Here is a 144,179-nt window from a genome sequence, read left to right on the forward strand (position 1 = left end):
GAGATGATAGGCAGTGCTTTGTGACATGCTGTAGAATATTTTATGGGTGTATAATTTCTGACACACATGTGCTTCTATGTGAGAGTTTTTTGAAGTTCACCCTTCATGGAAAAATATTCCACTAGAGAATTTAACTGTCTGATAGAAGTAGTTCTTCAGTTATTTGTTTTTAATTCACTAATTATATTCCTTTATTTGACACTGGAAATGAAATGTAGTCTTATCTATTCAAATAATATTTGGTGATATATTGCATAAAGACCAGCATATGTGCCAGATGTTAATCTGCAAAAGCAATCTGTTCTCACAATTAGTTTATTCCAGGATTTGAGGAGAACTTAGACAAACAAAACAAATGCAACCTTGCTGCTGCACATCACAAAGTCCTCATTGTACAAGTTACTTTAATTCCTCAAAACACTCTGCTTCAATTTGAAAAGGCTGTTAACATTGCTGTCTCACAGCTGTCTTGGGTCCTTGGGTCTTGGGCTGTCTTGGGTCCTGAGGTTGACTCCCAGCCTGAGGACTTCTTTGTGGATTTTATTAATTCTTTCCTTGGTTGCATAGATGTTCACCAGGTGCTCCTATTTCCTCCTAAAGTTTAAAGAGGTACTGAAAATGGATGGGTGGAAATTGGTTGATGGCACATTTAAAAACTGTCTCTTTCACAGTGTTACACTAAACAAGTTTATTTCCTCTTCATCTCTCACTGCTCTTTCACAAAAATAGGTCTTATTAACTGAGCATAGAGTCAGGTATCAGGATCCTGGTCTAGGACTGAAAAGAGCCAAAAGAAATCTATTAACAAAATATAGGAGCAAACTAAGACATCCAACAGAAGCAAAGTGGTTAGCTGTGTTCAAACAGCGATGTGTTTTGAAAATGATCCGGGGTTTTGAATAATTTCATGATGGAAGCCTTGATAATAGAGGATACTTGCATCAAGACATCTAAGTTTAGCATTGCCTATCTGAATGCTTAAGAAATCATCCAAAAGGCATTTAACTATTTATCCAGGTAATTTTCCAACATTTAGGTATGTCCAAAGCTGTGGTAAAATGGTTGCAATGAGACCCCAGTGTTTAAGATCTGGCCAGCAGAAATAATTAAATTATCATCTTGTAGTGAGAATCAAGTAAACTTCTGTTTTTGTCTGATTACAAGGGAGTCAAAGAGGAATATAATAAAATGTGACATTAAAAAATTGCATCAAGGCAAAAGGCAAGGGCCTTTTCTTCTTTAAAGTTACTGACCCGCCCATATAATGGCTCCCCCAATACTGTAGTAAAAGTCCAGCAATCGGCCGGGGTAATGTCTTTTCAATGGCAGTAGTAAGTAGTTTGAACCCCACAAAGCCCCGGTTGTTTTGTCCTTGACTTGTAGAATAGCACATGCTAGTCACAGGGAGGTTGTCAAGGTCAAGATTTGTCTGTACTCTAATTAGCACAATACCACTGTTTTTAAGTCTAAAATGAATCAAGGACAGAATTTACAACAGCTGGACTATAGATCTTCAGGGAAATGATACCTGACACCTTTGGATTAGGACAGGAGTACAGCAAAAAGCCAGGCTGAAAACCAACTGGTTCTTCTTTAAGTGGAGTACACATAGATGACATCCTAGTTTTATAGGAAAAACATTCTCATAGCTCATGCCACACTTATAACATTATTTCTTTGTTTAGGAGAATATACAATGTAAACACAGCATAGAGAATGTTGACTAAATGCAGTGAAAAATTTGAATTATTCTAGAATTGTATACAATCGTGTACATTTCTTTGTTTAAGAACTTCATTAAATATCTAATGGCTGCTTAGGATTCCCTTTCCTAATAATGTTAGGACTTAACAACTGACAAAACTTTATTAAAAACATTTTCATTGAATAGTGCTTCTTTAATAATAACCTAGTGGAAAGGAACTTAAGGAAATATTAATTTATTTAAGTGTTAGAAAGACGTTACAGTAGCAGCAGGGCTGTTAATGAAACAATACCACCTGTTATGCATTAAAGAAAGAGACTTGATTTTTCAGGTCATCTGATCCATCCACTGCTAACTGCTACTAAGCCAATAATGTATAATGTTCCAAGATTAATCAGCATTTGTTGCAGTTAGTCCAAACTTGATACATTAGCTCTGAGCTTTGAGCTTGTCAGCTGTTCTGAAGCTGCAGAGAGTCGCTTACAAAAGCATACAGTATCAATCCCAGTCTGCATATTCATCCCATTATGAAAGAAGAGTCCCTTGTTGTGGGAAATATCAGAGCCATAGTAAAGTGTTATCTGTTCTAATTAAAATAATAGATTATATTAAAAATTCAAGAACTGGTACTGAGGCAGTCTGATATAGTAGAGTCTTGATAGTGTCCTGAAATGTAATTTATACACTGATTATTTTTATTTATAGTGTTTCTCTCTGTTTATCTATATGTTTATTATGATTATATATTTTAATATATAATATACTGTATATGTAGAGGTTTACCATCTAGTTTATAAAAGAGACAGTTCCAGGTAGGAGTAGTTTATTCACCTGTCCTGAAAGCAAAACTGGACTGATAATATGTACAGTATATCCATAGTGAGTATCACCCTTACTCCTGTGTCAGATTTACAGTTTTTGTGAAGGTGTATAAAACACGTAATGACCAAATTGAAGTCTTTGTCCATTACATACAAAAATTCAGCTTTCTGGGAATTTTTTAAAAAGTTTTCATTTTTCAGTATTGCCCTAAAAAATACAAATATTTACTGTTATTTAAATGCCATTAAACACACATTACTGCAATGCAGATGGAAATGTCTGTGATTTTAAGAAAATGAAATTCTGAAAAAGAGCAGCATTGTGTTTTTTTTCCCCTATAGAATGATAACATGATATTGTCAGACGGCCAAGAGTACTTAGTTTTGAGAGCCTTAACTACAAGAATTTGACAGGCATTTCACTCAGCTAGGAATACAAATGTTCCACTACTCACGTGTCAAACCTATACTGCCGACATCTTCAATTAGATTCTTCTCCATCTGAGTTCATAGCTGGCATGGGAGCATATGGTCTTGTCATCTGCTTCTTTGATGTCTTGTCAACACAATGGTATGGATGCATGCACAGATAGGGAGAAAAAAAAACTAGCCCCGTTTCTGCACATACCATTTGTCAGTTCTATTTTAATGTGAAAGCAGTAAGCTTCCCATGTGAGGGCTGGAAATGACACTGCAAGTCAAATTGGGTTCTGACCAAGAAGGAAGGTTTTCCATAAAAACGCTCATTCCCACCTTAAATTGGAGCCTGCGTTTGAGAATCTATTACAGTTTCACTGTCTGTGTTGAAACACGTTGAGATGTGCACCTGTCAAATGGTTTCAGCCAGAATACATACACGAATAGTAACACATATTCAAGGACCTTTATCAAGGCAATGCTTTCTGTTGGTCTGAAATGCTGTCAGAAAAAGAGACAATTTAGGATGGGATTAAGATGGCAAATTCTTAGGTTATGCACGTCTGTGCAGGGGAACATTGTTAGTGTCAGATTTAATTAAGCGAATACCAGTTTTAATCAAATGTTCTGCCCTTCTAGGGGTGCAAGGTGCTGGTGCTGTATGTTCTCATGCTTTTGAAAGGGAAGAATCTCTTCTTGTAAAAACCCATAACAACAAAAAGCACCAAAGAGGTACATGCAATGCAACAGTATCACTAACTAAACTATTTGCTTAAAAAATATATATAGGTTTCTAGCAAAACTAAGATGTGTTTCACTTTAACAATAATTGTCTAATTTAAAAACCCGTTTGTTCTTTTTCATCCCAATGACATGACAACTTTCAGATCTACATATCTCTGTGTTGGTTACCATTTCAAAAGGGTAGGTAGGATAATGATTATTTTGCATGTATTTTTTAAAACATCAGTTAAACATCAGTTTAGGCCGCACGCAGCTACAGTCTTGAAAACTTTGTCTGTTTCAGCAAAGATGTCCACCAACACAAAAACAAATAATGTGTTTCTTCAGAAGTACAAATTCTAATTGAACCCCTGAAAGACAGTAAGTTTTAAAATCCTTTTGACACTCTTATGTATTACTTTCTGCTGCATGTAATGACTTACTGATGTGAAAAACAAATCTTCAATGTCTGCACAGCAAAATTATTACCCCATGTGGGAGCCAAATGTTTCATTTTCCATTCACCTAAATGTACAAATTAAAGGAACGTAAAAAGAGAAGACCGTATATTTATATGGCATCAGGATGATGACTCACTCATAACTCATTACAATTACCTTTCTTGAATGACATTATCTTTTCTTTTTACTTTAGATGAGCACAATCAGCTGGTCTCACCATAAACTTCAGTTTTCTGTTCTTTCCAAACTGTTAGACTGCATGCAAGACTCAAAATAGGACCATTAAATGAACAGAAATTACCTTTGTAAAAAAAAATGAAAATAAGAATAACATTATTAATTTCACAAACAGGATATTCATGTAAAAAGTAAATATGTACATATTCAATTCCGTTCAATTTATTTTTATATAGCACCTTTCACAACAAGGTTACCCCAGGGCGCTTAACAATATACTGTAAGTAACCATACATTTTGTGAATACAGAACAGAAAAGACCAGAAGACAACGGAGGAGAGGAACCAAAAACTCCTTAGTAAGGAGATAAAAAAGCTCTAAGGGTCCAAGGTCAACTGGATGCCCAACCCTTTTGGCCATGCTAACATTATATAAGTCAAAAAAAGGAAATAAATGAATGAGGATATTAATCCATCCATCCATCATGTCTTCTGTGGGTCAGTACTCCATGCAGATGTCTGTAGACCAGCAAAATTCTCCTAAACGATAGCTATATCCACAATGTACCTCTTGATACTCAGATATATTTTTCTGAGTATCTTCATATACAGTATGTTACATTTACAAATTCTGCATTATAAATAAATGAATTCATAGCATGTATATCTATTAACATAATCATTGATTTTTTGGGTGAATTCAAGGACACTGCACTCTAATATTTTAATACAGGATCAGAGGGGAATGTCTTAAGCACATCTGCATACTTTCTTTCACATAGAGAGGATACTAAAACTGAAGACAAACATATGTAAATTATGTTCTGTTTACTTATTCATAAATATGGATTAATCTTTTTCAACATTTTACCATTTTTTATGTTTTTCTTTCTAGTAGCAAAAATGCACAAGGCTAACTTTTATTTCCTTTTATTATTCCATACAAGTTCTATGTCTAAGACAGCAGCTGTTAACACTAGTTCACATTGTGACAAGTAGGGTGGGTGCCCTCTCCTGACCAGAACTGAGCCACTCAGAAGGAATTTCACGCAGATGGTACCCTTTAACCCAGTGTAGTCCTACAGTGATAACACCTACTGCTGTTTCCAACCGAAGACAGACGTAAGGAGAGACTAACAGTGCCCCCTAGTGGAATAGTGATTTACTGGATGCCATAATATTAATGATGGAAACTTTTTGTTCCTTAAAAAGTCTAACATCTTTCCCAAAGATTGTATGTTGACACAATAATAACAAATTATTTCACATATTAACAATGTGTTATGTGTATTTAACATCTTTCCTTATGTTTTATGTTGATGCAATAATAATAATTTATTACAGATATTAACAAGGTATCACATGCATTTGCTTCAGATTCAAAGTGGTTCAAACTAGAATTAATTTGACTAAGCTATACTTAATTGCCAAATAAACAGGTTTAATGAATGCAAATAATAATTATCTAACAGTATTGGGCAAAGCAAAGCTAATTTCTTCCATTTTCTTCACATTCCATTATATGCCTTTATTCATTCATCATTAGTATGATAAGAATATAGGAAAGATTGACAAGTGGTTGTTGCTTGGACCATTTTGCTCATTTGGTATTGTAGCAACTCAGTAAATTCAGATGTTTCTTGAAGGAGCCCAGAATCTGGACCTCAGCTTCCTGACACCCTCAACTCTACCCTCAGCTGATAAGAAATATTTACTGATCTCCATTCTCAATCTCCAGAGACCATTAGTTATTCTTGTAGCTCGTCTTTGAACTCTTTCCAAGTCTGCAAGATTCTTGTTTTGGTAAAGTAATTTATATCCATCCAGTTTCTAATCCACTTATCCATGTCAGGTGCACCCCAAGTCTAACCAGCAAGCAACAGGCACAAGGCTGGATATGCCCTGGACATGGTGCCTGTCCAACACAGGGCACACACAGACACAAACATGCACACATGCAATGTGCTTTAAAGGAATCAATTGTCCTTGTTTAAAGAATTTTGTATAGTACGTAAAACAATAGCAGCCTTTTCTAAATCCTTATTGAATGTTTCCTAAAATGCTATTATTTAGCAAATATTTTTCCAGTTTAGCTTTATTGTTTCCCTAACTTTACCAATAACAGAAGTAACTCATTCAAGGGTCAACTTACCCAAAAGCCTACAGTACCAGTATGTCAGTATGGGAGGGAACCAAAGCACGCCGAGGAAACCCATGCAAACACGAGGAGACCATACAAACTCCACACAGACAGCACCCCAGGAAATGAATCCTGGGCCCCTGGTGCTGTGAAGCAGACATGCTAGCTATTTACAATTGTGTCACCCGGTGATTTATACATTTGGTATAACATTAAGTAAAGTACACAGATAAGTACAATGACCTTCCCTTGATTTAACGTCCACATTCATGCTATATACCCCAACATTGTTTGCTGTTCTATTGTTTTCCTATACTGACCTGAGTCCTGAAAACAATAGTCATAAACACCGGATCCCCGGATCCCTTCATACAAAGCTTCCAGCTACGTAGGGTCACCCATGTGACATTTAATTCCCAGCTGCCATATCACCCTGAATCTCACAATTGACAACCCACTCAAGTTAAACAGGTGTGAGCCTGGATGGGAGACCTCCTGGGAAAAACTAAGGTTGCTTCTGGAAGAGGTGTTAGTGGGGCCAGTAGGGGGCACTTACCCTGTTGACTGTGTGGGTCCTAATGCCCCAGTATAGTGACGGGGACACTATACTGTAAAAAGGTGCTGCCCTTCGGATGAGATATAAAACTGAGGTCCTGACTTCTGTGGTTGTTAAAAATCCCAGGGTACTTTTCAAAAAGAGTAGGGTGTCCCATTGGCCTTAACCAATCATGGCTTCCTAATAATCCCCATCTACGAATTGGTTTCATCACTCTGTTCTCGTTGTTAGCTGGTGTGTGGTGAGTGTACTTGCGCACTATGGATGCCATCACATCATCCAAGTGCGGTTGTACAGGTGGAATGGTGGCACTGTGGCTAGGGATCTGTGTCTGTGACAGCAAGGTTGCTGGTTCAAATCCTAAGGCTGGCAGAGGAATCCTACTCTGTTGAGCCCCTGAGCAAGGCCCTTAACCCCAACTGCTCCAGCTGTATAAATAGCTAATCCTGCACTCTTACCTTGAACTTCTCCCTCTGTGCCTGTGTGTCTCCTGGAGAGCAAGCTAGGGTATGTGAAAAGACAAATTCCTAATGCAAGAAATTGTATATGGCTAATAAAGTGATCTTATCTTACATTGGTGGTGGTGGAGGGGAGTCCCCATTACCTGTAAAACACTTTGAGTGTAGTGTCCAGAGTATTCTTATACTTATTTTAAGAATCAGTCTGACTAGAATTCTTTCACTTTAGGATCACTCACTGCTTCATATTTGTTAATTGGCTTTTAACCTGTATTGATATATGACAAGAATTCTACAGATTGAGTTTCAACTGTTTTAGAGAGACTTAGTGAAAAGCTTTCTGAAAACCAAATCACATCGTGTGATTTCGAGTTTATCAGTTGTCCTTGTTGCATATGCAAAGAATTTTAAGCATGATGTAAAACAATATTCTCCTTTTCTAAATCCTTGTTGAATGTCTCTTAAAATGCCATCATTTTGCAAATATTCTTCCAGTTAGCACTACTGTTTCCATGACCAGCCAAAATTAAGATTGATTGGCCTATAGTTTTGTTTTATGAATTGGTGTTTCATTCTAAATGTTCCCTTCTGTGGGTGCAGCTCCCATCTTTAATTAGAGTTGAAATATCTTGGTTAAATATTTATTAATACTATCCCTCATTTCTTTTAGTCCAACTGTGAAAATATCATGTTCCAGTGATTTATTCATTTTTATCCACAAAATAGTAATACCTCAGTGTCAGGTATGCAAAAATCACAATGTTAATGACACTCCTTTTTCTCCACATTTTCTGTTCTCTTCTAGAATTTATTTTTTAAAGTATTTTCTTCAGCTTATGTTTAATATTATGTTTTTGAACTGTAACCATCCCTTATTTCTATTTTATTGCTATTGACTCTGTATCCATCTGCTGACCTCGTGTACGCTGTTTGCACATTCTGCCTTCCTCATTCAGTCTGTTTTCTTTAAATTTAAAGTCTGATTTTGGACTAAACCGTTTAGAGGTTTAAGTGTGCATCAAAGACTGCCATATCATGATTACACCTAATATGTTTATTCTGCGCTGGTTCTTAAAACAAAAAGGTCAATGACAGCGTCTATCCTAGTCCCTGCCTTTGAAAACTGGGGTAAAAAGCAATCATAAGCCACTTCAAACATTGATTTTAGCTTCTAAAAGAGCTAAAATTAAAAATAAAATGTTAAAGAAGGGGTTCTCAATCAGTAGATTAATGTTGATTGATGTTATTTAACATAAAATACTGCCCTCTATCTTCCACAAGACGGATTTTTTTAACCTGGAAGTAGTTGTGATCTGTAGCCAGTGACAATAGTGCGCACGCACAAACATGGCGATCTGCACAAACGCATTAACAGTTTTCTGTTCATCAGCAGGAAGTTGGGTCTCTTAGTGACAGTTGTAAGTTAGGAAGAGATGATGGCCGTGGATGTGAAATCCAGAGCAAAGAGATACGAAAAGCTTGATTTTCTTGGAGAGGGCCAGGTAAAGGGAAAGTTCTTTAGTTTTAAAAAACAACAGCTGAAGTATATATCGATGCATATAGTTGAGCTGTAGCAGGAAAGCGGACACTACTATTAAATTAAAGGTCTCTGTGAAGAATTACACGCTATTCATAAAAACTGTTAGTGTCGTAAGAAAATGTTTTTGAATTTGCATAGCCTACAGAAAGGCTGTTGCAATAAAAACATTTTTTATTGTTGTGTGATACAGGGTTGCTGTAGTTAATTTCACTTGGTGTGAACAAATCGGATAGAAAATAGTTAATAGGATAAATAGGTGCTGTTTTTATATTATTGTTTAGAATTGTTTTTTTTTAAACGACAAATATTAAATGTTTTGCTTGTTGGTTGCAAATAACTGTTTTGGAATGGCTTCCTGATCTATATCACCTCATCTCTTTGCAGTTCGCAACTGTTTACAAAGCAAGAGATAAGAATACAAACACCATAGTTGCGATCAAAAAGGTATTGTTGCTTACTCTTTTCATTTTGAATATAGCTCCATTGTAGTACTCGCAATTTGTCTTCTAAATGCAAAGTTGTCTACCTTGAGACTGTTTAATTGTACATGTGGAAAAAGCAAATATGTTATCCAGAACACTTCGTTTATTGTTTTCGTGTGTTAATTGTCCTCTTGAGATTCTAATTTAATTTTTCTTAAACAGGAATTACAAACAGAATTACTTCGCACTTTAAACGATCCTTTTTGAAGATGCATTTCTAAATTTCTAATTTCAGATTAAAGTTGGTCACAGAGCTGAAGCCAAAGATGGTAAGATGGATACTTACATTTATTATGCTGTTATACCTATTTATTTATTTCTGAAAGGTACATTATTTTGTTAGAATTGTGAAAGATTTAGGAAGACCTTTAAAACTCCTTTAAAGGTGTTGTTTAAATAACCTTAACTTTAATCTAAAATAGTTTTAATTATGGTATACCTATAGATTTGTAAGCAGTGCTTTGACAAGCATATAGAACAATTTCAGCAGTGAATGGGGAGAAATGGTCATTTTATTACTTACATTGGCAATGTTAGCAGTCCACTTTCTTGATCCAGTCAAGCTCTAATTGTTTAAGACAGTCTGATACAAGTTAAGACGCGACATATAGGAGCATAAATAATGGTTTATGTCCCAAGATGGTATTACAGTAAAAAATCTAGTCTAGAAACATGTACACGCACACAAGTATCTTTGAATTAACGAAAAACAATACCTAATGTCTTTGCCATTCTCTGTCAGTAGATATCGACACTTAGGCATTCTGTATCTGTCATCACAAGAATTGTCATTCACATTACCTGGCAATGACAAAAACATTTTTGTTCCCAGAAGTCACCAGCATCACAGTTCTCACACTCATTCTTATTGTTGTGATTTTGTTTCCCTTTTCTGTTACTCTCCATACATTTTTATGCAGCATTTCTTATTTCAGAATTTCCTTATTGAACATAATTTCTTTAATGATTCTCCCAGAAGAAATCGCCCACAATACTTATAGTACTCAGCCATACAATAAGCTCAGTGAGGGTTTTTCCACCGAAAGGTATTTATTACAAAGTGATTGGTAGTGAAAACATTTTTTTGTAGAGATTCTTTCAATGGTTTGGTCACATTTAAACTCATACAGTAATTGGAAATTGATACAATCAGGTATAATCATAATTAAAGTCTGTGTTCATTGTCAACAAAAAAGACTTTCATTTCTGCAATAAAAAAAATACTACAGCAGACCTGTATGTTGTAGAAGAGAGCATTTCACTTCATAGCCAAAGGGTTGCAATTAATTTAGTTATGGTTTCAAGTGCCATTCTATGAATATGATTTTCCCAACAGCCTCTGCCTCAGTGCTTGGCAGCACATAGTTCAAATATTTTAACCAGTGTTGTTTCACAGTGAATCGTAAGATTTTAAATCAAGCTTTCTTATGTATGCAATTACCCCACTTTGCACAGGTATTAACCGAACAGCCCTTCGAGAAATTAAACTGCTTCAAGAGCTAAGTCACCCAAATATAATTGGAGTAAGTATTTAGTTGAGCATTAATTTCTAACGTAATTTGTATTTGTGTGTCTGTTCTTTTGTAGTTTTACTTTTTGTGCTAACGTTTTGGGAGCAACCTACGAATTACCACTGTTTTGTTTTGTGTTGACAATTGATGCAGAATAGTTTTCGTATTTCCAGAATCCATTCTATTTAAGCAATAGGTTATTATACAGTTTATAAATCATGCTATGACAGATTTTAAATCTATTTTCCATGGTGTTTCAGAAGCATATGCAGCTGAACTGAATTTGACATGCTAGCTTAACTGCATTGCAGAGCAGTCCTGAATTGAAAGAGACATAACAGTGCCTAAGCAAATGCTGTTTATTCTTTCAATGTCTTATGCATGCCTTCAAAGAAAAAAGTTAATTGAATACTAATTAAACAGTGTAAAATAATTGATTTTTTCTTTTTTTTAAGGGAGCATTGATGTAACTTGATAATGTAACAGACCAGATGGTTGATTTTTTTACATTACTTGAAGACATAGTAATCTGCATTTTCTTGGTTACTGTACATTATAATATGATTACTTTTCATCTTTCATTAAGCTTCTAGATGCTTTTGGACATAAATCCAATATCAGTCTGGTCTTTGACTACATGGAAACAGATCTAGAGGTAAGGTTTTCTTTTAAAGACTGGTGCCTTGTGTTTGAGATCTGTCTTTCTTACATTTAGGAATTCTAGTGAATGTCTCTTTCCCACAGAAAATTACATCCTTTGCCTAGACTTTATATTCCCAGTTAATCATGAGAACAGAACCAGGTGTTCCTGTGGTGCTGTTAAGGGATTTAAATGCATGACCAGTATGCGCAGGTGGGAATATTCTTCATGTGTTTATTTCTTTTCATTTTTGAAATTCATCCATTCGCATAATCTTTTTGGCACATTTTTTTTTGGCATACTTTTTGACAGCTGTTAACTGGTCATCTTAACTTTGTAGCTGCTGTTGGATCTAAACGAATCCACAAATATTTCTTTGACACTTCATTGGTATTGCCATTGGTTAAACAATGAGAAATATTTGGTACACTAGATGGCGCCTTATGCCTTTTCCTATGGGGAGGGGAATCCAGTGCCTAAAAGCATACAGTTAGTTTGATAAAGTGCCTTTATAGCATTTAATATATTTTTAATATAGCATTGCACACAAATATTTAGGGAAATATTTACTATTCTTGAAATCATTAGCTAGTCCATTGTGTTGAGGATATAAGCATTGACACCCTTCATCTCAAATAGTATTAACTGTTGTATAAAGTGTTCACCTATATTTGACAGCAATATTTCCCTGCTTTGAGTTTCATGCTTAGCAAGCACTTGCCCTTTCTAATTCCTCATCATTGCTCAAGAAGTCTCAAAACTCACTTCATGAAAAAGCCTCAGCTCCCCAGGATGACCCAGAGCTACAGATCGTCCAAATTTAATTATTAAAAAAAATTAATTCACTTAATAATTGAATTAAAAAATCCTGTACATCGTTGCAAACTTGCAAGGTAAAAAAGTTTAAAATAATCTCCTAATACTGTGTATGGCCAGTATTTGAATGACATAAGCTTATAAAAGTTTTCTCATTCAGAGAAAAATGAATGCATTTATTAAGTCAACTGCTGAAAGTACTACATGAAAGGGCAGCCCAGTAACCAAGATAAAAAAAAGTCCACGTTTAACAGCTTTAGTCACTTTTTTTTGTCTTGTCTTTTACTCAGATACTTAAATACCAGGCATTCATATGGTGTTACTTACACAGAGCATTATGTTAAAATTTGTGAACAATGGAACATCTATTCCATTGCAGTATTCCTTGAAAGGGAACACATACTGGCTTTATTTATAGGGCAATTACATTCTTGCTTCAACTGCTCCGTCCTCAGCTTGACATTTGGTTTCAGAAATATAAAAAAAATGCTTCCTTATGGAGACCAAGCAAAGCTTTAAAAGCATTTTTTGGAACATAAAAATGAAGCCTGAGCTTTGATTGTTATTCCAAACTTTTTTTTTCCCCCACATGGAGTGCTGTAACATTCCTGCTTTTTAAAGTGGTGCTGAAAGGGTGTAAGAACATGAGACAGCATATACAGAACAGTAGGCTGTTTTTTTTATTTAGAACTTAATTCATTTGAGGATCTCACCCAGCTATTTTTTGAAGGATGAAGGATAAATTCAGCAACAATATGGCTGAAAGGCTTTTTTCAGACTCTCCCAACACTTTGTTGGAATAATTACACAGAGGCTGCAAGAAAAGCTTCTGCTTTTCTTGGTCTTAGAATCACTTATTATTTTTCACTTGTATCCTCATGTTTCATTGTTTATGTTGAAGAAGTTCTCTAGTTTGGATATTTAGTTTATGAATGTCTTTAAGGTTTTTGAATATTTGAATTAACTTGACTCCTGTTCTTTGTTTCAAAGTAAACCGGTTTTTGTACCATAAACTAATTATTTTAACTTTTAAAACAATTAGCTAGTTTAATATTCTCAGATGCCAGAGCTTTCTCACTGTCCTACACAGACCTAATGTTTGAACAAATTGAAAATTCTGGACTCTGTAAGTCAGATAAAATTGAATGATCCACGCTTCTTAAAATATTCAAATGTGCACAAAATTCAAAATGCCTCTCTACAGATTAGTTTCTGCTTTGCTATTTTGTGGTTAGACTACTGCAAATGCATAGTACATGTGAATTTTAGGTTGTCACTTTCAGCTTTTGCAGTACACACTCCTGAGAGGTAATTTTTATGCTGAAACGCAGACTTGTCTGATTTTTATTAGGCAATGTATTTTTCTTTAATCCCAAAGGACAGCTCAGATTTACTTTAATTATCTTTATATTTTTTAATGTATCTTTATTTTGAAACCTACTGTTTAGGTTTATGGGACTCTAACCCCATAAAAAATAGCTATATAGTATATTGGTAATGAAAGCACCTATGCCGATACTTTCCATGGCACAAACCAAAATAAACGGAGCACATTGTACTGTTTGTAGGGGCGCCATCTTCACAGAGCTTTCAAAATTACTGTGTTTGAGAGCATGGTCCTCTTGTGCTGGTGTAAAGTTAATGGCAGCAGTGAGCTAAGGTGCTTATTGGATAGCAGAAGTATAATGCAAGAATGTGAAGTATAAAAATCATGGGGTTTTTAAATAATAATGTTGGCATCATGCTTTCAGATTCCTGTTTTAATTTTCCACCTTAAAATTTTTATGAATACAGTATTTGCCTTCATTTAGAACCTTTTATTCTAACGAGGCCATCAGTTCATCTGTAATATTTTGTAGTTAGTAGCTAATTGATACCTGGAACCTTATCCTTATTTTTTCTTGAGAGAATACAACATTTAACCTTCAACAGTTTATGCAAGACTTCCATAGCCTTCTGTGTAATGAAATACAATATCTCTAGATCTCAATTTTAAATGCACATAGTTTACACATGGGTCTATATTTGATTCATATTCCAGTGCTGAATCTGAAGAGGTTTATAGGTTTAACTTTGTCAAGGCCTTTACGTATAGCCAGCAGCCATATCACCCTGCAACTCACAACTGGCTGCCCACTGAAGCTAAGCAGGTGTGAGCCTGGTCATACTGCTGTGCTAATTAGCTTCTAGGGAAATTGGCCCTGGTGTGAGCTTGTTTGTGCCTGTATGTGCCCTGTGATGGACTAGCATCCTGTCCAGGGTGTATCCTGCCTGCCTCCTCTTGCTTGCTGGAAGAGGTGTTAGTGGGGCCAGCAGGGGGTGCTCACCCTGCAGTCTGTGTGGGTCGTAATGCCCCAGTATAGTGACGGGGACAATTATACTGTAAACAGGCGCCATCCTTCGGATGAGACGTAAAACCGAGGTCCTGACTCTCTGTGGTCATTAAAAATCCCAGGGCGTTTTGAAAAGAGTAAGGTTGTAACCCTGGCTTCCTGGCCAAATTTCCTCTTGGCCCTTATCAATCATGGCCTCCTTACTCTGCTCTCTCTACACTCGTACGTGTTGATCATTCTTGCGCACATTGGTGGTGATGGAGGGGAGTCCCCATTACCTGTAAAGCGCTTTGAGTGGAGTGTCCAGAAAAGCGCTATATAAGTGTAAGCAATTATTATTATGATGATGATGATTATTATTTGAATACTAAAGTAATTACTTTTCCTGATAGTCTTTTCTGTTCAAAAATAAAAAGATTTTTAATGTCTGTATTATATTCTTTTATGGCTGGGAGTGGAGTGTCAGGTTGCTCTTCTCTGGTCTTATTCTAGTGCAGTCATGTCTTATTTTTAAAGCTATTTTGGAATAGAAGTACATGTTAACAAGTCCTGAAGTCAAATGCAGGGCACAAAAAAGGCCATTCATTATGTATCAAATGTTTCTACAAAAAATGAATTAAATATTACTTCCCAATCTCACGAAAGCTGCAGTTTCAAAGACATTTTTATTTTCACTGTTTTGGAAGGTTGCAGCTGGAATAACAGTATTTTTTTTATAAATACCCTTCTTTTTAGGTAATAATAAAGGACACCAGCCTGGTCTTGACTCCTGCAAACATCAAAGCATATATACTGATGACACTTCAGGGTCTAGAGTATATGCATCAACATTGGATCTTACACAGGGTAAGACTAATATAGAATTCACTGTCTTTCAAATATAATTATCTGACAAGTGCTGTAGTAAATATTTTCAAATGTTTTGTTTTTTTACATAGTTTTCATAGACTGGCACCACGAAATTGAACAAAGTGTAAACAGATGTTGAATTTGATTCATGTTTTGTTTTTAACCTTTAAAGCTTTTTTCATGTACCTCAGTGCAGTTCAGTCACTGTTACAGTCTAGAAGATTAGAAGCACATTTTACTCCTTCATGTGTAGCAGATAACATGAAATAGTAAAACTTTGTTCTATTTTGTTTAGGATCTCAAACCAAACAACTTGCTATTGGATGAAAATGGTGTCCTGAAGCTTGCAGACTTTGGTCTGGCTAAGGCTTTTGGAAGTCCCAATAGGGTGTACACTCACCAAGTAGTAACAAGGTAGGCATCCTTTATTTTATAAAAATTATTATATATTTATTAACATATTTATGAGTAAATGAAGCATGTGTTGCAGGTTAAAAGATATGTCAGATGTTGACAAAATACAAGTAAAACAGTCTTTTCATGCTTCTGAAGAAGTCATTTTAAATGGATTGGGGGGAGGGGTGGTGCATTCTTGAAATGTTAATAATGCTGAACTGATTCTGCTCTTTTGCTTGCTTACAATTGGAACAGGACTGTAGATTATTACTGGTAGATTTTTACATTGGCTGGGTCCATACAACGAGGTTCGCAAAAAGATCAAAAACGCTGGGGTGGTTATGTCAAGAGTTTAGTAAAGGTCAAAATGCCCATTTTGTTTCTGGGTTCTAGTTTTGGTTAGGTGCATGATTTCCAGAGTAACTGATCTCTTGCCTTCAGGTGGTACAGAAGTCCAGAGCTTCTCTTCGGTGCCAGAATGTATGGTGTGGGTGTAGACATGTGGGCAGTTGGCTGTATATTAGCTGAGTTGCTCCTAAGGGTAAGCACACATTTCGGTGAGAAGTTTGGTTCCCACCAGTAGTACTGGACTGTGACAGAACAGTTTTTCTTTGGTATTTGATTTTTATAAGGAATGTTGTTAACCATTTTAATAACTTGACTCTCCTTGTGCTAAGAAATTGTGAATTTTCCCATGAATGTTATGCCTTATGTAGACCCTCATTCATCACAAAGACTTTTGAAGAGTTTTGCTAAAGAGTTTTGCTAAATCTGAATCTTCTGTGGTAATTTTTTACTTAAATATAGGTTGTTAATGTGAGTCATATAATGTTCTTAAAATTCAAGATAATTTTTTTTCATGCTTAATTGTTACGTTTCTGAGGAAGATTTGATAATTGCCTTTTATTAGACTAACAGTGAAGACTGTGATCGTGTTAAGTTAAAGGGAGATGCAGTGTAATGCTCAACACAAAGACCACATAGCCTTTAAACCATGTCTTGTTTCTTAAGTAGTGTTTCAAAAGCAATTATAGAAGCAGTTCTTTAATGTTACTGTACAAAAAAAACATAATTGTTTTTTTAGTATTTTTTAATTTGTGATTGTGTAGAAAAACAATTTACAGTGCTACTTTTTATAGTGCATAAAGGCAGCCTAAATCTTGTGATTGCTTTTACTTTTAATTAACAGAATTGTTATACCTTTTCCTGCCAGGTACCCTTTTTACCAGGAGACTCAGATCTTGACCAGCTAACCAAAATTTTTGAAGCTTTAGGAACTCCGACAGAAGAGACATGGCCTGTAAGCATTTTACTCAAATGTATTTTTTTAGGAACCGTTTCTAGATGTGGACTTAATTTAAATGCATTTCGAACGTTTAAAGTTCCTTTTCTCACAGTGCAAAAATAAGTAAAGGATAAACAGTATTCCTGTGTTTCATCGTTTCATTAGATCTTGAGAATGTGAAAATGTGAAAGCTTTCCCTTTTTTATGTTATAAATTTTGATGCATGTTAATATGTTGTCCTTTATTTCCTTGGGATTATGTATGAATAGTCTTTTGGATTTTCCTAGGGCCTGACCAGCCTTCCTGACTACATATCATTTAAAATGTTTCCTGGAACACCCCTAGAGCACATATTCAGTGCAGCAGGTGATGATTTACTGGACCTGTTACGAGGATTATTTACATACAATCCCTGCACACGAATCACGGCAACACAGGTAACCGTTTCACTCAATAGATCACATCCTAAAGTCGGTGAAAATTAAAGAATAGCGCAACGTCTACCATTGTTGTTTTTTTAAGAGATTTAATTACAATGTTTGAAGAGGTGTTATTCTATAGCCCACAAATGTTGTTTTTCTAGAAACATGAAGAGACACAGCTGTGAGCAATATGTATTTTGCCAATTGTGCAGTAATAAACTAGTACTGTTGAATGCAGCTGACAGCACCATTATTTATTCATGTATTTAAGCTACAAAAAAGAATATGTGCTTTGGTTTAATGTACTGACTAACATGAAACTCCAAGAATAACTACAGTATCATCTACAAAATATTTAAAATGCACAGATTAAAAGTCATGAAGCTTGTGTGAACTTGATTTATTAAAAAAAGAGCTGGTCTGCTTGCTGCAATTCAAGGTTTTTACCATGAGAGAGTTATTTCTTGTTTAAGTATTTATGTGGACACTGTTTTATTTATGTAACATAAAAATAACTTTAAATATTTTTATATTCCCTGAACATGGTGTGAGGCTGACAAAAATAGTTTCTTAAATGTTTCAATCAAAAAAGGCACTCTTTGAAATCAACCCTATTTACAAAAAATGACTAATACTTTCCAGTGTTTGCTTAATAGGCATTAAATCTCATTAGGGACACAGTTGATTGAATACAGGTGATGTGGTGATTTAATCTGCTATACATCAAGGCTAGTGAAAAGAAAGAAAAACACAGAAAAGCAAAATGCTGTGCTTTTCTAAAGAACAATGCCTTGGTGGAGACTGTAATACAGTAAATCAGTACACTTTCTGTCTATCTGGGGGTTTCCGCAGTTAGAAATTTCTGACTTGGAAAATTTCTGTCAATAACAAGTCACAACATGAATCAAAATATATCTTTGTGCTAAGTCTCCTTGACCAATTTTCTATTGCTAGTTCCACTGCAGAAATGGCAAGTCACAAAAACCCTGTCAACAGCAGTTTAACTGGGAAACCAGATAAACAGCCAGGCCAGATGACCATACAGGAGCCTACTGCTCAGCAATGTTCATTGGTGGTAACACAACAGAAGAACACTCCAGCTGGGTTCTCCAGCAACGGTGACAAACTCTGTTTAGTGATGAATCAAGATTTTGTGTAAGACACTCTGATGGGTGTCAGTTAAACCGAAAGAGAAAGTTTGTAATGCTTGATGGCAACCTGACTGCAATGGATTGCTTTGACTTGTGTCCTGTGTCTTGTAACCCCATTTGCTTCCCTTCCTGTGGACTTATCCTGACATGACATGTCCAGAAAGACAACCCATGTCCGTTTTATACTCATATAAGAATGGTTTTTGTGCAAGATGATAATGTGGCGGTTATGCAGTGGATGCAGTGCATGTTTTACCTGTTAGCCATGAGCCCCATTGAACATTTTGTGCGATCAGATTGGACAGTGTGTTATTTAGGGCTCAGAGACCTCAGAGTTTCTTTTCATGTCCGGTACACTGTATAATTGCAGTAGTTGTTCCCATGGGTTCAAGGTAAATCTAAACTAAAATGATAAGTTGGTTAAACATTATTTTTTCTTTCAGGCCTTGAAAAAGAGATATTTCAGCAACAGGCCTGGCCCAACTCCAGGACCCCAACTTCCAAGGCCTAACTGCTCAGTGGAAGCCCTAAAAGAACAGGAAAACTTTAAAATTGGAGTTAAAAGGAAACGCGATGGTACAGAACAAGGTATGTGAATTGTATTCCACTTCAAAAGCTTGTTTGTACATTACTAAAGATCCTACAACAAAAGTGCAGAATGGGGACCAGGTAAAGAGCTGTTTTATCCCAGCAGTTTTGTCTCCTTCTAGAGTGACATGGCCAGATTTCAGAAGCTAAATTGTTGGTCCGTGCTGGGATGGGAGCCATACAGGTCAACAGCCATAGAGCACTCTTTTCTTTTGTCCAAGATTTCTAAAAACCAGTGCCCTAACATGGTAACAGGGCCATTCTTTAGTGGAGGTGTTAAACCAAGGTCAATAAATTATTAATTTAAATTAGTTTGATAAAGATTCCAGCCGTCATTCATAAGAGTAAATGTGTTAATTCTGATGTTCTGGCTGAGTTCCGCTGTGGGTTTGATCAAACTGGCTTCCATTAAATTCCCACTTAATGCAGTTAGTGATGCATTTTCTGTCTTCTTCATGTGATCTGCTGTGTAATGGAGCAGATGACACTATGGCTGCAAGAATGACACTCAGGTGGGTGTTGCTCTTCGGTGATGGATGAAGTCGGTCCACTTCTCTGTGTAAACTGGTTCACGATCCTTCTGTATGAAAAAGGACTATTTTACAGTGGTAAAACAGTGGCTCAAAATAATTATAAGGAATTATTATTAAAGCTTGAGGTATATTCTGTTCACAAATACATTTTATTACAAATTATAATTATAGAAATATTAACAAACAACATTTGTTCAGTACACCATAGGACGCATTATAAATGTGAACGGAACCTAAATTAATACTGGTTGTTTAGTGTACTGGGATGCAATTAGCATTTGTTAGAACATTTAAGGGTGTGGCCTTTATACATTTATTATCATAGTTTTTGTGTTTGATATTAAACCATCGCACTGAATCTATCTCACTTACAGGATCACTGAAGAAAAAATTGATATTCTAACTGGAAAAGGCCAAGGTTGATGTAAGGTGACTGCCGATGACTACTCAACAGTTGGTGCTGCTAAAAAATGACTTCTCTAAAGTCATACATGGGGAAAAAAGAAACTTGATCGCAGTTACACATTGTAACATTGAACTGTATGAGCTCTCCAGAGCATTATTATTTATATAAATGGATTTTTGATATGAAAGAAGAGTAAAGTTCATTTACTTTTATGTTTTTATATGACAATAAACTGTGAAACTATAAATGTTCCCTTTTTCCCTTTTCTATTATAAAACTGGAAATAAGGTTTTATGAATCTGTGTTTTTTTGCATGTTTTCTGTTAAAGTATTGACCCACCTACAATTTTCACTAGAAATCTACTAAGAATAGAAGAATGCACATTGTCTTATGAAAACATTAGGCATATGTTTCAACAGAAAAAAAAAGTTTATACATTTTACTGGTACTCAAATCTGAGATAAGCTGTTGGCTGACTGCAACTGGAGTTTCCCAAGCTGACATTCACTGGAAATGGTGGGATTGAGTCAGACAGGGTGGTATTGAGTGCACTGTGCAATAGCAATCTCTATAACTTGCCAAACACCTTCAATCCTGAAGTGCTGTTCATGAGAGATGCAGCAGTTCTTCATGTGTTGCTAATTCTGCTGTAGACATTGGAACATTTTTGTTGTGAAAAATGACATGGTTCAAAAGAGAAAGGCAGGCATATGTCTTCATCCTGTGCTCTATAAAGGTTCTTACGGGTGAGTTAAACTGATGATAAGGGATGTAAAGGATTTTATGAAGCAGCTGCATGTTGTGACTGGGGAACATGAAAGAGTATAAGAGAAGTGTATGGTAACTAAGATACTGTGGTTTAATGGAAACTGATATATAATGGTGATATATTCATATGTTTCAAAATGTAAGGCTTTTCTAGGAGTCATTTTAATAGAATACACAACTGAAAGAGAAAAAGTACTAACAGAATGTTAATTCTTTCCTAATGAGCACCGAGCTTCCTTATTCAACTATCTCCTGGCTCCCAGCCTATTCTAAACAACAAGTGGTATGTCATCAGTCATGGAGTTTTTTTCTTCTTGTCTTCTCCTAACTCTTAACACTTCAGCAGCTGCCACAGTCTTCTTACGTGACCTATACCTCTCAGCTGAATTGGGAGAGCAGTCACTGAACATTGTTCAGAGAACCTTCTTCTGTATCTGGGGAGTTTTCCTTTCCGCTGCATCCTTGTCTAGTCAGGCAGAACCAAAAATGTTGTCCGGCAGACTGACTTGCTTAGTCAGGCAGTGATTTTCAAGCAAACATTCAACCGTGAAGACCAAGAAGCTTTCAAAACTACTCAGTGGTAAAGTTCAATGGATTTAAGTTTTTTAAAGACCCTTAATGTCTCAGAACATGGTGAAGTTGATTAAGGAGTGAAGTGAAGAAGACCCAAACACTCAAGATCAGACTGTCCCTCCAAACCAAGAGCCAGGAAAGGAGCAAACAAGTTAGGTACTATATGCAACTCTGAGGACAAGCTATGAAGTTTGGCCTGAGATGGGAGAAAAAGTGAATGAACAACATCCCAGTTGCTTCACAACGCTGGCCTGTGTGGTAGAGTTTGTAACCAAGCATTTAAGTGATGCTGCAAACATGTGGCAAAAGGGTTTGTGGTCAGACATAATAAAAATTGTTAGCTAATGGTAAAAAAAAAAAGGTTAGTATTGGTTTAGGTTAGGTTTTTGGAATTCTTGTAAAAAATTCCAATTCCAAAAGTAGTCATTGTCCCATGACGGGTGCTGTAGATATTTTCTTCCTCATTATACATTATTGTGGGGAAATGAAAGTCACATCTACAAATACTTTGTTTTGTATGAGTAATGTACTGTATGTCCTCGACTGTGTGTTGCATTGATTGATTTATGGTTGAAGGTGCTGTTCACCTGGATGTAGTAGTTAGCAGTGCTGCCTTGTAGTGCTGGGGTTCTGGGTTTGATTCCAGACCTGGATCACTGTCTGTGTGTAGTTTGTGTGTTCTTCTCATGTTAGGGGGGGTTCCTAATTGGCTTCTAAGAAAATTGGTACTGGTATGAATGTTTATGCTTCTGTATGTCTGCCCTGTGGTGGACTGATGTCCTGTCCAAGGTATACCTTTCCATGCTCCCTTTACTTACTGGCATAGGCTCTGGCTCCACTGCAACTCTTAATTGAAAGAAGCAATTAGAAAATGAATGGATGCTGTTGTTCACCTTTTCAAAGACTTGGTAGAATTACAGAGAAAAACACCAATTTAGGTCTGCTCTTCAGTTTGTTGTCAAGTTGTATGAACTTGTCCTGACTGAAATACGTGGTGTTTACACCAATGTAGTTTGAGTCTACATGGACAATATCCCCCGAGTCATCACCTTTCTCAGCTTCAGATTACATGCGTGATCCCAGCCACCTTAGTTCCAGTGAGACAGAAAATTGTCATCTACTCATGGTCTCTGGGGCAAATCGCAGTTGCTGTACAGTATATGAAATATGTTGTGTGGAAGGATCTGCACCTGTGGCTGGAAGGTTGCCGGTTCAAATCCCTCAGCCGACAGAGGAATCGTACTCTGTTTAGCTCCCGAGCAAGGCCCTTCACCCCAGCTGCTCCAGGGGCACTGTATAATGGCTGGACCTGCGCTCTGACCCCAAGCTTCTCTCCCTGTCTGTGTCTCATGGAGAGCAAACTGGGGTATGTAAAAAGACAAATCCTAATGCAAGAAATTGTATATGGCTAATAAAGTAATCTTATCTTATAAAGGGAACCAAAGATTTAACCCCAAGCTGAATGGAATGTGTTTTTGCTAGACAACATATGAAGTCTCCTGTGAAAGCCTTGGAGGAGAAAAAAATATTTTTCCTATATCACCTTCCTCTACACAGGTAAGAGACATCAGGCTTTCCTTCGCAGAATTCTCTACTCAGCAACCTACTGACAAGCCCATCTTCACTGCCCTTACAGCAGATCCACAGTTTGACTCACTCTGGGTAAACCACCTCATTCAAATGACCAGGTTTGTCATCCCTTTCACCAAGCAGCTCAAAGCCAGAGCAAACGCTAAGCATCCTTGATCTATCACTTTGGATCATGTTGCTGTATCACCTGCATTACCTATTTTGATATATTATATTTTGAAAATCAGTAGATGTTTCTAAAAGCCAGATTTAAGGGAATATATGAGAAAGAAAATTGATACTTTCCCATCCTTTCATAAATATAGACCAAATGCAACGCAAACATACTAAAGGCTGATTTACTATGACTGCCAAGGGACAAAATAAAATCCAGTGCATGTTTGGCTAAAAGAAGGGTTCTATATGAAAAATGATTCTCTTAGGAGTAGAGTGTAGCTTATCCATACATTCAACCATTTTCTAAATGCTTTATCCAGTACAGGTTTATGGGGGAGGTAGAACATATCCAGGTTTATTTTTTAAAAAATTCTTCTTTTCTTATCTCACTTAATTCTTCACTTTCAAAAACTTTTATTCATCCTAAATCACCTTTAAGACTAAATTCTGCATTCCTCTCATTCTTCAATACCCAATATGTAGAGATACATATGTGGTATGCAAACACCATTTTAATATAAAATAAAACCGTAAAAAAGCAAGTGGATAAGAAAGAGTTCTAAACCAGGCTCAATAATACTGTTCACTACATATCAATAGTTTTAGCTTACAAATGAGAATGACGCAGGTTGTCAGAAACTATATCCCCCACACACAACTACCACCACTGTTTTCATGAGCCCTAGAAAGAAATGAAGGCTCTTTGTATTCTTTCAAAGCGAGATTGAATTACTGCTAAATACCACTCATCTTTGAAAAGAAATTTGCACAAAGCCAATTGTTTTGGTGAATGCTTTTCATTTTAAGACAAGGTAAAACTCTAAAAATGTAAAATTCTACAAACTGTAGTTAGCAGCATTTTCAGCAGCATGAAAAGTGTATTGCAAAATATGGAATCTGTTTTGCAATTTTGTGTGAAGGCAGGAAAATGGGCTACACATGGAAATAGCTCCTCTCCTGAGAATTAGCAGAGCTAACAGCAGCACAGGAATTCTGTGCTGCCTCAGGTACTGTTATCTCTGTTTCACAAAATTCTATGTACAATACAATTGGCACACTAAAAGTTTTGCAACTCAGATATACAGTGCAAGAAACAAGATAACAGTATATTGTCTGTTTAAGGGGGTGGGTTGTCTTGATACTGTGTGTAATTACTATTAATAGTTTACAATACAGTATATACTGTATTTAATAAAGAGGGTTGAGAATTGTCTGAATTGACTGAACTGGTAATGGTATTGCTACACTTCCCCGTGTTACTATTTTGTACAAGTGGAAGTGATAGGAGGCAGGGGGTGTCTGCAATTTAAAAATAGTATTATTTTTATAACATAAATGTTATTTCTCAAAGTAATAGCCCTAATGTACTGGGCCAATTTATCCTTCAAACTAGCAATTCCCTGATAAAAGAACTCATCTATTATATCAATGTCATATTGCAAGTAATCATTATCTTGAAACTGTGCTGAAACAGGTATTGGCCATTCTGATGTGAGTCTAGGTAATAGGGAGGTGGCCGTGTTTTGACCTACACTGGCAAATGGCAGTCTGGATAACCATGATACTTTGTGATACAGCAATAGGAAACTACTGTCCAGCTATATTTTTTAGATGGCAGTATGCAACCAGGCCAGTATACAGTATCTCACTCTGCAGAACAGTGATGGTACTAGTCCACAGCCTAGTCTATATTATTTTTACACAAACATGATGAGAAACTATAAAGCACAAACAAATTCTTAATCTGCTCCATAGGATAACTGGAGCAACAGGCATTTTGGTTCAATCATATATATTCTCCAGCAATGTAGCTCCAAATGTTTGGCTTTTTCAAACTGGTAATGGGTAATTTTACCTTGAGTTTGAGTTTTACCTTACTTTGAGTTTTTAAAAGATCTTTATAATCTTTTAGTAATACCAAGTATATTGCTTTATACTATTGGCATGCATGTGAATAACAATAAAATGACATGAAATGAAATGCTTACTGCCATTTAAACGTCATAAATTGTCATCTGTTATCTGAAAAATGGAAGGAAACAATTAAGACTTTATAGGTTAATAAGTTGAAAGCTTAATAGCTGACAATAGACTGCATTTGATCACTAATCATTTTTGACTTTTAAATTATGTGATGACACGAGACTTAGCCTCTGCCTTTTGAAAGGCATAAATGTCTCTCTTAGTCATTCTTCTTTGTCCATTGCAGATGCTCCAACAATAGCAAAACCACTACAATAGCGTTGTTTCATTCTAATGTAAATCACATAACATGATGTAATTAATTTCAAGACATATAAAAACAGCAGTTCTTTTGTTCTGTTTAGAAAAAAAAATAGGGAAAATGATTAGGTGTTTTAATCGCTTTGCACCTAAAAATGTGCTATAAAAACAGAATTGAAATCATTTAGTTTGACTATTTTTTTACATTATACATATAGTAGAAGCTTGGTGGCATAGTGGCGTGAGAGTTAGCCCCGCCTCACTGCTCTTGGGTCCTGGACTCGATTCTGGGACAGAGGGATTTCTGTGTGGAGTTTGCATGTTCTCCCCATGGCTACATATTTTTCACAGAGAGCACCTGAAGTGGGACATGTATATATCTCACTTATCCATCATCACAGTATCACCACTTAAGCACATTGTGAGAGGTGTTGATGGGGTCTGTTAATTTAGCCTCAATCAAAAGTTACACTAAGATGCTATAAAGCTGACTTGCTTTAGCAGCCCCAGTGGCTTAACGCTACATAATAACAGACAGGAACAAAACCCACAAACAGGATAAACCAGACCAATGGCTGCTGCATATCAAAGGACAGAACCTACAGCAAGACAGAGTAGGACAAGAATTAATTACATATCCAAGAACAGGACAAGCACTCATATTGTTAAACAAACTTACTTCTGACTGTATATAAGAGCTGGGAAACCCTTGCAGTTTGTCTGTTCTGTGGGGCAGACCAAGCGCGTGTTTTCGGACTAAATTGAGCTAAATAAAACTGAATCTGCACCAGACTGTGTCCTGCTCCTCTGATGAAGAATTTCCTACAACAGCACCAGTGTCCTCCCACAGTCCAAAGACATACTGTCTAGGCTAATCGACGTATGATCTGCAATGGAGTGCCGTCTCGTCCAGGGGGTTTCCTTGGCTGTGCCCATGTCTAACCTGTGATTGAAGACGCAGGAATGTGGAAGATTCGTCACATAATGCACAACAATGCTTCTGACCCTGTATCAAAATGAGAAGTTTAATATTCGATTTTACAGAGTTGTTTGGCATTACTTAGACACGACTGTTGCTGTGATTGAGTATGTAGTTCAATGTCCACAAATTTTAATTAATTGATCGGTTTATATTCATAGATAACTACAATATACAGATTCATATAGAACATTAATTGCCTTACAGCACAATCTCCTTGACTTTTATGCACATTACATCATTTTTGCTCTTCGAAAAGATAAATCTGTCTCCTCAATAGTTCAGCACTTGTTAAAGCCAACTTTCGAATACGATCCACATCACCGTTAAAAAAAACATCTTGTCACCGGAAAAGCAAATGGGATCCAGAACATCTGACGACAACGGAAGTGATTGAAAAGCGAAAAATGAGAATAATTATTGAAAGAGAAATTGCTTTTCATCGAGGGAGATAATGGGTGAATTGAATTATTTTTAATATATGCTGATATCCCGCGGTCCGAGTGAACTGTCCAGCTGATGACAAAGCTGAGTTTTGTTTCTACATGGTGCTTACTGTACTGTTTGTTTTTAGAAATTCACTGCAGACCTCGGTTAGGAGACGCTGTTGTGGCTTTTGTCTGTGCTGTTTCAGGAGTGGCTCAGCAGCAGTAGCGCCATCACCGACAGTCTTAAAAAGAAAAACAATAAACGTACAGTATATATAAAGCATCAGCCTGGACCAGCGCATTATTTATGTGTGAGCTGGGATTTGGGAGGCTGAAGAACAACATCTCTTTCGACCCCGAACTGGAAATCTGCGGGGTTATAGTATTACAGTTTAAAAGGGATCCCTTGAATCAGAATGTCTGTTCGATGTTGCGTTTCTCAGGTAAGCAGCTTGATTAAAAGTTACACTTTTCTTTTCCGTGTTGTTTGCAAGTCGTTATTTTTATATGAAGTAACCCATTTAATAATTTCCATCCATTTTATATGTGTATCTATAGCCTCGTGAGAGCTGAAACTGACATTAGTGTGAAGTACTGATTACATTTTGGTGATTGAGATTTTAATTTATGATTTGAATAGACCGGGACTAAAATTGTAGAAAATAAGAAGCCTACTTCATTCATAGCAATGAGAACACTTTCTTGACTTTTAAACACGTCGGCACATCCTTTACAGCCAGCTGTGGGTTTTTGATTCATGCTTTTCTGTTTCTGTTTTTATAAGTGGTTTCATTGCCTAAATTATATGTATTAAAGATGCGGGCAGTTTATCGATTTTTAAAGCTAGTATCTTTTTTAAATAGTCAATACTCAGATACTTTTTTAAATACTCAAATTAGACCAGACTTTGTGTTGAGTGAAAATTGAGAGATCTGTTTAAATGACCAAAGTCTCTTACATCCAACCATCAATATTTTTCATAATTGTCTTTATGGGTTTTAGTCATGCGAATTATTTGTGGTGGTGAACGCATACGTAGATCTAATTTAACAAAACTAGTTTTTGCTTTTACTGTTGTAACACCCGAGATCACTCTTCAGATTAAAGCAAACGTATATAGTGTTGTCGTGCCCCTCTAAGGTCCTTCTGAGGATTCAGTGTAGCGTAAACTGAATTTGAGTCTTCAACAGGGAGATTAAATTCGTCAAATACTCGATGCATTACCCTTTTTAATCATTGCTTTTGATCTATCTAGTTTATGTGCGAACCATTGTAACTTGATACAACAAAAATGCTTCCTGAACGTTTTATAAGTGTAAGAAAATGTATATTTTAGTTGTCATAAATAATTTACTGAACAGCAGATTAATGTTACCTATAAATCGCCTGGATTGGCCTATAGGCCTTCTTTGGCAGCACAGTATAACGTAACAATAGTGTTGTACATCAGAGAGCATCTAGTGTTCTTGCATTGTTAAAATTCTTTGTGTTTGCTCTACTTGCAGAATATCTTCTGAATAAATCAAAGTTTAAGTTGAATTGAAAGGGGAATTGAATTGAATTGAAATATTATATATATTTGGCAGATGATAGTTTCAGAACATGCATATTATAAAAAAAACACTACAGCATACTCGTTTTTGGTATTTGCCATATATCATATGCTAAGGCATATGAAAAAAGGATTTCCCTGCTTTGTTTCTATCAATTCCTGAACATTTCATACTGTTTTATGGGGAACAAAGGGCATTTAAAGTTTAGATGGTAAACTGTTTTCAGTTTAGTTATATTTTTTTTAAGAAAAAGGTTATGTGAACCTGATGTGGCATGTCCTCTTTAATACAAATAGTTAATGTTTTTCAGCTCTGTTAAAATAACCAGATATGATATGTGTGTCTTTGTTAGAATGTGGATGACCTAGATTCTCAGAATAAACAAATTCTCCTTACGTTTTTGCATGTGGATGTTTTTTTCTTTATCCACCAACTGCATATGTGATATTGAAGGAAAAAAAAATTTTTTCCACTCAGTAAAGACATATTTTTTAAAAAAGCACAGTAATAAGTCATTAATGTTGCAGTTTCTCAGTAGCTTCTGGAATGAAGTTAATTTGTCACATAATTATATAATTTCCCTAAGACTGGTCACTAAATTACATTGAACTTTGATTTGCAGTGTTAGTGATTTGATCTTAGAATTAGGAAGTGGGTTATGGCTGGCTACGAAAATCCGCAAAGTTAGCTTTTTTATACTAATATTAAATTTCATGCCTGCATGAACTTTATGTCTTTATACAATCATGCCTATTTGCAAATAAGTTGAAAAATAGTGCATGAAACAACACCCATAGTACAAGGTATTTGATTGGTACATTGTGAAGCATAAGGTTGCTGTCTGTGAGGGCCTAAGTCCAAGCAAGCAGACGACTCAGAAGTTCCAGACTGCAGTTGAAATATATACTTAACTCTGCTGGCTATAAACCTTACATCTGTAATAAATGGTTTGCTCTTATGCCTCATCTATGAATTAGAGTAGTCAAAGTTTTAATTCTATAGCAGTTGTTCTTTGAAAGAACCAAAAGAGTCCTTAAATAATTTGAACAGAATCTCCACCCAGGATAATTCAATATCTCACTTATTTGGATATTGTTAAGAGCATTTATTTTTTTGCAGTACTTTATGTCCCCTTGCTTGTTTCCTTGTTCATTAGCCAATCAAGAGATGTCTTTTTTAACAGGTTATGTAATCTGAATCTGAAATATTTTCTGGAAATGCAGTATTTTCCAACATACAATATAGTATACCTGTAAGACAAAACATTTCATTGTGATTTAGTGGGATTCAGGTAAAAGACTCAAAGATTATACTGCTCAGTAACCATTTAAGTGTATGCCATAAAACATTAACTATTAACACCATCCAATCCAGTTATTTATTTTGTGTATTCTGTGAGGAAATATTTCCACTTCTGTTATTCTTTATACAGTACAGATCTGTACCATAACTGCTCACTTGGTAATTATGTGTGTATTAATGACTGATTATAGTCTGTCTTGTGACATGGTTTGTAGCTTCTTCTCGGTGTAAGACATGATGGCTCTACTTACCAAAATCTGATACAGTATAACATGCTCTATCTAGGGGATTTATGCAGTTAATGAAGTCCAGCTGTGAGTGTGGGTTGCACAAGCTGGAACTTCACAGTTTTTGCTAAGACTTTTAAAAGGATGTGATTGATGTTTTAGGGCAAAAAGGAAAATCAATGTAATATGTAGGCCTTAACGTTTACAGTATATGATATTAGAAAATGGTAGCCTTTCATTTAGGGAGAAACTGTAGAGAGAGACGTGAACAGTGGAAAAACACTTCAGGTTCAATGAGTCAAGCCTGTAAAGCTTCTTTCAGTGTAGCGGAGATTTTCCAGTGTCGTACTATACACAGATGCGAAGAAACTGCTCAACACAGCAGATTTTTGAACAACATGCTCACAGAGTGAGTAATGCACTCCCTTGCTAGGACTTCCCAAATCCTTCTAACCATCTGATGGTAGGAGTTGATTATGATGATTTACAGTACAGTCTGACACAGAGTGTAGTATTTTCTTATACAAAATATGCAAGGGCATGGCTTGTGGGAGCTGGAATATTGGATGTTTTTCCAAGATTAATGAATCTACAATATCCATCTAATTAAATGTCTGAATGAAATTGTAAATATGTGCGAGTGTTTGTTAGGATAAAAACATTGCATATTCCTTTAAATGTTGCTGTTTAAGAGATGCAGGGATCTTCATCTTAACCCATATAGTAGTGCTTATAATGCCCTTTTCTCAATGGCCACAAAAGCATTGCTTCTTGCTCTGATTTCATTGAAAAAGCAGCGTCACAATTTGTACCCGTTTTGTATGCTCTGCTGCTTGTAAACACGATCAGCTTGCTGCATGTGATTCCTGTACTAACAGAACAATATGTCTGTAGAAAAGTGTCTTTCACTTCTGAAAAAAAAACACAGGAATAGGTAAGAAAAACGGATTCATCCATTTAAAAGTCATGATTGCACAAGTGGGCGGCACTGTAGCACAGCTGTTAGCATTGCTGCCTCAGAGCACTGGGGCCCTGGGTTCAGTTCTGGTCCTAGGTTGCTATGTGTGTGGAGTTTGTGAGTTTGCATGTGTTTTTTCACTGGGTGTTCCAGTTTCTTCCCACAGTCCAAAGATATACTGGTAGGATAATTGACTTCTGGGAAAAGTGGCCCTTTTGTTAGTGTGTATAATTGTGTCTGTGTGTCTGCCCTGTGGTGGACTGGCATCTGTCCAGGGTGTGTCCTACATTGTGCCCATCATTTGGTGGGATAGGCTCCTGCTCCCCTGTGCCCTTCTGTTGTGTAAAGAGGTTAGAAAATGGGTGGATGAGTGTAGAAAATTACCTTAATGGGTCACACAATTAGAATTACTTTCTGTGCAATAATATCAGTTCCTGTAATTTATATATTGTGAGCTTTATGCGTGGCACAGACCGAAATAAAACATTTTCCAGTCATGGCCATCCTTACAAAAAGGACCGTCGTAGCGCCATCATGCTATGGAGAAGATTCTTACCAGCAGGGACCGAAAGCATTTTAAGAATTGAAAGAACAATAAAATAGGCAACAGAATAGAACAGATAAGCAAATACTAGAGGAAATCCCATCTAATCAGCTTAAGATGCAAAACTGACAGGACAGTGATTTAAAGGTACACTGGAGTGGCTTAAAAATATGCAAGTGGCCCAGTCAAAGTCTTAACTTATGTTGAGGTCTGAAGAAAAGCTTGAAAACTCCAGCCTGTTAGCGACCACCAAGCAATTTGTGACAACTTGAACAAATCTGCCAAGAAGAATGGGAAGATGGTACAGGTTTACCAAACATTTTTAAAGTTACCAAATCCTTCTACCAAATATTGTGTTCACCATTCTAAGTAAAATCAACATATTTATTTCTTAGGTTTTTACCATAATTTATCTTACCCTTGTAAGTCTTCAATTTGAGCTTTCAGGTTTTGAATTAAGTATTGGTTTAAAATACTGTATGCCTAATTTTATAATTTTACTGTTGGCAAGGCACTGTATATGATTTGTGATAATTTTAAATAATTTTTCCATTTTCATCCAGCTTCAACGCCTTATTTTTAAAGAACAGAGAATTAAAATAATTTTGTGCAGTAGCCTATATCCTTAAATAGATGTTCCTTTTTACATATAATTAGTAAAAACTGATGAGAACTACACCTGATACTGTAAGATACCTACGTTAAGTTTTAATTATGGATTAGTTAATTTAAACTATGTTATTCAGAGCTCTTTTCTGTTGATTTACTTGTTTTCCTTGGTACTCAAATCAGTCACAGTTGTCAACATACGCTATTTGGCAACCACTGAAAAAACAAGCTGTTGTTTTGCTGTTTTGTAATAGGTTGACTAAAAGTTTTTTTTATTGGAGATTTTTAAACTCTAATTTGGAATTTCTCCGCTCTTTCTTCTAAGTTGTTAAAACTTTACATAAACTGTGAAGAAATAGTGCCTCACCTACTTCCAATATAGAGTCCAAGTATTTCAGAAAAAAATGTGAATTTCAAACATTGCTTTCAAAAGGGCTGGGGGAGCTTGCAGTCAGAGGAGCTAGCTGTGTTTATAACTGGCAAAGAATCTGTAAGACAAGTTTGTAGGAGGCTTCGTCTTTCAGATAAATTTCCTTTGTTTTTTTGTCATGCTTCAGTTGTTTGTGTGTTCTTTGACGCTCAGAGTGCATGAAATGTTAAATTCGTTGATTGATTGAGAGTTTGCATTTACTACATCCATGTTCTTGTGTCAGGTCTTTTGTCTTTTTCTTCATGCATATGAATTCTTTTTAGATGCAAAGTTAAATGGGCGGTGTTGTTTGTTTCCTATAAAATGACTATGCCAGTTACAGCCTCAATAATGTCAGCAATCACAGTTTCAGCTGTTTAAACAATACATTTATTTGTAAAAACCACAGTTAAGTCACTCTCAGCTGACAGGATACAAACATCTAGATACAGTGGGTGGGAAAGTCAAACATTCAGCTCCAGTGTTCTCATATCGTTGGGTTCTATTTGCAATAGACACAACAGCTGTTCCTCCTAGTGTTAAATGGAATCACAGTATATTCAGTTTTTATTCTGCAGTGTGTATACAAAACAGGCAAAATCAAGCATTGTACTGTTACAGTCTTGTTGTTGGTAATCATTTTTGATTTTGCGTCCCTAAAGTAGTTTTCTTTTGAGGGTCTGTACAGTATGTACTTTTGTACACCTCCTTAGAAAGAAACTATTCACTGTGTCATGCAGTGAAGTCTGACATTGCTGTGTATTTTCATGCATTCTCACAGTTTGATAACTGCTTTGCCATATGTAAGGGAAATGGAACATCTCATCATGACCTAAATGCAGTTGCATGCCTCGCTGAAGCAACAGCACAAATGTTTAATAGCTTCAGCCTAGAATTAGAAAAGTTTGCCTACCAGTGCTGTGAGACTATGTATCTTTTTCTTCTTGCCAGCATAACATTACTTTGACAATTGCTGTAATCTGATTTTACCTGAATATGATTCACATGAAATAGAGATATTTAAAGACCTTTTGGTCAGGGCTCCTCAAAGTATTGAGTGAGAAAACAATTAGCAAAATACATAACAATATATCTCCAAAGCATCAGCAAATGGCTTTTTCTTGGGGTGCTATCTGTGTGCAGTTTGTATGGTTTCCCCATTATTCGTGTGGCTTTCCTTTGGGTGCTCTGGTTTCCTTCCATAGTCTGAAGGCATGCTGGTAGGTTAATTGGCTTCTGGGAAGATTGGCCCTGAGTGTGTGCATGTCTGTGTTTGTGTCTGTGTGTGCCCAGCAATGGGCTAGTGTCCCATCCAGGGCATGTCCTGCCCTGTGACCCTATGTTGGATAAAATGTTTAGAAAATGGATGGATGTTCCACATAACAAAGCATGTTCTATCAAACCCTCTAATAGTCTAAATGGACCATATATAATTGAAGATAGAAAACCTACTAGATCCCTCATATAACTAAGATAACTCACAATATCTTTCTATCTCAGTGTCATCTAATTTATAAGCTAATTCTTCTGTTTTTGCTTTATAAAAGTTTACACTGACTCCCTAGGGGTAATGTATTACTTGGCATTATGCCATGTTTTCTTTCAGGTCCTGAGCAGCTACTGTAGCTTCCTTTACACTTAGATGTTGTATATATTTATCTGATGCCTGTGCATGTGTTTTCACTTTGTTATACAAGACCAGAATTAGTTAGCAGTTGATTAAAAGCACAGACATCAATGAGTAAAACAGGGTCTATCAGCTGTGTCTCATGTTAAAATACTTTGTGTTAAACAGAAAACAAAGGAGTTGCTTTGGGAACACTGTAATTTAATCGGTAATGCCAATAAAGCTCTTTGAATTTGAATTTGCAATTGACTTGGGTGTACTGATGTGATGCTTATCTTATTTCATGGTTCTATCACAACACTTGAGGTGACCTATGTCACACTGCTTGTATGTGATAACACTATCATCCTTTTGCTTTAAAATACTGAATCCGAGCTATGTTCACAAACCCAGACTTAGTGATCACCTTTCAGTTATCCTTCTGATGAATTATTCATAACGGGAAATATTAAACTCAGCCTGAATCAGATATCTGCTTGACGTCTGCTCTATTTTTTAATGGTCGCCAGCCCTCAGTTCCTTCCCAGATTTTTATTACAAGAATTGTCGAGTATTTTAAACACCTATCAGATATAGAACAATCTGTGTTTTTTCATGTCTCAGTGTGTAGCTGTGAACCCTGCAGCTGCATAGGGGAGAATGAGGGAATCTAGGCAAACCTTCCATCTGCCCAACTTTGAGCCTCCCATCTTTTAACACTTTGCAGATGTAGGCATCCTCTCACAAGGGACCAGTAAATGTAGGGGTTTTGTGCTTTTACTGGGACAATTAGTTGTAGCCGTAAGTCACAAAATGATTCTTTGATGGCTGTTAGAATCAACCTTGGGGGATAACTAAAACAATGCACACACACACGGATACTCATACACGCGAATACATTTATTGATACATAAAATGTGCATATAAACATAACAGATCTTATAGTGAGGGTTAGCAGAGTACAAAAGGTATATACTCAATCACGAAGAGTTACAAACCAAGAGGGACATACATACAGTATATCATTCATTTATACTGTTTCGTAAATGAACTTGGATTACAACTTCTACACTAGATACTCAAAAGCAAGTACATCACTCATAGTAATTAAATTGATATCAACTGGGGTTGAGGTAACAATTGAATTCTCAAGATGTAATGCAATCTGTGTGGATTCAGATATCCCGCGGACAAAGAAGCAGTGGCAGGCTTGTTGCTGTGTCCAATCGGCGCTCTCTGGCTTGGTGCCAGGCAGTGCTCGGTTCGGATTGTGACGTGGTGGGAGAGGTTTCTGCTGCGATGTCCGGCTTGTTAGTTCTGGCTTACTAGCAGAGTTATAAAAAGAGACTGCGGGTCCAAGCAGGTTACACTCTTTAGACAGGAAGAAGACCGGTTCGTTCCTGATGAAGCACTAGTCCTGAATAGTGGTATTCAGCTGTCCACAGTTCCAACGGTAGTTCACTTGTTGATCAGGTGAGCGTTCGGGGTGGGTTCATGAGAGCTAACCTCGGGTGGATCCTTTGGTTACGCGCTGGCGACCTCCGTTCTCAACTCTTAGAACAAAGGAAAGTCCTGCACTTGGACACACTGGCCGTTACGTGATTGTCCGAGCTGAGTCCGACATGGATGTCCAGGAGGGGCTCTGAGTCTGAGAATGTCCAAGAGGCGCACGGAGGGACTGTGCTGCCTGTTTTACCTGGAGGAACTACGGTTGTTCATTGGTTCATTGGTCGTTCAAAGTTTCGTGGGCATCCAAGACCCACATGGGGTTACCCTGCCCTACCAGTTCCTGATTGGCTGATCTAGGTGGAGGATGAGTAACCATGCACTCTGACCTTAGAGTTGTAAACAACTTAGGATGATACCCTCACTTGGAGTCTCAGACTGTAAGGTGCCAGAGATTACCATTTATTAGGGTTGCTGGAGAATCTCAGTATTGGGAGTTGTTCCTTATCAGGACACTCTATCAGCTAGAAAAACACCTTAAATGTGAACCAAATGGAATGGCCTCTCTGTATCTTGCACCACTGAGATGAAGGAGAGAGGGACTGGCAAGGGAGCAGCAAACTTAATTCCTGTACTTGCCTTGCCACTACACAGTCTATACAACCCTAACCTGGAGATTCAGCCTCCTCCCTCACTGACAGCACTGCAGGCACCCTGGGGCTACAAGGGTTGTGTTGTCTCTGAGAGCTCTGACTAGTCCCACCCTACCCTCTTGGGAAACCTCCAGTCACAGTCGGTTAGTGACATGAACCTGTGATCATGGAGCTCAGCCTGCGCTCTGGAAAGTGCCTTTACCTGCCATTAGGACTGGTAGAGTGGAAGACCCCCATGGAAGAATTTGCCAAGAATTAAATGTATTGAAAAAGTTTGTTAGTGTTTAGTCATAGTCAATTTGGTTTAACCTGCTTGGCTAATGGCTAAGCTCCTGGCTAATGGACAAGGAGGCTAGGATCCCTCTAAAGAAACAAGTGAGTCCACAAACCACAAGTGCAGAACTAAAGAGGTTTAAGTGGGGCCAGCAGGGGACGCTCACCCTGCAGTCCATGTGGGTCCTAATGCCCCAGTATAGTGATGGGGACACTATACTATAAACAAGTGAGACATTGATCCGAGGTCCTGACTCTCTGTCATTAAAAATCCCAGGGCTTCTCTTGAAAAGAGTAGGGGTGTAACCCAGGTGTCCTGGCCAAATTTCCCATTGGCCCTTACCAGTCATGGCCTCCTAATTAATCCCCCTCTATGAATTGGCTTCATTACTCTGCTCTCCTCCCCAGTGATAGCTGATGTGTGGTGAGCGTTCTGGCGCACTATGGCTGCCGTCACATCATCAAGGTGGGGCTGCACATCGGTGGTGGTGGAGGGGAGTCCCATTACCTGTAAAGCACTTTGAGTGGAGTGTCCAGAAAAGCGCTGTTTAATGTAAGCAATTATTATTAAAGGAAAACCATGAAGAATCTGACTAATGAAGAATTTAAGAAAACCATGAAGAATTCTGTGACTAATGGTTTGACCTGTTGAGCTCTTTCGGCAGTTAAAGAAAATGCTGTAAAAATGCTCCTTTAAGGATATCGGTATTAGATTTTATGTAGGCGAGGCAGGCCTCTAATAATTACCTCTTTTCCACATATTGAACAGAGAATTTTTGTATTTCTCTGATACTAAGAACCAAAAGGGACATTTTGCTCTTGAGAAATGCTCTCTTTTCTGGGAAGTGAATTTATCACCTGGGAGGTGAAAACATGTTTTTTAAAAAGAGAGACAGTATTTGGAAGTGTGAAATACAAAAGAAAAGTTTTGTGCCCCAAAGAAATTAAAAAGTGGTAATGATTAAATAATGATTCATTGTTTTCCTGGAAAAGTTTAGAGTACTGAGATAGTGCTATGGAGTGTGGAAACCACAATTGACACAATTCTAATTCTAACTCTAACCTCAATCCTCAACTCTAGCCTATCACCCCTAAATCATAGGTGTGAGATAGAGGGTAATGTATTACTAGGGTTTGAATAACGGCTGTAGGAAAAGTTAAGAAAATGGTAAGAAAGTCTAATCATAGCTTTAATACTAAACAGTTTTAATGCACATGTCATATTTGATATAACCAGGCTAGAACTTAAATGTGAGAAAGTATGATTAGTCTCGCCTTTTTAGCAGTTTATTGTTTTTTTTTTTATTAAACCTTTAGTTTAAAAAGTTGAGTGATACATTGTGGTGCATATACAGTACCATTAATGCATATTTCTTTTTTTTCTGATGCTTTATTTGTATTCGTATAAGATGACTTTCAAGAGTCATTAGAAAAATATATACCACATTAGAAAATTATGTTGTGCAAAGTAAGCCTGAGCTTAGAAATGTTCATTTATATTAAATGTTTCATGTAATTAATAACTCAGCAAGTTGTATTTGTGCACACTACAGAAGGTAGTAGAGCGCGATATGATGAAATATTAGAGTACATGGCATGATAGTACCCTGTTCAGTTTAGTTTATATGCTGAGATAGACATAAGGCAGAGCAAATTCAGCTAAGAATGCAACGACGCCCATGAAGAGCATGAGAAATTTTCTAGATGCATTGTGCTCCAACAATAGCCAGGTTATTGTCTTTCAATTAGATATGCCTTTCTGCGAAGCAATGCGTGTGCTTTTCACAAGGAGGCCCAAAGCATGCAGGGAAGTACAATGGGACTCACACAGCCTGAGAAGCAAAGTGTTGTCTGGCTTTCACTTTGGAATGAGATTGCATCATGGATGCGTTGGGGGTGTGTGGGGTTTTACAAATAGCAGGGGTGTTAACCTTTCCACGCAGTGCTAAGAAGATGGCTGTTGTGGTGAAAGGAGATTAATGTTGCCTAAATGAAAAATGTAACTATGCAGGCTGACCACCTGTCTGTGCAGGAGCAAGAAGATTCTGCTAGCATTCACAAGTGGATGTCGTGGAGACCGGTATTTTTCAGTTAGGCCCTACAACAGATGAGTGTCCTTTAACTGCCATTTGTCACCACTCTGTGAAACCTGAGCATAGTTTTTTCATTCATTCGCTTCTTCTGTAAAAAAAATACAATGGATAAAATATTATTCTATATATTATATACATTATATAATATTATTTTATATATATATAATAAAAATATTATTTTAGAATATAGTTTATATTTCCTATGAGGTCTAATTGTGTTGTTGAGCAAAGTTTCTATTAATTAAATTATGATGAAAGAGCATTTAAGTGTTGCTTAGAGTTTGAAAGCACGTATAAGTAGAGTTTTGTCATGAATGACCTATTCTGAGACACCTACCTACACCTCTCTTTTAAATATCTTTTAATATTTTTTTAATATTTAATATCTTGTCTTGTAGTAGTCTTAAATTGATCCAGTTAATGATTAAGTGAGCCAGTCTATCCCTTCATTACCATTTTAACTAACTGCATCAAAATGTATATATTTAAGATGAACATCATCAATATCTAATCCCTGTGAGTTGCTCTGGATAAAAAAAATGTCCTCTAAATACCCATCCATCCATCTTCTAACTGCTTTATCCAAATCAGGGTGGCTAACCCTGTAAGCAACAGGCACAAGGCATGGTACACCCTGGGCAGGACGCCAGTCCATCGCGGGTCACTCACTGATCATAGGGCCAGTTTTCCCAGAAGCCCTTTAACCTACCAGTATGTTTTTGGACAGTGTGAGGAAACCAGAATACCCGGCAAAAACCCTTGAACGTTTGAAAGCGTGCAGTGATTACAATGCTAACCACTGCGCCACCATACTGCACGTGAAATCTATACAGCACTTCATCAAAATATAATTAATGTAATAATGTTGATAAGTTTGTGTTAGAAATATGAATCTAATATTAGTTGGCAAAAAGTGCACGTAGTGTGTCACCTAACAGCAGCTCAGGCTTAAATGTGCCAGAACGTAACTAATAGTAATAAAACTAATCTGTCGTGTTAAGAGAATTCAAGGTTTGCTCTGAAGTGTAATGGCAGTGTGTTTTCCTCCTGCTGTAGCTAGCGTGCTGCTGTGGGTCGGCAGCCTGCTCCCTGTGCTGCAGCATCTGCCCGAAGATCAAGCAGTCCACGGCAACCCGCTTCATGTACACCCTTTACTTCTTTCTGGTGACGGGCATCTGCATCATCATGATGTCGCCAACAGTGACCGATGCAATGAAGACTAAAGTAAGACCTTCAGAATTACCTCGTTCATCCCTATGTAGGTCATCACCAGGATCAAAAACAATCAGAAGGTACTGTTATGTACCTGTTATGTAAAAATCATGACTGTTGAATTAAACGTGTTTGTGCTGTTATGTTTTTTTTTTTATGCTGATGTTGGTCATTTTGTTTAAAGTGACATCCGTTTTCTAAGTGCTTTATTAAATCTCGGCAAACAGTAGGTGCCAGGCAGGGTACACCCTGGATGGGACGCCAATCCATTGTAGGCGCTCAGGCACTCGCACCAGGGCCAGTTTTCCCAGAAGCCAGTTAACCTGCCAGTATGTTTTTGGATTGTGGGAGGAACCAGAGCACTTGATAAAACTCCTGTGTATACAGGGAGAACATGCAAACTCCACACAGATAGCACCCCAGGCCTGTAATTGACGCCAGGGCCCTAGTGCTGCAAGGCAGCAATGCTAACCACTGCACCACCATACTGCCCTGTTAGTAGCACTGGCTGTCTAAATGAAAAAACCTGTTAAATTATATGTTTAGATTTTAATGACATGTTACTGAGTTGGACTGGCAGAATTTTGCTATGATTTAAAACGTAATAATGTTAAGTTTCTTAGTGCTAAGTCTGTCTGCCCCAGTACCATGCTTTCAGATTACAGTGAGTGGTTTAAATTACTTCATGCTTTAAGGTCAGTGTGGGCTAAAACAGCAAACATGGCAAGTCTTGTGACACTGGAAAGTGTAACATATTGTTAATTCTGTATTTGTTTCATAACAGAAAGCAGTTTCACATTAGTTGTCTTTAAGAACTGTGCATAGAATTGTATCAGAGGGAGCTAACATGTACTGTATATTTGCCTGAAACATCCAGATAAAATGAAAAACACATGTTATATAGCAACATATATCCCATAAATGATAATGTGGTAAATCTGTTTAATGTGCATGATCGTGTAGAAAAGGCTATGCCCTGACACAGTTTGACTGAATTATTAACAGACCACATGGAGATTATTCACAGACCAAACGGTCTGCAGTACATAGGCTACAACCACTGTTTGAAAGAAATTAAAACAGACAGGGAAGCTCTAAACACAAAATACATTGTTTAGACTTTTATTGGCATTTTGCCACAGACATAAATACTAGACAAAAGTTTTCAAACAGTTTTGTTTGTATTCTTGTTTTTATGTATTGTACCTATTTTAACCACCTGTTAAAATTAAAAATGTACCTATTTTTTGTCCACGGAATTTAAAATCCAAATTGACATTTGCATTACAAATCTAAATAGGGCCGTATGGAAAGTTTGTAAATATAGTAGAAGAATTCAGGAATGAAGCTGAGAGCTGTTTATCTTATCTATAGGTTGAGAATAACCTTGTTATCTGAAATCCTTCAGATCCCGTCAGTAATTAGCAAGGATCTCTGTGAACTTCTATGGGCTATAGGAGGCCACATGTATCAACAGTTAATTTGATCCCCATTTTTTAGACCCATTTTTTACTTTAGTTTTCATTACAAATGTACTGTTGAAGTTATCAGTGCTGCCTCTGAGCACTGGGGTCCTAGGTTCAATTCCTTGGGTGTTATATCGAGGTGTTTATATGTTCTCCCCTTGACTGCGTGGGTTTCCTCCAGGGGCTCCAGTTTCCTCCCACAGTCCAGAGACATACTGCTGCACTAATCAGCTTCTGGGGAAATTGGCCCTGGTGTGAGTGTGCGCTTGTTTGTGCCTGTATGTGGCCTGTGATGGACTAGCATCCTGTCCAGGGTGTATCCTGCCTGCCTCCTCTTGCTTGCTGGAAGAGGTGTTAGTGGGGCCAGCAGGGGGCGCTTACCCTGCGGTCTGTGTGGGTCCTAATACCTCAGTATAATGACCGGGACACTACACTGTAAACGGGCGCCGTCCTTCGGATGAGACGTTAAAACCGAGGCCTTGACTCTCTTTGGTCATTAAAAATCCCAAGGCATTTCTCGAAAAGAGTAGTGGTGTAACCCCGGCGTCCTGGCCAAATATCCCATTGGCCCTTATCAATCATGGCATCCTAATAATCCCCATCTATGAATTGGCTTCATTACTCTGCTCTCCTCCCCACTGATAGCTGGTGTGTGGTGAGCGTTCTGGCGCACTATGGCTGCCGTCGCATCATCCGGATGGGTGCTGCATATTGGTGGTGGTGAAGTGCAGTCCCCATTACCTGTAAAGCACTTTGAATGGAGTGTCTAGAAAAGCGCTGTATAAGTGTAAGCAATTATTATTACTGTGATAGGCTCCAGCTCCCTGTGATCCTGCATTGGTAAAAGAGGTTGTAAAATACATTATACAGCACTTTTCTGGACATTTCAGTCAAAGCACTTTACAGCTAATGGGGACTCCCCTCCACCACCACCACCAACGTGCCTGGATAATTACTCTCCCTTTTCAAAATATAATTTAATTTAGTTTTAAAACATTATGCTTCACCCCTTTTTAAAAAATTAATCTTAAAATGCTTTTGGAGAAACAAAAACAACTCAGACAGGTCATGGTCCTAGTAGAAAGATGTACTTTCCAATGTATGATGTATGAGGGTGTATTTGTGTTATTTGTAATAGATCTAGTAGTGAGCCAGTACCTTTACACAATAACTGTTTTAAAGCATTTTATAAAGAAAAAGAATAACTGCAACCGATTTCAGACAGACACTTGCAGGCCTCAATGCACCTTTTAATTTGCATCTTAACTAGAATGATGTTCTGCCTTGACTTTTTTTGCCACTTAGAATTTCAGCTCTCTTTCCAGACATTGTAAGACTCCAGTAGATAAAAAACAGCATAAATAAGGCACAAGCCAAGTGTCCAAGTAAGCATAAAACACTCAGAAACTTTACTCTCTATATACTCTCTTTTTATAGCCAACTGCTTAACAATGAAACGACAGGCATGATGGGTTTTTTTTCCCCAGATGTTTTAACCAGTTTATGGATTGACTTTTAGTGTTTTGTTTCCTTTTCTTAGTTTTCTTAAAAAAGCACGGCACCCAAAATGCTCTAAAAGATTAACCCGTGTTGTAAAGTAATCTACAGTGATTTAAGATCTATTGTGTAATAGTACATTCTTAGGACCAAAGGATTTGGCCACCTCTTCCCAACTGAGAGCTTGAGCTTCACGGGGTCCTGAAGGTTTAGCTTTATCTTATGCTGTCCTATAGTCCTGCCTGCTTTACAGACGTGCTGGTGATTTACATTGACAGCTTTAACATGTGGAAATCTCAAAACCATTGAGTTGCAGTAAGAATAGTTTCCCGTTATTCTAATGAAATCAGCTTGGTAAATTGCCCTGTGAATGCATTCAGCTGTTCTATAGCTTCTATAGTATCGCTTCTTTCTGTAATTGATTCTCCTTCAAAGTCTCATGTTCAAGAACTAATAAGGTCCAGCTCTGCTTCATTTCTGAATTCTGGTGAAGTTTTGCAGTGTATTCCAACATCTTTTTTCAAAAACCTACAGGCCTGACTTTTGAAACCATGGTTGTCTGGCAATGACAGAACCGAGCTGTTACCTTGAGCCGTCTTGTTTCGCCATTTCTGCGGTGTAATCCATGGTTGTAGGGGTTTTACTGTCGAAAGACTGGTTACGCTGAAATCTGTTAACTGTAGACATTTTGCTTTCTAAGTGGCACTGTGGGTGTATGTTGCTAGGTATAAAAAATCCTCATTTAATGGATATAAAGTGAGTTGGCCTTCAGAAATGACTGTCAAGAAAACTGTTTCCGTGAACAGTGACTGCACACATCAGATGACTCAATGTGTTCAATGTGACAAGAACAGTGTCCAAGAAACTTAAACTTAGATAGATGAAGTGACATGGCATTCAACTGCATGGAAACTTTCCATGGCAGACATATTCTTGGTGGTTCTCTGTGTGTGTACTGAATCTTTACAATTCATTGGTTTGTATAAGTCACCTGTCTTTCTAATTCAGAAGCAAATAAAGTTCCAAGGAAAGGCTAGCTTTATGTCCTCACTAGGAATGCCCTGTCACTGTTAAATATTTAAGTTCAAAGAGGGCTGACTTAATGTTTTTGGCCTGAAATAACAATTAGTACCACTCTTTTGATTATCTGGGCCTTGGACCTTCAGCTATGTTTACTGGCTCAAGTGCAGAGAACAGCTGTGTAAACACTTGAGACAATGCCCCATTGTTGTGAACTGTTGGAATAAGGTAATTCTTCTGGGAGGGGCAAACTTAGCTAACTCCTGAACTTTAAAAATATAAGAAAAATAATTTTGTCATACATTTCTCTTTATTTTGGTGATTTGTTGTTATTCCTGATTGTGGATTAAATGTTGGCTTCTGTTCTTGTAGTTTTGTGTTCATTTTTTCTCACATGTTACCTTTCGATGTTTTGGATCCAAAATTATTCTCTTTGGTGTGTTTGTGGTCTCCTGTGCTACTATTGTGGGTCACATTAAAGACCCCGATTCACCTCTGGTTCAAACCTGTCTATCAGAGGAGACTGAAGCTATAATTTAACTTGGTATTCATGGTTTAGCAGTCAGTCTTTGTTTGTATGTGATTGTAAATATAACCTTACTGTACTTTGTCTGTGTGCTGGTTTTTCTTAAACATTTGATTCAAAACTTTTAGTAACAGTTTCCTGTTCAGCAACATGTTTGGTCTGTTTTCTGTTTTTAGTTTGCTTTCTTTTATAAATATTTTTTTCCCAGTATTTTAATAATTAGACACTTGTTTTGCACCATATTTTAGTTTCCTGTGCAAAAGTTGTCACTTTAGGACTTCTGTGACCAATTCTTCACTTACAGCAAACTGTCAGATTCAACTTCCTTGCTGGTGCTTGCTTTATTAGTTGTAGAGTGAAGACATAAACAAAGAAAGTTATTTAAATTTAGTTTTTGCATACTTTTAAACCACACAACCAAATTTGAATACTATTCTAAAAGTGTATAGCAGGATTTAATATCCTCTTGTTAGCAAGTTAGATTACAGAAACTGTATAATGCATTATGAGTACTTTAGAATTTGAAAAGATGGGACAGATTGTTCTTCGTTATCTTTTACTTCTGAGCAGTTTTGTGAATTTATCTTCCAGGCATCTTCTGTGTTATTGTTGTTTTTTTCTTCATTTTTTGTGAAACCAAAACCACATTTTGTTTAATAGAAGACTGGAAAACCTTTGATTATGTTCTCTTGAGGTTGTAGGATGAGAGGCTGAAGTTCGGATGATCTGTATTTCAGTTGAAAAAACTGCCATCGATTCGCATTTCATTTGTAAATGAGATGGAAATTCCAGTCTGCAGCTTACGCTTTCACAATGCAGAACTTGAATTTCATGGCCACACAAGTTGTTTTTTTATTTTGACTCACTGAACCATTCTTTCCAGTTAATGGAAGACCAGCTCCTTCAAATTAACCTAATGATTTATTCATTCCTCTTTTTTGGCAGTGCTGAAAAAGAATTAGGAGACTCGGCATACCTTCTCTGTTGAAGGAGTGTTTGGGCGGTGCTTAATGTTCTTTTTCAGCTCAATCTGGGCTGAAAATATTTCTTGTGGATACAATTAGGTCTTTCCATCTGATGGCTTGTACGTTTTACAGGAAAACAGCAAGGTTTAAGAATGGAAATTGCCGCCTTGTTTTTGCCTTTTTGGCTCTCAATTGCAGCTTTTGTAGTATCAGTGACCCCGCTCACTGGCAAATTAGCATGTTTGCTTTTTAAAGCTGCATAGCGTTTACACTGATTATGAAACACAAATCACATCTTTTATACTCATCTTTTATACCCTCACTGGCCACAATATTAAGAAGTAAACTGAATAGTGTGTTGTTCCTCTGAGAGCAAAAAGAAAATATTTAATAGGACATTGTGTGTTCCAAAATATCCTGAAATATTTGCAGTCTAATTTATCTTCATTGAGTTGAAATGGAGTCAAAGCTGTTATGGGAGCAATGGTTTGTGGATTTGAACTGAAAACCTCACCGTGTTCATTAGTATTTAGAAAGGTTGAAAATGAAGTGTTTCATGCTCCTCCAGTTAAATTTACATTGCCAGAAACTGACAGAGTCTGCTACTAATTTTACTAGAAGGTCCTTACACAACGTCCATATTGGTCTGTTAAAACTTTGTGAGGACTTTTTAAACCCACGATCTGTATCAGTAATGCAGATAATATGTTGTAGTATGCAAATACTGATCATGTAGTATTAGCACATTAAATGTGACAGAATTCGCAGGGTGCTGAGCAACTAATAAAAAACAGTTTGACAACAGAGCTGCTGGTGATGTGGTAACAGCTTGTGGATTTCAAATTAATACAAAACAAAAGGCAGAGAAGGCAATTTTTCCCACTTGTAAAATAAAAATATTATGAGACCTCTTCAAAAGAGAAAAATCACATTACAATAAATGCTGAGATTGTCATAACTGACTATCTAATTTAAACATGATTAAACAAATATGGGTGACATGATTATAAATATTAAGGTACTGTATTATATGCTGTTTGTTGTAAACAGAATTTTTGCCTTTTTTATTGCATATTCCAGTAAGAAAATAAAATGTGTGAAAAATATTTATTAGCACATTACAGTAATGCTGTGGTACACCCTGATCAGAATTGTTTCATAAAACAAAAGTAGAATTTTTAAATTACAGTATTGCACAACTCTGCTGTAAATTGGAAAGGTGTTTTTTTAGAATTTAGGCTCAAGTTTGAGTACATGGTATTTTTCTTGCTGGTAAAAACCATTGCCAGTCAACCATATTTTTTATTCAGAAAATGCACAATTAAATGCTAAGTTTTAAGAATAACCCCTTTATTTGTTAGTGGTTCATGTGTTGTGTAAAAACAATGTACATTCAGAGGCAAATGACAGAATGTTGACTACTTTCAAAATCTGGTTTGGTAATGAGGACACCACAACAGCACCTTTGGTTTCACATAACAAAACCAAAACCTTAAATACTGAAGCAACAGTGGATGATTTTTAAACTGTTTTTGACAGAGCATTATTGACAAACAAATACTTTTTAAAATCCAAATCTCTGGAGTCTGAATCCCTCAGAACCCTGTGCATTGAGACAGTGGGACTACAGGCCTCTGAGGTAATTTACACGTTTTTGCAGGTTTCCAGGAGTTTTGTGTTGTACAGGATGTAATGTCACATGATAGTATGTATTTCAATGCATATACCCTGTTTTTATTTGTTTTATAGATCCCTTACTATTCTGAGCTGTGCTCACACATCCAAGCAGGGGAGAACTGTGAGATGCTGGTAGGCTACTCAGCTGTGTACAAGGTTTGCTTTGGGATGGCCTGCTTCTTCTTCTTCCTCTTTGTTTTCACCCTCAAAGTTAACAACAACAGAGGATGTCGAGCATACATTCATAATGGGTATGTAAACACAGCCATTGAAAATGCCATTAAAAAACTGCACCATGTAGATGCTTAAATTTATCCGTTTCTTTTGCCACTGGATTACACAAATGTATGTATGTGACTCCCAGGACACTAAAAACAGCCAATTTTGGTCGTCACATCCTTTAATGGTCTAAAATTATCCAAATAAATAAAATATGAAGTGAAGGCTTCAAAAATGGCTACCAAAGGAACAACCTCAGTTTGCTTTAATGATGTTTTTTTTTCTTGCAAGAAAGAAGGTATATAATTAAAAAAAGGATCTTCACAATAAGGGGTTAGGCATTCTGATACCCATGAACGTGCACAGAAATCTTTCCACCTTTCATTGTTCAGTGTGAGGGAGAGGATACTGTCCTGTGACTAGTGCAAAAATAGAGGGACGAGATCCACTCTTCTAATGGGCAAATAACAAGGTGGAGTGTCCAGTTATCATGCTCATTGGAACTAGACAATGATCCTGGATCCATGATAGTTTTCAGCAAATTAATTAAAAAGTTGCACAGTATTTAATAATGCAGTTTTAGAAATAGAATTGGATAGTATTGCACTAAAGACAGGGGGTGTAGCTATCTGATTTTTGTTTAGGTGTCCTTTGGTTGGAATGAGTGGGAAGATGGATGTAATTGTATTAAAGGGTTTTGTTAAAAAAATCTCCCAGTCATCCACTACCTGAAAGCTCAGTAAGTCATATTTGGTCAAATAAACTTTGCAGGTCATATGAAAACTGTTAAGCAGCATTTAGTGTTATTACTCCACTTAAAAAAAAGTAACCTGGGAAATAATGAAGTTCCTATATAATTGTATTAGTTCACTAGGGTCGGTATAGATGGTGTTGATGGGTCCCGATAGAATGAATGGTGTTGTATCAGTAACGTCTGTTTTTTCTAAATTGTTTTACGCAGATTCTGGTTCTTTAAATTTCTGGCTTTACTTGGCTGCTGCACAGGTGCATTCTTCATTCCTGACCAAGATACATTCCTTCAAGGTACTGTTTTTTTCTTCTGATCTTTTCATATTGCTTCATAGTACTGCACAAGGTTCATTATTAAAAAGCTTATATTTATTTCCTTTTTTTCTAGAATTATCATTACTTTTTATTAGCATTTTTGAATTGATAGTGACAAGAGACAATTCTCTCATTCTCCTTTTTTTTCTACTTTTTCACTGTTGCAGTATTGGAAATGTCAGACAGTACCCATTTTTAAGGACTGAGATTCATTTAACAAGTTCTTCTTTGTAAACCATTGCACAAGACACTACGTCTGCACTCAATTTCCTCTTCTTTCAACCCTTTAAAGAGGTTTGTGCTGAGGTTGGTGCTGCTGAGCTTCAGCAGGATGTTTAAATGTTTACCCAAACAAAACTGCAACTACAAATCGCTTGTGTCACCCTTGTGTTCTAGACAAACTTTGAGAATGTTTTGCTTATTGTCTTTGCTATGAAGTCTCCAGGATTGGCCCTGGATGGATATTCAAAGCTAAAGAATTCAAGTATGTTTGAATTTGTGGGAATATGAGTTGTACTGTAGGATTCTGAGGTAAATATTTGAGGCTTTAACTCAATTGTTTCCTTATGCTTTTTCCTTGTGCTGTATTTGTAGTAGTGTGGTTAAATTCTGATCAATTTCTTTATACTCTATCTTTTTTATATACAGTTTTATGTATATCTCTTTTCCTGAAATCGGTTTTAGTGCACAGCTAAGGAATATCATAATCTGTTTTTTATTACATTTTTTTTTTAGTTTTGTTCACCTTTTTGTGAGTCTTATTTCCTGTCCAAAATAGATTGTATATGAACAGTTAAAGGTGTACACACTACAGCAAATCACCGGTTTCCTAGCACTTTTTCTTCTGCTATATTGACTAGCATTACATTGATTAAAATACAGATGACATATTTCAAGTGCTTGTTTACTAATTAAATCTTTTGTGATACAGCCCTCCAAACCTTGATAAACTAGGTTTTTTATAGTTGTAGAAAAAGAAAAAAAACGTAGTAAAAAGGTTTTTACCTTCTACCTCTACTTCTGAGGTAGTAGTTGTTCATCTTTTAAAATGAGAGTAGTAATTAAAGAGCTAAAGTTTCCTTAATTTAATATTGTAGCACCTTTTTTGCACGTAATCCAACAAAGTGCCGGTCAGGTTTCTACTTCCAGACATGATCGAAGTTACATGTGAAATATAGCTACCATTGAGGGTTCCCAAAATATTATTAAAGTAATTTTAAATCTGTTTCTGTCTGTTTCCATTTTACTATTTTACCGGTAATGTACATTTAACAATGTAATTTATATTTTTAGAAAATAGAAAGGGATCCATATATTTCACTACTTAAAAAGTGAGCCAATTTAAATTTAAGTGAGTATAAATCCATTATGAGGCTGTGTACTTATTTAGTAATTTAGAAGCTCTACAGTCATTTCTTTCTATAGTGATTTTACATTAGCACATGATCATGAGTTTAGTTTTGTGTTGCAGTACATCCCATATTGTAACATAAGTATATGAGGGTCATATTATTTGCAGCAAAATGTTTTTCACTTTACTGTACACTGAGTAGCCTACCCAATTACATTATGATGCTGGCCCAAACATCAAATCCTTAGAATAGAAGGCACGGAATTGCTTAAACGTGACTTCAGATTCTGGGATTTAGATAAGATTAGTTTGCACAGATACAGAATAACAGTAAGAAATGTTTTATACAGTTTTTTTCCCCTGTGTCAAGCTTGCAGTAGTTTGTAGGATTTCTTGATTTGTTTATCCAGTCAACCTCTCTGTATTCCATTTTTTTAATCAAAAAGATTGGGTAAAACAAAAATTGAGTTATGAATTCTTACTAAAACAGTCATACTGGATTGTGTTATAGCATTTAGTGCATTTTTTAGAGCTCTTATTATATATTTATTAAAATATAAATATATTTCATATATATTACATATATTATACTTAATACAAAATATATATTTGGAGTCTTTATTATCCCTAAGAGGCAATTTGTTTTGCAGCAGACAGTAAAGAAAAACACACAAACAAACAATACACATACACATGGATAAGAGAATCATATGTTGAACAGGGTTGTGGCCTAGGTATAAATGAGAACTTGGACCTGTTTGTTTTTAGATTGGGAAACTGCTGAGGGAAGTAATCGGAATATATTTATCTGCTATTTCCACTGATTTTGCCTTGAATCTGATGTAAGTTTGGGGTCTGGGAATTCTTCCTGAAGTCATATGCCATAAATTTGGTCTGAGACATTCAACTTCATATAGTTTTGTGGCAAACCTATCTACAACTGGCCCATGGCCCCACTTGCAACAAAATAACAATAACAGAGTCTGCAGCCAAGTCTATATACTAACAATAATCGTCTGTAAATTTAATGATGCATCTTAAGGGATACCTCTTTCAATCTTACAATCATTTGTCTACAGAACAGAGTAAAAGTAAGGGAAATGCCATCATTACTGTCATACAGCCTGATCTTATCCGATCTCAGAAAAATAGTAATGTAAATCATCCCGGCATTGGGATGAGAGACTGCTCTGTTAAGAATGAAGAATTAATGCTATACATTAACCAGTAGTTGGAACTCTTCTCCCTAGACTAGAGAGAATACAGGTGTAAGCAATTATTCTGATTTATTTGTTAAGTGCTTGAAAGGGGGGCACTTTATAGAAGACTAATACATTGGAAAATTGTGATAGCAGTCAGTTTAGAAAAAAAAATCTGAATTTAAGAATTGTTAATCTTCCCCTTTTGTGCCTTTGGAATACGATCTTGTTTTTTCAACCTAGCATTTAAGGGCAGATCCATGCTACCCCAGGGGAGATGCAGGGAAACCTCCCACATTCTCTCCAAGACACATGTGTCTCCAAAACATCCTCTTTTTTTAACGCCACAATCCTGGACTGGTTAAAGCAAAGCATTATGAAGGAAAAAATGTAAATAGTTCTTATTTATAACATCCATGGACATTTGTGTAGTGATGGGGGCTGATGATGTGCCAAAGGCCCTCCAGAAGATACACTATGAACCCCTGCCAGATTTCAGCAGTCTTATCCCATTATGTGTCTACTCCCAGTCACAGTCAGTGAAGACCTTAGGCCTGAATTCAAGTGAATGAGAATCAGAGTCATCCAGCAGTTGTTTTTGTTTTTGATCGGATGCAAGAGCCCCATGAGAGTTCCCTATTCATTTAGATTTTAACCATTTCTTGGAGGCTGTGTCTGTGTCTCAGGCCTTGGTCAGTGCTCAGCTCAGCGTTTGTGAATCCTGCTACAAAGTAGAACAATTTCTTTTCAGATGTGAATAGTGCCAGTTGTGGGTCGGTCTACTACTGGCTCATTTGAAAAAAGTAGTGATTAAGCATTTCTGTATTTTTCCAGATTTGCTCTTTACGTAACTGAAAGCGATGGTAAATGGTTAACCTGTTCAAATGGAAAAGCTCATACTGTACATTATAGCAACTCATACAAGCTCATACAGATTCAAAATAGTTTTAATTTGTGTTGTTATTTTCAATTTGACTGTTATGTGAGAGTGAATTCGCTTTTGGTAAAAGTGAGTTCAGACTTGTATCATCAGAGATAGGCCATAAAATAATTTTAAAAAGCTTTGTTGCTTCTGAAATGAGGATGATTTCAGATCACTTACTGTACATTTTGTGCCAAACTTTCTGACAGAGATTAGCTAATTGCTATTTGTGAAGCGTATTGTGAAACCTTTTTCTTTTAACTATGTGTTTAGGTGGTTCCTCATACCTCTGTGTTCTAGTGTGCATTTTGTGATTTTGACAGAAATGAGGAAATTCTTAACTGACTATACCTTGAATGATGATGATCCTAAGCTGGTTTAATTGCAAGGAAATACTTGGAGAACAGTTATTGAGCTTCTAGTTTTGTGATTTTAATTCAAGGAAATCATGCTGTTTTATTGGAAGATGCCTAATAATCCTAATACTGTTTCTTGCTCACATCTGGCATGCTGAAATTGTACACCATTCACTTAATGAAATCTGTTCTTCTTACTGTTACAAAGCTTTATATTAAATCAGGTATTGAGTGATTTAGTATATGAGCAGCACAGATTCAGATATGCAGTTAACCCATTTGTCAGAGGAAATATTCTCAGTATATGGAATGATTCGAAGAGTTTCTACGGTAACGACAGGCTGGAGGGAAAAGTTTGTTACCAATAATGCCCATGGCACAGTGGGGTTGGCCTTCAATCTCCCGAATAAGTTACTGAAGTTAATAACTAAAGTTTTTATTCAAGAGAGTGAGTTACAGGGGGTTTATCTTAAACTTTTCAAAATTTCAGTTAGCTTTGTGTTTAATCCTGTTCAACACACTAAGTGTTTGAATGCCAGAGTTATTAGCCTCTATTTCATGTAATAGTTTTCTCATTGTTTTTGTTTGCAACAGTAGTCACACATAAAGCTACTTGGCTTTCTCTCACACCCTTTCCAGTGTACTGTTTTAAACGTTATATAGCTGTGTAAAATCATGTTCTTCCTTGTTTTTTTTTGTTAATGAAGCTATGATTTAAATGAAGAGCAACCAAACATAGCTTTCTTATTGTTCAATGATGTTTTCTAAGGATGCATTTACTAAGGTTTACCCTCAAAAGTTTTAGATTTCTTCAATCAATGTCACTCCAGTGGATAGGACTGTGTAATTGTCTTTACGCCTTTCATGCCCTACAAATCAGACCAGTTTTATATGGAGTTTTCTGTTGTAGTGATGCTGATTATTAACTACACCACTTGACAAATTGGAAAGTCAGTTGTGTGTCAGTTTCTATATATTATAAATAGTTGAAAGACACTGTAAATATTAATGAGTATAAACTTAATTGTCTTCCAAGGTCTACATTATTCATATTAATGTTTTTGTGCTTTGATTACAGTTTGGCGCTATGTAGGGGCAGCAGGAGGATTTATATTCTTGGTAATCCAGCTTTTCCTCCTGGTGGAGTTTGCCCACAAATGGAACAAAAACTGGTAAGATTTGGCATTTCTCATTGCATAATAATGGCGTCTGCAGACATGTTTGTTTCTTTTCCTGCTTCTGTGTTCTGAAGGACCTTTGTTTCTCCTTCAGGTTGTGTAGAATTATATGCAATGTTGATATAAAAAATGAGCTCCATTGGAGCAGGAAGTTATGGAAAGGTCAAACATTTGAGCCTAAATTTAATTTTATGAATGCCTGGTGCTAATCTGAAACTAACTTTTGTTTGGGTTATTAAACATGTATTAAATAATAGATGTTCCAAATGGTGTATACCAAAACTAAAATTTACTTTTGAATTTTTATTTTCCTTACTATGTATGATGATGGAATCATTGCAAAAAACAGAGAAGAACACACTCATGTGGAACCTGTATCACATCTCTGTTGTACTTGATTTATTGACACTATTAGCTGCTGCAACAATCAAGACTGACACAACATTTTACAGAGACACAAATTCCTGTCTTGTAAACATTGAAAAAGTCCATTGTAAATATTTTAAGTGTCATTTTGTAATCTCACCTGTAATATCCAGGTCAGGAGTGTTTGTGAATTTTGCCAGTCAGTTGAGTTTTCAGTGTTACCACCCTCCGTTTGCTTCTGTTTTTAATAGGTTTTAATAACAAGTGAGTGTAATTAATGCACTTTGAAACCTTGTGGAGAAGGACTTGGAGAAAAATCTATTTTGAAAATTGAAGGCTTGGATGATCATAAAAACAATCGCTTGTAATGGTTTTACTGTGCTTGATATGTGCTTGGTAAGACTCTTGATATGTTTTCCATAATGAAATCCAGAATTCCAGAAGAATTTAAACTTCTGGAAGGGTGTGAAACAAAAACAAAATAAAAAAAAGATTACATGGAGAGCTGAGATTAAGTGAAAACCAAAATGAAAAATTAAACAAACGATCTGTTAATTAAATGCTTATACCTAAATACTAGGAGTATTAGAAACAAATTTGATTAGATAAAAGCTACCATTAGCAGGCAATTTTGATTATCCTGGAATCACAGAACCATGGTTAAGCAAAAATGATGAAGGTGAATGTAACATTAGTGAATACATGCACTGTCTTGGAGAGATAGGAAAGATAGAGGAGTGGGGGGTGTAGAAGGAGCTAGCAGGCCCAGGAACTAAAACTAGAGGAATCAAGAATCTCTTAATTTATGTGGGTCAGTAAAAAATGATTCCAAATGTATAATGTTATACCTATTCTGTAGACTGCCAAATGCTAATGTTGATTATAATTTAACACTGCATAATGAAATCAAGAATTTCCCTGCAAAATAAGTAGTATTTTTATTAGGAGACTTCAACTTTCCCCGCATGGACTTGGAAAGATCTGTAGGAACATCAGCAGCAAAAAAGAAAATGGTTGACATGCAACAGATTAATTTAGGAAAATAAATACTTGATAAAATGATGGTAATATAATGGGATCCAATTAATGTAAAGCATAGTATGAATTGCAAACATAGGTAAAAGTTAGAAAGGCCAGGGGAGAAATTGGAAGGAATGTTGCAGTGCAGGCTAAAATAAAATATAAAATGTTCTTTTAGCACCATAACAGCCAAAGAACTATCAAGGATGAAATATAATATATCTGGGAAGATAACAGGAAACATTCACTTGGGAGGACATCAACAGCATGTCTGTTTATGTCGATACATCACTTAAATCTTCAACACAATGTGGTGAATCAATAAAAAGGAAATATGTTTGAATACATTGTTAAAGTTGTAGAATTTAATGCAGTAGATCCGTGAGTTTTAAGAAGAGCAGAGCAGTGCTGCAGCAGGCCAGGAACTCAGGGAAGCAGTGCGGTTTAAGTTTGTGGTTGAGCAGGCATGGGTGTCAAAGCCAGTGAATCCAAAGAACCAGGTCCGAAGCAGAAATTGAAAGTTTGGGAAATGGTCAAAACAAGCCAGGGTCCAAACCTAGATAAATACTAAGCCAGAGTGTGATCCGGGAATGAGATAGTAATGCAGAGGTCAGAATTGCAACAAAGCACGGGAGGAAATCAAAGCAAGGAACTCAGGGAATACAAACGTCTCGAGGCTTAGAGTTGGAACTCCCTTAGAGAGCAGCCTTTAAATATCCGTGAATCACCTGAAGCGGGCAAGGTTGTAAAATCTCCAGGTTATTCAGGTCTTCTGTGAACCTGGTGTCCATGGCAACTGGTGCTGAGTGACAGGTGGGGGGAGCAGTGACTGGCTGCCATGTTAATGCTAGCTCACCCTGCAGGGTGCCAGGGGAGAGCATGACACAGGGATCTAGAACACACTAGTGAGGTCTCATTTAAAATATTGTGTACGATTTTGGTCACCACCTTATACAAAGGTATTGCTGCTCTGGAATTAGTCAAAAGAAGTGCAACCAGATACATTCTGTTTTAGTCTTAAACCGAGAAGACAAATGTCAAATATCTACAAGTTGAAACCAGCAGCTTCTTCAGGATGAACAGTGAAACTGAGGGCAGAAGGCCCTTGTTTAGGGTAGTTGGAGTATAGAACAACCCAGCAATGTTGTTTTGTTGTGGGAAATTCTTCAGTAGAAGAGCAGGAGACAGTCTTCTGCTGATTCAGTATTTATTGAGCTCAATACACACATCACCATAGCACTGGGTCTGTCCTGTAAATCATTTATACAGCACATCCTCATGTAGTTCACGATAGGTTAGTTTGTTTCTTGCTCAGGCAGTGTTTGTCTTGTTCTTTGAAGATGATCAGTACAGTACTTCTCTGAACCTCATTAGAAGCAATCCAATCACTGTTGTTTTTATGAAGACTGATTTTATCTCTTTTCTATAGATAAAATCTAGAGGCCTTTTGGTAACGATCCTGACAGTGCATAGTTAAAACGTTTCAGTAATTATTTCATACATTCCACAACACAATTAAGCACTAACTAAAACATTGAATGTGTGCCGATTATGTGTGTATCACTTCATTGTTAAAGCTGATACTCTGCTGTGATGGGTCTGCCTAACTGGTCCAGACCAGTGGTTCATAGGATGGACCATACTGAACCTTCCCACCCTAACTTGATCTGAACCTTAACCTTTTTCTAAACCTTATGAAATAACAGCGAACCATGCTTCTCCCTTCCTATCCTAACTTCTGTAAGAAAAAGCGGGCCTTCTTCTTTCTGAACAAATGGTCTAACTTAATCCTGAGACTCGAATCTCTGTGATTATCCTGAGATTAAATAATTAAATGACTTCTCCTGTCTGCTTTCTCCAAAGAGCTGCAGCAGATTTCATTCTCACACAGTGTGTGCATGGTCTGCACTGATTTTCTCTCTAAACTGTCTCTAATCCAAATATCTGCAGGTCAGACTGATACCGACATTTGCTGCTTTACACCTGGTTTCTTTGAACAAAACAACTGAACAAGTTCCTTGTGTCCATTAACTACTAACTACAAAACAGGCGAGATACACTGAATGGTTTCCTCTCTTTTGTAACTGTTCTTATGTTCTTGTTCGGACGCTATGAATCTTAGAATTTTGCTTGCCTTTTTTATCACTTGTATTGTATAGAGGTGAACAAAATTATGTCAGCATAAACACCAAGGCTTACACAGGCTTCAAGACTAGTGAGACAAATTTTGTATTTATAATATATATTATTTCTTCATGTAATGCTTGGTACTTCTATATTTTCATTTGTCACTTAATGTATCCTGTTTTGTAGTGATACCTTATTAAATTCCACTTGCTGCTTGATCTTACAATATTTGTAACAATACCTAAATTGGTTTTAGTTCACTAGTTTTGCCAAAGTCAAGATCTTTTGTTAGAATTTGAAAGAGCAGTCACCCTAATACTTATCCCTTTGGCACTGTGCTCATTGCCACATTAGTTTGAATTTCCACCCTTTTTGGTACAGTGTTTTGTACATTAGTCAGTACTTTGTTTGCCAATAAATCGTTTATGTGGAACTTTATCAAAAGGTTTTAGAAAACCTAAATATACCTTGTATTCTAGTCAACAATATTGTTAGATCTGTTCTAAATATGTGAACATTATAACCCAGAATCCTTTCACTATTTAACTCTGCTTATTGCCATTTTGTATTATTTTTTAGTTGTGTATTACCCCTCACCTGAGTGAAATGTTGGAAGAACTTTGCTAAAGCAAAACACCATTCCTCATTTTCTTCTGCTTCTGGATTTCCTGTTGATGGTGAGAAGTACAAGATTTGATTTGGCCCTGTCCGTAGTCTCCTGGGCTGTGAAAAACCACAAATATGTTTTTCAGTTGCGCATTCTCTTCCTAAAAGAGATTAAAACAAACTAGAAGCTTAGAATGAAACTCCAGGTCATTTGTTGGAGTGCGTAGATAATCTACCACGGCTTTTGACATTCAGCAATGTTAAATTTTCTAATTTGGAATGGATTATGTTGTTCACAGAGACTCGGTGATAATGAAAGCTAATTATTTTAGTTTGTGTTGGTATTTTTTTTTCATTCAGTGCGGCCAAAATATTTTATTTCCCATACATCCGTTTGATCCTTAGAACAACAAGACGTTACTATAAGACCTAATGCTATAATAAGGTTATTATATTTCTTTATATAAATTGTAGTGTTGACCACATTTGTTTCTGGAAACTGGACATAAGACGTTTTTTTATATTTCCCATTTGAATGCTAAAGCTAGCTTTACAAGCTACAAGTCTTTTGACTGATTTAGGCAGTCTGCTTATTATGAAGTGTTAGCATGATGGAAACCTGTATACAGACCTGTTCTCATAAAAGTACAGACCTAATAACAGTAATACTGTTATGTAAATAGAAACATTGTTTGTTGCACCTGGCCAACATCTGTTCCATAAATAGGAATCTTAACATCAAAGATCATATGCCATAGTTTTGTCATAAAATTTGTTTTTGACTGTATATGCCTCCTAAAATGAGAGTACCTTAGGAAGGGGTTGATTTAATTTAACTTTTCCTCTCTGTATTAGAGTGACAGACAGTAGTACACTGGAGCAGTTCCAAAGAAAATGAAAAAAATAAATCCCATGTACCTGTGATGTGCCTTTGTATTTCACAATCAGAAAAAAGCTGTACAGCTAAGAGGGTTAATTTGGTAGTTAATCCTTTATTACAAGTGGACTTCTGGGTACTGTATGTTTAGGGTTTACAGTATTGAATTTTGAGAGCCAAAAAGTGAGGCAGGGCTCAGTGCCCTGTCCGATTGTTTTCCTTGGAAATGTTTGTTAAAAGTGGACGGAAAACTTCAGCCTTGGCTGAAATCCAGCCTCCAGCCAGGATGCACGCAGCAGTCTTGCAGTGTGCACAAAAAAGATTAATTTTCTTCCCTAGTTTAAAAGAGAGAGTGTGTTACAACCTTGGAATAAAATCCAAAGATAACACTCGTTAGGTTTACTTGTTAGAGGAAATACAAAATATACAGTAGGTTGGAGCACTAAAATTAGAGCAGGAAAGAAGTGTTAGTGAGAAGGTAACTTCGGAGAAAATGTCTTTCATAGACCCGATAGGAAATGATGCATACTCAGGAAGTCTGCCAGATGGAGATGAACTTCAGGGATTATACCGCTGAGTTCATAGTCCCTGGTGATGGTCTATGAACACATTATCATTCTGGTGAAAGCTTTTGAATATCTTCAAGTAAAAGGTGACTATTGAATATAGCAACCGTTGGCACTGTAAAATGTTTGTTTACCCATTTGACTATCATAATTAAAGTGGTAAGGAAATAAAAAATAAACATCCAAATGTCAAGATGGCAAAACCAGGGTCAAATCTTTTGACAAAATAAAACCAAACACATTATAAAGCTGGAAAGATTTCAAATGCGTTCAATTAATAGAAAATGGAAAGTTTTCAATTAAATATGTAGAAATTGATTTTTGTGCCTGTCAGAAGTACAGTATTCAGTAGGCACTGTAATCATGTAATCAGTTGCCAGTTACTTTAACATTTTCTGCTAGTATTGTGATCGATTCACTGAATTTAGTAGAGATAGTAGAGATAAAATATCGTGGATTCTATGGAAAAGGGAAAGAGCCCGTCTAATGTTGCTTAAGTTCAGTGATAGTTGGTAGCTAATTGATCCAGGGGTTTTCTTGAAAAAAGCCTCAACAAAATTGTCCAGATTCCCACAATGTTTTTTTTACATTGGAATGCTTGTACATTAACAATGTTAATGGTTAGTGGTGGCTTGTGTGGAGAGGAAAATCTGAAATGTTATGTAATAGGATTTTCTAAGATTCGCCCACTGGTGATGAGTACAGCAGTGTTATGTCAGTAAAAAACAGCATTTGTGTTGCTGATGAGGTCCAGATTGATGTCTACTTTGATGTCTGATTTTCTACTTTGTATTAACTACAGATGCAGCCGTTCAAAATGGGTGGGGTATTTCGCGGTATACCCCGGTGGGCGTGTCGCAGTATCACGCAGTATCACGGGGTTAATCGCGTCATTTGACGTCATGTTGGAAAGTATCCGGCATCACCTTGTAAAACCGCCAGGGGGAGCCAATAAAGCTTAACCTCTCATGTACAGCATTTGAGCTTTTAAATTTAAACTGTGTATTACAGCATGTTAATCATCAGTCATTAAAAAGTTGGTATATTTAATGAAAGCAAGATTGCTCAGTTGGACAAAAGTACACAACCTACCTTTATCAGAAATATTTATGCATCAAAGCCTTTACCGAAGATATTACTAATAGTATTAATAATGAATGACTTTGGATAAGCTGTAAACTCAAAGTATAATTTCTTTAGCACATTTGTACAAGCACTTGGAATCTGTCCAAGCCATACTTTGTCAGGCATTTTCTTTTACTGCAACGGACATAAAAACTCCCTTGCTTTTAACAGAGCGTTTCATAATTTCTAACTACGAAAATTATTTAAACTGCGACACTTATCATTCAACCAGAGCTCAAAATATGACAAGGATCCTCAAGAGCACAGCAAAGACTGTATTAAAAGATACTTGTATCAGATACATGAGAATCCAGGCTTTATTATCAACGCTTTCTTTTCTGTATACCAGATATTATGGAACCACTTCAGAAGGGTGTCAGCCAGTCAGATTCCAGGAATCGGTACTTTAAAGAAAAAATACACACTGGTATTCCATTTCTCCCTAAACATTTTAAGCATCGAAGTCTTTAACTAACATGTGAAATAGCGTGTAAAAAAGTGGTAGTTTTAAGCTTTTCTGCTAATACAATATGAAATCGCGTATCTAAATTAATAACGATATGATTATATTTGTGTACTGCGACATTTCTTTGAAAAAATAGAATAGCAATATTATGGACAATTAATTGACTTTTATATTTCTAAATATCACAATATGATAGAATTTAGGTCATTTTAATAACAATGAATATTACCTATGCGTTACAATATAAACATTTATATTGATATCTTAGTGACAAAGGCTAAACTTTCTTGGAAAAATGTCTTTCATGTAATCCATGTTTGCTATTAATTCATTTAGTGCTAGAATATGTTCATTGTCTTCCAATGAAAGAAGGGTTTCTTTCGCCGTAGTCAAGTTGACATTAGAAGCTTGCCACGCACGGACTGTTACACCAACGCATTAGCATGTTAAAGCGATTTCATTGAGGAGCCTAGCTTTCTTAACTAGTAAGTACTATACTTTTGGAGGGGGGGAGGTGTCTTTCGTTGGAAATCTTGCCCCCTTCTACTTTGAAAATACCCGTGAAACCTGTCACCTAACCCTAATACCTGTCAAAGCAATACAGTAGATGTAAACCACAGATTGCAAAGTAAATACCAAGACAAACGCAAATGCGTTTTTAATAAAATGCTTTTATTCATTCAGCAGAGAGAGATCACTCGCTCTCTGGATACACGTCTCATTTGTCCTGTTCTTTGTTTTCCTAATTTGCTGATTATGCCTTCTGCGATCCACTCCTGCCCTCAAACCTAAAGAAGACTATTTTAAATTTCTTTGTGCGGTCCATTGTGCAATTAACCCTTGTTTGTGCTGTCCTTAAGGTGAAATCACATAAAGGTGATATCTATTATAATGTTTTTTATTATTGTTACAGAGAAACATGATCAGATTTTCCCTGGTTCAGAAAAAAAATATCTAAAGTATACTAGTTTGTCACTAGTATACTTTTAATACAGTGTTTGCTGTGCTCTTGAGGATCCTTGTGATATTTCGAGCTCTGGTTGAATGATAAGTGTCGCAGTTTAAATAATTTTCGTAGTTACAAATTATGAAACGCTCTGTTAAAAGCAAGGGAGTTTGTATGTCCGTTGCAGTAAAAGAAAATGCCTGACAAAGTAGGGCTTGAACAGATTCCAAGTGCATTTTTGCAATTTACATTGCATTGTGCATTGTGCTGCTGTAAAACAGTTTAAAATAATTAAAAGTCTAAACAGTATCAGCTTTATTTATGGGATGCAATTTTAAAAAAGTCAAAAACTGCACTCAAAATGCAATTTAGAGCTTTCTGGCAAGAGGAGACACCCGAATTAATAATGTAACATGCCACTGTTTGTGCATGAACAAGGTTATACTGCTATTTCCTTAGATACGCGATTAAAAAATAATGATTTTTATTAAGTTTTTAATAAAATGCTTTTACTCACTCATAATCTGACAATTTCAGGAAGACTAAGGAAGGACTAAGGGAATTGTCATCTGTTGTTGAAGCTCTGTGAGCTCGGTGACTTTGAGACCACTTGTTATCCCAAGTTGTTTGAATCGCCACAATTCAAATAGAGAAAAAAGAGCTGACTGCCAAGATTTAAGATGTGGCTGTCAATGTTGGATTAAAAAAAACACGTTGCACCCGACGTTAGTTGCATTGCTTGAAAAATAATTTTATTTCGAGAGACTGGATAAGTAATTCAAGTGTGCTCTCTCGCTCGCTCGCTCGCCCTGCACTCCCCCCTCTCTCTCTCTCAATTCAATTCAAGGTGCTTTATTAGCATGACAGATGGGTACAATCAGTGTTGGGTATTTACTTTGCTTTGAGATGCCACTTTTAAAGGTGATATATAAAATCAAGGCTTTAACTTGCTTTAACTCCGCAAGTCTGAATTCTTGTGTCTGTCCTATCCGAACCCGAAAGTATTACAATATGTATCTTTATAGCAGGTGGTGTGCAGCTTTTTAGTATAGATTACACTTTTCTAAAATGTATTTAAAAAATAAAAACAATTACAATCTAATCTTTTCACGTTTGATCCCAAGATCCCAAGAAAAATACATCTAAACGGGGAGAAAGCTATGCTGAAAGTTTATTAAGATACTTAGAAGACAAAGATATCAATTTATGTTGCATTTGTCTGATTGTGAATAAAAAACGCATATATTTAAACCTGCATTTGCGATTTAAATCAAAACGCGATTTAAATCAATATAAATGTTTATATTGTAACGCATAGGTGACTATTAATTGTTATTAAAATGACTTAAATTCGATCATGTTGTGATATTTAGAAATATAAATTTGTTTGGTGCGAGTGAGGTTTTATTTAATCTCTGACCCAGGGAAACGTTTTATTTTTTCAAAGAAATGTTTGTTAAAAAAAAAGTCATGACTCCAGCAGGATTCGAACACACAGGGTGTGAGGTGGGAGTCAGGAACCTAACCCACAGCGCCACCGGCAAGGTCACATGCAGAGGGCTGAAAAGCACTACAGAAACATTATCAACAGACAATGTACAGTGTGTACTATTCTTGTTTTGTGGTACATGAATATAATTATATTGTTATTAATTTCTTTAGATACGAGATTCCATATTATATTCCCTTTTAATCAAATTCTAAAAGTATTCTTGTTGACTACGGTATCACATTACTTAAAGACGTCGAAGCTTAAAATGTTTACGGAGAAATGGAATACTGGTGTGTATTTTTTATTTAAAGTACCGAGACCAGCCATATACTGTATGTTTATGTTCCAAAATTAATGTAGTTTATGGCCTTCACACGCGTTACAGTATGCCCCTATTCTTTTTATGCTCAGGTACTAAGATTTCCCTTCAGTGGTAAAATTCCATATGAATATTCAATGCTAAAACGGGCACAGTAAAGACATTTACTGTAAATCTTTCTACGACCGACCAACGGACCACGAGTGCCCCTGTCGGTCAACAAATCACGTACCGCGGTATTTTATTACGCCGTAGCCAATTACCTCCGGTACGTGTCTGTACCACGCACTTTGAATGGCTGCATCTGTAGAGATTTTTTTTTTCTTGGGGAACAAGAATTTCTCTCTGGATTGCAAGAAAACTAGATCTAAATATCTGATAATCTATAATATTACACCATACATGCATTTTATAAACCGTATATACCTAGGTTAAAAAGAGGCAATGGACTTTTTCAGTAAGGCACAAGAATGTCTTTTCACTTAGCTTTAGGAAAAGTTTATTTTAGTAAATTCTCACTTAGCTATGTCTGTTTGAATTGCAGTTCTTCTGCTTTTTTTAATCTCACTGTGCCCTTATCTGTTTCCTCTTTCAGGACATCAGGCACCAAGCACAACAAACTGTGGTACGCGGCCCTGGCTCTGAACACCCTGATTCTGTACTCGGTGGCAGTTGGGGCCCTGGTTGTGATGATTATTTTCCACACACACTCCGAAGGCTGCTTTCTCAACAAGATTTTCCTTGGCCTCAATTCTAGCTTGTGCTTATTTGCTTCATTTTTAGCCATCTCGCCATGCGTTCAGAAATGTGAGTAGTTAAGTATTCCTTTCTAACATGCATGAAGTGTATAGATGGTTAGTGGAGAAAAAAGGAAACACCGATGTTAAGTCACTTAATAGGATATTGGTCCACCACATTGGCCAGTATTGGTTGTAGTTGCAGTGGCATAGTGTTTGCCATCATGTTGCTACTGGAAAGATGCTGCACCATTTTGAAGTGAGAAAGTCAATCAGCTTTGCCTATGTTTTGCGTTTTATGTTCCGTTTGTTACTTTTCTTAACTTGAAATGATCTTCGCCCTGCAGTGAAGCCAAACTCAGGCCTGTTGCAGTCAGGAGTCATCAGTGTTTATGTCATGTACCTCACATACTCTGCACTAGCAAGCAAACCCGCTGAATACTGTGAGTATGGCCATTTCATAAAGGAACTGCATGGTCTTCATGATTTCACTTTTCTACGCATTGTTAGCCAAGACAGGTAGATTTATTCTCAGAACTGGGAAGAAGACAGGAGATATATTTGGATTAGCTTATCTGAGTAAACTAAGTGTAATATTCAAAGATTGGTACAGCCTTCTTGATGTATCTGTAAATCCTAGGAGGAAAATCATTTACATTCCTGTGATGCTCACACAAAGATCATACGTTACTTGATACATTTAAGAACAGCTTGTCCTGAAGAAGCCATTTATTATATTATGATAATACAACAGCACATACGTTTAAGTTACAAACCATTCTGAATCATTTTACACTTGCAACCCTAGATTCCGATATGCATTTGATATGATTAGTAGGTAAGGCTTATTTTTTATGTTTTAGCTGTAACAGAATTTCAAAACTGTATGTGTTAAATGGTCTGTGCAAGTCAAATACTTCTGTGTTAATGATCGGAGTCTGCAAGTTTATCATATGTAAACACTATAGAAGAGACATTGCACATTAACCACATGTAATCCATAAAGCAAATTCCAGATCAGTAGCATTATTTAGAGTTGTTTTACAATGATATGGGCTTCTAAACAGTCAGAACTGGCGTTCGATTGGGGTTAAGAACCAGTGATAATGCCTGGGCATGACGTTAGTCCCAGATTGACAGAGAGTATTGATTAACCATTTCAATTTAAGGAGTAATCATATCACTTTCTTTCCTGCTGTGTTACTGCCGCCAGTTTGGTGAATTTTAAGTGAATAGGCTTTCACAAAGAAATTTGTGGATGATGCCATTGATTTATATTAACCTTGTATATTACATAGATCTATGGGCAGCATGGGGGTGCAGTGGTTAGCATTTTTGCCTTTGACTGCTTGGGGTCCTCGGTTCAATTGTAAATCTGGGGTGCTGTCTGCATGGAGTTTATATGTTCTCCCTGTGTTTGAGTGGGTTTCCTGTGGGTGCTCCAGTTTCCTCCCACAGTCCAAAAACATGGGTAGGTTAAGGTTACTGGTGGCCTCAGGCAAAATAAGCCCCGATGCAAGTGTATGCATGTCTGTGTTTGTGACTGTGTGTGCCCTGTGATGGACTGGCATCCCATCCACTCTGCCATGTGCCTGTTGCTTGCCGGGATGGACTTCTTCTTCCCTATGTACTAGATGAAGTAGTTGGAAAGTGGATGGGTGGGTCAGATAGAACTGTAATTTTTATGATTCACCTTTGAAGCGATGCGTGAAATCTTTAACATAAAATTATTGCGAAGTCAGCAATGCTCAAGTTAAAGGTTTTTGCTTTATGGTGTGATTAAAATGTCATGTGTAAAATAAAGTTTTGTTTATTAATTCGTGCTCAATTCCTTTGCAGATGTGGATGAAACAGGTAGAAACACTACCATCTGTGTCCCTCCCTTCAACACTGATTCAGATATCAATTATACCGTCAAAATTTTGGGTGGAGTTATAATGGTCGGTTGTGTGGTTTATTCCTGGTAGGTTTGACCTTTAATTATTTTGCCTTCATTTCATTTTAGTAAGAAAAACTGTTTTTCCTCTTCATAAACACACTAAACACACTAAAAATTGAGAGTGAAAAATACTCCCTCTACCTGACCCACATAAGTATAGACACAAGTAACAATCTGCCCTTTCCTTGTGATTCTTCACATTATTCCTTCTACCCATTCACTGCCCTTGCTGCTGCTTTTTGGCTCGTTCCAATTAGCAATTGTTTGTCTGTGTTTTGGAATGTTATCTTCATCCTCAAGGTTAAGTTCTGCACCGGACAGGACAGCTTATTCAACAAATTACATAATATTTCACTGGGTTTCACTGGGTTTATCAGCAGCTGACAAATTAATTTAGACACTTTTGCTTGTGCTTGGTAATCCATTTCCTGCTTTTTCAGTTGAACAGCTAAACTGTCTCAGTTCTACTTCTTCTGCTCTATATATAACTTTGAATCGTATCTTCCAGTTCCTATAATGCCAAGCTAAGACATGTGAGCGATGACAGTAGGAGTGAGAAATGTATTTATAAACTTTAGAATTTGTCATTCATTTTTAAAATAATGGAATCTTGCATTTTTTTTCTTTTAGTATTCCGTAGCGCTTAAAAGTGTTGTTTTATGTTCACCACAAGCATAGTACACATTGAAAACTTAAAACTTCAACTTCAACTTCAGAAAAAAAAAACGTTTTGCCCATTTTATTAGTAAGAGTAAAACTGCAAGGACAAAAATGCTAAAACACAGTAACTTTCTTTTTTCGAAGCTGTAAGTGTTGATGGTTGTCCTGAGCCAAATTTCAATAAAACTCCTATGGTTATTATAAAAACCAAAACAAGGTCGCACTGGAAATAATATTGAACATATTATTGAGCATCAATAACCACTAGTGAGCAAAATAACAAACACTCAGTAATTTCTCAGTAATATATCGGGATAACTGAATAGAGTGGTACAGTGGAGTACACAAAACCCCATCTGCTTATCCTCAGAATTCTGTGGAAATCTCAGTTATTCACCAGAAACAATAATAAAGAGAAGTCCTTTCTCCTGGTTGCTAGAGTTGACTCCCTCCAAGACATATACAGCTATCTGCACAAAATAGTTAATATATTTCCATAGGTATGTCCACACTCAAATGCAAACAGAGAAAATCGTAAAAGGATTATTAAAGGCATACAGGAACGTAGGGCAGTCAGTGGGTTAAAGTGGTACAAATTGATAACTTGTGAGAGAAAGACTAAAGGCATACTGTAAGAAACAAGATACAAGTGTTCTTGGATATAAAAAAAAATAGAGAACCAAGGTCACAGAAGCTGGAAAATTAGTAATTATGCATTTCATCTCTTTATCTGCCCTGAGAAATGTAGCTTTACTTGTACATAAGCCCTTGAAAACTTGCATTCTGTGGCTACCCCCTGCAGTGGCTTCAAAGTGTTTTCATGTTTGGAGACAATTCTACCGTGAAGTAATCTCTCTAATTGAACCCTGATGTGTGAAAACCAGTTAAGCTGTCTCTGATGCAGCTGCAGAAAGTAAAAACCGGTCATGGTCCATACTCCTTTTGTCCTAATTCCCTTTTACCACTACAATTGTCACACAAATAAGTTACATTTAAATTATGCTCGTCATCTCAAAGGATCCAGAAGCACTTTGCATTTAGGAGGGGACCCACTAAAGCTACAGTATAACCTATGATCAAGTACAGCACATAATAAGTGAAGAACAGCAGGCATTGTAAGCCAGTAACCACACAAGGCAGAAGATCAAGTGAACACGTAGGAAATTGCTTCACCAGAATTTAATGGGACTTAAGTAGGTCAGATTGTGTAAGACCAAAGTGTTTAGATTTACATGAGTAAATTTAGCCAAGACACTGTAAAGACATTCGAAACGGGACCTTGGTTAAGTGTTTCATGCAAGAACCTGTGTTTTCTACAGCACAGTGTTCCCTGTCATTAAATGACATTGATTGGTCTAGAGGGTAGAGGCTCATCAGCTGGTCCACCAATACCTCTTTGTATCACCATGGTGTTCCTAGGAGGTTTCCCATTCCAGTACTGACTACTCTCAACCGTGCTTAGCGTATGAGAATTGGTTAAGAACTGGCTACAAGAAGTAGTTCTGCTGTTATACTGTAGATTCTTCAAGACAGAAAAGGTTCAGACTTTGCTGTGAGAAATAGAAATGAAACGCAAACGTGTTTTCACTTGGATTTTGCGTTTTCATTACAGTTTAACATCTACTACAAGATCAAGTACTGCAGCCTTAGGAGTATCCAAGAACCCTGTTCCCGAGAATGAGGTACTCTATGACACACTGAAAACTTCCTCTGGCATAAAAGCAGTTGCCCACAAGTTGTGCACAATTTTCATTACCCATTTTAGGTAAAAATTAAGTGTTCTGCGAGTGCTCAAGCTAGGGTAAGGGTTAAGGTTTGAACAACCTCTAGGAGGGGACCCACTTAACCTAAATCCTATGATACTATGATTCAAACACAATTCACGTGATTAAAATATAATTGTGGTGCTGAATCTTGTGGTGCTGCACAGGATTATAAAATTCAAACCCCACAGAATTGTTACCAAACTTAACATAGTGATCTATTACTGTGGTCAGGGTATTGCTGACCATGCTTGAACATGCTGGTACACATATGCCCACAAAGTTTCTTCTAATTAACTTGTTTTTTTAGGTGTTTTCTCCCTCTGTCTATGATTGTGCTTCACTGTCAGCAGCCTCTATAGACTAAGCTTGTTGTTTTCAGTGTTTCATTCTCATTTCAAAAAGTCCTAACATTTACTTATTATACTTACAGGTAGCACGTTGCTGCTTCTGTTTCAGTCAGGAGGATGAAGGTAATTATCACTTTCTTTATGCGTAGAGGGGTTATTTTGAAGATAACTGAACAACACAGCACAAATGTTAACACAAAAATATATTTCCAGTTTACAGATGAAAAAACTCTAAACCAGAGGCTACCCACCCCATGAGAGCCTGAAAAACTAAACTAGCAAGTGAACTTAAAAAAAGACAGGTTTAGTAGCCCCTGTGCCATCAGTCATTGTCTCCAAAGATTGTAGATCTCTTTCCCTGGCAACCTGAGCAGTAGGGAGTAACTCCATGAGAACCACTTCGAGAAAGGCAAAGACTCAGTGGCATCTGGAAAGAGTGTATGGCAGGTACCAACATAGATCAGTTAGCCTTTTAGCAGGAATAATGTCAGCCAGCCACACTCTTTTCGATATTATCAAACTTCAAGGAAAGTCAATCCAAACATTTTCAAAGAACGTCTTCCAATTCAGTGACATGAGGGAGCCAGAGCCTACCTTGGCAAGCAACAGGTGTAAAGCAGGATACACTCAGGATAGGATGCCAGTCCATCACAGGGCACACACAGACAGGAATGCACTTGCACCAGAGCCAGTTTTCCCAGAAGCCACCAGTAACCTTAGACTACTAATATGTGTTTAGACTGTGGGAGGGAACAGAGCAAATGACATGTCTGTGTGTACCCTGTGACTGGCTTCCCATCCAGAGTGTATCTTGCCTTGTGCCTGAAACCTGTAGACGAAACCTATGGGGTGAATAGACAAACTCCCTACAGACAGGGAAAGTCATTGTTCAGTAATATAACCAGTTACATTCTTCTTATGAACCATTGATAGTATTGAACAGACCTTTTCCCAAAGCACGTGTACACTACATTTACAAACCATATGGAATAATGTACTATTGCTTCTTGAGAAGACAGAGTACGCTTAGACAAGTCAATAACATGCATTAGAAAACATCACAAGCGAGGGGTGGTTAAGTAAATGCTATGGATAAACTTAAAATGGATCAACTGGTGGTCAGGACTTTTAGAACCCCAATTCAAATTTATCCAAATGATATCATTAGAAATTCTTCTTCCTACAAGAGATAGATCCTTTTTCCAAATACTGTTGACCCTCGTGTGGGATTAAATAAATAGCTCAGATTAAGAGATCCCCCTTGTATTCAGTATTTTATGTAAAGTTGAGCAATGGAAGCACTGTGTTTCTGCATTATGTTTCTGTAGGAAAAGTGGTAAGAAAAAATAAAAGTACTTGGCATTTTGTAACACAATTGAAAATCTTGGACGGTTCTTAAAATTCTTAAAATTTTATCCTGAATAATGTTGGCAAACACATAATTACCTTACCCAATAAGTACAGTAATTAACTAGCTCAGGCATTGACAAAGGGACAGCATTGTAAAAACAGGAGGATATGAGAGCCATTTTGTTCCGGTTTTAAGTCTTTTTACTAGGCGCTAGGCGCCACTGTATATAATTAAATATGAAAAGCAGATCTTGCAATCAGTATTAAAAGACTAAATTTTCCTTTAGTTTTTTCCATGTAACTGAAGCTCTATCTTGAAACCAATACCTTGACTGGATGCAGCATAATTATCCGGAAACAACATTTCACAAAGGCAATTCTAACCAAGTTACCAAAGCTCTCATAAGTAAAAAAGTAAAGTAAATTAAATAATGTTCCAGCAATCTTAAGAAAGAGCAGTGCAAACAAAGAGACTGGGCTGAAAACGGAAAGCAAAAAAGGTGTGTTGGAATAAATGAGATTAACAATAATTGAAGAATATTTGTACAAGACTTCCCTCTGCTGGTGGGAAAGAAACTCAAGGAAAAAATGTTTCTGTTTTTTCAAAGGCCTGTGCATTTAGGCTTGATAAACATTTTAAATGTTTTTAAAGATATATTGACCTTAGTTAATCTCAAGAACTCTTCTTTAACGTGTTTTTATAAATTATATGGTTCATGCTCTATTCAAAATGTGTAAAGCATCTATAAATAAGAGTTCAATAACCGCAGGCAATGAATAATGATCATTAGAACTTCATAACATAACAAATAGTTTTGTAGTACAATTAGATGCAGAGACAATGTGGTGATGCATTTTAAAAATACATAACAGTATCAAATTATGACATTTAATAATAATACTGAAGCTAAGCAGGTGTGAGCCTGGTCAGTACCTGGATGAGAGACCTCCTGGGAAAAACCTAAGGTTGCTGCTGGAAGAGGTGTTAGTGGGGCCAGCAGGGGGTGCTCAACCTGTGGTCCATGTGGGTCCTAATGCCCCAGTATAGTGACGGGGACGCTATACTGTAAACAGACGCCGTCCTTCGGATGAGACGTAAAACTGAGGTCCTGACTCTCTGTGGTCATGGCGTTTCTCTAAAAGAGTAGGGGTGTTACCCCAGCGTCCTGGCCAAATTTCCCATTGGCCCTTACCAATCATGGCCTCCAAATAATCCCCATCAATGAACTGGCTTCATTACTCTGCTCTCCTCCCCACTGATAGCTGATGTGTGGTGAGCGTTCTGGCGCACTATGGCTGCAGTCGCATCATCCAGGTGGATGCTACACATTGGTGGTGGTGGAGGGGAGTCTCCATTACCTGTAAAGCGCTTTGAGTGGAGTGTCCAGAAAAGCTCTATATAAGTGTGAGCAATTATTATTATAACATTTAACTTGCTTATCAAGTGGATTTCTAGTCACATAGATTTAATATCAAAGCCAGTATACTGTAAGTGAGAATCACAATTTTCCCATGATAAAATATCAGAAATAAATATTCTGGCCAACAGGACTGTAAATGTGACAGTAATTGGGTTATTTTAGTTGTATTGTTAGTCCAATACATAACTGTAGTTATTAGATTATTCTTATTAATGTTCTAGCTCCAATGCTTTCATATTACCATTGTATATATTTTAAAGTGGCCTTTGATCTGCATTTGAATGAAGATACCCATCCATTATTGTCCTGTTAACACCTGTGTTCTCTGTGCAGCGGACTACTATGTGGATAATCGAAGAGGGGGACAGAAAGTGATTTATGATGAGAGGGAGGGTACCGTCTACAGCTACGCCTTTTTTCACTTTGTCTTCTTCCTTGGATCTCTCTACGTCATGATGACAATCACCAACTGGTTCCAGTAAGTAAGAGATTATGTTAAAGATATAGAGAACGTAATATGCACAAGGAATGGCATAATTGTTTGATAAAACTGTACTGCGTATAATGCTTTTTACCATAAATGTTACAACTACAATTTTAAGTTTAAATACTAAGTGTTGCACTGGTCTGTACAAATAGTTTACATGAAGCTCACCAAATTTTGATATAGCAGAGCCCAGTCCAGTGGTAGTGTCACCAAATGCTTTTTAAAGTAAAACGATTTTTACTTCAGTCATCAGCAAAGCCCTGGGCCTAACCTACACTGGAGTGGTAAAGGATAAGAAAGTGAATTTCCTTGAGTGGCCCAGCCAAAGTGCCGCACCTGAATCCTTTAGAGAATCTGTGGAAAGACCTGAAACCCGCTGTCAATATCGATACCCAAGCAGATTCAGAGAGCTTGAGCAGATCTATCTAGACAAATGGGCAAAAATTGCACCAAGCAGGTGTGTGAAGTTGATAGCGTCCTAACCAAAAGGATTTCCTGCTGTAAGTGCTGCCAAAGCTGCTTCCACCAAATGTTGAGTTCAGGGGTCTAAAGACTTTTGTACAGTCATTGCTGTCCACTGTATGTCAGTTAATTCTCTCCACTTTGAGCATTCACGTTTTGAATAAAATATCAAGTTAAAAAATACATATGCATTATTTTATAGCCTTTTATTACCTTTGGATATTAAAGGTGGCTGCACAGCCAAAGTAATCATCATCCTGAGGAAAGTCAGAGAATCATCCAAAGACCTGACCTAAAGAAATCGTGACTGACAAATTTCTGGTGATGGCTAAGAAATCATAAAATGAAGGTTTTGTTTCAGGTTCAATCATAGTGTTCTTCATGAAATTGTTCCGAGCTAGTGGGTGGCAGCTATCCCATCAGCAAAAGAACACATGGAGGTTTTACCTAAAGTGTAGGGACGGAAGAAAGTGTTTTGTGAAGCTACAATTGAGAATCTCTCAAGACTAGAATTCCACAGTAACCACAAGAATCTGGCATAATAAAAAGAAGAGACTTGAATTTGCCAAAATGCAAAACCAACTGCCATGTCAAATGGGACTATGTAATGTGATTGGATGAAACACAAACATGGTGCCTCTGTCAGAGAAATCTTGAACTTGGTCCCAGAAGTACTTTCCAGCTGGATAGCAGACCACAATAATCATTACCGTCTGTGTACCGAATGGCTAAATGAGCATTAAAATAATGTTATTGACTGGCCACCATTTCCAGCATTTGTAGTATGAGCTGAAGAATACAGGAGGCTTGTGCATGATACACAACCTGGAGTAATAAAAGTGTTAATAAATTCCTCCTGCGAAAAGTATGAAGTATGAAAAGCTGATAACACGCATACATAAATTTGGCCTTCTTTGCACATTATTTACAAAATGGAAATTGACAAATGCATCATGATAACCTTTTAGTATCCCATCTCATGATATAACCACAGTTTCATTCATTTTATATGCTGATATAAATCAATGTTTTTTTTTATCAAGATCTGCATGTACCCATTACCTCGGTTGGGTATTTTACTGAAGCAATCTCAGTGGCATTGCGTTACATAAGGGTACAACAACAGGGCCCCTCATAAAGTTTGATTACAGGAATGACCTTAAGATCATTAAAATTTAAAGAAGATCCACAAAATACAGGTTCCTAAGGTGTGAATACATTTGAACATTGGCATTAAGAAATAACAGTATTTTTATGGCATATATAATATACAGTATATACATATATAGATAAATAGTCTGTGATATTTAGACTACAGGTACATATTTTCAATTTTCCAGAAAAACTTGCTGTACACCTGTATTTTCTTTGTTAGAGCAGTTTATTATTTTTGGCTTTTTTGGTTTATTAGGCTCTCCCGTGACTCTGTATTGGGTAAATTGGTTAGAAAATAGATGGCTGGCATTGATTATAGGAAACTTGAGCATCCTAACTTGTGTTTACTCATTGTCCGCAGTTACGAGGATGCCAAAATCGAAAAGCTGTTCCATGGGAGTTGGTCCGTTTACTGGATCAAGATGGCTTCTTGTTGGTCCTGTCTGTTTCTCTTCACATGGACACTCATGGCACCGCTTATGTGTCCCAACAGGGAGTTCCTTGCCTGAGGACTCTGAGCTCAGAAATCTTCCTAGCACTACCTTTCTCCTCCTTAATGTTGGTTTTGTATTCAAACTAGTTACTTTAACTCCGTTAATTTAGATGCTGGGTGACATCTGTCCTCTAAAGCCTTTTCATTAGGAGGACTTCAGTAAATAGTATTGTATTTGTCTTTATTAATGTTTTCTAAACTTCTCACTTAGTGAGGTTTCAGGGCAGAAATAACATTTTCCACCTTTAGATTGTGTGACAAAGCGAACCAGCCAGGTGAAAAAAAAAACACTCAGGCCCAAAATTCACCTTAAAGTGTCTTGCCTGTTACATTGTTTTGAAGGTTAAGTGTCCTATGCAAATGAACAAACTTGTAAAATATTTTTTACTGTCGGTTCATTGTTTTCTAATTGCAGTTTTTTTCCAAAATGAAAAGATTTTTTGTAGTAATTATGTAGGTGTGTTTTATATTTCTAAAAAGGGCCATGTATCCCACAAGCTTTTTTGTCAGTTTTATAGTTTGTGAGGCCAATTTAAAATGGGGGTAATTCTGTGACATGTGTTCTGTCAGTATTAAAAGCCATAATCGCTGTGAGAAATTGATTAGCAACAGATGAGAGTTTTGATTCTATAGAGATTTGTGACACTCTGTCATCAGCCAGATGCTGTATTTTCCAAACTAAAACTGAAACAAATGTTTCTATAAAGCGTGTGTAAGCAATTAAGTGAAAAACTGGTTTCTGAAACTGTGCAACACTAGCAAAACAAGATGCAGCTTGTGTAGCGTTCCCTGATCTCACATGACATTCCACATTGTACCTCAGGATATATAATTCTGTGTAATCATGGACGAATTACTGTTTCTCACACATTTTTAAGACAACTCAAAAATGGACCTGAGCATAACAGAAATGCGCAGTAAATCGATGGCCTTGTTTTAGGTTATTTTCTTGCTTATCCGGATACGTGGAAATACTTCCATCTTTAATTGTGAATGGAAACATTTTTAATTAGCTGAAGAACAGATAACTGTAAACAGAAATTGTTTCATGTTCTAGAATCAGTTAGCACCTAGGAGCAAGATGTGCTTAGTTATACCTGCTTCTTCTTGTGTTTTTCATTTGTGTTTTATAAAGTTGTGAAGCTGTTTTTTTTTCTTAGTTCTTAATGTTTACGTATATTTGAACATGGACTTATGAAAGAGCCTATGAAAGCAAAATTAAAACTGATAAAATACTGCATACCAAAGGTACATAAGGAGTTAAATTAATTTTAAATAACTAAATGTTGTATCAGAAAATTATTTATAATAAATCCATGTTAAGAGTCTTCCAAAGCTGCCTGATATTGGCGCCTAGATCGAGGTAAATAAATTTTTTCGCTAATTATCATTTTTAGTCTCCTGAGTAGTGAGTCTTGTGGCTAGAGTTTTTATTACATAATTGAGACCCATCAAAATCCAGTACACAGTATCATTTTGGATATATTACAAGCAAAATCAGGCTATTATAAATACTTTTTCTTATGAAAACTTAATGACAGAATACTTTTTTGTCTTTCTCAGGTGCTGTCTTTTGTTTTAAAAGGCTGTAAACAAGAAAAGGTTATTTAATATTACATTTATATGCTAATGTGATACTAAAATATAACACCATAGCATTGAGTTTTGGATTAATGGATAATTCATTTTTTATGAAAATCTCAAAAGGAAAGCAAAAAATGTTATTAATAATTTTAGCAGAGCAGAGATTTCAGAAACAAAAATCCATTTTAACTCGCAACTACATTTTTAGTCAGTGGATTTGAAATTAGAGTACCTCCAACCTTTTTTTCATTTAAGGGTAGATTAATGCACATTGGCATTGCTCATCTCCAGCTGTGTTAGTAATTTATTAAGTGAAATAGTTTGGCTGTTATTTATTTGACAATGATTGTTTATTTAGAGAATGATATTGTGGGACAGGGAAAGAACCAATTCTTAAATCTACTAATGTTTGCAGTAATCTTCAGTTATTCCAAGCTTGTAGGATGCAGCTGTGAATCACAAAGTATCATTCATTATTTTTCAGACACCTTCCCATTAAATTCTACAGCAGTAAAAGCAGATATTCTATTTTAAATACATTTTCTGTTAAGGATCAAATGCACTTTGGAGTAAAAAAAGCTATTTTCAACAACAAAATGAAGTGTTAGAAAAGGGTTTGAAAGTAGCTTGCATATTCTTAAGCTTTAATATACCTAGAACTCCTGAATCAAGTTTAGCATTAATAGTTTCATTGCATTTTATGATTCAAAACAAATTTTAATTTAATGGAAATATAGGTTGTGTGCTCCGTGAACTCACAATTATAGAAGCTAAAGTGGCAATATCCAGTGTTCATTAAGCTTTGTTGTCTGCAGTTCCTTGTTTTATATGTATATTTATCTTTTGTTTTTTCTGCATTCTTAGCTATTTAGAAAAAGGCAGAAGAGAATATTGAAGGTATTTTAGTGTACTAGTGCGTCTCTGGTTTTAAATTTAAATAATGTTTTTCTTGGTGTTTTGTAACCATACTGTACATACAGTACAGTACAAGTCTTCAAAATCACTTATTCAGCATTTATAAGTAAATAGAATGCAAAGTGGATTTCAAAATATGCTATGTAAACTGTTTACCTGTGATGCATATGCAAATGTCGGTTTTTGCGTAATTTCCAATAGGTGTTTTGAGTATTCTATTAAAAGGTGCTTCTTCAGTGCTTTCATGTGATGTGCAAGCCTTAACTGAGAACTTAATGACTCTCAATCTTAGATTTTTTCTGCAAACTACAAAACAGGTCAAAACTGTGAATGTCAGGGCTTCTAATTTTACCACAAACAGAACCTCTGTTAGTAATAAACAGTGGCTCTTGTTAGGCAATACCTCTGATAAGCTCAGCGTTGGTGATTGGTAGACAGTTTGTGTTTTATTTTAAATGTTAGCTATCCAATTAAGTGTAACGACTACCATTGCGCTCTGTACCCCATTCTGCATTTCAGCAGGTCTTTACCTAACATGCTTCTGATTACCATGGAAGGTACTGTTGAATATTTACATATTAGTGTGTGTATAATATATATACTGTATAATGTTCAATTAACCTAACTGATATCCTTGTTTCCTTCACTGCAGCTTATAATAATGTAACCTGGACATCACTTCCAATGCAATGACTAATGTTTTTTACAATATAGAGATATGGGTGAAAATATATTGTGATGATTGATTCATCTTAGTTTAATATGTTTCTTTTTAGTGTGGGCTTCTTCTCTGAGAATGCCTCTGAAATGTTTTTTGAATAGAAGCATGAGCACATTCTATGTGTTTGTCTAGTTTTATTTTTTTGGGTAGAAGTAAATGATCTGCTTGTACACATCGGTGGACCTGTTGTATATTAAACCTCTTTTACTGAGAAAACAAAAACTCTAAACCCTTTTTCATTCTTTGAAAATGTTTTTTTCTTAAATAAAAACATTACAATAGTATCCACAATTGTTTGTCCTCTTTGCTTTTTAAATGCCTCAAATGAGTATACTGTAATCATTTTTCACAAAATTAAAGTGTTTTGTTGGTTACTATTCATTAAATCTTGTAAGAGATACATTTATGCTATCACAAATATTCTAGAACGAGCTGATACATTGTAATGTATTTTATTAGTTATTACTAGTAATAATAGATGAGTATCTTGTATATGTTAGAATCAATGTATATTAGTTATAGTAGAAATACCACCAAACTGATGATAATCAGAGTAATAATCTGATAATACCAAATTCAGAACGTGTCACTTCATCATCTCAAAGTTAAAAATATATTCTAGCATAGTTGGAATGACCACTGGCATATTTTCTCGTATAAACATAGGTCATATGCCAATAGGCCTGTGAGATCAGGGATCACTGGACTCAATGTAATGGAGATTGAGCCATAGTCCATGGTACTATTTTAAATTATTCTGTTCAAAAAAATGTGCTTTGCGGTAAAAGGCTAACATTTTCAACAATAAATTAAATTAAGTGATAAAAAATAGCTAGGATATTCTTGAGCCCCCAAAAAATAAACAATACTTTTTGTGACAGACATTTAATGTTGGATCATTTTGATTAATAAATGAATGAAAAAGTATATCGTTTTGTGCGTTGTTTGTTTTATTGGGTTCTCTTCATCCATTTTTATGACTTAGATTAAGATCTGATCACATTTGAGGTCAAATTTATGTAATTTATGTAGAATTTCACAAAATTCTAAAGGGTTTGCAAACTTTCCAGCACCACTGTATGTACAGTAATATCCAAAACATGTACCTAATCTTGTTTTTGGATTTATAAAAGCAGTAATTAATATCTAAAAAATCTATTATAAATCTAAAAAATCTAAAATGTTAAAAACTCTCTTTTCTTGAATAACGTTAATGTCAAAATTGAGCAAATACATATTAGGTTCTGACTTAATATTTTATCTTTCTTCTTCCCCATCCTGGCTCATTGTGAGAGAATGGAGATGCATCAATTCAGAAATGTACAATTTTCATTTTTATTAGGTTTCCAAATATGTAGTTACAGAGGCTCCTGAAGCAGTTACAAAATGGATGCATGGATCAGAAGACTCCATACAAGGTTAATGAGGGAAAAAAATGTATTTGCAGAGGAATGCATGTTTTTTACTTTAAATACAAAAACTAGAAAGTAACACTCTGATAAAACATTGCTTCACTAAGTAGTTAAGAAAATAAGGACAGAGAAAGGTTACAATATGAAGAAGGCCATTCAGTCTATCACATTTAATCACACTTAATTTATCCAAGGATTCAAGCATCTTATCAACCTGTTTTGGAAAAGTTCAATGGAATTCTCTTTGATCTATATGGATAGGGAGCCTGTTCCCAATTAAAAAAATGTCTATAAAGAAGTGTATCCTATCCTTGCCTTTAATGCACTACAATTTACATTTGTGTTTCTGCGTCCTTGATTCAGTGTTTTGCCTTAAGTAGTCCATTCGATTGACCTTGTTACCTTTCCCTTTGTAATATTAATCGAGATTGTCAGCTCAAATTTCTGAAGCATTCCACTAGCTTTGACAGCATAAAAGATGCAATTTTAGTTTTTAACTGAATCTCCACATTGTCCTAAAATTACAACTATTTATATAATGAATTGTTGGCATTATACCTGAAGTTTTTCAGGATGGCAACGCATGTTCTATTTCGCAATGAAAATGTACCAAATTACTTTCTTTCCTTAATTTCTATCCAAACTACAGCCCCGCAAATATTTTTTTTACAGTTGGGAAAATATGTTGCCAATTTACAACAAAAGAATAAAAACGAATGCTCAATATTTTTTTGCCATAGCTGGGCATCTGTCAGACTGCTCTTCTGAAGGAAATGTCTGCTGTAGATGGGAAAAAATGTCACTCCTTTCAAAGAAGAAAAAAAAAACAAGACAACAAACTCCATTTTGTTCCTAAACCAGTTCCATTTGATCAAATCTGAGCTTCCATCGAGATGTTTTATTTCTTCAATGCTACATGCTTCATTGAGAAAGCTCATGGGAATATATGTCACCCATGTTCTAGAAACTTGAAAGAGTAACTGGCCTATTTTTTCCTTTTGAAGAAGGGGATTCATGTACTATATACTTTATATATAGCATCTGTATAAATAACCATTTGGGTTGCCATCACATCACATTTCTTCCACCTGGTACTTCTTACCTTCTAAATATATACTGTAGTGTTCTATTCCCCCCAGAGAGGATTGATCCAGAGGCCTTTGCCATTTCCCCTCTAAGTTAAACCTTTTCCGCCCTGTAAAAACAGGTAGGGATCCCCTTTTGGTCTCTTTGCCTCCTATCATTTTCAGCAGATACACCTGTCTCTCCCCTCTCTTCCTCAGGCCTTAGCTACCTTCCCCAGTGACGACCATGCCTGCAGTAAGGTAAAGGGCAATGAGGTTATCTTGTTGAGCCTGAAACATTCTCTTCCAGTTTATTACTCCCAACCTCGCCACAATTCAATGGTACTACAAGATCTTTGTAGACAGGCTAAAACATGTGATTAAACACGCCATGATAGTGATGGTAAGGTGTCCGCTTTGGTTTGATTTGCACTGGTTTTCAAATATAAGTTTGTTTTTATTTTTTTTTTTTGATCTACAGAATTAGTTTAAAATAAAATCCTCTCAAACAACACTACAGGCTTTTTAGGTGTTAGTAAAAATCACCATAACCAATCTATTCAGATGCTTGTGGTATTCTAGACCACTAAGGCTGTTTTGAAGATGTTTAAGTGTGGAGTTGTGTCAGTGTACATTGGATGCAGAGCCACAAGTAAAGTTCATCCCTCAATGAAGAAGACGAACCTTTGTATTTCTCCTTTCTTTTTTTCAGTGTGGAATTAACCTTTACTTGTTCCTCATAAGTTATTAGCATGTTTAATTTTTTTTACTAAGATAATCAGTAGTTACTTACATTTAGCTCAAAATTGGTATTACTTGGCATTTCTTCTTAAAAAAATACAATACAAAGAAAAGTTAATCAATTAGTTAATTAATGTCAGTTTATTAAATGTATAGATGTTTTTATATTTATGTAGTTCTCCATTAATTTGATGATTTATGTGGAGGTCTACAGGCTCCAAAAGCCATGCTAACACCAAAGTTGTGAAACACAGTGTCCTCAATCTGAAGAATAATTAAAACTAGATGACCCTGTGGTTAACCAGGTGCAGGAGTGAGTATACCAAGGTTAAAATCTAGAACTCACTCCATGTCCTGTTTTACGTTATGCAGCAGAATTGCCAAATTAATGTACATATTAGAAATGAAAATATAAACATTTTTTATCCATAATTATTAAGAAAAAAATGCAAAACTGCATAGGACTGAATTGTGTACAGTGGCTAGAGAGAAGCTGTTGGGGCTTGTAATGAATATTTAGTGACAAGATATTTCAGTTCACTTTTCTGTAGTTTTTTAAAACTTTTTGCAGTTCAATTAAATAGCATCACTTCCGACGTTCTGCACTCTGAATTCTTGGAAGTCCTCGGGGATTGTATCTGAGAAAAGAAGAAGAAAAGAAACAATGTGGGAACACATCCCTTAACCAGAGATATGATAAGACAAGGTACTTCCTGGAAAATAATAAAGAAAGCTGCTTCTTCTTTTTTCTCTTGGTACATGAATAGCAGTCAAAGTCACTGTAGTCAGCAGCAAATTAAAGACAAGGGATACTGGAAAAATAACCATGGCCTTAAGATTTTCACTTCTTTAAGAATGGAGGGAAATTCTGTCAATATTATACAAACGTTCAGTTTGAAAGAATGTGCTATAGGGAATTTTAATTGACTTACCATTGCAGCGATATTTCAGGTTGGACCAAATTATGTTTTCCTGAGAGAAGCAGAACACACCGAGCCGACCACCACGCATTGTGGTGTCAATAGTAACTCCGGAGTCAGCAACCAGCTCCGTACCTTCATAAAACCGGGCTCTGTTGAATTCAGTGACACAGAATAGTTTTAAATAAGAAGTGTTTCTCAGTAATGTTCCTCAGACTGCCACACTCACTATCTAGGCAGTACACTGTAGTACCTACCCACAATTTCACTTTTAGCTAGCTCACTTTTTATGGCATTATACTGGTAAAACACAATGTAAATTGATTCCAAAACCCATCCATCCACGTCAGAGGGAGCCGGAGCCTATCCCAGCAAACAACACAACGGGCACAAGGCAGGATACACTCTGTATGGGACAACAGTCTATCACAGGGCAGTCTGCAGAACCACAGTCACTTAAAATTTGAATTATGATTATGAATCATGAATCATGCTTAAATCACTAGTTAAAAGCAGCAACAGTATTAGTTGGAACTGAAAACAAGTGCTCAAAAGAGATGCGCCCAGTGTTTTGCCAGATGGGGGATTGCCATATGATATTGCTGCCTGACTGGATATTCTTCAGAAGCAATTATGACAACTACAAAAAATTACATCTGCTCAATGTAAAATAAAACATGAAATGGCAAAATACTCAATATAATAAGGTGTGAACCACTACAGAGATCATAAAGTAAATATTTGACAGTGTTTTTTATTCTGATTACTGTTCTCCTAAGATTATATTAAGAATTTAATTTAATTTAATTTAATTTCTGTTGTTGACCCCTGTGCAGTGACCCTATATTGGACTAAGCAGTTTCTGAAAATGGATGGTTGCTGTATTACTGTACTACAGCAAGTCCTGTTAAATACATTTCCAAAGTACTTTATAAAAGAGAAAGAGGACATAATGCTTGTGATTAACTGGGATTAATTTAAATGCAGAGGCCAGCTGAAGAATAGCTCCTGTCTGTACCCCTGAACTCTTTTCTGGAGAAATTTATCATCTGAAATTAAAAAAATAGATGTTGCTGCAGAAAATCATAAAGCCTTTAATTTTTATTTCTAGTTTAACTCAAGTAATATCATTGTTGGATTGGAATTGTGACTGCACATGTGCAGACTAAACCTAATGGCTTACATTTGATGTATGTTTTTCTTGAGCCTCATATTAGATGTACATTATGAACAAAGGTGGAAGGATAACAGCAGCATGAATAACTTAGTGTTTCCTTTCCATATTGTTCATTGATTACTCTGAAAACCCACACTCATTTTGAAACCGATGGACATATTTACTCTCAATAAAATCAACAATGCCTTGCATAGCTTCCTGTTTTTCTTATTATTTTACGTCGGGACTCCTCATGCACATCTTTCAATCGAAATTTTCAGAGAAGCCTAATTTGCGACTAGGATTTCGAGGTATTCCAGGAATGTGAATGCCTTGCTATTTTTCAGGAGAAAGTTTTGGTGAAACAATTTTTCCCCTGTACTTTAAAATGAGTCACTGTGGTGGGTATGAGTATTAAGTGCTGTAACACCACTGTCATCACAAATGTCACAGAGTGATAAAAGTGGGTGTATGGCAATGGCTTGGGGCTATGTTTACATATGCATATATTGGCCAACTGTGGTGCACTTGGGTTCCAGAGGACCAGCATTTGTTTACTGTTCAATATTTTGTTTCCATCCATCCATTTTCTAAATGCTTTTTCCAGTCCGGGGTTGTGGGGAAGCTGGTACCAATCCCAGCAAGCAACGGACAGAAGACAGGGTACACCATGGATGGGACACCAGCCCATTGCAGGGCACACACACAAACACAAACACACACTCACTCCCACCTCGGACAAATGTCCCCAGAAGCCAATTAACCTACATGTATGTTTTTGGATGTTGGGAGGAAAACGGAGCTCCATGCTAACACGGAGAGAGCATACAGTACTGTACAAACTCTATGCAAGTAGCACCCCAGGTTCAGAATTGAACACAGGAATCTGGCTCATGAACCTGGCTTCACTGTAGCTGTCCTAGGCTAGAGAGTGACATGTGCAGGAGGCCTGTAGCTACAGTAAACCTCTGAGTGTGCTGTGCTAATAAAACAAGCAGATAGCACTCTAGGTGCCAAACACCTTGCATTTTAAAAACTGTTTTTAAACAAAAGTGAGTTTTCCACACCTGATATATCCAACCTGGGGTCTGTGTTGGAGGTACCAGCGATATGAGACTTTGTCCTTCCATCCCACATTCCTGGGGTCTTTCCACAGGAGTCTGACCTGATCATTAGTGTCTCCTGTGTGCCAGAGTGAATTCCTTAAATGCTCTCCAGGACCTGTCTTGGACTTCACAGCCTGATATGGGACAGTTAAAACATAAGGTAAATGGTAATATAAAGGACATGCTTTATTATATAAGAAGTTTAATTAAAATGTAAAAAGACAATATTAGTGAAAAAAATTCAAAGCACATCTACCAATAATATCGTTATGCCCTATGATAATGTCTAAATCAAAAATGGGGAGCTGAGTGTGTACCGTAGGTGACACCAACAACACACTAGTGTAACTGTGAAGTGGCACATTTTGTTTGCTGAAAATAAATTAATCCTTTTCATAATCTTCCTTCTTAAGGACATCCTCCATTAGTCTCTTGTGTGATTCGGTTTAAAAGGCAAACCTCACAAGTGCTGTATAAGGGAGTGTAACGGACACGGACTGGAATCCGTGTCAGATATTGTAGAAGACCCTATGCGATGCGGTAAGAGCTGGAGAAAACAGGAGGCGTGGTAAAAAGGAACACACAGGGGTTTAATAGTGCACAAAATAATAGTGACAGTCCGTGAGACAGTGTACGGGGAAGACAAAACGGCATCCAAATCCAAACGGGTCCAAGGGCAGGTCAAAGCACAGTCCGAAAGTCCATAAACTGGAAATCCATCCTGGAACGCGACAAAGTTAAAATCCCCGGGAGGGGGGAGCACACAGACAAACGAAACATGGAGGTCCAAGGGTGACGGGGCGAGATCCTCCAGACCCCGGGCTCAGGAAGCGGGAGGTGTCGAGGATGAGGCCTGTGCCCTCAGGAGACGGACGTAGGGTTTCCTGGTGCTAGGCGGGCCTCGCGACATCTTACCCTAATGATGAGCCCCGAGGACTGGAGGAGCTGGTCTTTAAATAATAACACTAAAAGGGTACACCTGGAGAGCTAAATGACACGAACAATAATGAGAGCAGTGGAGCGCCCTCTAGGGAGGGATGTCGGGCGTGACAGGGAGTAAGAGTATTGCTGCGTATTACCCTGTGTGACAAGGTAATTGCAAAAAAAAGCCATAGTTTCACCTAAAGTCAACAAAGGGCCTTAAAGGCTTGTCTAAAAAAAAATAGCAAGGAATCCCCACATGAGGAATGAGGAAAATAAATGTTGGAATTCCAGTAAAATGCAGGAGTCCTGGATCTGGGTCACCAGTATAAAAGTCTGGCACTCAGTAAGGAGTGTTGGTCTGCATTCAGACTCAGACGTTAGGCGTGGCTGGCAACTTATTGCTTTTGCAATAAGAGAACTTAAAGTATCTTAAAAGAGCATTATGGAAATTAAAATGTTATCCTCTAGAGATTATGAGAATCAGCTATCTAATATGGTTCCAGGATTATTTCCTCAGAAGTACGCAAGACCACCTTCATAGAAAAAAAATGATCTACAAGCCAAAAAGACAAACCTGGCTCACCTGCTAATCAGAAAGAGTAACTTTTCCAGATCTGCAACCGATTAGTATCCACTTAACAATTTGGAAAACAGGGTGAGCTTCATTCTTAAGAGCCTCTAGGCTCAAGTAAGAAATTTACTTATCCCTGATGACTTATAGGAATTAATCATGCTCTTACCTTCAGCTGAATGCCAGGTTCAGCCACAGCTCTAAAAGGGGTTGCCTGCCAATAGGTCTGTTCTGTTTGTTTCCACATGACCACATAAAAGCTCGAGCTGTCTTGGTAGCCAAAGATAAAACCAGCGTAGTCATCATCTGTCACAGTATTGACATGGAAAGTGCCTTCAAAGTCAACTCCATTGAATGCAGTGTAACCTAGAGAAAACAAGATCAGTGGAATAAAACAAAGACGCCAACAGACACTTCATCTTCCCGTTGCGGTGAAGATGTTTGTCCAGAACAAAAAGCTTTATAGTATTAGACTTAAAGAGACGAAGGACTTAATGCTCCACGTTTTTAATTTTCGTGACAGTTGTTTAAGACAACCAATTTTATAAGACACACACATATATATTGCACATGTATAATATCAACCTTTAATTATTCAATAATTATATACCATCACAAAGAGCATTTTTTAACTGAACTGATTTTCAGAAAATGGTACTTTATTGTATCTCTTACCAACTGCAAGTCCAGGGTCACTGTTCATGGTCTGCACTATCTCCATACCCTGAAATACATTAACAAAATATAATACAAGCATCGCAGATATTCATCTACAGTGCCATCAAAAACATATTGGGACAGTGAATCTAAAGTTTTTTCACTGTGAGTTCTAATAATATTAAGCATTTCTTATAAAATGATTAATAAGTACAGCTAATAAGTCCTTTCTTTTTAATAAAGTCAATTAATTTCCACCCCTTTGGGTCAATTAAACACACTAATAATGCTAAATAAGCCAAAGAATTGGGGTAACTGGCTGACAGGAATCTCTTGCTCTTGTTGATATTGTTAATTTGTCTTGCTTTGATGTCAGTGATTGGAGTCTGTAGTCAAAAGTAAGAATGAAAAGCAAAGTACATCCTGTTAAAGAAAAACTGGGAATTTTGAAGATAATAAAGATAATAAACAAACCAGCACCCCTAACAGAAATTAATTGCCAAATACTGTATATTTGTTATACAATAATGAAGAATTAAATTAATAATTAGGAATATAATGAAGCAAGAAACTACTGGCATAATTATCAATCAAACAAGATGAGGCTTGTTAAAAAGAAAAAGTTGATAACAAAACAATTGTCAGAGATTCTAAGTAAAAACCCTTTACTTCTCAGTGAAATCACCCAACTTCCGGAATACAAGGCTTCAGGTATCAAAATCCACAGTGCCAAAGGCGGAGACAGTAGAATTACAGTGTCTACACTGGAAGCTGTGCACCGAGCACAAAAAAAGAGATGTAAATTTGCTCAGAAGGTCAAAGAAGAGCTAGAAGAGTACTGGAACAAAATTAAAAAGACAAAGCCAACATAAACCTAGCCTAAAAGTGATAAAAGGTTAAAGTGTGGAGAAACAACCCTGCTCATCTGTGAAGCATGATGGAGGTAATATCATGGTCTGGGCATGCATGGCTGCATCTGGAACTGGCTCACTTGTCTCTGTTGATGATGTAACTAATGATGGCAGCAGAATGAATTATGAAGTTTATAGAAACATTTTTTTCTGCTTATGTAGTATAAAGCGCTTCACCATGCCAAAGCAAAACATATGGCCAATGCATCTGAAGAGTTCATCAAGAGTGCAAAATCTAGCCAAATCAATGTGTAACCATCTTACAAACTGAAGACAAATTCAAAGTTAGAACACCCCAGCAACTGGCAAAAACTCATAATTGGTGTAGACAGGTATGTTAAATGATTACACAATATATTTTGTGAGCTCAATGGATCACAAGCGTAATGCGGTTATTGCCTCAAAGAGATATGCAACTAAGTATGACTTTTACTCTCTGAAACATACTGAAAGTGAATATGTCCCAATATTTGTGATCACTTGAAATCACTGGGTTAAACCCTAAGTATGTTTTTGTTCTAATATGATCAAATGATTTTTTATAGTAATTCCATGCATACTGTATCATTCATGTTGACAACAAAACTGATAGGTTTTGACTTGTCCAATGCTTTTGGAGAGTACTAAATCCTAGATAACATGCTTTCCAGATGAGGAAAAATTAAGTGTGGTTGGTTAATTATACTTGTATTCTTAAAAAAATAATATCATATTGTCTTGCGGTCACATTGAGGCTCATTATTTCAAGATCATTATGAGGAATATAAACAGCCCATGATCAGTAATGTTATATACCTGATTGAGAACAACCCAGTTAGGATCAATCTGAGCATCTCCCTCAGGGTCCAGAACGACAGTCTGGTAGGCTCTGAAATCAGTGAGAGTGACCTCGGCATTCTCTGGGCAGATATCAATTCTGTCAATCACTGTGTCCAGATCGAAGTCACTTTCACAGATATCTCCAACTCCATCAGCTGTCAGGAGGAGTTCAGGAACATAAATGAAACGTGAGTTATAGACTTTAGGTAAAATGTTTTGAAGATTTAATTATATTTAGATATAGATGTATCTAAAACACTATCAGGCAATAATTTCAATGTGAAAAAATGTAATATTGTTTTTTCCAATTTAAGGGGAAACTCTAAACAAAAATGCCATACAAAACCCTAACCTTGCATTTCAACTAACAGAAAAGCTGAATAAAAAAGGACAAGTCTTTTACAGACGCATGTATTTCAATTTCTAGTTTCTTGAGCAAGACAGGCTCTATTTTTCTACATTAATTCTAAAAACATTACTGAGCTGTAACACACCCTCCAAAGTTAAGCATCATTTCAATTTAAAATAAGAAAATATCTTATAAAACTTTCTTTGAATTTTAATTAAAACATAATTTGCTTTATTTGAACATTGACTTGTCCAATGTAATGCATCTTTAACAATGTCATAAAATGTCATGACTGAGGTACTTAAATGTAATATTGGAAGATTATATTTCTAAATCATTTAATAGTCTGGTCAGACTATTACATTTCTATTTGTTAATGAAGACTGCATTGTTGACTTTATAAGAACAATATGATTAACAAGTAGCCCTTATTTAGGCATGAATAATCTTTACATCAGAGAGGAATACGCAAAATACTGATAATATTTTTAACATCCAATTAGCTGGTTATACAGTTTTTGTAGTAATACGTTTTATCTTACATTGCTTCATCCTGTGTTTCTAAATTGTTCTGAGTTTGTTACTTACAAGCATTGTCTTAAAGATGATGTTGAAATGAATGTGCACAACATAATTTGAAGGCAATCTCAGTTAGAAAGGGACAAGTACACTAGCCATCACCCCATTGCCAAATATGATAAAGAATTGCTGTTGCAGAATAAAAATTGTTTGATTGAATTAGACCTAGGTTCTATTCTGTTAGGAACATTATTTTGTGCAATATAGAGCATAAAGGAAATGTAATTGGAAGTTATAATCTTTTATCCTGCTGTGAAAGGCAAATGTAAGACCAGTACATACCATTATCATCCACCTGGTCCGGGTTGGGTACCAGCCTGCAATTATCAGGTCCCGGTGGAAGAAGGTCTGGAATACCATCATTGTCATCGTCATCATCACACTCATCTCCAAGGCCATCCTTGTCACTGTCCAGCTGTGAGCTGTTAATGACGTTGGGACAATTGTCCTTGCTGTCCTGGTGGCCATCTCCATCACTGTGTCAGGTAAAGAATGAAGAGCTATTAAATCTCACAACCACTCATTCACACTCCAGTGCTGTGTAGGTTAGACCCCTTATATCTTACTGTGCCATTAACTGTGCCATTCAAGTTCTACAGACTTTTGTATTCCTATTGTTCCCTTAACAATTCTGTTCTGCATTAGCAAGGCTTTTTTAACCATGAACTGAAATCTTTATTTAGTCAAATGATTATTTCATTCTTTTATACACACTTTTTGGCATTCAGTTTTTTTTTTAGTGATTTGACTGCTTGCCAAATTGCTCAATTTCCAAGGACTAACTCCACTAACCTAGAGTTAGCTATGGTTTCTTATGCCACACACCTGGAAATGCACAGATGACTTCAGTGAGAAACATACTGTTCCACTACGTGGTGTGTGTCAAATGATAAAAAGCCCTAACAGGTTGTCACAGTAAAATGTATATACTGGTCCTCATCACCTGCAAGTTGTACTGTTGTACTGAGTTTTACCAGGAAGCCACATTGATTAATATTTTATAAATTTTGGAATTGTCAATTATTTTTTATTATATATCATTAAAGTTTGGAATTCCCTGTTATCCCTGTATATCTTGGCTCCCAGATTTTAAGATTGAAAAACAGTCCTCTCCAATCTATCCATCCATTGAGTCATTCATTCTACAAGGATTTATGCATTGAAGCCTACAATGAATAATAAAGCATGGCAAACCTGTCTTGGTTTGTGTCACAGGAGTCTCCAACAAGATCATTATCAATATCAGACTAGAAAAGAAGATACATTTAAGTTAAAAAACACACATACACAAATTCAGCTTTCCACATCTCATTGCGTAAAACATGTCTCTGTAATGAATGGTCAAAAGACATTATAGAACAGTGAATTCCCTACCACGGTCCTGGAGGAACACTGTCTCTGCTGCTTTTCATTCTAGTGATAATCCATTACTTAATTGATCTGCTTAGACTTTAATTTGGTAATCAAATAAAAACCATCCGCCTACTTCAAGGGGATGGTTTCTATAAAGTTCAGAAAACAGAAATTTCATAGATGGGGATTAATAGGAGGCCATGATTGGTAAAGGCCAGGGTAAAATTTGGTCAGGACACTGGGGTTACACCCCTACTCTTTGAGAAGTGCTCTGGGATTTTTAATGACCATAGAGAGTCAGGACTTCGGTTCTCAGCTGAAGGACAGCTCCAATTTATAGTATAGTGTCCTAAGTCCTAATCATTATACTGGGTTATTAGGACCCACACAAATTGTAGGGTAAGCACCCCCTACTGGTCCCACTAACACCTCTTCAAGCAGCAAACCTAACCCTAGCTTTCCCAGGAGATCTCACATCCAGCCACTGGCTAAGCTCGCACCTGCTGCGCTTTAGCGTGTTGCCAATTGTAAGTTGCATTGTGATATAGCTCCTGGCAAGAAAAGGGAGTCGATCTGGTCCATAATGGGAATACAGATGCACATACTCACACCAGAGCCACATTGCCCAGAAGCCAATTAAGCTACCAATATGTTTTGGGGCAGTCGGAGAAATCTGGAGCACCACGTGAACACAGGAAGAACATACAGTACAAACTCCATGCAGATAACACCCAAGGTCTGGTCCATGAACCTGGCTTCACTGTAGCTGTCCTAGGCTAGAGACTGCCATGCACTGAGGTCTGTAGCTCAACCTCTGAGTGAGCTATCCTAATAAAGCACACTAGTTTGACCGAAGTGTGGAGAAAAAACCCTGCTCATCTGTGAAGCATGATGGAGGTTATTGATTAAAAATCAATCAAAAATAGATTAAATACATTTTAGTAAAGTGAAAAGACTCAAAGGAAATACAGCATGTATGATTTGTTTAATTTTTAGGTTGAGCACTTGACCACGACGTTATTTAACATTTTGGGGATCTCATTATACGACATATTTAAAAGGAACCTATCTGTGGGGATTTTTGAATAAGTTCACAAAAAAATGACCTGATTGGGGTTGCCAATATCCGGACAGCTGTCACAAACATCTCCCACTCCGTCATTGTCTCTGTCCTTCTGGTCCACATTGGGTACTCTCTGACAGTTGTCCAGAAAATTTTTAATACCTAAAAAACAATGTATTTTAATGTTAGAACTGTCCAACCTTGATTATATTTCAAAGGGATGTTTTAAGGAGAAAATATGCATATAAACAAGCACTCTTGATTCAAAGCAACATGTAAATTGTTTGTTCATAATTTTAGAAAAATCTCCCTAAATGAATCTTTAATTTGAAATTGCCAAATCATTTTCATTTCACAATTTATAATGGATTACTATTTAAAAGTAACTTTTCCCAACACTGCCGAGGAAGTATGAAAAATATCATAAAGTACACCACAGCAATAGCCAAAAATATTGTTTTGTTGCCATTGTAACTTATTAAACGTTGTTTAGGAATACTGCATACAGTACCTCTCTTGGTTTTTGTCACAGGATTATCACAGGATTATCTGAAAAGATTGTGTATTTAATAAGCTAATCTCGTAAAAGAAGTGCAGAGGTACTCAATTTCTAAAATTGCTACATCTGAAATAGAAATCAGAAGTCCCTTGAGGAGAGGGGGTGAAAGTATAGAAAAGTCAAGTATTACCATAAGGATAGGATTGCAGGACCTTAAACGTCAGAAAGTGAAAAAGGTCTACAATTATATACTATAATATGTAAAAGTAAAGCAGGATAACAATATGTCATCCTAACATCCTAGCTGAATTATCAAGGGTTCTGGTGTGTCATTGGAAGAAGGGAAATCAAACTTTGACGTCAGGGGTCTCTGGAGGGTTGTAAATTACAAACCTTTCCCGTAAAGTTACAGTATATTGACATTCCCCATTACAAATTGGCTATTGATAACACAAGAGGGCACTGTTGATTCGAAATATCCACTGAAGCTGCTGATACAGAGGGAAACATACAGTACTATACAGTATGTTGCAATTATTATAGAGACAGTGGGCCACTTGTTTCTAATTCACTTACTATGGAGTAAGTGGATGGCTCACATGGAAAATATGTACCTTTATTAATTTACCTAAGCAGTACCTCTGAAGTTGTGCACAAGCAAATAATTCACAAATGTATGTATATTATAGTGCTGGCAAACATAGTCTATTTAGCTAAAAATTTAAACTTTCTACTTCTCTAAAAATCTTTTCAGGTGTCATTTTAAGAAAAATATGATCTTAGTAGATTCTGTGTTATATGTATATATGTTTATCTGCATTGTATGCATATTGTGTCGGCTAAATCTTAATGTACAGCTTTGCTTCTGAAAGCAAAATACTGTCTTACAAACACACCTCTGTATTTGGAAGAGTTTTGAATTAGTATGTCTTTAATGAAAATGGTTGTTTTTTAATGTTGTTGTAGTTAATGTGGTAAACTACAAAGATTCAAGCCAAAAATTACAAGGTTATGCAAGCTGAGGTCAAACCAGGAACAGTTTAAAAAAAAAAATTGGAAACCATTGACACATCTGATCCTCTCACCCCCCAGGGCAGGAAAAATGTTTGCCATATGTCTCTGGAATATTGTATTCTGGAATAATGAATGTTTAGAAAAGGCATGTGTAATTTTCAAAAAATGAGCTCTCTTCTTTACCAGAGTAAATCTCACAATAAGATGTGCAATATTTGAATTGTAATAACCCTGCCTTTGAATAGATACATGCCAAATATCTATTAGGGTAGACATTTAATAGGATGAAGATAAGAAAACAGAGAACTCTGAAAACAGATTATTTAAACCACACTATTTGACATTAGCTGCTGTAGATCATTGATATTGTATATCACGTAAACAGTGCTGTTTCATTATTTCAATACTTATTTCACAAAATTTCAAGAATCCCAGATTACTTCCTGCAGGTGAACTTCCACACTAATCAATCACAGGTGCAAAGAGTAATTTCCTATATTATCAATATATTTATTCAGTAAATTCCTTGAGTGACCCTCAGAGTACAGTGTCATTCTCTTTTAATGATTATAGTACTACGTGGTAAATAATTGTAATAAGATCTAATATTAAGTTAATATTAACAAAATGACAGTTCATTACACTTATACCTTAAAAGAACACATTACAAAATTTGTACCAAAACTCTAAGAATCAAAAAACATTTTGGGTAGCACTTTAAATTGTTTATAGTGCTTCGTGTGATGTGATGCTAAAACTAATGTCATGAGCTCTTATGCACACATTATGTCATTTGCGCATGTCTCATAAAGCATGATGGATGTGATTATAATGTTTTGTGTAGCAGAAGAGTTTATGAAGGGTTTATGAAGCCATTATGCAGCAAATTCCAATCACGTATTACTGCATTTTTCCTCTTTTCCTCATGGTTCTGTGGACTTTAAAGGAGTGGGCTAGACACAGTGACAGCCAAAGAGACATACCGTCACCATCCATGTCATCATCACAGGCATCTCCCTTCCCATCACTGTCAGTGTCCCTCTGATCGGGGTTCTCTACTGTCCTGCAGTTGTCACAGGCATCCCCAAATCCATCTCTGTCATTGTTCTTCTGGTTCACGTTGGGTGTCAGAACACAGTTATCCTGGAAAAGAAGTGACCCTCTTTATGAAGTCCTGCACAGTTCCATAGTCAAAGGTGTAGCCGGTTTTCCCATTTTTTCTTATTCTTGCTCACATAGGCTTTAAAAAAAAGGGTTGAAAAAATAAATGTCAAGAAAATACTTTTTAGTTTTCTAATAATGCCAATAACACTTCTCTGTGATATACAGTATAATTGGTACATACAGTACCAATCAAAAGTTTGAGTATACCTCCTTGAAACCAGGTTTTTCATTATCATCTGTCCTTTAAACTGTATAAAATTGTCTATAAACACTTAATATTTAATTACATGATATGTGTACTTACAACTAAGGTTGCTGCTGGAAGAGGTGTTAGTGGGGCCAGCAGGGGGCGCTCACCCTGTGGTCCATGTGGGTCCTAATGCCCCAGTATAGTGACGGGGACACTATACTGTAAACAGGTGCCGTCCTTCGGATGAGACGTAAAACCGAGGTCCTGACTCTCTGCAGTCATTAAAAATCCCAGAGTGTCTCTCGAAAAGAGTAGGGGTGTTTTTCCATTGGCCCTTACCAATCATGGCCTCCTTATAATCCCTATCTATGAATTGGCTTCATTACTCTGCTCTCCTCCCCACTAACAGCTGATGTGTGGTGAGCGTTCTGGCACACTATGGCTGCCGTCACATCATCCAGGTGGATGCTGCACATTGGTGGTGGTGGAGGGGAGTCCCCATGACCTGTAAAGTGCTTTGAGTGGAGTGTCCAGAAAAGCGCTATATAAGTGTAAGCAATTATTATTATTATTATTATTATTATTATTATTATTATTATTATTATTATTATTATTATTATTATAATCTTAAGTGAACTGCATTGAAAACGTTCATTTTTCATTTTCAATAAAATGAACACCCAAAGCAGGCAGATTTCAGTCTGTAGCCCAGGTTAGTTAAAAGTCAGAAATGTGTATAACATGGTGTTAGAACACTAAAAGAAGTTTAAAATTGTCTTTGTTAGATGTTCTCACAGTTAACTAGCATGTTACCTCATTTACCTTTTGTCACCCATTACTGGTAAATAGTTGAGGGTCTACCATTACTGTAAATATAGGGGGCATAGGCAAAAGTATGTAATTCCTGAATGAACATGGCAAAAAATGTATTTTCTACTCCAGAATAAAAAGAACTTTATTCATCAAATATTTTTCTCACAATCAAAGCAAAATAATATACGTTACACCTTAGTCTTGACACGTTCTATTGTGATCTTATTAGATCTCAGAAGTTAAGCAAGGGTAGGGCTGGTCATTATGGGATTATGAAGACTCTAAAGACCACTAGGCTGTTGTTGTAGGTGGTGCTGGTGGATCAATAAGTGGCACCATTACCTGTAGGCCAGAATTTCCTAACCATTGTCATAGTATGGTGACTGGAGACACTGTGTTATAGAAGGTGTTATTCTTTGGATCAGACATTAAACAGTTCTGAGTGCTTGCTCATTATAGATTCAATGATGCTTTTTAGAATAGTATGAGTGTTAATCCCAGAATCTTGCCACCCTCTAGTATGTTTTAGGAATGAAAATTGCTACACATGTAATCAATTTATTAATAATTGGCATTCATTATCCTTGTACACTAATATTTGTAAGGGTGACAACCTACAGTAGATCCTGTCCCAGAAGCACAGGTCACAATGTGGGACAAGTCTGTTCTCTACTGAACAAGATACCAATCCATCTCAGGACCAAACAGGAACTATTTAGAATACAACTTTGGAAAATGGGAGGAAAACAGAGCACTTACTGTAGCAACAGGTCACACAAAGTAAAGCCTAAAGCATATATAAAACCCTGACCCTGATATGGAGAGTGTCAATTACTACATACTGAAACAAGAAGGCAGACATCCTGAATGGCTGACCAGCAGTACAGTGAAAATGCCTAGAAACAAGTTTTCCCTTTTTCCCATTAGAGTCTGCCATTGCTTCAACACGGATTTACTTTAATTGGATAGGTTGACAGACAGACATTATCATCCTACAGTCTTGCCAGATATACAGTCTTGTATGCAAGTCAGATATAAGAAATATAACTTGCTAAAACATACTACAAAGTAAATCAGCTACTAAGAATATAGAAACATTAAAAACATTAAAAAAACATCCACAGATGTTAAATATATCTCAAAGTGTCAACTTTAATTACAGTGTTATTTAAAGTTTTTATCCTTAGCCTTGATGTAATTCCAAATTACACAATTATCAATGTGCATTCAGAACATGGTAATCACTACAAAGCATGAAAGCATCTGCCAGATGCATGAACATGCCCTGTTGTTGAATTTCTATACCTGGTTGCAAAATGAAGATTTTATCAGTTTATGATGCAGCTTTAGGGACTGCAGGCTGAACAGTGCGTACCTGCTCATTGGGAATGCCATCCCCATCTGCATCGTCATCACATGCGTCACCATACCCATCTCTGTCAGCGTCTTCTTGTCCAGAGTTGGGGACGTACACACAGTTGTCCTTCAGTAAGATAATGAAAAACACATCTGTAAGCCCAGTCTTTGATATTATCGAGTAAGGTTCTGCTTTTGGTTTTGCCACTACTGAAAATGATCAAAGGAATAAGAGGAGTTACAGTAGGTGAATATTACTTTTCGGCAGCTACTGTCTTTGCACTTGAGTTCTTCGTCTGGGTAGCCGTCGATGTCAGTGTCCTTTCCACACAAATACCCATTGCCAGCCCAGCCAATGCCACACTGCAGCAAGAAATAAATGAAAGAATGAACTTGCACTGGGAAATCTGTCGACAGCAAAATGGTACAGTAGGTGGTGGCTCTTTGAACACAAATCCTTGTTTATCCTAATGACAATGAATGGCAGGTGGAGGTCATTTAAGGGGCATCTCAATGTTTCTGCTTCTTCGTGGCATATGGGCCCCTAACTATTATACTTTAGTTGTCAATATTATTTTAAATATTTAATTTAATTATTTAATATATTTAAAATATACTGCAGCTGGCTAGTTTCAAGAAGCAGGTTGCTGAAATAAGTTTTTTAAAATAATATTTATATCTCAAACAGCAGCATCATTTTCTTCCTGATTACAAACAGTGTTTTATCAAGCAGAAAAATCTAACATTTCAATACCCGCTGCGCTCTGTCAATATATTGGACAATAAATTGTTGGGAGTTTTAATGGATCTGACACTGTGCCAGATATCTACAGTAGATACCCATGAGAGCAAAGTAATAAAATATACCAGAACCAGTCAAGCTTTACCCCTAAATTAAGCATAAAATATGAGCACAAGTTACTTGTTTTAAGTCTGTCTCCCTTAGAATGTCCACCTTTCCTGGAAAAAAAACTTCAACCTACAGTATGTATTGCTCCATCAATTTCAGGTTCAGGGGTTAGACCTTATCATAATATCTTCTTATCTTACCACACAGCTTATGTCTCCATCTCTTTCCACAACGCACTGCGCATTTACGTTGCAGGGGTTCAACAGGCTGTTACCACAGCTTCTTTCAGGACGGCAGCCTCTCACTTGATCGCCAACAAAACCAGCTTTACATCCCTCACAACGGAATGAACCCTGCAGATTCAAATCGTCACACAGATGCATAACAGGATTTCTATTTGTCTTTGTTTTATTCAAATTTTAACAAATCAAACAAACAAGTCCTTATTGTTGTATTGATTTGATACACCTGTTTCTCTGCACAGTAATATTTTTCTGCTGTCGTATTTTCAATTCTACAAAGAGCAGTACATTTATTTTATTTTAGGTTTGGCATTTGCGTGCTTGTTTTTATGACAATTTTGCAGTTGTTAATTTACCTGTTTACTTTTTCACAGACATCCTTGAAATATGTGTACTTCTTTTCTGGCATTCTCGATTCACATCCTATTTTCACATTTAAATTACAGAACTGAATCTGCTGTCATGAGTTGCTAACCTGCCACTGATTCACTGAATTGTTTTTTCAGCCATGTGAACTGACAAGTGAATGCTTACCAAGGTGTTCGAGCAGATAGAGTTTGGTGCACAGCCTCCATTATTGGGTCCCTTGCACTCATCCACATCACTGCATGACTATAGTCAGAATGAGAAAAATATCTACAGTGAGTTCTCAAGCTTCGTTATTAAGACGTGTTAATAGTGGAATCATACTTAAAACATTGGGCTGAGTTTCTTTGTTGACTTATACATCACACAAAAGTTCAGTTTATCTAAACACTAGCAACACCGTGAAAGGGTCTTCTAAATAGATAAGCAGACAGAAAGCTGTACCATTTCTTGAAAAAAAACAAATTATGCATTCTCTTTTGAAGTCTTCACAAATGTGTTCAATTTCAGTGTTTTAAACAGTTATGTTTACATTTCCCCAGCACATCCTCAGTTAAAAGTATATTGTGCTGGGATTATTAACAAAACTCAAAGATGTTTACTTTTCTGGCAAATGGAATTAAAATAACATAACGTTCCAAAATTAGAGGTACAGTAGCCTCATTCTTCACCTGCTAGGACCACACCATACAGTGAAACCTTATTTATTTTACTACTGGTATACCTGCTTGTGCGTTTTGGCATAGCTCACTCCCACTCCCTGGATTACTTGGCCTGTGTACCCCAGAGGACAGGCCTCACACCTGAAGCCTGGGGCCATGTTGATGCATCGAACTCCAGGAAAGCAGGGGTTGAACTGACACTGTGCGCAAACAACAGAACAAAGTTCTGTTACAGACATCAAGAAAAAGAGAACTATCATCGGTGAGCTTGAAATCGGTGACATGCCTTTAAAGTGAAATGAGGCTTCATACAAAGTCACAATTAAATCAGAAATGCAACAGATTACAATGTAGAACGTGTACTACATTACTTCATTTGCTGTTGCATTATAACCATATAGTATCTATTTCTGTATGTTACAGAGAAATACACATAGTCTCTTTCTAGTTAAAATCCTTTTATCTGTGTTTATTAAAATGTGCTCATGTAATAATGCTTTTTTGAAAGAAGACTGTAATGTAACTAAAAAATGTAGGATCACCAGTTATTTCCTGAATTATACCCACCCAATTTGGATTTATCCAGTGTTAATCTTAGCATAAGTCTTTATCCCCTGTACCACAGGAGGAAAATAAGATACATGTCTACTCCAACATGACTGCTTGTGACAGCCACTCATTGTTTATCAAAAGATTATAGAAGAATGATCATTGGCTGGAAGAACTGGCACCTCCTGGCAGATCCCCAGAGTTCCTGTTAGATTTGCAAACTGATGAAGCCCCAGCAGCACTGAACACATCATGTGCTGACAATTGGGGAATCTTTACTGAATCTCAGTAAACTAATAAAAGTAATGAGGTTCGAACCCGAAAAGCCTGACCTATAGGCTTCCATCAGCACAGCAAGTGGGTGTCCTTACTGGCCGAGTCACTCAGGCACACTCTGCAATGTAATTTCTCATAAGGTGGTTTTTGACTACCTTATATGAATAAAATGGAATCTTTCATTACATTGTCTGCAATCAAAGTCAGAATTTAATCAACAGCAATTTAAAAAATGGATTTGCTTAGAGAAGGGTCATTTTTCACATAATGCCAATCATACATTAGTTCTTACCAATAAATACAGTTCCAATATGCCACTGTCAAATAAGTCAAATAATGTGCATTGTGTGCATACTACAGGTCTGTGTACATGTTAAATGCTGGATATTTTCAAATTTCCTAATAAAATTCTTAATATGAAAAATACAATGAAATACGGCCTATTTAATTAAAAAGATTAACTTTACACATAACCCTGGCAAATGCCAGATGGGCATGCTTTGCTGTTTGCTTCAATGTAAATGTCTCCTGCTGCATTTATTTAAAGTTGTACAACTCAGTAATCCTCGGCAACCTGTCGTTCAGGAAGCTCATGAGTGCAACTATTTACTAGCTGGAGAAGAATCAATAAGCATTACCTCATCCACATCATCGCAGTTATACCCATCTCCAGTATATCCATCAGGACATCGGTCACACACGAAACCAGTTTCTGTCTCCATGCACATGTCCTCTCGGAAACAAGAGCTGGGGGTACAGCGTGGCTTGGGTGTGATGGGGATGGGATTTCTCCCATCCTTGTCTCCATCGCCATCTCCATCTTTATCTCTATTCCCATCCCCATCCCCATCTCCATCCCCATCTCCATCTGGTTCTATTCCAGTCCCACCCAAACCTAGCATAAAGTAAGAAGAAATTAGTTTCAGACTTTCTAGAAAATTTCATAACTGTATCTACATACTGTATATATCATGCTTCTAGTATTGAAATGGAAGACTGAGTACTTTAATTAAAGCCTTGACACAAAACTGAAAGATCCAGATGATTATGGGGTATTAATTATTAAGAAATGTTCTTTCATATTTTCAATGGTACCAGATCTTTTAATTAACAATAAAAATGGATCAAATGGATTTGAATTGGAGTCAAAAAGAATATTGATTTTGCATGCAGAAATCTATCAGTTTGCATGTGCTTATCTGAATGGCACCAACTCCGTAAGCATTTGCTATTCCAGCTTTTTTTATTTTGTGTTGCACTCCTTGCAATTCCTGGTAGACAATTTGCAGTTGTGTTTCACATTTGCCTAAAGAGGAGACTGCATGCCACATACTATGCAGGTTAAGTAAAGTTAAATGCCAAAAACTCTCACTGGTCAAAACACTGTAGTACAGTAGACTTGTCCAGTGATTAACATTGTAGGTTGATGATATTTTTTGATATTCTTACACAAGGGTTTATTTGCAAATAAGCCCTATCGAATTCTTAGAAGGATCAACTTTGGTTGAGCTTGTAATGAAGGACATGTGTTTGGGATGAAAATACATATTCTTTACCAGTTCCACTTCTCAAAAAGGTGTCCCGGCAAGGGAAGGCAAAGCAAGTCTTTCTCACATGGCTTTAACCAGCAGTTCACTACCTACCACCATGAGAACCAATTAATTTGACCTGTGGCTCCTTTTTTAACGTCTGAGTGTTTATTGGCATAGATTGTCTTTAAATGAGAATTATAATGGTGGTTAAGTGGCTGTTTGCCCTATAAGTTTTCTGCAGTTGGAGCTCCTTTCTCTTGGTAATTCCACTGCAGAATTTCAATGAATTCAGCTGCATACATGTATAGCAGCTATGACAAGACTTTTGAAATTGATGACAGTTCTAATAGCTGGGCAGCTGTGCTGTAAATCTTAAGAACAAAAGATCTCAACATGTCTTACGACAGGCTTGGCATTCCGATATAGTGTTTCTCAGGAAAGATGTTTCTTTGACCTGCGAAAACATTTTTGACAAAAAATAACATTTTAACAAAACTTGCATGTTAGAGTTTCATATAAGGTGAACTATGTAGTAATGAATCAAATTACAAAGTCAGCACCTGTTGCTTCAGGACTTCTTTCAGCTCTTCAATCACTTTGGTTAGTTGACCCATCTGATTTGACAGTTGTCTTCCGCTGATGCCTAAGTTAAAAAAAAATCTATTAATCTGCCTCATTTACAATACAGGAAGGAAGGAAGTTAACGTTATAATAGTTATATATAGTTGAAAAACATACCAGAATTCTGCGCAGAGTCACTCTGTTGTAGAGAACAGTCTTGTGTTGCCACTACATTTTCAAGTGAATCATCAACCACAACTTTCAGATCTTCAAGGATTTCCTACCAGGTCAAAAGCAAATTCAAGAACCTTTGAATTGATTGATTTAAAAAAAAATCAAAGTTGCAGTTCTTTATGTTCGCTGAAGTCTTCTAGTAAAGACCTAGTTGGCATCTACAAATGCTAAATATCAGAATAACAGTTTCAAAAGTATAGATATGTAAATAGAAATCATCTTCTTTTTCTTTACCTTGGATTGTTTTACAGATCTATTGCTGTAAAACAACTTTGTTGTTTTTTTTTCTGTGTTTAAGTAGGTGTTTCCTTAATGTCTTTGTATTGGAGCATACATGCAAATAAGCCTTTCATTTCACTTGTACAAGGAAATTTAACTAACCATAATTAAACACACAGACAATATTAATACAAGCTAAATCTTCAAAATGTATTTAAATGGTGCAGAAATCCACATGCCTCCTCACATACACACCTGTGGTTTTCCTTTAAGTGTCCTGAGCTCTACCAGACCAGAATCTGTTGGCAGTCCTTTGAATGCTGCAGGTAGATTTCTGACAGTTTCTATTTGCTTGCAGTCAACATAGAGTTCCACTGTGATGGACCTTTGCTGTAAGTCACTTAAATGGAAAAGTATTGCATGCTGTTTGCCATCCGCCAGCTGGACATTGTTGAAGGTGACGATGTTTAACTTTCCATCATTTTTCAGATACCTAAGAATCGCTGATGAGGGTAAATAAATTGAACATTAAACACAGTGTAAATTGAACATTAAACTCAGCATGGACGACATGAAGCATTGTACCGACCATCAGATTTTGGCCTTATTTTTCAAAACCTTCAGCACTGCAGCATTCTTGGTTCTAGAGATGAAATCCAAAGAACAAACCTTTTCCACTTTAATAATATTATTTAACATTTTTTTTTAACTAGAGAAAGTAGTATCTGCATTGGGTTTTAATTTATATTTAATTTTATTTCATTTATATTTATATTTATATTTATAATTTATATGAAAATATAAAAATGTCCTTTAAGACTATGATATTTAGGATGTAGATTTTCGTCCTACCTCTGTTGAGCTTGCCAAGCACTGTGAACTCAAAGATCTTGGTATTGTCCCTTCGAGAGTACAGGCCAAATATTGTGGTTCCTGTCTTTGGCTGAAGCTTAAATGTTGTAAGGATGAACACTTCATTCACAGATGAAGCTGTGAGTCCCTGTTCCACAAGATCAGGTAGGGATTCTGGTGTTGCTAGAAGGTCATAAACTGCAAAATAAGGACTAATTAGCCATCTCTTTAAAAAAAGACTCTGTACTACATACCCAAATTGATTAAACCACCCCTATTTTAATGAATTCAGAGCCCTTGCTTATTAAAATTAATAAAACTCTAAAAAAACTAAACGTTAAAAAAGTAAAACACCAGCAACAAAATGGAACCATCGTATCTGATTTCCTGGCTTTGTGTTTCATCATGAATACAGCTTTCATATCCTTTTTTTAAAGGCCCATTTTAATATGACATAGTTTTGTATGCAAAGTTGCTTCTTGACTATGTGCTATAACAGTATAAATGCCAAATATGTATATGTATATGTATATGTATATGTATATGTATATGTATATGTATCAGCGCTATACAATTGATGAATTGACAAATTGAGAAATTACACAGAACACCTTAAGGTTAAAGATGTGGTGATTCAGCTATTTGAACTGATAAACAAATGGATCTGAATAAGAACATCATAACACAGAAAAGAGTGAAGGAGGCCACTTGACTCATGGATGCTAATAGTTTGATGAGAACCCAAAAAAGTATACAGGTTTAAGCTACGGTAATTTGTCGTTTGCTGTCAGTTTCTTTTGTTTTGTCTTCATGATATAATGTGTAAACACATTTTCACTTTTACATTTGATATGAAGTACTTATTAAATGTTCTAGGTATTATTCCACTACATATGAACATTGTGTAGTGCAGAGGTTCACAAACCTGGTTCTGGGGAGCCACATACCTACAGTAGTTTCCATTCCAGCTCAGCTCTTTATTTAATCCATACATCCATTTTCTATTTGCTTTATACAATTCAGGCACACGGCAGAGCTGGAACCTACCCCAGCAAGCAATGGGTGCAAGGCAGGATGTACTGTATCCTGGAGGGGGCGCCAGTCATCGCAGGCCAGACAGACACAATCAGAGATACGCATGTACTGTACTCACACAAGGCCTGTTTCCTCAAAGCCAATTAACTAGCCATTACATATCCAAATCAGTGTCTTTGGATAATAGAAGGAAACTGGAGCACTTGGAGGAAACCCATGCAAACAAGGGGAGAACATATAAACTCCAGGCAGACAGCACCCCAGGAATTGAACCCAAGGCCCCACTACTGTGAGGCGGCAATGATAACACCTGCGCCACTTTGCCTTCCCTCTTTATTTAATTGAACTTGAACTAACTTGTTTCTTGATTGGATCCATCCGCAAGTTTTTCCTCCTGAAATCTTTCTATGTAGATTTCAAAAGTGAGACGTCTTAAGTTGCTTATGAAACACAACATTTCAGTGGAAACCTCTGAAAATTATTTAGGTACTAAAGAACAATTAAAGAGTTCAAATAATCGTGTAACCGAAGATACAGCTGGAATGAAAACCAGTAGGCATGTGGACCCCAAGGACTAGAGGATAGAGTGAAACCCCTTGTGCAGGGGAATACTGTATTAAAAACAATAGATGAGTTACTGTTCATTAATACACAATTAGCCAAAAAAAAACAGTTTAAGCCTGCTTTACTCATAATCAAAACTTCATACACTTCTTCTTTGACCTGTGAATGATAATGATAAAGTTTTTAAAGTCATACAGCATAAGCTGCCCCCCCTTTATTCTTTCAAATATTAAATATCCAATTCTAAACCCACATAATCACCAGGCTGAAGAGTGGTACTTGAGCCCAGACATGAGTAGCTAGCAAGGTCCTTTTGATGACTGGTTAACCTAATCCACTAAAGCTGCCATAATATGAGGCCTTGCCTTAATATGACGATATTATTAGTGATTTCACCTGTTTTCAACTGTCTACAGCAGAGGTTAGAGTGTCAGTTCAAAATGAATAAACCACAGTTTATTTTTTCTCCTTTTCATCTATAAGCACTGATGTTTGTTTTGTCCTTCCTGAGGATCATGGACCTAAACTATTGAGAACTTGCACCAGCTTTTTCCTTGGATGAGTGGTTTAGCTCACACAGCAGATACTTCATTTAAACTCGCAACCGCATTGTAATCTGCCATATGCATGCTCATTTGCAGCAAATTGTTTTAAGCTGCAGTAAAATGATGTATTTCTGTCTATTGTTATGAATGATTTTTTTAAACCAGAAAAACAGTGTTTGTGCATATCTTGAACTTTATTGCATGTTATTAAAATCATCTGAAATTCTGAGCTAAATAATACAATCATTCCTTAAAATGTGTCAGACAGCATTAAGAAAAAAAAACCCAAAGAATTTAATATGCTGTAATGTAGACCTAACCTGTAGAAGTAGAGTTAAGGGATGCTGTTTTACTTTAAGATTGGATAAGATTAGGATTCACAGCTTTAGGTTTCACTAAACCTCACATTTAATGAGCTGAGTAAGCCCAAGCATGGTGTTTGGAGCCCAGGCAACAGAACCCAGGTGATTATATATAAAGACAAATACATATGTACTGTAAATGTGTTACACATTACCTAAATATTTTAAGTACATGAATCCCTTAAATATTAAAGATTTTACAAAATCCTGGTTTCATATTCTTACATGTACACTCCCCCACACACACTGATATTAATTTCCTTAACATATTTGGCATTTTAAAGGTTTGCTTAAATGCCATATATTTATCTGGATACTGTATACAGTATGTGTTAATAATGCAAACCATTGAATTAGCCTCAAATGAGTTATAGAAGAAAGCCTTTCAGTTAAATTAAATCCAGACAGGACGAAACACCAGAGGGGCTATTGCTGTAATTGAAACACTCTGCAGCTGCACCGCCACATTAGCAAGCAGAACCAACCATGCTTCTGTTTATCTAATTAGCCGATGCAATATATTCTTTGGGTCTTCTATTGCACATACTGTATCCATTTGAAATAAATCAAATAATTCCATTCTCTTGGTTTCAAATATCCATAGCTTCTTTCTTGTAATTCTTTGTATTTTTCCAAATCATAGATGTTTCCCTGCTGTGTAATTGGTAGCAGTATTACAGAGATCAGCCAAATGCCAAGATTTCTTTAATATGATTAGAGCCTTTGAAAATGAATTTTCTTTAGGTTTATGTTTTATCTGTTGTCATTTTTTTAAATGTAACACAAATCATATTGCCCTAAAAAGTCAAGACAGTGGTGTTGCTGCTCTTTTTAACTAGCTGAAGAACTATGCAAACTTGAGCCAAACCACTTAAGGAAAATGTTTGACTTGTATTCATAAGATGATCTCACGGCAGTTCTTTCAGATGAGTTCACCTCTACTTGACCACAATATTAACAAAAACAAAAGACATTTGATATAACTGCGTATCCCTTCTGAGTAAAACAAAGTAGTGAACTCTAAGTGTATTTTGCAGAGCAGGTACACTCATCCTCCTAACTTTACCAGCAAAGACAGGTAGGTAGTATAGTATACAGATGCATCTAAACATAATATGAATATACAGGTATTGTATATGAATAAACAGGTATGTAAAGAGTATCTTTATAAAGGTACTGTTCATTCAGAGAAAATAAAAAGTTTTACTCACTTACCTTGAGATTGCAAAGACAGGCTTGAGAACAACTGTAACACAACCTGTGAAATAAGTAGCCCCCTCTTCCACAAAGACATTCTCATCACTTTAAATGCAGATTCCTAGTCCAAATACTAGTATTCGTCTAGAATAAATTGAAAGTTGGGGATGGACAGACTCCTGATTCAGGTTCAATTGTGAGAAACTAGACTGTCATAGCTACTGTGTAATGTGCTTTCTTAGGCAGTTCACTGGAAATACTCCTCAGCTCCTCCAGAGAAAAAATACAATGACTCTTGAGTGAAGGTTTAAGTGGTTTTCAGATGACCTCATACTGAGAAGGTGTGACCAAAGACACAAAAACCCTATTGGTCCAGGGACACCATGCCTGGGCTCATTCGGCTCCTTAAATTTGAGGTTTAGTGAGCATAAAGCTGTGAACCCTGATCTCTTCAAACTTAAAGTAAAACAGCATCCTTTAACTCTATTGTATGTCTACAGGTTAGGTATGCATCATACAACGTTAAACCGTGTGTATATCCACAGTGCTATGGCTTCTCCAGCTGACAAAAGTGATTGGTTTCATATTCACATAAAATGAAAATATCAAATTGTTTTAGAACACACACTGTATTTATGACTTGTGTATTGAAATACATAAACCATTTAAATCTTGTGACAAATATGTGTTTTTTTCCTACTAAATATCCATAATAATTTATTAACATGTACAGTGTAATATGTGCACTTAAAACTATAAACATGGATGAACTACAAAACAATTACATGTTATCTTTTGCTTTTTTCAGCTATTCAATATCTCTGATTTTGAACACGTAACTTTTGTTATTATCTACAGAATGACATACCAGTGTCTTGATAGTCATTTGCATGTTGCTTGTTTAAAAACGATTTTTTTAGACCTCTGTACAATGTTTTAACGGCCAGGATATAATGTTTTAGGCTCGTGTTGAATTACTGAATTTCTTCAAGCAACACTCACTTTTTTTCCAAACCAGTAGGAACATTCATATTATGACTCAATTTGATGGCTTAGCAAAATAGAACTGATTACTATGGAGACAGTAAAAAGACCCTTCTTCACAATCGGTGTTTTACAGTACTTTATGTAAAGAACAGGTAATGATAAAAAGATAAGCCTTTTCTGAATGCCCTGTCTGGAGAACACATAACATATGCATCAAAATTTTAGCAGGAGAAATCAGTAACAGTCTGATAGTTACAAGTTCACTATTAAAGAAAAGGCATGTAAAGTAAATGGACAAAGAAAAGGGCCACAAAAAGTTACTTTCATTGTTCCAACAATTGTTTGTTGTCAATGAGCTATCTGAGCACTACTTTTTTCAGCTTCCTTCTGTTGTTGTTTCATGGACTGTTTCTAACTAAGAGTATTGGGTTATGCCTAACTACAGTATGTTTACTCTAAATATTGACATTCCTCTGTGTCCAAGAGAAAAAACCAACTGATTTGAGTAAGACTAGGCAAATTTAGTAATTCAGTCTCTATGGCATAACCTGCACTGGTGAAATTCCAAGTTAAGTATCTGTAACCAATCATTTTTAGAGTTATTGGCTTTTGTAATAGTAACACTACAGGTATTTCCTTCAAAACCATATCATTACCAAAAATGACATACATAACTTTACAGGACTATTCTAAACACATCCTTCAGGATTTTGGTTCATGGGAAAGTATTGCTTTGAATCATTTCTTGGAAAGAGATCACTGGCAAAAACGTTTTGATTATGTCATGTTTAACTTCATCATACTGTCTTTAAATTTTCTGTGACAGCTGAATTACCAATCTAGACACATGAACCTTGAAAACAAAACAATAAGAAAAATGTTTCAGTAGTTTAGAAATTCTGTTTTTAAGAATTGGTCATCCACCAGAAGACTTGTCCATCTGAATATGATGACTTTTTTGTAAAGGAAAAAGACAGAAACATAACTTTAAGGTCTCAGAATCAGAAAGACAAAATATCTCATTGGAACTCACTCATTTAATATTAGCCATAACTGTAAGAACAGATGTAATACATTTTGTGCGTGGTAGATTTTTAAACTAAATATTTTGACTTATAAATTAGCAGTGAAAGGAAAAAGTAATGTAAGCTTTACAGTACTCTAGTTGTTAATAGATGAAACATACAAGCAATAGAATTACAGACCAATGCAGAAAAATGTCTTATTTGAAAAAGAACAATATGCTTGAGAGAGACTGGGATCCAATTTTACAATGAATGGTTATTAGAGCATGATTACAAGTACAAACTAAAGAATTTGTGGGGAAATGTTTACAATCTACCACTAAAACCACTTCATGTCATTGATGTTTGGCACAAAACATTTCTCTCAAGTTTAAGTATAAGACATGCAGAGAGCATGAAGTTTAAAATAAAACTGTCAGCAGTTAAAAATCATGATTTAGTCATCCTGACTAAATCTATGAAACACTAGATTACATTAGATACAGTATATGTAATATATAACAGTTTAGACCAATTTGGACCAGTTGTTGGAGATTTAGTTTAGACCTTTCCCAGAAGCCAGTTAACGTACCCACATGTCTTTAGACTGTGGAAGAAACCAGGGCACTTGGAAGAAATCCAGGTACACACAGGGAGAATATACAGTACAAGCTATACAGGATCACAGATCTAAAACTGAACCCAGGACATTATTGCAGAGAGGCAGTAATGCTAACTGCTGTGCCACCATTCTGCTCTACTGCTATCATATACAGTAAGTTAATATACTGTACAGTTTAAAAATCTACTCTGCACAAAACGTGTTACACCTATTTCAACAGTTATGTATTGCATTATATTATATTAAAGCTAGGGAACAATTTCCCCATGTACCTTTAGATTTACTTCTAGTATGATTATAAAAAATTAAACACTTTTTTCACAATTATATTCAGTTTTGAATGTAAAGGACACTTGTATGTGTGACTCTTGCATGTAAGACGTGCAGCCCAGCTGACCACAGTGTTTACAGACATCTTTAACTCTTCCCTGTCACAGTCCATGGTCCCCACCTGCTTTAAAAAAAACACTATTGTTCCAACCCCCAAAAAGACAAAAGTGACATGCCTGAATGATTACCGCCCAGTAGCATTAACATCTGTGGTGATGAAATGCCTGGAGAAGCTGGCGTTGTCACACATCAACTCCTCCATCACAGAGTCCCTGGACCCCTTGCAGTTCGCCTACCAGAACAACAGATCAGTGGATGATGCCGTCTCCCTGGCTCTGCATACAGCCTTGGAACACCTGGACACTAAGAACTCGTATGTGAGAATGCTGTTTGTGGACTACAGTTCAGCATTCAATTCCATCATACCCAGCCAACTGGTGACAAAGCTCAGGGGATTAGGTCTGTGCAACTCTGTCTGCAACTGGCTGCTGGACTTTCTTATCGAGAGACCACAGGTGGTGCGGATAGGCAATAAAACATCAACACTACTCACCCTGAGCACTGGAACCCCACAAGGCTGCTGTCTGAGTCCAAGGTTGTACTCCCTATTTACGCACGACTGCACAGCAAGACACACAACAACCGCATCATTAAGTTTGCCGATGACACCACTATAATAGGACTGATCAGTGATGATGACGAGTCCACTTACAGGGATGAAGTTGTACAGCTGCTTAGGTGGTGTCATAGCAATAACCTGGACTTGAACATAAAGAAAACGAAAGAGCTAATAGTGGACTTTCGGAGACACAGGCCATACACTCACAGCCCACTCAATATTGATGGAACGGAAGTGGAAACAGTCACCAGGTTTAGGTTTTTGGGAATTCACATCTCTAAAGATCTAACCTGGACTGTGAACACTGACTCTATCATGAAGAAGGCTCAGCAGCGCCTTTATTTATTGAGGTGCCTCAAGTGATGGGGGATGCCAATACATGTGTTGGTGAACTTCTACCACTGCACTATCGAGAGCGTCCTCACCAACGGGATCACTGTGTGGTATGGCAACACCTCTTTGCGAGAAAGAAAGGCACTGCAGAGAATGGTCAATATGGCCCAGAAGATCATCGGCTGCGGTCTCACCGAGATTAAACAGCTCTATGAGGACCGCTGCCGTGATAGAATTCTGGCCATCACAGAGGACAGTCACCACCCTGGGCATGAGCTCTTCACCCCACTGCCCTCAGGCAAGAGATATAAGAGCATACGGACACTTACCACTAGATTCTTCAATAGCTTCTATCCACAAGCAGTGAGACTGGCGAACACATTTAGACATCCCCCTCGGACCACACCTACACCATCACCATCTACCTCTTTATGATTTCTTATCTATTGCACTTCTCCAGTCATTGTTTACACATCTGTATTGTTTACATTCAAACTGTCTACATGTTTACTTGCACATTGTCTATTGTTTGTTTGTACATTGTCTTGATGCACTGTTTGCACTTTGTTTTGTCTTTTACACTTGTTTTACTATCGAGAGACTTTCTGTAAGTAAGAATTCCATTGTACCAGTACCGGTTACATATGGCAATAAAGTTCAAGTTCAAGTTCTTGAAGAAATGGTCATAAGAACATTTTCAAAGGAAAAATAAATACATTACTACATTATAACAAATATAATTAACAGCAGCTAGAGATGCAGGAGTGTCGGATTCCAAAATAAACAGTTAATAACTTTTAAAAAAACTTTAGTCTTTTTAATGTAAACCATGAAAAAATGCAATATACAGTAGGAGACTAAAAGTATTTCCTGTATGCGTCATATACCAAATTATTATTAGGTTACTAAAGTTAAATAAAACATTATTAAAAAAGTTTAGTTTACTAGCCCCACATAATGATTTTTTTTGTGCAAAGACAATTCACTGATTCAACAAATGACAAAAAGAACCACTTTCTAAATTCTATATCTGAAAAACACCAAGAATTGTTATTATTGCATACAGTATGAGCTCAAGAGGGTCTTAATTGTCCCAGTCTATGAACACCACTAGAAATCTACAATCTTCTATTTTCTTTTTGTCACCTTGCACATTTCAGCCAAGATTAACGGTAAAGCTATTACCGGAGTTTAATTACCAGACTCCTGTTGTGCAAAGTACAGACCTCGGTGCAGATACCCCTCAATGTGGCGCCCACGTTTGTATCCACAGAGGATGAAGGCAGTTTCTAGAACCTTTAATTTCCTATGTGTCCTGTCAGAATAAAAAAGTACTTTAATAGCACTCCATAATGGTGACTTGTCTACAACCTCAATTACATTTGTGAAAAGGTATGACATTGGAAGTGAAATGATTTTCTTTTATTGACACTTTATGAAGCAAAGGCATGGAGGTGTTCCAATAAAAATATAGGGCAGACAGTCTGGAAAACACTTTAGGGAATATTTCACTTGTAACTTGCATTTGACTATTTCTAAGAAGCCTTTCACAATTTGTATAGAAAAAATGAAGCACTGAAACTAACAAGAGCTCCTTCCTAAAAAACAAATCCTAACATGATACAGAAAAAAAGCAATATTTGTATTCATATGATAATCCTTTGAGAAAAAGTGTAGAATTATTTTCCAACTTGAAGGTGATAAAATATTTGAAAAGCATAAGGCCGTAGATGATCATTTTGTAGAATGCTCTAACTTTAACTTTCCAAAAGTTAGAAGAATCTAACTTTTGGAAAGTTATTTTTTTAAGTAAGAGTACTACAGGTTCAGGTTGTGTTGTAATGTTTTCTCTGTGTTATTAGTAAACTAGAGTAACAAAAACGTGTTATTCAGGCAGGAACATCTAAGGCATATAAAACAAAAAAATAACATTTTTTATTAATATTTTATGTCATGCTTTCCTCATTTCTGTTGCAATCTGTGCTGTTGGTAAGTCACTGCATTGGTCTAAAATATTTGAGGTAAATCAATGGGATTTAATTATGAAAGGATTTCAGATTCTAAACTTAATATAATAGCACCCAGCCCAGGAAATAAATTCCAGAATTAAGACTCCCAAGCATAAGTGCAATATTGCATTGCTTAAAGGTCCAAAGCACTTAGAAAGTTACAATTCATTTTAAATAATGAAAAAATGCATCACTATTTCTAAAAAAATAAATTTCACTTTCATTTGCGATATAAGGAATTTTTATTTATTTTCTAGTTCTCAAGTTTGTTTATAACTCTATTCTTTTATATTACCTGGATATTGTGAGCGTGTGTGTATTGTCTTAGACTAAGAAACCATTCAAATTAAACATTAAATAACTTCGTCGTTGTGCTCGTTGTTTGCAGGCTCTGGTTCTCTGCCCTGTATTGGATAATATGGTTGGATGGATGTTACAGTTTGCTGTATATTTTGTGATTTGAATTTCTACACCACAAACTTTAAAATGTGTCAAAGAAGAACGATTATCCACATTGTTTTCCATTTTAATATTTAATATTGTGTGTACTGGACAAAGTATTTTCAAAAGTCATACTACTAATGTTCTAAGAACGTTAGTTTTCACAGCTTTTAAGAAAAAAAACATGTTTCTCACTATCTGGGAATTGCGCCCACGCATCAATCGTAGAGTACAACAAAATGTTTTATTTCTGTGCACACGTGAGAGAAAGGTTTCTCAGTTTTACATGTTCCGAAGAAGAAATTTGACCCATCAAAGCATTTCGGCTTTCCGTTACCGATTAGTTATAGGAAGGTTTAATTAAAATATGACTTTTTTCAGACATGTTTTGTTGTTGTTAGAGTTCATCCTTGATCTGTGCATAGCGCTGCCTCGCTCAGTAGAATAAGATGAATGCCCAGATTCACACAGCGGCAGTTTTGAGTACTTCCTGTTCAGTGAAGTAAAAATGGCGACTCCCATGGAGCTGATCTGCTGGGGTAGTGATTGGGGTTTGCCATCCGTACATACTGATTCTCTTATTGTTATGGTAACTGCTTTCAATATAAATGCGCAAGCAAGCACCGAACAAATAGTGAATTTAAAATATGTCTACAGAGAAGTGGCGAAAAACCGTGATGCGTTTGTGGCTACCGATACTCAAATAAAAAGACTGATAACACCGGCAGATGTACAGTGTATTCAGATCTATGGTTGCTGTTGCTTGCACAGTAAAATAAATGATTAAATTCTGTATATTTTATCACTCTGGTGAAATGAAAATAGTAAAGCATGGCGCAGTTTAGTTAGAGATACTTTCAAGGTCACGGGTTTTATTTTTAATAGTGCATCTCTACTTAACCTTCACTATACAGTACTTCGAGTCTGCTTTGAAAAATAACAGTGCATAAAGTGCATGATTTGTCACTGTCCAAAATGACTTCATACCCCGTTTTTTAAAAACCGTGGAAATTTGTATTTTTTTCTGATTTCTAACGTACTTAGTGTTGTTTCAAGGTTTAACCTTCTTCTTTGTTTACCATATTAGCAGAACTCCAATCCTTTAATAATAATAATAATATCTCCAAAACAAAATTACTTGCTATCTTTTAAACATCTCAGTTTTCTTCAAATTGATATGTTAATCATATTTTTATTTTGATATAAGTGTTATGTGCTTTTTTTTAAAGTTTGTTATCCATTTATTCACAGTTAAAATAAGGAGACTGTTTATGCTCTTTACATATCTGGAATGCAGTAAATTCAAGCATAGCATTAAAAATGGAGTATTAGCCTGAAATGTAGTTTGTCCTTGTCATTGGGTACGTTCTCTTGTTCTTCTAGGCCTACGCCAGATTTTCAGGAGCTCAGCTGAAAGTACTGCCTATTGACTTAACATGGAGGACCTTAACAGGTGAAAATATAAATATACATTTTTTTCTGTTTGGACCAGCAGCCTGTTTAAGCAATGTATTTTCATTACCACCTCTGCCAGTTGCTTGAGTGTTATAGTTGATATTTGTTTGCCAAAATCCGTTCCACTGCCCGCAAAACTTTTATTCTTATAAATAGATATAAAATCAAATCCATGCCATATGTTTTTTTTTAAATAGAATCACTGTACTGTATTGCAGCAATGCTTCCGGTGGAATCTGAAAATATACATTTTATACATGATTTAAGGGATGCAGTACACATGTACTGTACATTGTGATGCTCTTATAAAGTGGCTATAAGGAAAAACTCATTTTATTTTCAATTATTTCATATAGGTTTCACTCCATTTTTTAAAATGCAGTTGCTTCTTTCTTAAGATAATGATAAATCTGTGATGATAAAGTAACAAAAATGTGTAATTAAATGTAATCTATTCTGGTTACTTATTTAATAACTACCCATCTTGTATGCTAAATGTTTTATTTGCTACAACACAGCAAAGTGTTCTCTACAACACAACTGACAGAGATCAGTGGACCACTCACTGATAGATATTTAATGTGTAATCTACTCATATTAGTAAGTATAATATATAGTTAATTATGGATTTTTTTAATAGCATTAATTTTGAATTATCAAACCTAGGAGCTGGTTCTCCAGTCTTTGACCCGTTAGTTTTGAAATTACTATTTGTTATTTTGAAACAATTATTTGATCACTTTCTAATTCTCTCAGTCCAGTGAAAGCTGCAGTGGTTTTCACATAAATAGACATATACTGTATGTGATATTTGTAAGAATAAGTACGGGTTCATTCAGTCCTGAAAATGTTTCAGTGTGGAATGAACCTCTACTTGTTTTTTTTTTAGGTGTGCTAGCTTCTACGGTTTCCCACTTTAAGATAATTATTTAATGTTAAGGTTATCAGTTGAAACAAGAATAGGAACTCCTTGGAACACTCAAGGATTGAAGGTATAATAGCTAAATTAAATATGCATACTGTTGGACTTAGCTTGTGCTGTACAAATGTTCATGTATCAATTGAAAAACACTAACACTAAAAACACTTGTCTTTTATGAGATTGTCATCCTGTAACTGTTACATGTCATAGCAAATCAAGAGTTTAACTTCTGTTTTGCTTGCTACTGTATTTTTCTTATGGGAATTTGAATCCTTCAGAAACACGAGAGGCCATTTGAACATAAGCTGAAGAGAAGCGTAATTTCCAATTTAAGTAAACAAGTCACTCTTCCAGTACAGTCTAACCAGTGACTTTAACTTGGACTGTCCTTGAATTAGTCCTTATTATTAAGGTGTTTCACTATCTTAAATGTGATTTTACTTCATTCCATGACATAAACTTTTCTTCACTCTCTCTTAGGAACTGTGCCAGCACTGGAGTTTGATGGGACCACTGTAACAGAGCCTGTGCACATTTTGAGCTATTTAAGGAAACAGGTTTCACATTTTTTAAGTTGGTTACATCTCTTTGCTTTCAGGCCACATGTTCTGTGATATTGATTTTTTGTTTTTTAAATTTATAATGTGAAGTACATTAAAGTACATTAAAACCCTACGGACATTTTATAAAACTTTCCATCAGTGTTTTTTCTCTCTACCTCTTAATTAGGAATCTCCGGTTTTTATTTGGCTAAACTCACAGCTACAACTCGCATTTTAGAAAGTTATAGTTGAAGGCAGTGTTAGTGTGCCTGCTTTTGTCAGACGTTTCTGTTTCCACACTGTCAAACCGCAGTGAAAACAAGGATTCTAAGGCGTGAAGGAAGGAAAGATGCTCCAATAACAGAGTGAGCTAATAGGAGCGTACTGTAGTACTTTATAAGGGGCTGCTATTAAGTAGGAGTCTGAGGATACCATCGCCATCTCAAATCTAGTAAAACCCAGAAGTGCTAATTTTGCACCTCTGACGGTACAATCCTGTTTGCAGTCAGCTAGTGATAAAGCACAGATTAAATTCAGTGATTTATGAAGTATTGGGGCTAGCCTACTCTTCATATGAGTGCCTCACTGGACATCACTGCTTCAAAGACACTATAAACAATAGTCAGATCTGTGTCTTCCAAACCAGTATTCATCCTTTACACGGTTATGAATTGTAAAACCTTCTCCATGGACAGCAAGTGTTTTTGTCCTTTAAGTAAAATACAAGCTGCTTTTTTTATATCAGGTAATTCATGTTTTAACTGTAGAAAGCAGACCTGAAAAACCCTACTACATCTTTTCATTATTGCTCTACTGGTGTCCTAGACCCTGGGATGTGTCCTTAGGTCAAGAGCAGTAGATGCCTTGGACAGAAAGTGATCACATTTTACATTATGATATTATTTATTTCACAAGTTTTATATAGCTACTATTTTTCATCTTTTTTTTAATTGTTTATGAGGGTGAGTGGAAATCATTAAGATTCTGGATCATAATATTTATTTAGCACTTGTTACCTAAATATATGTTTACATTTGGGCTAAAATACTTTTTTACAGGTTTCAAAAACCTTTCTAATTTTATTATTTAATACAATTTGTATTTGAATGATTGAAAAAGAAAATATTAAAATATTTTTTAATTAAGGTATGTATAGATTTTGAGGCTACTCTAGTTTTGAGATTTTTGAAACATAATACAATTGCCAAACTTATACTGAAATCATAGGAACATTAATGACTGAGCACATAGAAAGTGTACGTCTTGCATACAAGCATGTTTTTCTTTTAACAGAGATACAATGCTGATTATGAACTCACAGCTAAACAAGGAGCTGATACATTGGCCTTTATTGCGCTGCTTGAGGAGAAACTGCGTCCGGCACTGGTAAGTACTGTATATTTCTACTGAAATACAGCCATCACCAGAGGGAAATACAAATACCACTGTAGTTGGAATGACCAAATGCTACAGGAATACATGTACATTTAATAAGAGTAAAGAAGAAAATGCAGACATGCAACATTTTAGTCCTAAAAGATTGTGTTTTGATGTGAGTTGGTTTCTTTTACAAAACAGTGTCCTGCATTTTTTATGGTGTACATAAGCCCCTGGTTTTATTTGGCCAGGGCTTATTTGACCTGAAATATGGGAGTCTTTAGTTTTAGTCTGTAATTCTCTTTCTTGCTGTCTCTCAGAAACAGATTTTGTACTGTGTTGTCCAGGAGAAAGAGTGTGTCTGTTATCTTCTAGCGATGAATATGTTTTTGTGGGTCAGATAAGCTGAATGACAAAGAAATGGACAATCGTTCTGTTTGATTGATATAAAGCTGATTGTGTGCAGTGATCAATAAATTAACAGTTTAACAGATTTCCTGGTGACACTTTGTTGTAGGAAGGCAACAGAGGAAGGAAGGTACACTATATATACAAAAATATCCAAAATGTAAAATAACAAAGTTTAATGTTAATAAATAATTCAGCTTTCCCAATAGATAATGGTTTTTCCAGAAAACCAACTACATTCACTTTAGAAATAATATCACGATTTGATACAATACAATAACAAAGTTGTGCATTGCTAAACATGTGACCTAGTGAAATTTTGACTGGTTTGAAAACTTCAAAACATTTTTCTAAAAGTTATAATATTTAAAACAAAAAGGAAATTACATGACACATAGTCCACACAATCTGTTATCATTGACTCATTTCAAAGTCTCCTCATATTGAAAATGGATTGGACTTCAGATTCATAAAGAACGATATATTTGTAAGATCTGGAGGATTCAAACAAGTCAGTTTGACAAGATTTTCAATCAAGCACAAAATAAGAGTGTCAAGTTAATGTGTTCTGTGATTTCCATCTCTTTTCTAGTTGCATACATTCTGGGTGGATGTTGAAAACTACTCCAATGTAACAAGACCATGGTTTGCTTCCAGAACCCCATTTCCACTGAACTTCTTCCTACCTAGCAGGCTGTCCAGCGAGGCTCTGTCTCGGATTATGTTGACTAAAGGGGAACCTCCATTGCACAGCATCAGTGAGGTGGAAGCAAAAGTAAGGCAATTTGTTTTATAGTGTTTTATTCAGTAGCCCAGGCTGATAATGCAGATTATTGATGGACACATGTGTCACATGAATAAATACTTGGAATACTTGGATAACATCTCTACTCCTGATCCTGGATAAATGAGGGACACCATGTATAATGAAAGCAAGGGCAGAGTTGTGTAAATATGAAAATTACATCCTAGCATGCTTAGGGATATGTATAAAAATATTTCACGGGGCTGGTTGCTTATAATTATGGCTAGAATGACTGTAAGAGGATACCACGATGCCTTTGAAAGAAGGGTGATTGTAGGGGCATGTTTGGAAGAGTCTTCAGTGACCAAGACTATTTGCTGTTGTTTCACAAGCAGTGGTTTCTAAGGTGATGTCAGATCAGAATGCTGAGGGAAAGATATCGTCCAAATCATGCATGCACTAAACAGGAAAGCAACTGCAGATAAACTGACTGAAAATCAGCCTGGGCTGCAAGCAGCCAGTTTCATCAACAATGATCTGCTGGGGAACTCCATAAATTGTGATGGCGTAGTCAGGTTGCAGTACACAAACCGCTCATCACACCTGGCATGTTTGTAAGTCCAGTAATACAGAGAACACAGACGGTGGAGAAATGGGATTTGATGAGATGCATTATGGGTTCTGCCATGTTGTGGGACACATTTTCCTGGCATGGTTTGGTTGCATTCATTCCCTAAGAAGGCAACGGCAACACTTCACATCATAACTTAGTTGTATTGAGCGATCATTTCCAAACCCGTCTTGCAGCATTTCTTGCTTGCCATTAGGAGTGTCTTCCAGGATGAAAATGCCACCATCCACTGTGCACATGTAGTCGCCCAGTGTTTTAATAAGCACACAACTGATGTTACCCATATGTCGCGGCTTTCTCAGTCACCAGATGTTAACCCAATAGAACATTTATGGGATATTCCAGAATGACACCAGAGAAGTGTTTCCCCCTCCATCGGCCTGGATTGAGTTGATTGACTTTCTCATGGGAGATTGGCGCAGTGTCTCTCCTGCAAGATTCCATATGCTGGTAGACTCTACGCCATGGTGCATGAATTTGCATGAACTGGCTGAATGTGGTGGCCCAGCCCTCTCTTAAGTGCCTTTACATTGATGTGTCCATTCTTTTGAATTTCCATGCCGGCTTACAGTCTTGGTAGTTCAGTAATGGGGAACAGTGGCCATTCTTGTCTGGCTGCAAAGCAATGTGAGTAGAAGACAGTTATTTTTAATGTTCTCTTGGTAATCTAAGAGAAGGTGAAAGATATTGTGGTTTAACAAAAATGTCACTGAATGTGATCTCAGTGCCCTGGATTTCTCAGTAAATTAAAATGTAGCCTCTGACTGTTCTGAGTTTAAGATCATTGTGCGACCTCATATAAATAACAACGTTTTTCATTTAGAGACATACAACCTTTACTCATATGGTGGATAAGTGATAAGGACAGAATACCTGGAAACCTGAAAAATTAGAATTTAACTGGCTTTGTTTTGTCTTTTGTCTTTTTAAGTTTCTATTTATATTTTTAATATATATAAATGTCAAAGTCTGAAGCGGTTCTCAGGTTTGGTCCATCTTGAGCATTCCAAGTTGATTCTCACCTTTAGTGTAAGTTATTTTCCATTTTTTTCCTGACAATCTAGCTGGCCATGGGAGAAAGTCTTTTTTTTCCCTCCAGGTCATTCTCAAATACTATATACTATTCATGAAAAAAGATTGTTTATTTTTCCAGAATACTTAAAAGAGATGAATAGTATGTAAAATTATATAGCTTTGCTTTAACAAAACATGTCCAAAATTAAAATCACACACACAGGACCAATAAGCTCTCAGTATAAAAAATATAAAAAAATAACATTCAGAATTGTATTTATTGTACATAATGACCATAATGTGCACATGTTGCATAAAAAGTATGTAGTTGGAGAAACTATTGTATTCAGATCAAATAATGATCAGTGGAAAATACCAGTAATGGTCATTCTCTCTACCATTAGCTCCCACCTTAATTCATGCTATATTTTAACAACTGGAGCTCTTTCTCAAAACCCAGCTCACAAATTTACTGTAACCTCAGCTGAAACCCTAACTATTTGTCTGTTTTTTGCCTGATAAGAGTAATAGTTAGATTGCTCTGCAATACTTCTGTCATTACAGTTTTTTTACACATTCACATCACCATGCATTTACTGCACTGTGAGTAAAATTGAAAAGCATATGCACGTCATATATGACATACTGTATAGTATTCATAATTAAAATATTGTATAAGGAGATGTGTGCCCTAACAGTTTTTACAGGGTTACTTCAACCATTCCTAATATGTTGGAACAGTTTGTTAACTTTGTATAATTATTGGTAAGGAAACCAAATCTGAACTGAAGTCTTCAATAAAGTATAAAGAAGGAGGTAATTTGAAACATGCTATAATTACATAAGTACCAAAGCTTTGCCTGGTCTGTGGCAGGATGTACCAAACCAATATCGTAATGTTAGATACTGGCCTGTCTTTTCCTCATGTCTCTCATTAGATTTACAGTGAAGCCAAAGAGTGCCTGAATCTTCTTTCGCATAGATTGGGGACATCCCAGTATTTCTTTGGAAACATGTGAGTAAAGTCTTGAATGAGAACAAAATGCAGAGTGGAGCAAATCACAAATGAAATGTTATCACTTTCAGTTCAGAAGGCAAATTTTGTTTATAAAGAGCCTATGCTGTAAAATAAATGCAGCTAAGTGTAATTATATAATTTGTAGCTACTTTACTGCATCATTAATGGCTTTCATCTGTGTAAACCAGACTTCGAGTCTCTTATCTAGCTAATGTGTTGTTACTTTTGGCTGGATTCAAATAACAGCCTTTAATAAAGAAGCTGAATTAAAGTATGGTCTCGACATCTGCAAATTTAACATGCGGACATTTGCTTATTTGTGATTCGATCTGGCTGTTGAGGTCTTGGATGAAAGAAGAGCAGAGTGGGATGAAACCAAGTTGAAGGTTATTGACAGTAACTTATAAATTAGCAGCACAACAGACGCACATTTCATTACATTGGGGTGTGCTAATCTCAGAGCCAGGAAAGAGAGTGTGGGCTTGGTGTGGAGGAGGGATTCATGTTTTTTTATTATTTTAACTGATTACTATGAGTGATTAACAGTGATTTCTGTTGTTTCTTTTAGTCGATCAGTGTTATTCCAATTAACTTAAAGCCGATGCAGCAGTATTTTAATTACCATGTAAGGAAGAGTTACATATAACTTTTATCCATACATACATATTATATACTCTTGTACTGTACATTTTGCAACAGTATAGGGGTATAATGGTTATATGTGAATTTGGCTGTTTGCAACAGTTCTCTGCACCGGACCCTTGCGAATGTCAAGATCCAACTGTACAGTTGAATACTGGTTTTAAAAGATATCCTAGAATCAATACAAAATTTATTTGACCACTTAGTTAAGTGTTTGATTTTCTGTTTTGTTATGTCCATAGGCCAGCCAGCCTTGATGCCTTCGTTTTTGGATATATTGCACCACTTCATAAAGCAGACCTTCCTAATGGACAGCTACAAGTGCACCTGAAGCAGCTGACCAACCTTGGCCAATTTTGTGATGCCATAATTAAAACTTACTTTGTAGAAAGCGCCTCTGGTAAGACATTTCTTAGTTCCCACTTGTGTCCTTTTTTTTGTTTCTGTTTATTCTGACAAAATCTATTGGATCAGATTTGTCATTGCTTTGGAGTTATTCCATCATCTTTACTGCTGATTAAGATAGGTTTGTCCTTCAGAAACTACAAAAGCACATTTAAAACATTGAACAGTAAGTGCTGAAGATCAGAGGAACTGAACATTCAGAACTGAATTTGAACAACAGTTTCACGTCAATATGTTTTTGTTAAATACTGTATTGTACATTCATGTAATCTTCTAATCACAGTACAAATTGCTTCACTATGAGGCAAAAATGAGCTTTGACTTTGATGTCCGAATGCTTAAGGAGGGCACTTTATGTTTTGCCTTAAACCCTGTTTGAAAATTATGTTGCATTTTATATTTTGATCGTTCATAATCATAGGTGGTCTTTTTTAACACAAAAGGCACAGCTTTTTTTAAATACACCTTCTCTCCAGATTATCTATGACTTGACCTGACTTGACTCCATGTAAAGACCTCCCATGGGTCCCATAATGAAATATTTAAGGAGCGTTTACGTTACTGGAGTGAAAAGCAAGCTGTGCAGCAACTTTCAGCACCTAAGTGACTTTAGAATTTTTATTTTTACTGTGTGTTATATTTACTGAGTCATACAGTGTAGGTTAATGAAATGTACTGCATTTATACATTTGTTAAAAGGTAATTCTCTAATTGATGTATGTACTGTACTGTATATTTTTAAGTGTATACTATATTTGGTGGTTAATTATTGTAATTATAGGATTTCAAACTCTTTTTTCCATTCATCATTATTTCTAACTAACTAACTATTTCAGTCCTCTCCTTGCGTAATACGGGGGGGGGAGTTTCCTTTCATTCTCTTTTACTCAACCCCATTGACATATGCTGCTACATTCTCTCTCCTGCTCTCTAACCCCTCCATGATTAGTACACACCTGTTAACCATTAAAGGACACTAAACCAGAAGAGCTTGCAATTCTGCTCTCCTGTCCCTCCTATCCGACTCCTAGAAACAGCTAGAGCATACATGTATAAGGGAAGATAGCGGCAATATAAGGCATGGTTATTCTCTATATGAATTTACACAATGCTAAGAAAGGGTCTTTCGTGATTTACCTAAAACCTGAAACTGATTCCTTAGGTAACCTGGTTAGTAATTGTAATGTGAACATTTCTTTTGCTTCCTGTTTGATGAATTATTTTTGTAATTATCAGCTTGGTATTTGACTGAAGCAGCTTCCTGTGCCACAGGATTTAGCTGTCCAATATTTGATACAGAGTAAAGTTTGTTACAGAGGGTCCACCAGCAAGACTGAGCCTATTTTGAGAAATTCTGAGTCTGGGATTACAAACTGCCTGCATTAACTTGCTTTGTAGCTGTCATGTGGTTTTGTTTTATATCTTTTTCATTCTTCTTCATGCTGCTTTTGTGAATGCACCTCTTCTCCTGTCTTCTTTATATTTTGTCTTCAGGTTTATCTCCAGCCAGCCAGGATGCAGTAGATGCAAATCTGCAAAAGCTGACACAGCTTGTTAATAAAGAATCCAACTTAATTGAAAAGGTCATGCCTTCCTTTGCATTCTGTTTCTTTCTGTTCTTATGCAAATCCTTATGCAAAATCATTTTTTTTGCAGTCTTTATAAATTGGATAAATAGTGTGAATGGAGTGAAACAGTGTGTCTATCCATAAAATGGTAAAATATGGATATAATTGAGATAATTAAGAGCTTTTTCAATATCTTAGATATCAACGCAGTAAATGGAATGTTTTTTTAGAAAAATGCACCCAGTGTTTTCTGAATTTAATCTGGAGTCTAGACTTGCACTTTTACATGTTTTACCTTGTAAGTAAATTTACAATGTTATCTTGATTATCTTTGTTTAGAGTAAAAGATTACCCAAAGAACTATAAGTTGCTTTTGTGAAAATGTTCTCAAGGATGATATAGCTACGCCTTCTATGCCAGTGCTGTATGCAATAAATGTTGATCAGCTGTAACTTTGTACAGTATATCCTTCCCTTAATTTCAGAAGGAAAGGAATCATTTTCAAATTACATGTGTAACACCCATGTGCAATGCCCACTGGTGGCAATGGCCATGCAGCCTGCAGAGGCCTGACTTCCTAATCAAATGATATCACGCTTGGGATTTCACACTGTACTACCAATTAGGACAGACCTGCAATGACCATTCTAGTGGCTGTCCGTGCCCTTCTTTAGACATCTCGGGTGGTGTCATGTCAACTAATTACACTAGGTTCACCATTTCTACCCTGATGTTCCAGTGCAGCCACTATTGTAAAGACATATTTGCCATGCTGATATAGTAGAAGCTATGCAATATTTAATGGCTACAAAAAATTGGGAAATGTTAAAAATGTTAGTGGGAAATGTGTTAGTGAAAACATGCCACCTTATATTTCAGGTTAACAGGCATTATCTGGATCAGTAATGGTTATGGTATGCTCATTACTGCCCCATGTCTATCTGCTGCCAGCTTTCAGGGAGAATTATAACAGCTGTTTGGTAGCAGTGTAATTTGTTGTGTTTAAATTATACATTCTCACAGCCCTATCTGATTTCATTAGTTTACGTGTTCTGAAACAGGCTCCAAGAGACAAAAGTACTCAACTACAAATTAATTTTATTTAGTTTCAAATAGTGGACAAATACAAAATTCCAGCTAGAGATATTTTATACTGACACATGCCTGTACTGTAAATAATTTTGATGTTAATGAGGTGTACAATTCTAGCATAGCTAGCCTATAGATTGTGGATACTTGTAAAAAACAAATTTCCTCTAAATGATAGGTATCAATCCTGCTTAATAAAACAATACCTATTTTTCACATTACATTATATATTTTGTAAATATTGGCATGGTGCACAATTAAGTCAGTATATTTCTTAGAGTGTTTAAAAAATTGTTCAGGTGGATAGCTGCGTCAGCATGCGTAGGCTGCACAGGAACAAGTAATAGTTCTATTCCATGCTGAAAAGAGAAGAAAGAAAACAGAATGTTTCGGCTGTGAAGCCTTCTTCGGGTGAAGCTGTGTTTTCTTTCTTCTCTTTTCAGCATGGAATAAACCTATTACTTGTTCCTGTTTCAAAAATAAGCACACTCGAATATTAACCACAGTATTTCTGTGTTTAGGTTTGGAATGTGGCATGAAAATTATGCTTTTAAAATCATGAATTCATTATGGTGCCAAATCTGTTACTACTAATTGTAAAAAATATATAGAAGAGTGGTTGAGTTTTAATAAATGTTTTTTACCTACTGCTGTAGTTTTTATGTTGTATTTGTGCATTCAGATATATCTTTGTTCTTTTATACTGTAGATGGATGACAATCTTCGCAGCAGTCCTCAGCACAGGCCCAGGAGGTCGGATCTGAAACCTTCCCTCATCTCTGAAGAAAGAAATTCTTCAATGCCGGCATGATCCTGGCTGTTTAATGGATACAGTTTAAATGAATGCAAGATCTGGTACACCTTCGGACTTTAGCAGGCAAAGAGAGTATAGATCCCAACACTACCTTGGCAGAGAGGACTGCTTCTGTATACTTTCTTCTTTTGTAATGAGGCATTGCAGTTTTCCTGAAACAAAAGCGCACAGTGAACCAATTTTGCTTGGCAGGTGTCAAGTTGCTTGCATTGTGCAGACATTGCCTTAATATTATCTGCTTGCAAATTGTGAATTAGGTTATACATTCTCAGCAGAGGTGTGTGATGGAGTTCAGAGGCCAAATTCTTGTTAAAAAAATACTGATGGTATATTGGTCATCTCGAAATAATGGAAAGCAACAGTTTAGGGAACTACAGCGACATGAGTACATGTAAAACACACTGATCTGCCAATAGAGTAGCTGAGAACAGTGAAAAGAGTGCATTCTCATTGAGTACTCTAAAAATGAAAGCATCTAACTAGATTAAAGAGTCCTGGAGCTGTGATGACCTACTGTAAAAAGCATGAAGGAAAATTGCTCTGAATTGGAAAAGTGGATGAGGTGGCAGATGAGAGGAAAGAGACTTTATTACAAGATATGGGGGAATCTCATGAAAGATTGTAATGAAACAGTTTGTGAGGTGCAGTTTCATGGTTTCCAATTTAATTGGTGAGTTCTCATGATTTAAACATACTGGGTTTCCAGTACTAGTGAATGAAATGTCAGCAGTAGATTGCATCAGTGAACATTCACCAGGTAATGTTGCAGATCATATCCTGAGTATAATTCAGTTCAACAATTATTATCTCTTGGGGGAGCTTTGTTTTGCAGAATCCAACACAACAACACAAGATACAAACATCACCAACAAAGAGTTCAGTAAAATCTGTGTTTCAGAAGATGAGAGAATAATGTTAATTTTTAGAGGGAGTTAATGATTTTGTAAGTCTATTTCCATTACACCTTGGGGCACAGAGACTTTTCTCAGGTGGGAGTAGTGTAAGTGTACGGGGGAGGGGAAGATCCACACACTCCATAATGCCCTGTAGTTCTTCCAGTATAAATACTGCACAGTATGTAGATTGAAAGCATTCTATTATAGTGAACATTTTATAAAACTTTCTCATATTTAGGTAACATCCGTTCTGCAAGTGATTCAAGATTTTATGTTTTTGAGAAGGACTGAAATGAATGAAAAACATTTGGACATTTGATGCTGTATTTAAGTATAAATGGAATTGTGAAGTTTTGTGTTAAACTTAAAGGGACTGGAAAGTGAAATAATTTCAATATTTTAATATATTAAAATGTTATAAACAGACTTGAAATTCTAGTGTTAAGCACTGTAGTTACAACAACCGTGTTAATCATAGTAGCTTGACAGTTACTCAAAGGCACTGCAAAGGCAGTGATAATATAAAGTTTAGCATTGGTACCATTTGTTAACCATTTAAAAAATTGTGGAATATTTACCCATTTTCCTAAGGAACAATTAAGATGTGGAGGGCTGCACTGTGATGACTAATATGCAGTCTACTGTAATCACTGTGCTTGGAAAGAACATTATGATATAATGCATCCAGTGCAAACCTCTTTTTAAGTTATGTGATACAGGAAGATTTATTCAAGGTAACACCTGAAATATCACAGCCTTAAGATTTTCTTTACTACATTTTGGCACAGAATGATTCATTGTAGTGATTTTATCCTTTTTCCACTTCAAGATAATGAAATAGGCTTTGTATATTCTTGACTCATTAATAGCTCCCATGTTGAAAGTGTTTGCTTTGCTGCTGTCCGTTGAAAGAAAATGCATGAAAGCTTTGTTTTGGTATCAGTTTGTGTTTTGGTATCTGTAGAATTGATTCATTAATCAAGAATCTTAAGCATGTTGTTTTATGTTTGTTTGTACAGAGAGAGTAATTAAACATTCTCAAAGGATTATAATCTCTGTGGTTCCCATCCTCAGCTATCTCTTAAATATTTGTATACACGTCCACTATATAAGTAACTGTTGCAGTCAGGCTAGGTAATATATTTACAATAGAAATGAGAACATATGTACAGTAACAGATGTTGTGTCATAGTTACCTTTTGTGGTACTGGTCTATTGGTCAATTTTATTCTTATCAAGTGCCTTCTAGTTCAAGGCATTTTACTTTAACTACAAAAAAGTACAGTAAACATAAAATAATAAATCATGCATACATGTGAAATATGAAATATAATATTTCAAGAAAATGATAGAAATAGAATATGAATTAAAGAGCATCAAAAACATTATGTTTAAAGTTGGACTTAGGGATAGTAAAACTTGAAGGTCAACAAGACAATTTTATAATTTCAGTTATAAAGAAAAGTGTGCTCACACACTTAGCTGAGCACTGCTAGAGTTGTGTGGAGTTGATTGTCCTAGCTTGGTGTGGAAATCCCCACCTTCTTACACAACAGTGATCTATGAGAAGGAAGATTTGTGTAAGCATGAACCAAGTGCTAAATTACACTTCCAATCAATGCTAACACTTCTGCAGATTATACTGGCAGGTCCACACTGAGTAGGACGGCATGTTCACTTCTTAACCTGCCACACTGGTACGAGAATGATAGCTTTAATTTTCGGACTCATGCAGTACTGTATGTCTACTGTTGAGTGTCCTGTATCATTTTTAACATTACTTTCACTAGTATGTGAAAGATGTGCCCTAAATGCATTTTTAACCTGTCATTATTGATGTCTATGCAACCAAACAAAAAAAATGTTTTTGTGGAGATTTTGAAATGCTTGGAGCTGCCTAGGTTTGATTTATGAATCTATTTGTTTAGACTAAAGTCTGGTTGTTTTTCAGCTCCCAAAGAGAATAAATCAAGAAACCTATAAAAACAAGTCATCCGTTGTCCTTTAGATCTACTGAGAGCTTCAACAGATGTGAAGTTAAAGCCATAATTGATGCCTGATTCATTTTGAAGATCTGAAAGGAAAATTCAGAAGCAGGGATACTCATCTACAGTATTATGCATGTGAAATTTTACGGGATGAAATAGCAGCTAAAATTCCACTGAAATGAATGTAGTATTTTTATAAATGTCATAAGAATTATGAAGTGTCATTAATTTAAAAAAGCATTACTTAAACAACCTGCAGACATTAGACTTCTGCTAATAAAACCTAATTTCTAATCCATGAGTCATGTAACGTGCTGTGTTACCTTGTAAGAGTGTTTATGTTTGCTTCAGTTACTCAGCAGGAAAAAAAAACAAATTCTAAAACAAAGACTTCTACATATTTTTTATGTCCCATTTCAGGGTTAGATTAAACCACTGTGGAAAAGCACAAAAATACAGATCAGGACTTATCAACTTGGCTTAAAGCAAAATTTCAAAATGTGCATAGAATATATTAGAATTGTGGATCAACATAAAGAAGTAAAAATGCTTTGAAAAGAGTAGAACATAATTTCTGATTTCTTCTCAGCAGTGTATTTAATAGGTTAGAATATTTGAATGTATCATTTGCAGTATGTTTTTTGGTTGTGCATTAAAATATTAAGACTATTTTCTCAGTATCAGTTACAAATATTGTTTTTTCTTTTACATAATACAGATGTGTTGCTAATTCACATTGTTAATTTGTTCTTGAATAAAATATCAAGATTCACAGACATGCTACAACCAGACAAAGCCTATCTTAGGACTTAGGTCTAGTTCCAGAAGACACTTAGCTGAACAGTGCTGGAGTTGTGTGGACTTGATTGTTATATTTGTTGGTGATATGATTTCATGAATTATTCACATTGTTTAAAATAAACATTGGAAAACCCCCATCATAACTAATACTGGTGTGTAACTGTAAAGTAATGTACTCATGTTGAAAAAAGTCAGAAAACCCCACAAACAAGCAACAGTTGAAAGTGGCTGCATTTAAGATTTGAAAAAGACATATTGTCTGATTCAGGAACATATAAAAAATTTGGTGATGTTGATGGGTCACAGACTTGAAGCAGACAATGCATATAATGGGTATGCATCCAAATACTAACATTACAATCATTTAATTTGTCCCAATCCTTAAGCTCACCCAAATTGGGGAGGATTGAACAGAACAAATGACATTATTATAACATGGCTAAATACACAGCAAAAATAATAGATTTCACTTCACTGTCTCAAGATTTGTTCTTTTTTCAGTGTATATGTGGGTTACTATATACTATAGTAGTGGAACTGAAAATTATATAAATGTAAATACTATTCAGTACAATTTAAACATTTGTGAATGTCCTATATGCTGCCTTATGAATGTGCTCTATACAACAATTTTGTTGTCAGTGGCTTTCTGTAATCTAAGGCATTTATAATTAGTGGGGTTATCAAAGTAATCAAAGTGTAGTTGAAACTTGGTTTTAAGTGGATTATTATGAGATATTCCAGATGTTGTCATTTGTTTTTATGTAATGAATGTTCATTTAAAAATGCTTGTAAATCTCATTTTGTATAATTAAATGTCCATATAATAAACACTTCTATTTAAGGTAAGCAGGTATTTCAGTGCTCTTTTAAAACTTTATTTTGAATGTATATTAAAGTAATTAAGCCTCATTTTTGTTTTTTAGATTATAAATATCTGTTTAAATATAAACTATAAAATTGTGTTCTGCTGTACATTATAGGTAACAATTCAAAAATATAGAAATTGTTTAATCTGTGGTATAAGAAACCAGTCTTTAATCATTTTAACTGTCATGCATTCTTTAGCACATTTACATAATTTAAGAATTAAATGATATAGATATACAGAACATGTTCTGTATCATGTTCTGATTCTGAGTTATGTTCCATGGTATGAATCGTCTGTAAAGAAGCTGAAAGCTATATGTATTTTTTTTTCTTTTTAGCTTATTTTGTTTTTTAAATCCATTCTTCAAGTAGAATTCATTCAGTCCTGTGCCAAAAGATACATTTATCAAAAAGAGTTAAAATGATTAATAAAAAAAATTAAATCTTACTTTACCAATCTAGAACCTAGACACATGTATGCCCTTTGCAACACTTAACTCTGTTTATTTTTTTAATAGGGTTTTGTATTAGATTCAATTTTAGCATTATGGGGGGGTGAGATATAGTAGGGGCAGCACAAGTGCTGGGTCCCTGAAGTAAATTCTGGTCCTGGGGTGCTATCTGTGTAGAGTTTGCATGTTCTTCCCATGTTCACGTGGGTTTCCTCTGGGTGTTCTTGTTTCATCCAAAGTCCAAAGACGTACTGGTAGGTTAATTGGCTTCTGGAAAATTTGGCCCTGGTGTGAATGTGTGTGTGTCTGTGTCTGTATGTGCCCTGCGGTGAACTGGCTTCCTGTCCAGGGTGTGTCCTGCCTGATGCCCATTGCTTGCCAGGATAGGCTCTGGCTTCCCCGCAACCCTGAATTGGATGAGGCAGTTAGAAAATGGATGGATGGGAAACAGTAGTTAAAAGACAAACAACTCTGACTTGTTTTCAATGTTATTATGTTCTGTGTCTAACCCTGTTGCAGTAAAAAAAAACTGAATTGCTCTTGGTTTATACTTGGTAATTGGTATTTTTCTTGGTTCTTCGATTCTGTAGATAAAAACCATGTACACATAGTGTTATGAAACCTGCATCTTAAAAGACACTTTAAGACACAAAGCCATGTACACACAGTGATTTATCTTTTTTTCAACACCAAAATGTCTGTACACATACTTCTCATGAAAAAGTTTCATAACAGCCAAATGTCTAGTACCAGTCTATTTACGAGACTTGTAATTCAAGCAGTATTATTTCATTAGCACTGGCTACACCTTGAAAGGAAGCGTTTCAAAACATATAAGCAACATGAAAGCACAACAACAAAAATAAATTCACCCTTTAAATTTAGAAGAAGTGCTCCATCAGCACTCTTTGTGGATTTAGAGGCTTCATTAGCCTTTAGAGGAAAAAAAAACACAAGACTAATTTTTACAAATATGGTGTCCATCCATCCATTTTCTAAGTGGTTTATGCTGTACAGGGTTGTAGGGGAGCTGGAGTCTATCCCAACAAGGAAGGCGGGATACACCCTGGATGGGAAGCCAGTCTATCACAGGGCACACACAGGTACAAACACAAATGCTCATGTGGGAGGAAACCGGAACATCTGTAGAACTGTCTAAATAAGACCACTATTTTTTTAGATCTTTATGATTGACAAAACTGTAATTCTGACATTTAAACATTTGTGGATTTAAACTAGTTCTCTATTTGAAAATTTTAGTGAACATAAAGAAATGTTTCTATTTAAAAATTCTATGTTTTATAAAAAGCAGTTCAAAGGTCCTAGACTTTCCTTTCAGCTTGGTAGAAAATCCTTGAAGAACTGAAAGTTGTGGTGGATGATTGACTTGAAAATGTAGCAGCAACACGAGACTGTTCTCGTGTTATTTTCCATCCGTCCATTTTCAAACTGCTTTATCTAGAGCCTGTCCAAGCAAGCAATGGGCACAAGGTGGAAACACCCTAATGCCAGTCCATTGCAGGGCAATACAGAAAAACATGCACTCACACCATGGCCAGCTTTCTCAGAAGCCATTTAACCTTCCAGTATGTATTTGGATTATAGGAGGAAACAGGAGCACCCAGTGAGAACCCATAAAAAAATCCCCAGAGGTAGCACACCAGGAATTAAACCCAGCACCCTAGTGCTGCAAGGAACCTAAGTTTACCACTGTGCCCTCATGCCACCCAAATATGGTGTTATCTTTACTAATTATTGTCATATACACCCAATGGGGCATCTGTCAATCTGTTCTCTTCTTTCTTCAGACCTCTCTGCACATTTGTGGATCTTTTTGTTTACATTTCTAAAAAATGAAACAAGAAGAACAGAACACCATGATACAACAACACCTCCCCCCCATCAGTGGTTTACACATTTCCACTAAAAGGGTCCTTAACAATTATACAGCTACAATATAGGCAGTTTAAAGCTACTGTACTGAGCAATGGAAATCTCCATGTATCCAATCCAATGAAGACTTTCAATTAGCACCAACAATTTTTAACTGTGGTTGGACTAGCTAACTAAACCTGTTTCTACCATTTCTTGAGGGCCAAATCCTTGAATACCTCTACATTTAGTAAAATAAATCTAGAAGAGCAAGACACTTCCTGGATAAAAAAAGAAAATTGTCTCCAAAACATAGCCACATCTGGAAATATGTGTCCTCCAGACAGAGTGTACTCAATGAGTTAGATACTAGCTTCATATGATAGTGTCTATCATATGAATATAAGATGCTGTGCAGTGGCTAGAAGGTTGCTGGTTCATATCCAGTGGCCAACAGAGGTATCCTACTCTGTTGGGCCCTTAAGCTAGGCCCTTAACCCCAACTGCTCCAGGGGTGCTGTCTAAATGGCTGACCCTGCACTCTGACCCCAAGCTTCTCTCCCTGTCTGTGTGTCTCATGGAAAGCAAGTTGGGGTATGCAACAAGAAATTGTATATGGCCAATAAAGTGATCTTATCTATGAGGGGGAAGAAAATTGGGTGAATCAATGAATAGTTAGGATTTATAGAGGCTTAATTTATGTTGTACCAAATGTTGTCACAGGGAATTTCTGCATTTGTAACATTCAAATCCCCACACCTAACAGTAACAGCTCCTAAAAGGCTTGTCTGAAGCTTCGAACATAAAATTATAAAAATATGATTTAATTACCTTTGTTTTGCCACTGATGTCTAGCAGATAATGCACTGGTTGTGTAGACAGTCTTGACCGAAGTGTGAAAGAGAAAGGACAGTTACTGGTGAGGCATTTCCCCTGTGATGATCTCAAGTTTATTTTGTGATTATAGATCCAAAATGCAATCTGAATTGTAGATTGTGCACTGCATCTACAGTGCAGGGAAACTGAGAGACAAGACTTCATTCAAGTGTCAAGATTAAACCAAAAATAAATGTTTCTGCTTGGCGAAGATAACCCACAGGTTTTCAGTCCAGTTAGGCTCTTGCATCACCTGCATCAGCTCATCATTGGCTTAACTGGACTAGTTAAACAGCTTCTACTTGAAAGTGCGAGCATTTGCTTTCAAGAGCCTTATGATAGGAGCTCCTTATCCAGGTAATGGGGACCCACACACCTGGTTATAGTTCAAAGTCCTTGTTTTCAATTCCTAAACATGTAGGAGCTTGTTTTATATCAACTGCATTTTTAAGCAACTTGAAAACCTCCAATCGTTGAGTTGAAAACACATCTTGCAAAGATCCTAACCAAGCAATGCGTTGGTTCAATTTGGAATTTAAGTGAACACCTCAGGCAGAATGACAACAAGCAGGTGTGCTGGACCCCGGGCCTACCACTGGAAAGACCTGACCTAGAAAAATGTGCACCAGCCCTACAGGACCAGGACTGGAGAGCTAGATTTTGACATAGTTCACCTGTTGTAAAATGATTCTTAATGGTACAGTAGTATTGTTTGATTGTTTGGAATGTTTGCATTCTCATAAGCGGTTGTTTTGTGATTAAGGGTGTGTCATGGTAAATTGATAGTTTTGCAAGTGTGTGTGGCTCCTGGATGTTTTATTGTCAAGCTCACATGGAGTTTCGTCATCAAGGTCCCTGTGCTTTCATAAATGAGAGGGGGGATTGTCCCCATTTGCTAATTTTATTGAAGTTGTTTATGCTGATGCTGTATGCCTCTAGATTTCTCAAGATCTTTAAGGCATTTGAGCTGCAGAAAATTGGGTAAGCTTGTTTTCTCCACTGAAGTAATGATGAATAGACATATTTAAGTTCACACCCTGAAATTCAGTAGTTATGAAGTAGTTGAAATGACTAATATTTTCAATGTTCAATTACTGCCATACAATTGAAGAGGGCACTGCCACTGAAATTATTTCTTTCCCCATGAAAATGACCTTTTTATATGTAGCTTTTCACATATTTCCCAAATACCTGTGTTGTGATTATGGTGCATGTTTTCCAACCTAACATTAATATGGGTTTACTCTTTAAACTAATTTGTAAAAATGAATTATTTTAGCTTAATATGGCTTTCATGCATTTCAAATCAAATTCTGTGGCTTGTGATTGACTTGTGGGAAGGTGTGAATAGATCTGGAATCCCATGGGAAAAATAAAGCTATCTTAAGGTCTGTGAAAGGCTTCAAGACATGGGGGTTGTTTAACGCAGCAAGATTACTTAGTTAACTGGATACCTTTTGTACACATGTTGCTATGGTAAATGCCTGGATCTTCTATTTCACGAAAAAGGATTTAATTGTATAAAGTTAAGTAACTATAGCAACATATCCGATTCTTAACCTGCTACGGGGCAGGTTAAACTTAACTTTGTGGTTAAGAGCTTAACTCACAAAGCAATCAGTCCCCTGAAAAAGACAATGTTACCTTTCTTCAGGGATCCATTTTATATTAGAGTTTTGCAGAGAGAATGAAATTTTAGAGAACACCCTTTACAGTTTGCTGATCATTTTTATTTTTAACTATCATAGTATAGAGTATACTTTACATTCATGATCTCTTATGCCCATACATTGTTAATACTGCTTGTCATTGTTCAGTGTTAAAAGAAACTCAAACTTTGTTCACAGGGCTGAGATTCCTTGTGAAGGTTTTTTTTTACTGTATTGCCAACACCAAGCACATCAGTAAAGCAATAGTGTGTCGTGTGTCACAGCATCAATGTACAGTTTAAAATTAAAATTGTACTTTTACCTGGCTTAAGACTTTTCCCACTTAGGGGTGGGAGTCTCTACTTGATTCACACCACAAACATGTTAGGAAATAGACAATATCCCAATAAAGAAATGTATTCTTTATTGTGTTGATGATTGCTCTGCCTTCAGTCTTATTCTGCTCAAGCTTCCTCTTGTTGGCTCAAATTATGGAACACTGTCATTCTGAGGATTGCACTACATTCTATTGTATAGTGTAAATGAATAGCTGCATAAAAACAATATTGTCCAACTATACAACACCTTCTGGAGGAGTTTGGCCTGTAAATAGTTTGTAGAATATCATCAAGCGTTGGACATTTAAGTACTTTAAATACTTAACTACTGTAGAATGCTTCCCAATAATTAAAGCAACCTGTGACCTTCCCTTGAAATAAGGCACGTCTGTTTCATCATTGATAAACAGGAGGTGAAATATTATTTTTTTCATCAACTACCAAACACACCGGTAGGTAAATTGGATCCTGGGAAAATCGGCCACGGTGTGTTATTATGTCTTGTGACTATTGTGTGATGGACTGGTGTCCCATCCAGGCTGTATCCTGCCTTGTGCCCTTTGCTTGCTGGGATAGGTTCCGGCTCCATGCCACCCTGTATTGTATTGGTTAAAGAGGTCAAAAAGTGAATGGATAGTTTTGCAAGATCTTTTTCTGTTATTCCTTATTGCATTTACAGTTGTAATAGTGTAGTAAACCTATTTAGTCTCCTCTGCTATATCCTCCATCATGAAATGGAAACCATATGTCAAATAGTCACTTGAAAGTATAGGTAATTAAAAGAAAATACACTATGTACACAGACATAGTAAACTATATGGAAGCAAATACACTTCAGTCTGAAGACAACCGACAAGCATCAGTCAGAAATAAGCTCACTAGGGAAGTAATAGTTAAAATAGCACTGAAACTACTTTACCATGCAGTGCCACATTTCTGGTAACAGAGAAGTCATTTGTTTGCATCTTTTCCCTCAAGTGCAAACATCTTAAAGTGTTGCATTACAGCCTAACAAGCTAATTGTTTCCATGTGGCATCTCCACCCTGTTTTTGAACTCCCTGCACAAGGCTGCAAAAGACTACTAAGACTTTGGGCTAATTAGAGGAATTCAACAGCATACACAACTTTAAACGATTTAGTGGTCCAAAATAAATCAGAGGATGGCACAAGTAATGATGCAAAATCCTGTTGTAAGTCTTAAATCTTGCATAGCTTCCACAACGTAAGAGGTAGCAGGATTAGTTTGGTTAACATGGTTTGGATACTAAGCTTTAAGGTTTGCCCACATTTCCCCATGCAGAATAGTAGAGATTTTTGAACATACAACACATTCTTGTTCTCTGAGCTTGTTCACTCATGGCATTCATAATCATGCTCTTACCAGTGTCTCTTGTGTTGACTAACTTGCTTTTTAGCCTGAGATGTGCTCTGGTTTAGGTTAATAATTTTTTCAGTGGCCATGGGGCTGGTTCTCAAAGCAAGTTTAACTAATTCAGGATTTTCACAAGTTATCCAGATAGAATAAACCCAATAAGTGACTTCGAGTTAACCCTGGTTTCATGAAGGCAAATTTTTTAAACCCAAGTTGCTTTAACCAGATTATTTAGAACAATCTTAAATTGCATTCATGCCACACTTTAAAAGACTAACGGGGTTCAGCATTGAATCCTTCCTTCACACTAGAATAATCATGGCAAAAAGGTTTTATTTCAGTAATAATGAACTAAGGCTCCTCATGGAGTACTATGAAAAAGAAAAATCTGTTCTCATGGCACGGAGCAATACAGTAGATTCCACAGAAGCCAGAGAAAATGCAATGGCAAAATCAGGGCAGAAATAGGAAAGAATTACTAACAAAGTGAATATGATAATATTTTAATGCAATTAACTGTTTCCCACTATGAGAAAAGTTGCTAAAGTGGACGAGCACTTATTTTATGTCATTCCAGTTATTGCCCATTCCAGTAATTTGACCATTAAAGAGGTGCTCCACTTTAATAATTAGAAAACTTGTAATGCCCATATAAAAGTGATAAAGTAATTAGACTAATAAATCTTAGTTCTGTTATATGAAAGTTGTTAAAAGGATAAAAAGAGCTAATGGCTCACTTGTATGTCATTGGGCTTTTACCTTTTCCAAATCCACGCCGACTTTAAACTACTTGAAGTTCTTTGAAAAAACAATAGAGCATTGATAGATTCAAGCATGTTATATTTAGGTTCTCAGAAGACTTTCATAACGTTACTAAATTTATATCTCAAAGGGCAGGTTGTAGGCATTCAGGCACATGTATGGGTTTGGTTTGAGAGCTAGTTAATGGATTGAAAACTGTATAGATAAGGGGTGAATGATAAAATTGGGGTGCTGTAACTAATGGAATACCCTGGGGATCTGCATTAGGAACATTGCTTTTCGCTTGTACTGTATTTGGGCACATAATGACAGAAAATGAGTATTAGCTCACATTGTAGTGAATAATTTAAAATCTCTTTGGATTTTGTTTAAACTGTCTGATATTGGGTACATAAGCATTGAGATATATACAGATACTATATACAAAAATATATGCAGTAGTTTACATAGAAGATGGGTAATTACTGAGCTTTACACAATGTGCTACCAAAGATTTATTTTCATGTTTCTGCACCGATAAGCAATGTCTGTGATATTTACTGCTTGTCCTGGATACTGGACAGGTGGTAACTTTACTCTCGGAGACCTGGGGATGGTGGTAATATTGACTGAATGAGTCTACAAGAATCCATGGGAGAATATGAGCTGGCTATATAATGTAGAATGTGAAACAAAGAAAGTTACTGTACTAATAAAACAATACAATATTGGTCAATAGGCTAAAAATACTCTTGCTGTGGTCTTGAATGTACTACTCTGCCTTTGAGGAAATTAACTAACCAGACTTCTTGTCAAAGCTGATCAGTTTGCTGCTTGTCAAAAATCCTGTTTCATTTCCCGTTTCAACTCATTTCATTTTGCAATGACAACCAAAATAAATTATTGATCCTAGAAAAATCAAAGTCCTGGCCAAGTTTCTGTGCATCAGCTGGAAGTTTCTAATAGAGTCAGATCGACAGTTTTGGAGTTTGGGGTAAAATCAAGATAATTGGTATTTATTGTTTTGATACTGATGGTGTGTTGTAAACGCAAATATTGCACTTTAAGTACTGTGTGTAAAAGTAAAGTGAATTTGGATACCACAACATAGTATTTAGCTTAAGAGCTATTTATACCCCTGAAGCACACCAGTACAAAAAGTTGTTGCAGAAGTACAATAACCAAGTTGTAGGGACAATGCCTATTTCTTCACATAGAATTAAGTGGTATTAAAGATTTCTAATATTTTTTGTGTGCCTTGACAAAGCAGCAAGGTGCCTCTACCTAAGTGCACAGGAATGTGGCTATAAAGGCCCCTTTGATAGAGACATTGTAAAGCTGTGTCAAGCTGTACAATGTAATGTTATATAGTGCTGATGGGCTCCAGCAAGTCTCCAGGGTTTTAATTTCATTCCCAAACACCACAGGTGAAACGTCACTATCCATCACCCATAAAGAATATCCACCAACTGGGGATCTGTAGGGTGGGTACCAGAACCAAACCTGATGGCCAACTACCAATCACCAACAGGTGGTGTCACCCCATATAAACTGAAACACAAGTCATTTTTCCCCGGTTAACTCATTGACTTAAAAAACTCTCTCTAAACTGGTCAACTGACTCTTACAAACACGTGACTTTTCCAAAAAGTCAGGCCGAGGGAGTGAGTTGGTAAAGTACAGAATTCTGTCCAAGATTTTCTCTCTGAAACAGAAGAAATATTGCGTTTGTGAACCCACTGTTATTTTTGCCTGATTAATGAAATTAGACTGTTGGACATCCAGAACGTTCTCAACAAAAAGCTATAACATAGAAAGAATTGAGTTCCCCTTTTGTCTACCTTGTGACCCTTAAGAAGACAACTGTATACAGACTGTTTTAAAGACCTAAGTCTGCAAGACTCTACTCTGGCAAAGATGCCTAAGCCCAATGCAAGCTGTTAAGAAAAGCAAGGCAAACGCACAAAAGCTCTCTCTCTCTTCTAGCTGCTACAGAAACTCAGACAGCTGTTTACCAGCATGAATTTTAAACTCAACAAGAATGTCTGGACAGTGGATTGTTGAAGTTATAATTTGATTAATCACTTAATTCTCTAGAATTAATTTAACAAATGCTGATGCTTATTTCATTGTAGTAAATGCATATTAATTTGTGTCTGGAAATATACAGTAAATGTGATTTAACTAAGTAAAACTGAAAAAAACAATGAGATAGACTGTTACACATTATAGTCAATGGCACTTTTTCACTCTAAAGCCATTAACTCTGATCTTTGTAATCCCTGATGAACAATCAGCAGATTATTTTACGGATATACTGTATGTTCTATTATGTTGTTGCTTGTTATACATGATTTGGTTATATGAATAAATCGTATATGAGATATTTGCAATCTGGGTGTGAGACTATAAATTGTTGTGTTTGGCTGGTTTCTTAAGGTCATTAAGTACTCTCGCAGTTTACTTTTACAATTTCTGATTGTTGCAGCAAATTAAAACCCACAACCTCCTACTAAGTGATACAAACTGTTTTCCACTAGTAGGAATTATTTGCAATAGGAAAGCACCTGAAATGCCAATTGAATTTCTGAAACATCGAAGCAGGATTTTACAACTGCAGCATTGTGAGGAATCAAAGACTAGTCAAAAAGGCAGAATTGCACCCATTAACAGATTATTCACAGCCCTACCTGAATCTGTCAACACACAGCATCAAATATCGATGCCCATGGACAAATGTGCCTGTTGCTTGCTGAGATAGGCTCCAGCTCTCCCACAATCCCTGTACTGGATAAAGCGATCAAAAATGCATGGATGGAAGTGTCTCTTTCTGGATTTGTTTCCCCCTCTGGTTCTGGTAGTGGCTGAATATCCAGGGCAGGCCCACTAGGTAAGGCTCTCCACATTGTTTAACAGTACATGACAGTCCCCTCCACAACATTGTTTCCTTGAAATGTGCAGAAGAACTACTCGCCTACACTACCAAGATCACAACCTCACTGGTCCCCTGTACATTGGCTGCTGCAGTTACTTTCTTGCCAGTCTGAGTCTCACAGAAAAGGTGGACTTACTAGCCCAGTGACTCTTGAAAGATGGAGCTACCTGCCCACTCCTCCACAGGAAGTGGGCATGCCCGGCTACTACCACTTGCTCTGCCCCTTCTGCCTCTGACTGTTGATCACCTACAGGATGTAATGCCTGAGAAGGATCCGAGCCCTGTACCATAAAACTCTTTTTAGCAAAATACCACAGCTTTCGATTGCCCAATTTGTATTTGATATTCCTTTTCCTTAAATATTCAGTGGCGGGCCTGTGATAGTTTTGTACATTTGTTTGTCACTCCACATGTCTGGTTCAGAACGTCTCATGGAAAAATCGTCATGAAAGGGACTGTAAATACATGAAAAAAGGAGCTTCCTGGAACATTCGAGTAACTTGGTAGGCATGCAGAATGGTAAGTTACAGATGATAGACCTCTTTTAAATGCATTCCTTACAGCTCCTACTGTTTGAAATTTAAAACTCCATTTCCTGTCTCGTCTCCAAAGAAGGAAGAAGATGACTTTTGCAGTGAGGCATGCAGCAGCCTTACAGGAAAAATGCAGGAAATTAACCAGATTAAAAGTCTTTTTTTGTTACCAAAGTCAGTTTCTAGAGCATTCCACCACACGTTAGTCACATTATCCATTATAGCTATAACCTAATTAGAGTACCTATCCCTTCATTTCAGCCAATAACCTAATTTATTTCAGTAGCCTCATGAACAAATGACTGAACAGCAGACAAACTAAAACAATGCATCTTGTTTAATGGTTTAATCCTTGATTAAAACAGGATTATTTGGGAGATTTGGTCTGAATTCATACTGTAGTTGTGTTGGAAGTGTATTAACTTAATTTACTTCCTCTTGATTCATTTACATATTTGTATATATATTAAATTCTCTCAAGAAAATGCATGTGCAATATGGGCACTGTGTTCTACTTGGAAAGTTTTATTCTAGCAATGAAAATATTCAGGAAGTGATAATAAGATTAAGTATTTACACAAAATACTGAAAGATAAATTAAACATCTCAATTTATTTTGTCACTGCAGTTTTACAACTATGAATTATACCCTACAGTATTTACTGGATTTAGGATGTGATTTTTTTACCTCTTTTTTTTTCTAATCCTGCTGCTTGCTTACCTGAATAGCAGTATAACCGGGCAGTCTCATGTTCCATGGCAGAAGGTTGTTTTCCCGCTGATCTGCATTACTTAGTTTGTTGTTAAAGTAGTTGAAAAGTGCCGTGTTCTTTGAGTCTAGCCAATGTGATTCGTTGCAGTGACAAATGTAATAAAAATGGTGAGATTCCGGCAAGTACCAAAATGTGATTAAATGAAATAAAAATGCATTTGGTTACTTTTCTGGAAAACCATAATCCCTTCTGCTGAATCAATTGGAAGTAATCTGACCAATTATGGAGCAAATAGGAAATATTGCCATTGCCTAGGAATCTTATAATTAACTGAGGCAATCGTAATGCAGTGCAAGTTATTTTTCCTTCAGAGACCAACATTTAAACGTTTACTGGAAGTTGCATTAGTAAACTTACTAGGTGTGGCCATTGCATTTTGGAATGGAAACCAGGTGTAGTGTTTCTTTGTCAGTCAGCTCCTTTCATTAGCATTAGCAAAATTGTCCCAGCAGGGAATTCCTAGATCAAAGCATCCATAAATTGTTCAGTCCCTCATTAGACTTGTGCCAAGCCCTACACAAATGGTGTGATTTAATCTGGGTTATAAATATCCCGATGTGTGCAGACAGTTGTAATTCTCTGTAGTCATTGTGGAAAAAGTACCATATCAGCACTTTTTTTTGGAAAGCACATTGGAAGTACTTGCACTCAGGAGGTGTAACATGAGTGACTGTATACAAGTAAAAGCAGGTCTTAATTTTTCAATGAAGTGAACCGCAAGTCGTGCAAGAGGGTAGTTACCAGCATGCTTAAACAAATAAGACCGAATGGAAATGAACAGAGTTTTTTTTTAATACTGTAAACTACGCATGTTTAACTGTTTAAACATGTTTAACTGTTTAAAAAGAATGTGGTGATCTTTGAGAGTTTTAATGAGTTGACTGGTATGTTATGAAACCAGATGTCAACCAGATTCTCTGGTTCAACACAGGCTGTATAACTGTTCACAATTTTATGATGGATCAAGTGACGGGCACCGTAATCAAATAGTGCTAAACAATTATGCAAGTTGAAAATTAAATCACCTCTGTTTTTCTAATAAAATAAATATGCATTCTTTTTAATAGCGATAACTCTTATACTGTAGATGGAATGCACCACTCTTAAGAACGTGTTTTATTTTACTTGTTTTATAGATCGATCACCAGCTACAGACCAAATTCTTTTTGCCTAATGTTACATTGAGAACATACCACATACCTGTTTACATTTACAGTGAGAAATTGAGACGAGAGCGAGATAAGCTAAATTTTCTTTATAAACAACACTACTTTAAACAGGCTGAACAAAGCTAATATCCATGTCAGAAAAATGATGAAATGGGTGAGGAAGTGAAAAAAATTGTACATTGGTCAGAAATTCTTAAGCCAAGTAAATAATATATTCCTGAAATCCTGAAATTGTTAGGCTTACTGCATATTTTTCATTTTGTTTTTCTTACAGAAAACAAATGCAGGCTTAAAGCATAATATGCACCAGTGATTCCCAACCCTACTCATGAAGCCCAGTACCATGGGGATACTGTTTTTTGTTCTAACTAGACCCTTAGTTGCCATTAACAGATATGCTTGCTTGTTTAGATTTTATTCTACAGTCCTGGGTTTCAAAAATCACCTGCCAAAAACCCTTACACAGAATGTAATGCAATCTTTCCTGAACTTATTAATTTCTTAATAAATGTTTTTTTTTAATGGCCCCTTTGTTAATGAACATAGATTCAAATCACATTGTTGGACAACTCCCACAGTGAATTCAACTTAACTTTTAAGTCCATTGCTTTTCACCTTAAAGGAATGAGAGCAGTCATCCATCCATGTCCCCTCTGAGCATTGGTGTCAAGCTCCCTTTCTTAATCCTAGTGTAAGCTTGGTTTTTCTGCCATCCTGAGTTATCAAACAGTTAACCTAATTATCTTACAGTATATACAGGGTGTTACTTACAGCTTATTACTCAAAACACCTTTCATTAAAGTTACTGTTACTTTATAAACCACCTCAGTGCCAATGGAGAAGTACTAATTATGCAATTAGACCTACTATGTACATGTAACAGAGATCAAGCTGGAACGAAGAGCAAAGGACATTATGCCCTCCAGCAACCAAGTTTTAACATCACTTTTTAAAGCAATGGGCTGAACTCAATCATTGTCACTAGAAAATGTTTCAAACAATACCTGTAGAATTCTTAGCAAGATGTGTGAAGGAAATGGGATTCAGAAATCTTTTAAACCTTGTGCTGCACCTACTCTATAACGTTACCTTTGGAAGCTCAATGTGTGTTTGGAAAGGAATGGTAACCAATCTGTGACTAATGACTCTTCCTATATCTATACTCTACTTCACTCTATGTAACTCACGAAGGCTGTATCAGAAATTTTCTTGGAGACTAGTATTTTAGGTTAATTCCTTAAGAACTGCAGCTCTGAGTTGAATATAATCTTAAACACAGAACAAGTGTTGTGCAGAGACCTCTTGTGGTGGTAGAAAATGTAACCTTAAACAGAATCTACTGTACTGCATTGTACTTCAATAAAAGTAATGTTTTAGAAGGCCTATTTAAAACTAGCAAAGATATACAGTATACACTAAATATTCATTTCAATCAGCAGTGAGCTATTTATTCTTGATAAGGGTTGCAGCAAATCTGGGCATATCTCAGAAGGGGTTACATCCTGAATATACAGTACTGTAGAGCAGAATGACACTTAAGGAGCAGGGGAGATCATATGGACTCAACACACAAAATGGACCCGGTGAACTGCAAGGTAGCAACACAGTACCATGCCACCTTGATAAATAATTAATAAATTAATAAACTGCATTTATCATTTCTAAGCTTATTGAAAACTGATTTGGTCCAGCGAAGGCTAATGCTTGTGTGCTACTGCAGCCACTGAGGGATCTGTACTCATTTACCCTCCCTGTCTGAGCTTGGTGAATTTTCATCCAACCTTTCCTGCAGTACTTCTCCACTAGACATATCTTAACATTCAATCAACTT

The 144,179-nt window shown here is 36.4% G+C and overlaps 4 protein-coding genes across 6 annotated transcripts; 3 read left to right on the plus strand and 1 right to left on the minus strand.

The window, feature by feature from the left end:
• Positions 1-8,774: 8,774 nt before the first annotated feature.
• cdk7 (cyclin-dependent kinase 7) lies at positions 8,775-20,656 on the plus strand. The gene is made up of 12 exons (XM_006626727.3): positions 8,775-8,959; positions 9,382-9,441; positions 9,715-9,748; positions 10,935-11,002; positions 11,577-11,645; positions 15,515-15,625; positions 15,924-16,042; positions 16,466-16,565; positions 17,238-17,324; positions 17,597-17,746; positions 19,326-19,470; positions 20,378-20,656. The coding sequence occupies exons 1-12, from the start codon at positions 8,891-8,893 to the stop codon at positions 20,404-20,406; spliced, it is 1,041 nt and encodes a 346-aa protein (XP_006626790.2). The 5' UTR covers positions 8,775-8,890; the 3' UTR covers positions 20,407-20,656.
• Positions 20,657-27,063: 6,407 nt separating this feature from the next.
• serinc5 (serine incorporator 5) lies at positions 27,064-77,684 on the plus strand. The gene is made up of 12 exons (XM_006626726.3): positions 27,064-27,570; positions 39,857-40,024; positions 47,236-47,414; positions 48,344-48,426; positions 53,354-53,447; positions 63,959-64,170; positions 64,448-64,543; positions 65,940-66,063; positions 68,312-68,381; positions 68,896-68,935; positions 71,917-72,061; positions 74,049-77,684. Exons 1-12 carry the CDS (start codon positions 27,544-27,546, stop codon positions 74,194-74,196), a joined length of 1,386 nt encoding a protein of 461 aa, XP_006626789.2. The 5' UTR covers positions 27,064-27,543; the 3' UTR covers positions 74,197-77,684.
• A 1,263-nt stretch (positions 77,685-78,947) lies between these two features.
• thbs4a (thrombospondin 4a) lies at positions 78,948-106,395 on the minus strand. The gene is made up of 22 exons (XM_015364168.2): positions 106,126-106,395; positions 102,405-102,602; positions 101,808-102,055; positions 101,277-101,379; positions 101,099-101,181; positions 100,941-100,992; positions 99,645-99,901; positions 98,244-98,381; positions 97,688-97,765; positions 97,112-97,264; positions 96,320-96,424; positions 96,081-96,188; positions 93,522-93,681; positions 91,069-91,187; positions 89,804-89,856; positions 88,892-89,085; positions 87,658-87,836; positions 85,970-86,018; positions 85,464-85,660; positions 83,761-83,933; positions 81,550-81,689; positions 78,948-81,255 (listed from the first exon to the last, which is right to left on the minus strand). Exons 1-22 carry the CDS (start codon positions 106,208-106,210, stop codon positions 81,194-81,196), a joined length of 2,934 nt encoding a protein of 977 aa, XP_015219654.2. The 5' UTR covers positions 106,211-106,395; the 3' UTR covers positions 78,948-81,193.
• A 6,304-nt stretch (positions 106,396-112,699) lies between these two features.
• mtx3 (metaxin 3) lies at positions 112,700-129,616 on the plus strand. 3 transcript variants are annotated; one of them, XM_015365341.2, is made up of 9 exons: positions 112,700-113,014; positions 113,836-113,905; positions 115,310-115,386; positions 116,665-116,757; positions 117,749-117,931; positions 120,485-120,561; positions 121,449-121,606; positions 123,106-123,194; positions 124,978-129,616. In XM_015365341.2, exons 1-9 carry the CDS (start codon positions 112,961-112,963, stop codon positions 125,077-125,079), a joined length of 903 nt encoding a protein of 300 aa, XP_015220827.2. In that variant the 5' UTR covers positions 112,700-112,960; the 3' UTR covers positions 125,080-129,616. The 3 variants fall into 3 exon arrangements, with proteins under 3 accessions (XP_015220827.2, XP_015220822.2, XP_015220834.2); XM_015365336.2 differs by having other exon boundaries at positions 112,702-113,041; XM_015365348.2 differs by lacking the exon at positions 123,106-123,194 and having other exon boundaries at positions 112,702-113,041; positions 124,978-125,068.
• Positions 129,617-144,179: the final 14,563 nt, after the last annotated feature.

Source organism: Lepisosteus oculatus, chromosome 3 (assembly GCF_040954835.1).
Source record: "Lepisosteus oculatus isolate fLepOcu1 chromosome 3, fLepOcu1.hap2, whole genome shotgun sequence".
NCBI lineage: Eukaryota > Metazoa > Chordata > Actinopteri > Semionotiformes > Lepisosteidae > Lepisosteus > Lepisosteus oculatus.

Excerpts from the sequence above, each read along its gene's own strand:
- thbs4a (XM_015364168.2), bottom strand. The coding sequence starts at position 106,210 with ATGAGAATGTCTTTGTGGAAGAGGGGGCTACTTATTTCACAGGTTGTG. Across the intron at positions 97,766-98,243 it reads ATGCCAAAACGCACAAGCAG|TCATGCAGTGATGTGGATGA; the intron begins GTATACCAGTAG and ends TTCTGACTATAG. Across the intron at positions 96,189-96,319 it reads AAGACAGTAGCTGCCGAAAA|GACAACTGTGTGTACGTCCC; the intron begins GTAATATTCACC and ends ATCTTACTGAAG.
- serinc5 (XM_006626726.3), top strand. The coding sequence starts at position 27,544 with ATGTCTGTTCGATGTTGCGTTTCTCAG. Across the intron at positions 48,427-53,353 it reads CCAAGATACATTCCTTCAAG|TTTGGCGCTATGTAGGGGCA; the intron begins GTACTGTTTTTT and ends CTTTGATTACAG. Across the intron at positions 68,936-71,916 it reads TTTCAGTCAGGAGGATGAAG|CGGACTACTATGTGGATAAT; the intron begins GTAATTATCACT and ends TTCTCTGTGCAG.
- cdk7 (XM_006626727.3), top strand. The coding sequence starts at position 8,891 with ATGATGGCCGTGGATGTGAAATCCAGAGCAAAGAGATACGAAAAGCTT. Across the intron at positions 11,003-11,576 it reads GTCACCCAAATATAATTGGA|CTTCTAGATGCTTTTGGACA; the intron begins GTAAGTATTTAG and ends TCTTTCATTAAG. Across the intron at positions 15,626-15,923 it reads AACATTGGATCTTACACAGG|GATCTCAAACCAAACAACTT; the intron begins GTAAGACTAATA and ends TATTTTGTTTAG.
- mtx3 (XM_015365336.2), top strand. The coding sequence starts at position 112,961 with ATGGCGACTCCCATGGAGCTGATCTGCTGGGGTAGTGATTGGGGTTTG. Across the intron at positions 117,932-120,484 it reads TCAGTGAGGTGGAAGCAAAA|ATTTACAGTGAAGCCAAAGA; the intron begins GTAAGGCAATTT and ends GTCTCTCATTAG. Across the intron at positions 123,195-124,977 it reads AATCCAACTTAATTGAAAAG|ATGGATGACAATCTTCGCAG; the intron begins GTCATGCCTTCC and ends TTTATACTGTAG.